At 38.4% G+C, this 144,179-nt stretch overlaps 1 protein-coding gene across 1 annotated transcript; it reads left to right on the top strand.

The window, feature by feature from the left end:
* Positions 1–78,185: 78,185 nt before the first annotated feature.
* Positions 78,186–139,072, top strand: SLC1A3 (solute carrier family 1 member 3; the record flags this gene model as incomplete). Its single annotated transcript, XM_083884077.1, has 9 exons — positions 78,186–78,366; positions 95,468–95,605; positions 121,450–121,654; positions 123,307–123,349; positions 131,161–131,456; positions 133,497–133,730; positions 135,673–135,867; positions 137,269–137,403; positions 138,633–139,072. 9 exons carry the CDS (start codon positions 78,186–78,188, stop codon positions 138,835–138,837), a joined length of 1,632 nt encoding a protein of 543 aa, XP_083740203.1. The 3' UTR covers positions 138,838–139,072.
* Positions 139,073–144,179: the final 5,107 nt, after the last annotated feature.

Here is a 144,179-nt window from a genome sequence, read left to right as displayed (position 1 = left end):
AATCAGAAGACATAGTTCAATTTTACCTTTTCACCAGTTTAAAGCTGTTGTACTGACTTAGAGGAAGCTGGAATTCCTTTCTCTATCCCTTTTCAAAGTCAGATAAATGTACTTCTAGAGTAACTTAATGCTGTGTTTTTGTTTACTACAGATCAAACTAGGAGCTGATATGAGACAGAAAAATCTCCACAAAGCTACTACAAGGGTGATCAGGAAATCCCAATTTTCAGAGGAAATAACAACAGTCTTTTCAGAGCTGTGAATTTTTCTATATTAATTCAGTTCAATAGGATTCATCTGTTTTCCATAGAACTTGAATTTTGGCCTTACATCTGTGACAGGGTAAATGCAACTCTAAGCTTTCAGATAAACCCTATAATTGACCAATAATTGGATTTTCAGTGAAAATTATAGGAATTATTTTTTTTTAGATTTCTATCAAAACCATTAGATAAGTTTCCTCTTACATTTTTTTCTTAGCGTATGCAAACCTTATTCAAACTGCAGCCAGACTGAAGTCAGAACCTTTGCCAGCAAAAAATGCTGAGTTTCACACAGCTTTAAGTATTTTACAAGGTCTGAAGCTTTGTTTGCTGTCATTTGAAAGAACTGTTAAGATACTGCTCACAGTTTGCCTGACCTCAGGCAGTAATTTGGAAGGTTTACTCTCAAGCATACCTGTAACTTTCCACTTCACACTCAGTCTCAACTACTTGGGAAGAAGTGAGTGGGCAATATGTGAAAGGAGAGCCTCAGTCTACATGAAAAATGACATTTCTTTTTCACAAGTCACTGGGAAGCTAGAAATAGAGGTCTTGAATGCTCACAAATCAATGTCCTAAAGGATAAAAAAGCAACATACTATGTGGAGCTGGGTACCTACCATACTAGAGAGCATGAGATAACATTGTAAGAACCAGGTCATCATGTGTAGGCTAGAAGGCTGTGTTATCACAAGTCACTCAGTCTGTGAGTGACTGAAACAAGCAAATAATGGCATAAAATCTAAGTGCAGATAATGGACTATACCCACTCTTAGTGTGAACAGAAGGTATCTATGCATATTCTTCTAACTTTTTAATTTCTAAGTACTAACAAAATAGCAACAACAGTAATTATCAAATAAAGATTTGTAGCTTCAAAAACAACTGCACCAATTAAGTGGCAAGGAACTCTAATTTAAGCAGATTATATAGTCAAACAGAAGAAAACTGAAGTTATAAATATTCTTATCTATCAGCTTTTTAAAAGACTGAATGTTGCCAAAAATCAGTAAATCAGCTGCTTGGGAGAAAAGCGTGAATGGTAGTAGAAAGCATTTTAAGGATAGCATGAAAAATTTGGACACACCCCCCCCCCCTCCCCTATTTTCTGATAAATGTGGCAGCAGCAATGATCTGTATGTACACCTGTATCTATATAGAAAAAATATGTACTCAAATGGAAGGAGCAGGAAACTGTCAGCAAGAAAAATAAACTAAAATCTGGAAACTTTTGAAAATTTATAAAGAAATTGACAGTCCAACAGAGAAATCTACAGTCTGTAGGGATAGGGATAATAATGAGATTTCTCATATATTAGGAACAATGAATAGACTCCTAATATTATATCTAGACCACAGCTACACAGATACAGTAAAATGTTATTAAAATGCAGCATTTTTTAGTAATTTTGGACTGTATCTGCAGAAGAAAAAAGCACAGGTTATTTATTTATTTATTTATTACTTGGAGATAATTACACGATTTTCATGCAAAAACTAAAAAAGTTTCCTCTTACATTTTTCATTTTGCTTCATTCATACAAATGAAGGAGGGGAGAAGTCAGCAGGTCAATGTAATTTGCATTTACAATTTTAACAAGCTAGAGAGTTCAGATTATCTGAACCATAACTGTTGATTTTCAGTAACTGTTGGAACACTGGAAAAGTTCCAGAAAACTGGAAAGAAAACTAATGCTTCACATGCATTTAAAAGGTAGGCAGTCCAGATAATTGCATATTTATCCACTTGAAAGTGATTCTTATAAAATCAATCATGATACTTATTAATTAATACAGAACTTTTAGATGGCACCAAGAATGTTTGTCAACATAAACATAATGAAAATAAAGCGTGACAACACAAGTGACTTTTCTTTTGCAATGCCAAGGTCAGAGTACCCGTTCTCACCCTTGTGTATGACAACTGACTCTGTAGCCAGAGTTATCTCAGCCAGTTACCTGGAAGAAAGGTAAAATTATCATTGCTAAAACCTGCAGATGACACATTTTGGAGGACTGGTTAGCAACAATACAGATGGGTCACTAATACAGAATGGGAGCAAGATTTGAGATTTAAATATGTGGCTCAGTCAATCCTTGTGCCTGAAAATTGTTCCTGACATGAGAAAAGGAAAATCTCTTCATGCTAGGAAAACAAATAGGAAAGAAGATTTGTAAGAAATCATGGACAAGAAACTTTAATCTGATGAGATGGCAGGTGGAAAGCTTGCCAGTACGGGAAGACCATGTCCAAATAGAGGGGCAAGAATGTGGCTTTCCATGTCAGCATCTTTAAGGGATCTCTTCAAGCAAATGATGCTGCAGTAGGTAATGAGGCTTGGTATCAAGATGTACTACTGAGAATGTTAAGTAAAAGGGGTGTTAAACTAGTAGAAGTAGCAATAAACAGATTAAATACATGAGACAAGGCAGGAGAAATATAGATCTCCCAGTTGGCACAAAAATGGAAAAGCTGAAGTGAAGAAAGCTTACAAAGGTCAACTAAAACTGAGATCATACTTTACTTCAAGAAAAAGCAGATGTTTTCAACTAAAAAGCACTAGATGCATAACACTGGGCAGAGACATAATACTACCACAAGTGTTCAGATAAAATGAAGACAAACTGGTGATGTCAGAGGAGTGGACAGCTTGCTAATCTTTGTTAAGTTTTCATACTTCAGATCTGAACAAAATTAATCCTGCTATCTAAGAACTCCCTGGAAATCGGACTCTTGTTTGGGAACATTAGGGCCCTGCATGACTATCCTTGTCACTTTCTCCTTCCTGCCTTCCTGTTTTGTGTTTATGCAGCACAGTGGATTAAGGCAGCAAAAGAATCACGATCAGAAGTCACAGTCAAAACTGCGATGTGGAAGACTTTCAGGATGGTGTGGGAGGCATGTGTAACTTGTCCAGGAATTGTCATAGCCTCATAGCAGAGTATTGGGAAAAAAAAAAAAAAAAAAAAAAAGGGTGAAGGAATCTTGGGAAGTTTTATCATGTCTCCATTGTATTTTGAAAACAAGCAGTCTTTCCTTTCCCCTTGTCTCATATGCCCAAGCCACATATAATATTTTTTTCATGCTTAGCTCCAAGATGCTGTTGTTTTTCTTACCATTCTCATTTCTAGATCTTTTGTTCTCTTATTTCTCAAAATTTTGCCTTAAAAAACATTTCCTTGGCAATGCTTCCTGCCCTTTTACTGATTATTTCTCCTTGCCACTTCTCTGCCCATCTGCCACACTCTTTTAATTCTACCAGCTTTAAATACTAATCCTTTTAGGATAAGAACATGAACTTATTGAATGGTTCCCAAATGCAAATTTAGGCTTATGGGCATGCATTTTTGGTTGCCATACTGAGTTGTACAGGTTAAAAATCTCTGCCCATCAAACAGCAAAGGAGACAACTTCTGATCACAAAGCATCCTGCTAATCAGCATCTTCAGGATAAAAACAGTTTTCTGTGAATAAAATAAAGAATTTAATACATATAATAAATATTTACTATTAAATCAAAAATGCTGGTATTTGCCAAACATGTAACTACCAATTTCATCTACAAATATGCTGACTTATGTGAAATCATTTAAATTTAAATATCTATGATTTTGGTAGCATGTCTGCTCATCATTCAAATTATTACACTGTCATATTTCTCACTAGAACTGTAAAAATGCCTTCTTTTTTTTTTTTTTAAATTAAACAAGAAAGATTAGATTAGGTTAGGTTAGAAAAAAAGCAGATTGGTTATCTTTAGTAAAGTAAAGGTTATACATTTCAACTACCATAAAGAATTGCAAAACTTCAGTGTGAGTAGGGTTGAAGGGTGGAAATGTGCTGTAACTTGCAGTGGAAATTTCCACTGCGTGCTTTATTGGCAGAGGAATGAGCCTTACCCATCGTAAGGGGGGCTGGGAGTGTGGTCTCTTCATAAACACTTTGGAATGCTGTGTCACGATATTTTTCCTTCCAGTTTTCTGATCAGTTTTTGGGTTTGACCTCCCTGAGTTTCTGGGGTCACGATGCACATTGATCCACTAAAATCTGTGGGACATTTTCTTGAGGAAAAACTGCACAATCATATCAGCCTCCTCTTCTGTTTTCTCACACTGACACATTGCACTCCCTGTAGTATGCTCCAATCTTTGTCACCTATTGACTCAGTCACTATTTTTATTATTGAATGTAACATTGTATTCTTTAAAATTCTGTAAAGTAAATACATAATCATGGGCATGGGGGAAAGTATAACGACAAAACCTGTCCTTCTGTCTGTAAAACAGTAGTTCCTGTGCTTCTAAACTAGTAGTTGGTTAGAGGATACAAGAGGGAAGTTACCAATAGTTGGAGAGAAGTTACCTAGAAAGTCAAAAGAAACTCAATATTGGAATTCAAGGGTTTCAACTTATTTGTCAATGATTTGGAAAAGACCTTGTATAGTGAAGCAGCAGAGTGTGCAGCATTGTTATTTTTAATTGTGAAGATTAAAGCTGGCTGCAGAGGAACTGCAAAAATACTCAATGTTTGTGCGTAGAAAAGAAAAACACAAGATAGAAAAGGCTACACAGAATAAAAAAGTCACTATATAGGTGTACAAATATGGCCCTAATTAAGTTTTTGGCATAAGTAATAAAACTTTAGTCAATTTGAATAGTTATCTGAAAGTGGGAATCAGAACGTAACACAACCCTGTGAATTGTGATGAAAGGAAGAAAGAAAAATAGATGGCTAAGCTTCTTTATAAAGCCATCTTGCTAATGAATCCTAAATTCTCATCACAATTCCTTTCTCAGTGCTTAAGTGAACATGCTGGAAGCTGAAGAGGTATAAAGAAATGAGTGACAGAGAGGTATGGTTTTCACTTGAAAAGAACCTGAGCAAAGAAGTGTGGTGGTGCTTAAATTCAGTTCCAATTGGGTTTTCACTCCAGTTTGGTTTTATAATTTGTGTTTTATAATTTTGTATTTATTACTATTGTTTAAGATGGCCTCTCCTTCCCTCTCCTTCTCCCCTTCCCTCAGACTCTCCTTCCCCCCCCAAACCTTCCCGCCAAAATCCTGGTTGTCCTGGTAACCCCATCCCATAATAGTTGTTTACCACCTTTCGGTTACCTGTCAATCTTTAAGTTATATAACTTCCCCACCCCCTCATCATGTATTCCCCCTCCCCAAGTTACTTGTTATTGGTTCAAAAGTTCTGCATCCCTCATTATACGTTGGCAAAAGGTTGTGATTGGTCCCACGCAATCCCACCCCTGAACCCACCTAATAAAAAGCCGTGCCATCTTGAGGCCAGCGTCTCTCTTCGGAGCGCTGCCTCGGGGACACGCATCCCCTTGTTGCACCTGTTGAGAGTCCCGCCTTTCTATTCTGCGCACCATCCGCACCGTTGTCGAGTTTGCCCACGCCTCTGGCAAAGTGGCCCCTGGATGTAGTGGCGGCAGGGCTGGCCGGAGCTGCACCCATTGGAAAAGCCGAACCACTGCAAGCTGGCGCCCAACGTGGGGCTGTCACGCGTGGGCGAAGAACTGGCAGCTCGACGGCGACGGCTCTGATGCTGTGCCCTCAATTTGAGAGCCACGTGCTCGAATCCGGTCCGTCGGGACCTTTTACGGATTTTTCATTGTCGTCGCGCCTCCTAGTGGAAGCAGCCTTCAGGTGCGCTCCCGGGAGGGAGAGGAGGGTAGCTTCGCAGCACCCAGCGAAGTCCTCTTCAGTGCGGATTTACCCCAGACCAAACCGCTGTACCCACGCAGGAACCAGGGACGGGTAAGCGTGTGAGCCCCTCGCCCTCACCCTACCCAAAAAGGGAAGATCCAGCCCAGGAGAGACTGTCCTGGGGGGATCAGCCGCGCGGCGCTCGGGGGGGGTTTGTTTTCCTCTCTCGGGTTTTTGTTTCGCGGTTCCTGTTTTTATTTCTTTTTGTTGTTTTATGTTTTGAGTTTCCGCGGTTCCGAGCTGGTCCCAGCTCGCTCCGGGATCGGGGGAAGCGACAGGGGCGCGCCGCGGCAGGTATCAGGAAGCCGCGAGATCAGGAGCAACACGGCAGAGCCCGTGGTGTAGTGGTTAGGGTTCAGCGCTCTGACTGCCGCGACCTGGGTTCGATTCCCGGTGAAGCCGGTTGCCCCGGGAGCGAGATCGCGGGACTGGAGCGGCGCCGTGCTCGTCTTTTTGCCGGCCCGGGCGCGGAAGACGTAGGTTCGAATCCCGGTCGGGACCGGGACCGCGGGAGGCGCGGAACCCCCGCTTTTTGTCTGCGCACGGGCACAGACGGGGTTTAAAGCGGGTTTTTTTGTTTTACGAGGCACCTTCGGGGCGGAGGCAGTGGGGGGGGCTGCCTGACCGGAGTTTTTTGTGCTGGGATTCGGTTTTTAGTTTATTTTTTTTGCGGAACGGTTTGGAAGTGGAGAATGGGTGCCAGGCTCTCGGCAGAAGAGAAAGGCGTTTTTCGTTGTTTTGTTGGAGTTCTGAGTTTTAATAATCTTAAGTTTTCTAAAGGAGAACTGAAGCAGTTTGTGCGCACGCTCTATTTGCATTTCCCCGGAACGAACCCGGAAGTTGTGACGGACCCCCGATATTGGGACCCCGTCGTTTTAAAACTTACCAAATTAGCTGCCGCTGGGGACAAAAATGCGGCGAAATACCTGTTCTGGTCGCGGCAAATTCAAACTGCCGTGAAAAACATGAAAGGAGTGCAGAAAGAGCAGTCTCCCGGAGGAAGCTCTGTTTCCCCCCGTTGCTCCCGCTCTGTGTCCCCCTCCCCTTCTCCCCGCTGTGGCATCCTCAGAGGCGCAGCGGGCATACCCCAGCCCGCCAGCCCTGGCGCTCTCAGGACGCCCTCCCCCCGCCCGGGGCAGACAGACCCGTCTGCCCGGGACCTCCGACGGAGCATTGGCCACGCTCCCGAGGAATTTTCCCTTCCCCGAACCTCCCTAAACAAACCCCGAGTTCAGTTCAGTGTTAGTGGAGGCGCCGGCGCGGAGCCGCTCGGCGCCCGCGCGGGAGGCGCGGGGGAAAAGCCGCTCGGCGCCCGCGCGGCAGGCGCGGGGGAAAAGCCGCTCGGCGCCCGCGCGGCAGGCGCGGAGCCGCGCGGCGACCGCGTGGCAGGCGTCCATGCGGAAGAACCGCATGGCGACCGCGTGGCACAGGCATGCGGCGTCCATGCGGCAAACGCACGCGGTGTCCATGAGGCAGGGGCACGCGCCGCCCATGCGACAGGCGCACGCGGCTTCCATGCGGAAGGAGACCCCGGCGCCGATGCGGAATGCGCATGCGCCGCCCATGCGACAAACGCATGCGGCGTCCACGCGGAAGGCGCGCGCGGCGCGCGCGTGGAATGCGCACGCGGTGCCCACGCGGAAGGAGCGCGTGGCAGCCATGCGGCAGAGGCGCAGGCACGCAGTGCCCGCGCGGCAGAGGCGCGGAATGGCGGCGGCCGCATGGCGCGGTCGTTCTCTTTGTCCGCCCTGCCCGCCAGCCCGCTGCCGGGGGCGCCGCTCGCCGCCGCCGCCGCCATGGCCCCGCTCCCGTTCCCTTCCCCTTCCCAGTCTCCCGAGTTTTCCCCCCCCAACCCTTTTCCGTCCCCTTCCACCCTTCCCCGAGGCTGTCACTGTTCTGAAACCCCTTCCTATGACCCCCCCACCTGCCGCTCCTCCCGAGTCTCCACCCAAAACCACTCCTCCGAAGGCGTGCCTTTCCCAGACCCTGGCACGCCCCCCTCCCGCCGCAGGCCACTCCCCTCGGTGACACCCAAGTCCCGCCCACTGCCTCCCGGTTCCCACGCCCCTTCTTTCGGTTCCCACGCTTGGGGCAAGGAGGGGGAGGGGTGGGATCCAGGAAGTGATGGTCCCCATGTCCCTTCTATCGCTCCAGTTACCTACAGGAGGGGTAGGGGAGGGCATGAGGAGGCAAAGTGGCAGCAGTTGTCCCAGAATGTTGTCAGGGAACTCATGAAGGCCCTCAAGGAGTACGGCCGCATGAGTCCGTACTTCCTTGGTTTGTTAGATGGCCAAGTTACCGGGAGTGAGGTTGTCCCACATGACATCAAGTACCTTTTCAGGTGCTTGCATTCCAGAACTGAGTATCAGCTCTGGTTTGCAACCTGGAAAAGGCACTTGCAGGACGCTCTCCCAGGATGGTCAAATGACCCTGACACAGCTGTGGACAATGAAGGGAACATGATCACGCTGTCACATGTGATGGGTGAGGGAGAATGGGAGATGCCCCAGAAACAAGCTGAAAGCCTCCCAAAGCCTTTGTTGAGACAAGTTGCTAAGGTTGCTGTGAAGGCGTTTTCCACCATGCGGCCTTCCGGCCCCATGGAATCGTATTCAGATGTTTTTCAGGGACCTCAGGAAAACTTCCTGCTGTTTGTGGAAAGGCTAACGGTAGCCATAGAGCAGCAGGAAGAGGACGAAGTGGCAAGGGAGAGGCTGGTCACGTTGCTGGCGTTCAGGCACGCCAACGAAGTCTGCAAACAGGCCATGCTGACCCTTCCACGGATTCCCAAGCCGACATTACAGGACTATGTCGAGGTGGTAACTGAGGTAGTCCCCCTGATGACATCAGCAAAACCTGAAAGGCCGGAACAGCGACGGAAAACCGTGAATGCAGCAACCGCAGAGAGCCCAACCTGCCATCAGGACAACGCAGCCGTGGTACCGAAAGGGAGGCGTCCATCTGGAAATTCAGCTGACAGGCCTTGCACCTTATGTGGCAAGCAAGGACACTGGTGGCAGGCTTGTCCCCTGAGACGGGAGTTTCAGGAATTTAAACAAGCCAAAGAGGGAGGAGGAGGAAATGGGAGGGGAGGACGCTCCCAACAAAAAAACGAATAAGGGAGCGCGGAGCCACCCAGTGCGATGACCCCAATCGGGTGGCCCAAGCCGGGGGAGGAGGAATGGGGAATGATGATTTGAGTTGTACCGGACATGACATTTTAACGGACTTGACTTTTTCTTCCCAGAGGCAGCAGAGGAGCCCTCTGAGAGGGAATTCACCGGACGAGACAAGGGACTCCCCTTTGAGGAGTCTTTCACCTGATGATCCTGACCCGAATGTGCCTGTTCCTTTTGCAGGAAAGTCCTTGACAACAACAAGCGAAGGAGTGCCCTTTCATCTTCAGTTGTCTGATGCCCTGTGGATCCGTGATGATGAATGGCACCGCGTGGCGGTATCTAGAAATAGAGGTACCTGGCACAAAATTGGCACAACATATGTAGTCGTGGGGGATTGTAAACATACCCCGCCGGAGATCGAGATTGTTCCCCAAACCACTCCTGCGGATCCCGAGTGGTTTGAACTCTGGCTTCGCTGCACGACTCCACCCATTTATCTGTCAAAGGGACAGATAGTCGCCCAGGCAATACCATCACTCCCCGAAAGAGTGTGTCCCGAGGGCGACTGCAGGACCTGCCACCCCCAGATAAACACAGTCATAAACATCACACATGACAGACCTGAGGAGGTGTGCAAATTAAGGGTGGGCGGGGAGACCACCATCATTAAAGGTCTCCTTGACTCGGGGGCGGACGTAACGGTGATCCCTGAACACCTATGGCCGTCACGTTGGCCGTTGCAAACAGTGGTGGAGCAAGTTGAGGGTGTTGGAGGCCTTCAATTGGCGAAAAAATCAAAGCACATGGTGCAAATTAAGGGGTCCAATTGGCAATTGGCGAACATACAGCCCTTTGTTTTGAATTACAAAGCACCCCTGTGGGGGAGAGATGTCCTGGCCCAGTGGGGGGCAACAATTGAATTCCCTGACCCTCCACAAAATTTTCAGGCTGCGGTCACTGAACTGCGCCCCACCCAAAAACTGAATTGGAAAACGGATTCTCCAGTTTGGGTGGAGCAGTGGCCGCTTTCTAAGGAAAAGTTAAAGGCGCTGAATGAGCTCGTGGAAGAGCAACTCCGGAAGGGTCACATAGAGGAGACCACCTCTCCTTGGAACACCCCGGTGTTTGTGATTCAGAAATCGGACAAGACCCGATGGAGGCTTCTCCAGGACCTCAGACAAATTAATGAGGTCATCGAGGACATGGGCTCTCTCCAACCAGGGATGCCTTCCCCAGCCATGTTGCCCCAAAATTACAATTTGGCCGTGATTGACATCAAAGATTGTTTCTTCCAAATTCCTCTTCACCCCGACGATGCTCCGCGGTTTGCGTTCTCGGTTCCTAACATCAACCGAGAGGCCCCAAGGAAGAGGTATCACTGGAGGGTTCTTCCCCAAGGAATGAAGAACAGTCCTGCCATTTGCCAGTGGTACGTGTCTTCCTTGCTGACCCCCGTGCGTGCAGCTGCACACCAGGCCGTCATCTTTCATTATATGGACGACGTGCTCGTGTGCGCCCCCAACGACGACCTGTTGACGCATGCGCTTGACCTGACAGTGGCTGCACTGGTTGCTGCAGGGTTTGAGTTGCAGGAAGCGAAAATTCAAAAGATGCCACCATGGAAATATCTTGGCCTCGAAATTAATAAGCGGACCATTGTTCCGCAAAAATTGGCAATCAGAACCAAAATTGAGACCTTAGCGGATGTGCACCAGCTGTGTGGGGCTTTGAACTGGGTGAGGCCTTGGCTGGGTCTCACTACCGAGGACCTAGCACCTCTTTTCAGTTTATTGAAAGGGGGAGAGGGGCTGAGTTCCCCTAGGTCACTCACCCCGGAGGCACAGAAAGCACTGGAAAAGGTTCAAGAGTTGATGTCCACCAGACAGGCAAATCGATGCCATGCTGATTTGCCTTTCCGATTTGTCATTCTAGGGAATCTGCCGCACCTCCATGGAATGATATTCCAATGGGACAATGGGGTGACCAGCATACCCCGGAAGGACCGAGGCGGGAGAGATCCTCTTCTTATTATAGAATGGGTCTTTCTCAGCCACCACAGGTCCAAGAGGATGACACGCCCACAGGAGTTGATGGCTGAATTGATCCGGAAAGCCAGAATCCGCATTAGAGAACTGGCTGGTTGCGACTTTGAGGTGATCCACGTACCAATTCGGTTGAATTCGGGCCAAATTTCAAAGGCAATGTTAGAGCACTTGCTTCAAGAGAACGAAGCACTTCAGTTTGCCCTGGACAGTTACACTGGACAAATTTCAATCCATCGGCCTGCCCACAAAATTTTTAATTCGGATGCTCAATTTAAATTAAATTTAAGGAGTGTTCAGAGCAAAAGACCGCTCGAAGCCTTGACAGTTTTCACAGACGCGTCCGGAGGGTCCCACAAGTCAGTGGTGACTTGGAAAGATCCTCAGACTCAGCAGTGGGAGTCTGACGTTGCTGAGGTGGAAGGATCCCCTCAGATTGCTGAGTTGGCCGCAGTCGTCAGGGCCTTCGAAAGGTTCTCTGAACCATTTAATTTGGTAACCGATTCGAGTTACGTTGCAGGTGTAGTGTCCAGAGCGGAGAACTCAGTTCTCCAAGAAGTGACTAACATTGCTCTGTTTAAGTTGCTCTCGAAGCTAATAAGGCTAATCTCCCACCGAGAGCAACCGTTTTACGTGATGCACACCAGGTCGCACATGGATTTGCCGGGGTTCATAGCGGAGGGAAACAGGAGGGCTGATGCTCTTGCTGCCCCTGTCGCGAAGGCCCTGCTGCCTGACGTTTTCCAGCAGGCAAAGCTCAGCCACCAACTGTTCCATCAGAATGTGCCAGGTTTGGTCCGAGGGTTCAAACTAACCCGAGATCAGGCCAAGGCCATTGTGGCGACGTGTCCCAGCTGCCAGCGACATGCAGTCCCAACCTTGCATGCCGGGGTAAACCCCCGAGGGCTGAGCAGCAACGAGGTATGGCAGATGGACGTTACTCATGTCCCTCAGTTTGGGAGGCTGAAGTACGTCCATGTGTCTGTGGACACCTTTTCTGGAGCAGTCTATGCATCCGCCCATACAGGGGAGAAAGCAGGGGATGTTGTTAAACACCTTCTCCAAGCCTTCTCTTTCCTAGGCATCCCTAAAGTCATCAAATCGGACAACGGGCCAAGCTATATTTCCAAGGAGTTCCGCAGCTTCCTCCAGCAATGGGGAGTAGAACACAAAACTGGCATCCCCTATTCCCCGACAGGCCAAGCAATTGTGGAGAGGACACACCAAAACATCAAAAGAGTCCTCAATCAACAGGGACAAATTCTAAAATTAGAGTCACCCCAAATTCGATTAGCCAGGGCCTTATACACAATTAATTTTCTAAATTGTTCATTCGAACTTATGAATCCCCCAATAATTAGGCACTTTGGAGGGAACCCAAATTTGAAATTAGAATCCAAGCCGCCAGTTCTCGTCAAGGACCCGGAGACCATGAGAATGGAAGGTCCACATGATTTAATCGCTTGGGGACGCGGGTACGCCTGCGTATCGACACCCACCGGACTTAATTGGGTGCCGGCCAAGTGGGTGAAACCTTACATTCCCAGGGCCTCCAAAGGATCGGATCATCAAGTGAAAAATGTCACTTGGCGAAGAAAAAGGAAGCCCGTTGGTCCGGAGGAAGAGAGGTCCGCTCCTTCCTTCCCCATTCCTCACTGGCTTTTTTGTTAATTAATTTATTTTGTTATATTTTAAGTTACAGGAAAGCCCAGTCAGATGCCAACTGAGAGCCCCAGAAGGACTGGTTTGACCAATTGTTTGGAAACTGGGGACTCTCAGGCTGGGTCAATTCTGCTGTAAAAACTGGACTTCTAGTTTTGTTTTTGTTACTTATCATTGGAATTGCATTTGGCATCATCCGAAGATCCACCAAAAAGACCATCACTGCAGCCACCTCGTCACTCAGCGTGAACAACGTCTGGGCCAGTGTTCCTCCCGTCGAGGAGATCGAGATGCAGCAGCTCCCGTCATGGGAAGATGAGGAATACCCTGACCCAGAGGACTTTTTCACCGGAGACTGATGACGAGAGGTGGCTCACGGAACAGAACATCTATCCCCCAAGCAGACACTACCAAAAGCCATCACAAAAAAATAAAAAAGGGGGAGATGTGGTGGTGCTTAAATTCAGTTCCAATTGGGTTTTCACTCCAGTTTGGTTTTATAATTTGTGTTTTATAATTTTGTATTTATTACTATTGTTTAAGATGGCCTCTCCTTCCCTCTCCTTCTCCCCTTCCCTCAGACTCTCCTTCCCCCCCCAAACCTTCCCGCCAAAATCCTGGTTGTCCTGGTAACCCCATCCCATAATAGTTGTTTACCACCTTTCGGTTACCTGTCAATCTTTAAGTTATATAACTTCCCCACCCCCTCATCATGTATTCCCCCTCCCCAAGTTACTTGTTATTGGTTCAAAAGTTCTGCATCCCTCATTATACGTTGGCAAAAGGTTGTGATTGGTCCCACGCAATCCCACCCCTGAACCCACCTAATAAAAAGCCGTGCCATCTTGAGGCCAGCGTCTCTCTTCGGAGCGCTGCCTCGGGGACACGCATCCCCTTGTTGCACCTGTTGAGAGTCCCGCCTTTCTATTCTGCGCACCATCCGCACCGTTGTCGAGTTTGCCCACGCCTCTGGCAAAGTGGCCCCTGGATGTAGTGGCGGCAGGGCTGGCCGGAGCTGCACCCATTGGAAAAGCCGAACCACTGCAAAGAAGGACTTTTCATCTTAAAAAAAAAAAATGTATCAGAGGTGACTCAAAATCATTATTTGACTGAGAGTAAATAGAAAACAGAATTACAGAATGATAGAATGTTTTGTGTTGGAAGGGACCTTAGTGGATACCCTGGAAGTGTTCAAGGCCAGATTGGATGGGGATTTGAGCAATCTGATCTGTTGATGTGTCCCTGCCCACGTTGGGGTGTTGGATCTAGATGATCTTCAAAGATGCCTTGCAGCCTGAGGAACCCTCCAATCACCTCCATCACTTGGAACAAATATTTAAACATATACCTTAAAAACTAACAAACAAACAAACAAACTAACAAAAAAACCAAAACCAAACTACAACCAAAAAACCCCCAACCAACACCAAAAATACCCCCAAAGTATTAAAATATTTCATCTATAGCAAATGACAGGTGATCAGAAATATAGATTTCTATGTGTTTGAGCTGAAAATCTTGCAGAGGCTGGGTGTGTTTATGCCCAGCTAATGACTTGGGGGACAATGGGGAGGGGTTTTCTGTAGGTCATGCCTAGCTAATATATGACCTAATGAGCACAGGCATCTTCAATTAGATCAGAGTCCTGTCCAACCTGGCCTTGAACATTTCCAAGGGTGCAACACATTTTCAGGAAACCTACTCCAGTGTCTCACCACCCTCACTGTAAAAAGTTCTTCCTTACAACTAGTCTCAATCTACTCTCTTAGTTTAAGACCATTAACTTTTGTCCTATTGCAACAAACACTGCTAAGAGATCTGTCTACATCTTTTTTTTGTAAAACTAAAAGGCCACAATAGGGTGTGCCAATTGCCTTCTCTTGTTAAGACTGATTGACCATAACTCTTTTAGCCTTTCCTCATGGGAGAGATGCTCTGATCACCTCATGTCTCTCCTCTGGACCGTGTCCAACAGGTCCCTGTCCCTCTCATGCTGGGACCCCAGCTCTGGATGCAGAGCTCCAGGTGGGTCTCCCCAGGGCAGAGCAGAGGGACAGAATCCCCTCCCTCCCCTGCTGCCCACGGGGCTCTGGATGCAGCCCAGGACACGTTTGGCTCTCTGGGCTGTGAGTGCCATGGCCGGGGCATGTCCAGCCTCTCACCCACCAGCACCCCCAAGTCCTTCAGGGCAGGGCTGCTCTGGGTCTGTTCATGTCCAGCCTGTGCTGGTATCAGGGATTGTCCCCACTGAGGTGCAGCACCATCACTTGGTCTTGTTAAACCTCATGGTGCTCCCATGGGCCACTTCTTCAGCTTGTCCCAGGTCCCTCTGGATGGCATCCCATCCTTCAGGTATGTCAAACTACCTCAGCTTGGTGTCATCTGCAAACTTGCTAAGGAGGCACTCAATATCTGTGACATTAAGGTAAATATTTAATAACTCTGGTCCCAATACAGACCCCTGAGGGACTCCACTTGGCACAGATACCCTTCAGGACTCTGAGCCATTCACCACTAACCTCTGTATATGACCATCCATCTAATTCCTTGTCCACTGAGTAGTCCACCCATCAAACCTGTGTCTCTCTGATTTAGAGAAAAGGATGTTATGGGAGACCATGTCAAAGGCTTTACAGAAGTCCAGATAAATGACATCTATAGCCCTTCCCTTGTCTGCCGATGTGGTCATTTCATCACAGAAGATCACTGGGCTGGTCAGGCAGGACTTACCCTTAGTGAAGCTGTGCTAGTTGTCCTGAAGTACATCCATCTCCATCCTCCAAGTGCCTCGGCATAATTGCTAGGAGACTCTGTTTCATGATCTTCCCAGGCACAAAAGTGAGGCTGAGAGGTAATTTCCAGGCGCCCTCCTTTCTTCTCTTTGAAAAGATGGGTACAATATTTCCTCTTTTCCATCACCTGGGACTTTATATGACTGCCATGACTTTTCAAAAATGGTGGAGAGCACCTTGGGAAACTACATCTGTTGAGACCCTCAGGACACTGGGAAGCATGTCAGGTCCTGTAGACTCACATATGATCAGGTTCTTTAGGAGTCTTGAACCTGATCTTCTCTTCCAGTGGGAGGGACTTTGCTCTCCCAGTTCCTGGATGGAGCTCCATCCAGCCACGAGGTGTGGGAAGAGAGGTTGCCAGTGAAGACTTAGGAAAAATGTTGTTGAGTACCTCAGCCTTCTCCTTATCCACTATTACCAATTTGCCAGTTGTTTTCATAAGGGGGGGGTATACCTTTCCCTTGATTCTTTGTGTCCTTTGTGAAGTTCAGGTAGAGTCAATTCTTGTCCATACTGAGCCCATCCCTACACAAGTGGGTAGTGTCCCCATACTCATCCCAGGATACCCACCCCTGGGCATTTCCACTGCCTGTGTATTTCGTTCTTCCCCTCTAGTTTAAATAGGCATGTTATTCCCTTTCCTGATTTCTAACTAATGGGGAACAAGAGCTCTGGTGCTCCATGGAACACACCCTCAAAGATCTGTCAGCTGTTTCACCCCGCTTTGTCTTTGAAGGCAGTTTCCTAGGGGGCACCACTGCCAAAGTCCTTATACAGCTTGAAGTTTGCTTTCTTAATATTTATTGTCGTGACTTCACTCTTCTGCTGACTCATGTCCTTCAGGATAATGAGCCTCACCAGGCATGATCACTGCAGCCCACACTGCCTCCCAGTCCTGTCACTGAGTAACTCACTCAGCTGGTAACTGACAGGTCCAGTAAAGCATCCTCTCTGGCAGGGCTGTCTGTATTACCTATTTTAAGAAAATGCTTATTAAATATTTATCTCACATTGAACACTAGAGGGTATCAATGAAATTACCCATCAGAAGAAACTATAATCTTAAGGTAAAATACTTTTTAAACAGTAATTTAAACAGGCATTAACACAGGCATTCTTGCCATAAAGTGTTGTGATAGTCAGTATTTTAAGGGATTAAAAAGAAAAGAGAAAAAATACAGTGGATCCCATGGCAGTGAAGAAGCTCTGCAGCTGCTCAGTCAGGAAATACTTAGGCAAAGGATGCCCAAGCAGAGTGTTAGCTTTCTGTCATGGAGTCTTCCACAAGTACCTGCAGTGGAACCATACCAGAAGGAAACCTCTGAGATGACACAAAATGTAGGGATGTCCTAGCATGACAAATAGGTGTTTCTGACACTAAACACACAACACCACATGTAACAATAACCTGACACCAACATGTAAAATCTGTGAAACCAAGACATTTGTGACAAAAGTGAATGAACAACTGCTGTAGTGAACGCTGGTGACTGTTCACCCTTCAGAGAGGGTGTGGGTCTGGCTGGTGCTGGGCTCAGGAGGGTCAGCAGTGCCCGGGCAGCCCCCAGGACAAAGCCCATCCCAGAGCCCCCAGCACGGCACAGCCCGGGCTGGGGATGGCCCCACTGGGCTCAGCCTGGGGCAGCCTCACCTTGAGCACTGTGTGATGTGTTGATGTGAAAGTCCTAGAATGCATCCTGAGGAGGGCAATAAAGCTGGAGAGAAAGCCTGAAAGGAATGTCGTGTGAGGAGCAGGTGAGGACTTTGGGTTGTCATGTTGAAGAAAAGGAGGCCGAGGGGTGACCCCACTGCTCCCTGCAGCTTCCTGAGGGAGGGGACAGGGACATGCTGAGCTCTTCTCCTTGGTACCCAGTGACGGAATGTATGGGAATGATTCAGAACTGCAGCAGGGTGGTTTAGACAGGACTGTATTCTACTCAGTGAATAATTAAATGATGACCGTCACAGGGGTCTCTGAATATAAACACTATAAAGATAAACTAAAAATCCATTAGCCAAAATAATGGAAAGAAATGGAAGGAAAAAACCCCACAGGTAAAAGCTTCTAAACAAACCCCCCACATTCATAAATTCCATTCACAAGTCACATACTGCCTCAGGCTAGAAGAGGCAGATTAAAGGAAACCCCCCATATGTTCCTATATGTTTCTATATTGCTTGCAAACTCTTCCCCTGAGCAACTGCTTTTGATCCATTGGCAAGGACAGGATTCTGGGTTAGATAGACTTTTGGACTGATCTAAGATAATATCTGATCTAAGGGAATTATTTCTGTATACTTTACTATGCGTGGTGTTAATTATTCATTCCTTTTTATGCTGATCAAGCATTTTTAGGTGAAGATACAAAAAAAAATGTAAAGTTTCATCACTGTTTCAGCCACTTCCTACCTTGATGTGCTTTGCTGTTTTGTGAAGTCTTCATCCTTATGGAATATAGTGCTCATCGTTCTGAAGTCACACAGAGCTCAGAAACTGTGTTTCACAGGAAAATTTGAATGTGGCCCAAATGTATTGTAACTAATTTTACATCTACCTTTAAAAACATTAATTAGGCAAAAATATTCCAAACAGAGATTTTCAAAACCAAAATTCACCCTGTATCCTTACACTCAGATGAAATAAGCTGTCAAACTTGTCAGATTAATTCTTCCAATTGCCAGAAGTCAGGCCAAGAATATCAGATCTTCCAGACACCTTTTTAATGGAAAAAGTAACTGCAGGTATAACTACACTTTACAACAGGTGGTAGACTTAGAATACTGACTTGAGAGAGGATTCACAGGTTTCAAACCTACTTTGCCTCAGGGCTTTCATCTTCCAGCACAATTCTTCCACCTGGGCTGAAGTGAGCTGGGGAACACAGGCCCAACCATCACTGCTCTTGCAAACTAGAGAGAATTCATTATTATGCAAAAATGCAGAGAAGCCAAGTCTACGGCTACATAACAAAAAATCCAGTTTGGTCATAGAAGAAGTGTGGACTGTGATAACTAAGGCAATAATTCAGGATGTCAAGTGAGTGGGTAATACTGAGTGGATAACACTCCAAGTATGTGTTTGAGGGGATGATGTCATTCCTCTGTGCAATATATTTGTAGGCAGCAATGATTCCCTGCACTGTTCAGAGACACCCAATACGTTTAGAGGAGCTATAAATTTCATTTGGAATCAAATCTAGTGGAATGGTGAGAAATGGTTTGAACCAGATTTGTGTCAGTAGCAACAACTTACGAAGTTTTGGTTGACACACCAGAATTACAAGCCAAGTTAAGCAGAAATTTAGTCTAGTGCTAAAAGAATTGACTGCTTGGATCAAGGCAAGCCTAGACTGGATTGGAAGATCCTTCAAAGTATTATGCATAGATTTTAAACAAACAGAAGAAAAAAAAAGACATAGTTGGATAGATATCTTATACTCTGTATCTAACAAAAGATTCATGGATATGAAATGAAACAACTTTTACTAAGTTCAATCCAAATGGCTTTCTATTTCCTTGAAGAGGATGTATTGAAGCTGCTGACAGCTACTGAAAACAATGTTAAAATGATAAATAAACCACTCACTGAGGATGAAGTCTGACCCTTATCTATTCTATTGCTAAATGTGGTTTGCAGCCTCACAGTTTAAAGGAAGGCTAAAAAGTAGAAAACTTACCATAATTGAAGTGGAGTTTAAAGCAAAAAGTATACAAAATCCCAACATAATGTGGAATCATGAAGCTGCTATCACTCAATGATCAAAGGATCATACTTCTGGGGTTGAAATTAAAATGGTCACAAGTGATGGAGTCATATTTCTTATGTGGTATCATGTGCCCCTGATGTGACTTGTCTTTCAAAATTACTCCCATCCAAATGTGAAGAAGGATCAGGATCATGATTACAGGATGTTTATAATTTAGCCTGTGAGAAATTGAAAATATGCAACTATCACAGCCAAGACACACAGTCAGACATACGGATAAAACCAGACCAAATGATCTTTCTGCTGCAAGCAAATTTCCAAGGAAATTATTCAGAATATCTAACTTAGAAAGGATGTAAATCTTCTTGGCCTGATTTCTTTTAATGGAATAAAATAGGGGAGCATATTTCTATAACAGAATTGGTTAGAATCTTAGTTAACCATATGGCAAAGACTAAATTGTCACAATGAAGAAATACAGCAGGAGGTAAAGGGAAACTCCCAAGTGCTGCTACTCAGTGACTCATGCAAGTGGCTCCCCTTGGAAGTGCTGCATCCTACAGTGCCACACGACACTGCTTTTGCCAACTGGTTTCTGCTCAGACACAGCAATGCTCCATCAGATTTATTAAGAAAACTGGATATTTGCAGCTCACCTAGAGTTTAGTAAACATTTTCTATAGTAACATGGTAAGCCTTTGGCTTCTACTGAGATTTCAACATCTTTTCTTGTCACTTAAGTATTACTTAGATTGAGAAAATTATGGTAGAAATGCAGCAAAAAGTAAGAAATATGTTTTAATGGTGAATGCTATTAATAAATTATAAATGTTTTTCTGAACTGATGACAAGTCAGAAGACAACATTAGATTTCAGATATTTCTGACATCAGAAGAAAAGATGTGAAATTATTTTGAAAAGCAACGTTGTTGATATCAGTTATATTTAGCTAAAAATAACATTTCAGTGTTACGGGAATTGAGAAAAGAACAAAGAATTTGTTATGACTTGCTGGTGTCTGGAAATTTCAGACATATTGCTCTTTTCACCTTGATTGTGAGGTTTAAATACTTTACAATATCTTAACCTGAACTGAGGTTTTTTAGAAATGTCTCCTCCTATAATAAATACAACTAAGATCATGGAAAATACTTGTAAGAAAGGATGCAGTCAACAATCTGGGGAAAAAAGTGCCTCTCAGAAACAAAATTTTAAATTAATTTTTAAAATGCAACTCTTAAAACATGTGCAGTTAAAGATTCTAGGTTCATGCTGGCTTCTTTATCAAAAGGCCAGAAGCAATAGAATATCTGAATCTAGGGCATGTTAGAAGCACTACACTACTTGTGGTAATGAGAAAGACTAATACCTAGTGGATATATTTGAAGATAACAAATACAACTTATTTGGATTAAACATTTTGAGCCTTTTAGAGAATTAAAATCAGTTATTACAAAGATGCCTTTAAAGCTTACACCTCACACCCACCAGTTTTTAAAAGGATACAATTACCTATCCAATTTACCAGAAACAATTACAAAAGGTGCTTAAATCCCTTAGAATCTGACTGTGTCTCCACTGTGGTGATCATTCAAGGTTTGTTTCAGTAGCACTGATGTTCTCAATTTCTGACATGATCACACATCCTCAAATTACATGTTTTACACCTTTCCATTCCAAAAGAATGGGAGTCAAATGGGAGTGTAGTCTTTTAGTCAAATTCTTATATGCTGTGACTATAACCATCTGTCATATGTTGGCATACTTTGTGTGTTTCCCTGTTCACTAAACAACTGGATGTCTTGGTAAGGGCAAGAAAGTAGTGGGTGGTGTTTATTTCAATTTCAGTAAGGCTTTTGACACAGGCTCTTGAGGCATCCTTATAGACAAACTGATGAAGTACAGACCAGGTAAGTAGACAGAGAGGTGGATGGAAAACTGGCTGGATTTCAGTCTCAAAATAATGTCTGAAGTGGCACAAATCCAGCTGGAAGCCAGTCACTTGACCTTAGGGGTCAGTATTGGTATCAATACTGGAGTGAGTCCACTGAGAGGCCATGAAGACAATTAAGTAATTGGAGTGCATGAATACAAGGAGGAGCTGAGAGTGCTGGTACTGTTCAGCCTGGAGAGAGGAAAGCTCAGGTGTTATCAGTGTGTATAAATACCAGGGGCGTGGGGCTGGCAGACTAAAGAAGATGGAGCCAGGCTCTGTTCAGTGGTGCCCAGTGACAGGCCAAGAGGCAATGGGAAGAAACCAAAATACAGGAAACACTGTTTAAACAGGAGAAATTATTTTTTTTTTTAATGCCTAAGTGATTGAAGACAAAACCAAGTTGCCCAGAGAATTTAAAGGGTCTCCATTCTTGGGACTATTCAAAACATGAAAAGACTCAGTCCTGGGCTGCCTGACCTTTCTGACCCTGCCCTGAGCAGGCAGGTTGGACTAGGCTTTTCTCTGGAGGTCCCTTCCAACCACCACTCTTCAACAATTCCACCATTTAATTCACCCCATAAATTCCACTAAACTGGGACCCTCTTAACTTGTATGTCAATAAAGCATAACATGACAATCTACAGAGAATTCCAATGACTGATTCAATTACACTCTGAATTGATCTAGAGGCTTTCTCTCAAGTTTTCCTAGTGGGACACTTGGAAATGGAGAGTTTTCTACTTTTTCTGATACACTGGTTTTCAAAGGCTGAAGAAATGATCACCACCTGCTAAATAGTAACTGAATGAACAACACCAAATAATTTAAAACATCTGCTTTTTGTGAGCAAGTTTAAAAAAAACAAACTAAAGGTTTTGTAATAAAAATGCTATCTAACAATATAATCTAGAAGTAGTCTGACAAGTTGCCCAATTCTTTTGTGGCTGGTGCCTTTAAAAACTACTCCCTGTTGTGCAGTTCTTTGCTGAAGTTCCTGAAGTCTGTTTTGTCTTGCCAGTGTTTCTGTCTTTACTCATAATTCAAAGGCACACCATGCAAAGCACAGCACTTTTATGACATTAGTGATTAATATTGTTTATTATTTTATCTTGCACTGAGTGAGCCAGATATTTCTCAGGATGTGTATCCCAGAAACACATGGGCCTGCCTTTATTGCACTGAGAAGCCCTCATGTCTAATATGGCCCATTTCCGTTTTTGCCCAGTTGGGTATTTGGCAGCAAAGAAAGAGCATTAAAACACTTGCCTTATCATCTAGAAAAGTCAGGATCAGTGCAGCTTTCTGCCATAAGAAATTGCCATCTTCACACAGAACTACACAGGGAGCAATATAATAAACAGTCATTTTGCCCCTTCCATGGGATGAAACAACAAAAGGGGGTTGAAAAGCCCATTGATTCCTTCCCCTCTAACCCCTGGCTAGTGGCAAGTTCAGAGCACCAGAATTATCGTGTAACTTGGGCATTGCCCTGAAGTCACACTTTGTTCAAGGTTTCAGTCTCACACTGAGGCTGTGCTTGACTGCCACTGATACCTTTTTTTTCCCTGAAATGCTGAGATCACTTTTCACTTGCGCAGGAAAACTTGCCAAGCTTTATTTTCACATTTCTATTAGGGCTTTTCTGCCTTTGGCAGATGGTATGTTCTTCTGCTCCTGTGTATGAACAGGAAAACATTTCTCACCTTGATATTTTGTTCCTTGTACAATCTTCCAGGCAGTTTTTTACTGACACTGTATTCTTTCTCTCTATAAAATATAAGCCACTGTCCCTTTCCCATTTCAAAGACTTTTGGGTCTACAACCCCATGTATTGAGATACTGACTTCTGGTTTCCATCAACTACCTTCTCCTGAAATATCCTGATTGCTTATAAACAGCACTCTAAGTGACTCTTCAGTAGACTGCCAATAAGAGGACAATAATTCAGTTTGTGGTTTGCTTACCATACAGACCAATGTTATCTTAACATCCTCTTGGGCTTAGCTGATGATATCTAATGTCACTTGTTTTATACTACTAGATTTTTGATCTAGAAAAATAATTCTGTGAACTTCTGGTCCATGAACCAGATTTATTGGCATTAAAGAAATGCCGTTATTATTCTATGAGGTAATGTGAATAATAATGGTAACAATAGTAATTGGGTAAGAATAGTAATTATGAAGGTTATTATTAACAATATCAATACATTTATTCAAGCTTTTTATCTTACTATAGTGAAAATATCGTTGAGCAATAAAAGCTCAAATACATATTTTCAGTAATAAACAAATGTGATCTGCTCTACTCCTATAAACCATTGGGAAATACTGGCTTTCCCCAGAAGGTGGTGCTTATGTGCCACTAAATGAGAACCACGACGCAGTCCTCCAATTTCAGGCAAATTTCCCACGTGACAGTACATAAAATAAACAATCGTTCCTGACTTCAGTGCTTCTTGAAATGACTGATTGAATTGTCAAGATAACAAACCTGTATCTTTCTTCCACAGAAATGGAAACTTTTCCAAGTTTTCTAAAATGTGCTCTCATCTCGTTTTACTTGCACTGACAGTAACAAGTTTTTGCTAGTGGTGAGTATTAGTCCATGCCCAAAACAATGAGAAATAATTTATAATTTTTTGCTACAAGGCAAAAACACGTAAGTTGTTTTAAGTATGGCTCATATAATTTTGTACTAACATATACCGGAAAGAAGCTGCAGTTTTGATAGTTTTTGGAGATTTTTACTATCTTGCTGCAGTTTTAATGATTGATTTTTACTACTTCAGATTAAAAAAAACATTTTTTAAAGCGAGAAAGGGAAGATAAAAATATGTTCACAAAAAAGAACTCAAAAGGGTTTCTTTGGAAATAAAATTTGAAATATATGGGTTACAAAAGAATTCAAAAATCCCTAATTTATTTTATAAAAATAATATTTTCATTTATACAGTATTTTTCATGCAACAGGAACACAGAAATTATTTTAGAGGCTTTGGTATATGATATCTAGAATTTTATAAGTTCTATTTTAAAAGCTGATTTGGAGAGATGAGGATTGTATCTTCTATTTCTGTTATCAGCTGTTTGTAAGTACTTGAATACTGTCTGTTCCGCTCTGAAAACTCAGCTTAGACTACACCGATGGCCTCATTCACTGATTTCTAACAGGGACTGAAGCCATAGGAGACCAGGAGTTGCTCTTGTGCTATGTCTGTGCCCCCACAGATTTAGTGCTAACCCAGAGCACAGCATCTCCCCAGAAACACGAACTATTCTGACGTCTAAAATGCTAAGGTGCTACAGTCACCACAGTTTTCCTGGTTGTATGACCTGGTTCTTGCTAATAAACATGTAGCCTTCACTGCAGGCCTGTGTCTTGCTCAGGTTCCCTACTGGATAAAGACATTTAAATGAGTTAAATGTTGGTTGGTAACTGTACTGAATCAGGGAGATCCCTGACTGGAGAATCTTGGTAGGGTTGTTTCTGCCTGTGTTTTTAGCTCCATGCTATGACAATTCTTCTGTGAACCTGAATTAATGTAATGGTTAAAAAAAGAAACAATGACAACAAAACAACACAAAAACCCCAAAAAACACAAAACCAAAAATAAAACAAAAACCAAAACCAGAGGAGAATTGCAATCAAAGGGAAATGGCTAATTAATTTCAGTATGCAAATTTGGATGTTCATTACACTATTTGCTTTCTTGACAGCCTGTCAACTTCATACCACTATGTATTCACACCACTAAGTTAAAAAGTGAGCCAAAGTTCAGGGCTCTGAAAGGTTATCTCCATTAGAATCAGAAATGGGGAATCTGAGTCAGACATCTCCAAACTTACTTCCAAAAAAATAGACTGAGTTTCTGTATTCTTGAAGATACTTTAATCAGCTGTAGGTAGATTCTTCGCCTAAAAAACTTCCCTACCCATTACCCTGCCAAGTATTGTCTTCAGAAACTTCTAACCCTCTCCTCAGATTCACATATCCAATTACTTTGCCTCCCATTCAAGTACATTCTATGACTTTTTGTAAGTTTTACTATTAGAGGCTACTTTGACTTGCTGATGAAGGTGACAGACAGACAGAAACATTAAAACCTGCCCTAGGCCAAGGAAAAGCAGATGTCACCTCTGTTTGGTCCTTTACCCCAAAAAAAAAGAAAAGGAAAATGCCCTTAAACAACTCAACTGTCCTCTCATAATCTGCAACAGGGAAGCAGAAAACAGCAACCAGCACTGTTCTGCTTCTTAGCCCCACTGCTTGGTGACCAGCTCAGTAGGCATTGATCCTTATTTGTTGTACAGGTATGAGCAATTAAGGGAATTATTTTCAAACCTGGCTTTTAGAACAAAAGGAATATGCTGCTGAGGAAGGAAAATTGCATTTACCAGAGCTGTCCTCACTTTTGTTTGTTTCCTGTAACTCTCTTTTTGTAGAGTTTAACTGACTTAAAGCCTGACTTACATCTATCTGGACCTTACTGCTTCCTTTTTTAGAAGGTTCTTTTCCCTCTCTTTCACCTCTTCTCTGTGGAACTCAGAAAAATGGTCCTGCACAGTGGAAACTGCACAGCATCTTGCCCTCCTCAGAAGAGGCTCCTTATAGAAGGACCCAGTCAGAAGCTGCTCCAAACCTTTTTGCTCGATTTCATGAGGAAACAAGGCTCTAACAAGATCTCCTTATGCAAGTCTTTGTGACCCAAGGGTTCTCTTCTGCTTTGGTTCTCTAGAACCTCAGACATGAATCTCAGTTGAGTTTTGTCCCACAGAACAGACAATCCTGGTATTTTTCTCTCATTTTTCAGAGCTGTGATAAGAGCTGGGCTGAAATCATCATCTCAGCATGTTTTGATTAAACAATTTTACTCAACCAGTGCATACAGGAAACCAGGCTTCACTTGAGCCCAGCACTCAGTGAACCACTTTCCTACTCCAAGGAGTCAATCCAGTATCTCTGACAGGGGTGTAACTCTGCCTCTCCTCCCACCCTTCCCCCTGGTACCTCAAAATCCTTCAATAAGCAGACTGTAGGTATTCCTTTCCCAGTTTCCCATGAATTGTGGCCTGCAGGGTCACTGCCCTCACAGCTGCTCTATCAACAATAGGATTGAAGCATTTGTTCCTCTTTAAAAACCTGAGCTGGCAGAAATACAGTTTTTATTCCAAGTGTCCAAGAGGAGCTTCTGCTGTGGACACCTCAGCCAGCAGAGCCAAACTGCTGTCCTGGAGGTTGAGGTAAGGCACTGCAGGACAGTTTCTTCAGAACTGTTCCACACAAGAGCGCAGGCATGTCTACACTGGATGTGGAATTACTCAGCCCACGCAGAGCTGAGGCTTGCTGCCTCATATGTAGAGGCAAACTGGGGTCTTTTCTAAAGAAAGGTCTGAACCACAGATCTTGATTTTCGCAAGAGTACACACAGGCTGCTCACCAAACCCCAAAATCACAACCTTCCCCTTAAATAAAAGGCAGTATTTTACAAAGTAAGGACTTTTCCGTCCTAATGTACCTTCTTTGGAAAAACTAGATTAAAACACTTTCTGTTTTTAAATCTGTAAAGGTTTTGCAGGATTATTTCATCAGTAGTTACAAGAGGTTTGATAGTGCTATACATCCATGCAGTAGTAGCATGAAGTTTACAGGGCTATCCTAGTTTGTTGGACAATCCTAGTTTGTCAAACACCCACTTTGTATGTTTGCATGGTGTTTTATATATTTTTGACTGGCTTTTAATATCTAGTAATATTTTTTTTCCCAGTACTCTTAAATTTCCTTTTCATCTTTAAGCACTTTGCATATATTAACATAATCCTCTTGATTAATCACTTCACAACTTATTATTGTTTTGAACAAGTTGAAGAGTTGCTGCTACAATGCTAAGTTCGTGTCTTAAAGAAATCAGCAGCAACTTCCCCAACATGCATGTTAAACACCTGATTCTACTGCAGTGGAAATTTACAGTACACTAAAAAGAAAATTGATCAGGTTTTTTTTTCTGCATGAGAACTAATAAAAGAGTTTTTGAGAAGAGGTTGTCATTGCAAGAGGAATAGAAGATTCAGGAAATTAATCCCTAAGAAAAAGAAAGAAACCCATATGTATAACCAGGTTATGTAACCCTGGTGACATATGTCATGTATATTCAAAGGTTTCTTTTAAAAGTTCACTGTTGTATGTGCATCATCTTGTACAAAATATTTAGTATTTAAAAGCACTGCATATTGAAGAAATAGGTTAATTCTCTCACCTAATATATATGATGTTTTCTTCAGAGGTAAGAAAGATGAATGTGGAGCTAAAAGAGAGGAAGGACGGTTAACCAAGATAGACACAATCAAAAGTTTTTCTGAAATTATAACTTGAGTTCAGCTAAAAAAGATTAACTTTTGAAAAACAGATGGCTTGATGCAGGACACTTCTTTGAAGAGGAAAGGATTTTCAGGGAATTCACATGCTTGAGGAGAAAATGAAACACAGCTAACTCAAAGAAAAGTTTGAAAGCTGAGAAAAAACCCTGCCTATTCTAATAACATTAAGTGCTCAGTGGGAATGTCAATTTTCTTTCGGTTATAAAACTTGGATTAGACTGGAAAATGAAGTGCTTGAATTTTAAGGACTGAGTCAATCTTTGAATACTCTCTGCAATTATGGTCTCCCTGTAATTCTTTCTTGAACTTTATCCTGGGTAATCTTCACATGCATGCTTTGCATTCTAAATCATTAAGGGTTTTTTCTACGTTGTTTTGCACGGCCCAAGGACCTGCTCCAATAGAGCAACTCCTGCACTCTAAATCAGTAGTTTTCAAACTATTGTTTGCAGTCATCCACGGAGAGCTGGCTTGTCACACGGTGCTGGCTGTAACCTTGTAAACAGAAATAAAAGACACTACAAAGATGTATTAAAAACTTTCCCACTACACGATCTCAGCAGATAAAACTGAAGAGACCATGCAGTGCTGTAAGAGCTTGAGGAGAGTTTTTGGATAAATCCTGGATTCTGAATGTGACTTTTGTGTACTTCTAAAGCTTCAGAAGCCTTCCACTGCTTCCTTGGAGTATCAGGACTATTCACCACAGAGAAATCTGTTACGACCAGTGAAGAGTGGTGAAACCAAGGAGAGGAAGGCAAAATAACAATAAACTTCAGGAAGGTAGATTCCAGTAAACTCAGAGAGACATTAGTTAAGAATTTATGGCAGGCAAGTTCATGGGGGAAAGGGTTTAAAGAGACCTGGCAATTCCTCAAAGAAATGGTATTGAGGCACAAGTACAAACTGGCCCAATGCAGAGGAAGGATGGAAAGCGTAGAAAGGGACCGGCCTGGCTAAATCATGAGCTTGTTATTAGCCCCAAACACAGGAAGAGAGCACAGAGAAAGTGGAAATTAGGTTAGACTGCTAGGGACAAGTATTTTTCAGAAGACACAAAACTTAGGCCAAGGCACAAAGAGCTGTAATTAGCAATGAAGACAAAGAGGAACAAGAAAGAAATATAGAAGTAACAATTACATTAGTAACAATGAGCAAAGCAAGAATAATACAGCAAGAATAATACAACAAGAATAATAGGAGAGAGGCAAAGCTACAGGCCTTCAGAAACCACCAAAGAGATTATTTGAGAACACAAAGCTAACACACTTCATTGAGTATTAAAATACACAGTTTGAATTTATAGAGGAAGAAAAAGCTAGGCAATTTTTAAATATGATATATGTGAAAATAGCTCAAAATAACTTTCATATTGATTTGACCCACCATCAAATTTTACTTAGCAAAATGCCTGATACAACCTCAGGGCATAAGCAGTCCTCTGAGTACCTGTGAAAGAAAACAGAGATAAGAAACCTCTACATAGGGAAAATACAATGCATAACTTTATTTGGAGAGATGGAAAGAAAGATGAAGTGTTCAATGACTGAGAAAATCCCACTAATAATGACCCTTATGGATCCTCTCCAACTCAAGACGTTCTATGAAATCATGTCAAGTTTTTTTCTATAAAGTAACAGGACTTGCAGCTGAGGATGGAGCAGATAATTCAACGTTTCCAGACACTATAGAGGCTTTCAACTACCGCCCCATAAGACATCCTCATCAACATCTTACAGAAGCTTTTTTTGACTCTCTTAATACAGAAAGGGTGCATAGTTTGCTGGAAATCGATACCCATAGTGCTCTTATTTAATATTTAGCTGTGAAAACGGACAGCAGTCCTGAGTGATGCCATGACCTGAGTGAAGCTCAGCAGGCATGCATAAAAGTACTATAGAAAGCAGAGATAATCTACCAACTATACAAATACCATAGACATAGAGCAGCTGGCTAAGGAGGAACTAGGGGTAAATCACATGCTGAATGTGAGCCAAGACAGGCTTGCTCTTACAAAAGAAGCAAAGACTCAGTCTAGGTTATATAAACAGAATGTATACCACAGAACAAGTGACGTAATCTGTCTAGTCGGATCAGCACTGATAAAACCACAGGGTGTGCAGGATAAGGCAGCCAGTGTGAGGCACTGCCCTTCCAGAAGGACTTAGATCCACTTGAATGGAAACTCCATTGAAGCCACAGGATTTTCAGACATCTTGAAAACATAACTATAGATATGGTAGACTATAAACAAAAAAACCTCCTGAAAATAAACATGATAGTAGTCAAGAACATAAAAAGAAAGAGATTGTTTTATTCTGTACCTGCATGTGACTGCTATCTGAATGATTTTTCTGTGTACCTATTCACTAAAATTCCCAAATCTTAGGCACATTCTTGTGGTTTCAATCAGTTATTTTAAAAAACACTGTAGAAACAAATTGTGTTCAAACTTTCATTATTGTAATGAATATATCATATTATCTACCACTCGTACCTTCATAATCAACTCAAACTCAGAACTTTCACATTCTTCAGCACAAGCAAAATGTAGTGTTCCCAAATTGTCTTTAATTAATGCTTCCTCACTTTCCTATCAAGGCAGCACATCACCCAAAATAAAAAATGTTCTTCTTTCTAGTTTCCTTTCCTTTATATTCCTCTCTCCTATGTAATAATGACCAAAAAATTCCATCTAGATAGCTTAAATAACCTCTCTCACACAAAGAAAGCATTCCTGAAATATCCCTGAAAAAATAAGAACGCTGCTATTCTGATGACTGTCCAAGATCTGATTTCACAATTAAGCCTGAGCAACTAAAACAAAAGTGAAAAATGGGGGAAATTCACAATATTAAATTAACTTCAACAAAACAGCTAATAAAGTAGATCACCAGTGGAAAGCAGAATGCATCTTAAGGTTGAAAGCCCTTTTGTATCTCAGAGTGCAAATCGCACTGCATCTCTTGCTAGGAATAATTCTTACTGTTAGCTACTGTTTTTTTGACAAGGGAGTAAGAGAGAAATCTGTATCATGAGAGCTGAGTTACTTTCATTTACTAAACAACTGGACTAACAGTGACACAGGCATTGATTGATACATTATACATGGGATGCATGGAAAGCATTAGTAGAAAGAAAGAGATTATTTACTGATTTGAAATACTATGATCAGAACTGGTTCATATTCCATAAATTCAGCAAGGAAATTAGTACAGAATTAAAACTGTGTTTTGCCCACTCAGACTAAATTTTTCCTCCTTAAAATTCCAATCCTAGAAACTGAGATGGATTTGCAAATTGTTTATATGAAATTTTTATTATTTTTTAAACTGTTATTTGTTTATTGTCCTGATAAGAAACCAAAGTTCTCTGATCTCCACTGCTACCACGTTTTGAATGTTTCTTAACAAGCATCCAGCCACATGCTATGGAAGAATTTGAGATTTCAAATACTATATAAACTGCTACTCTTTCTGCCATCACCAGCAGATAGTAAAAATTTATCCTCTCACATAATGTAAGAGCAAGACTACATATAAGGGCAGGTACATGAATGAAATTCTGCAGGTGTAAGACCATGATAGAGCCCTGTACACGCTCTTTGAGAGCATATTCTGTATTCTTGAGGATAAGAAGCTTAAAGTCTTAGAGAAAATACCTAAACAACAAACTAATTGGTTAGATAGTTTTGTATTTAGCAAACAGCTATAAAAACTTAATTGATGTTGCAAAATTCAAGCAATGAAAAATTAGGAAATCCCCTCTGCAACCCTGGCTTTCACAAGTTCACAGTATTTTTCACACTGAATGTCCTGCTCCAACAGGCATGTTCCTGACCCAAAAAGTTTTTGAGTGTTTGTAATCCAAGGTGAGGAAAAGATAGCTGCTTCTAGCGTCATTTTAGCAACAGCCAAGGAGATGCTCCAAAAAAATTCCAGCCCAGGACACTTAGAGTTATGAAAAAGTCTATTAAAAATAAGATTTCATAAAGTTCTGATAGAAATGGGAGGTAAATTTATTAAGAACAAATATGTAACATAACACATCTGCAGGCACAGATGTATTTACACAGCCAGTCAAGATTGGCAAAAATTGTACAGAAAGCTTGTGCCATTCTAGCAGTTACAATACTATTAAAATATGCAAAGATATATTTTGTAATTTAAAAAAAAAAATTGTTAAGCATCCATAACGTAAACTTGTACTGCAGGAAATATCCAGACAACTTGATTTTAGTGGTGGGTATTTTGGATAGGGTATAATACTTTTTTTTTTTTTTTCAACTTAGACCAGCAAAACTTTTTTCATGCACCAATCTGCACAATGTGGTGTTCACATTTTTTTGTGAGGGACTGTAGTGTCTTTTCTTCTTCATTTCAAAGTGCTTCCTTTCTCAGGGTACTGCTCTCTCTTTCATGGTGAGTCACTCGGAAGTACCCAAGCAATGCTGCATCTTGCAAATAACTAAAGGCTTATGTTTTCTCTTTTATTTTGGTGGTATCTAATTTGGGTGGTCTCTAATTTGCATTTGCTTTAAATGTGAAAGCAGTTACTGTATGCTCAACTGATTTTTTTAAGGACACATTTAGTGATTGTCTAAGAAAGGGTAAAATCACATATCTGCTATCAAGCAGGACCTGATAAAAAAGATCATGTTCTCCTTCAGACATGAGAACAAGCAGTAGCTATTTCTAGTCAACAGTAATTGAAGAGAATAGCAGGGTTCATTAGAAGTTTAATTCAGGAGGATCACAGTAGCAGCACTAGTTCCAGTGTGCTGGTCATGTTTCTGTCCTCAGAGTGACCCTGCAGGGCTCCTGTTCCCCTTCTCAGCATCAATGTAGGCAGTCCCCAGAGGATGGACACTCCCTAATCCACCTACAGGAGGTTAGAAGGATTAAATAATAGATGTAAGATTTATTTACAGGTAACTGAGATGCTGCAGTGCTACATTTCTATGCCACGTGGTTCAAAAGGGCTTGCAAAACAGCAGATGATAAGGAGGCAGGCTAAGCAATTTATCTATAAAGGAAGGAAATAGCTTTTTTGAGGATGCATCACAGTTCCTCTACAGTGAAATCAAATGATTTAGTAAGACCAGCTTTTCATTCTTGTAAGGTAACTTTAGTTGTTTGTAAAGGTAGCTCTAGTATGCATTTACTGATTGAATAAGTACAATTGAAGTTCAGGTTTTATTATTTAGAATTTTTCCCTGTTTTGGTGAATGAACACACATGCCACCCCTTTAGACCACAGGTCTTACTTTACACACTGGACACATTTCTGAGGAAAAAAGCGCACTTTTTTTATCAATAGAACACATCACATCTGAGGTGAAAAGAACTGAGTGACAGTACAGGTAACCTTTGCCTGGTCTTTCCATTCTCCTGGCTTTCATTTATGACCACAGCTGGAGGAGAGAGTTTGACAATTTTGGTGTGGCGCAGAATGGCAACAGTAAAGAGAGAGATGATTTAGTCAGCGAGAGAGAGAAAAAGGAAGAGAGAAAAACAGATCACAGTCCTGGTTCCAGTATCAATCCAGCTGATGGGGTGTCCAGTGTCCTGAGGCCCACGTGCACCTGGATTGATGGGGGTACCTTGTTACAGATAAGTTTTCCCCACCTTGGAGATAAATTTCTCTCTTTCTATGCAAATCAGTTCTCATGTGCAGTTCATACTTTCAGACCTTACTGTAAAGGGGTCAGAGGCTTTGGGGGTCTTGGGTGATCTTAATTCCCCCAACACTCCATATCTGTCACGGTCCTCTTCAATATCACTGCTCTTTATGGGAGTGTGACACATTCCCCCGGGCCCCATGTCACCAGTGGATCAGCATAAGGAATGCAGGATGGGTCTGGCTTGCAGCTCCAAGAATCCTTTATTATAACTTAACTCAAAGACAGAGCAGAGACTAGGACTTAAGCATATTTAAAAGAAAAATCCCTGAAAAAATCCCTCCTCTCAGGGCAGGACAGTGGGTTTAAAGGGACCACTTGGCAGGGGAGCTCAGGGTAGAGATCCAATAGGAGAGGGTTACCAGGCAGGGATTACAATACTGAAACCAATAAGGGAACACAGCAGGAAGGGAGCAATCTAAACAAATAATAAGGCATCCAAGATTGGGAGATTGATAGGGAAGAAAAGGCAGGGTTAGGGAAGGATTGACAGTTAAATGAGTGAATGCAATCTAGACAGTACTAACGGTACAGGGAAAGCGGGAGGTGGGTACAATTTAGGACTAAATTATTAGCTTAGGGGACAACAAAACAACCCATTTAACATAAAAACATATCACTACACATATCCACTTCTTGGCCTCATTCCTGCTGTGCCAGGTTGTTGTGTTGTCTCAAGGAGCAGGACAAGGACATTTGTCCCAAAGACTGCTGCCATTGCTGTGCTATGTCCTCTTCTCCAGTCACAACCTGTTCTTTCCCACAGCATGTTCTTACCAACAATCTCTTCTTGGAGTTACCAACAAACCTTAGCTGGTTCCACAGCTATGTGGCTATCAGTGTTTGATAGCTGGATACCTACACACTACCCCCTTAACTTCTAGATGTTTACAAAGTGAGTATAAAATAGAAAATCAGCTATAATTAAAGAGGAAGAATTTTAAGTTAATTCTAAGTTAAAAAGTCTGACTAGTCCCCAAACACATGGCTTACATACTGACTTTTTTCTGCAGGAACTTCTAAAATATTTGCTCTCTTCATCTACATAGTCATTGGAATAGAGTTGTGATGCATCTGTAGACATTCAAAGTTATCTGCAATAACATATTACACAATGTCCAAATCAGAGATTCTTAATAAAAGTAAATTAAAGAGCATGGAAACAGAAGATTATAGGAAGTTTTTGAAAGGTAAGTATTATAAAAAGAATATAGTCACAAGGCCTGGATTACTGGTGGGTTTAGAAAAACATTTTCCATTGCAAAGGGATCATAGTGTTCCCTCTCCTAACTAGCATGCCTAAATTTTTCAGGCCCCAAACAATAAGAGGAAATATCTGAAGTATCCTACAGCAGCACAGACCCTCAATCTTTGTCTTGCATGACTTAGTGTGAGACTTCTACCATTTGTTTGAATGATGTATTTGAATTGCTACCACTGCAAACATTTGCTGCTCCCAAGGACTCCATAGCTCAATTCCCATGGCTCTGTGAACTTTGAAAGATGTGTCATATCTACAGTATCACATTTCTGTGGCTACTATGGTAATGAAAGTACTTTAACAACACTGAAAAGTGAAAACAGGGATATAAAATAGGAAGACTAAACAGCAGAGTTTGAAGTTAATTACTAAGGGAAGTTGGGCTACATATGTAACAGACATACCAGTGACTTTCTTTCTGTTTAACATGAATATGAAATTGAACTAATGTAATCAAAATAACCACTTTAGCTAGACAGTTCTGCCTATTTGATTTGTGCATCAATTTCACAAATGTGTACATTTGTTTAAAAAGGTCAATGACTGATGAGTAGCTCATTATTTCTGTATTTTCCTCTGCAATGTAATTGTTCCATTGCTTTCTAAAGCATACCTTTATTAGTGCCTTTAATGAACAATGACAATGTGTTATTTGTGTCCAAAGCTAGAGTAGAAAGCAATCCCTGTGGTATAAAACTAGTATTTTTCTGTTCGAATTCCCCAGTCTGTAAAGAGGGGAGCAAAATGACCCTCACCAAACTTTTGCAACCTACAGAGGAAGTGAACAAACTGGGATCCTGTATTTTGCAAGAAATTAAAATATGAAAGTTGGCAAGCAAACAAAGGACGGGGACACCGAGAAAACATAAACATGAAATAGCAAAATAGGATCTGCTTGTGGAAAATAAAATCTAATCCACTATGGAAGTAAATCAGCATCTCACACACATGCATTTCTATGTACCTTCTATACAAACACACAGAAGCACATGTAAACATAGTCCTATACATGCAAATGCAGTATAAACTTAAAAGAAATGAGTGGAAAAAATGACAAATGTGCCGATAACTTTTTGGCATCACAGCCAGCAACACATAAGAAATAACCTGTAAGTGTGCAACGAGCTATGGCTAAAACCCAATATATTTTGCATTGCATACACAAATAAACTGACATTAAGCAAAAAAGCCTCTCTGCATTAAGTACAGTTCTGTTGCAACCATGCCTGTAATTCTGGACTCACCACATCTGTTAGAGTAGCACATTAAATTCTTTTTCATCTGCTGGAAACAGCTTTTCAAACTGTTAATCTCCTAGGAATGTTTTCAATTATCTAGAAATACATTACCTTATACTTCATACTATAATTCTGTTACTCCAGTCTCAAGACCATTCAAATCTTTCTCTATGACCAGGTGCCTCCCAGTCCTATGGCAGTGAACACAGGCATCACAGAAGTTCTTGTCTGGAGTTTACAATCTGAAATTGTTATGCAAAAATAAAAAAGAAAATGAGATGAGAAATTAGATGAGAACTAAGGCCAGTGAGTCTATGTGAGTTAACTATAGTTTTACACAATGTCTGTACTACAAAACAGGGCTTTATGGGTGGGAATAATGGTCAGTCAATGAGTCCCCAACACCATCGCTGATGACAACATTGGCATTTTTCCTTCCTCTTAACAATATCAATGGTAACAATTTTATTTGCAATGAACATTTGTCACATACAAGCATGATATTGCATTGGTTATATATCAAATAAATTTTTATGTTCATTCAAATTATAATGGCAGTGTTGCTCCCTTAGAATTAGTTCTAGAAATTTACTACATACTAATAAACTCCTATGTGACAACAAGAAGTTTTGCTTTCTTCTAACATTTATTAGTACAATATCCGCTCATTCTTGTTAATTTAAGTTTTATGACACTCATATGGAATAAAGGGGTCGTATCACCTTACAGATACAATAGTATTGTCAAGTACAAACTTATATATTCTAGGAAATTTCTCTGAAGTTTGCATTATCTTCTAGGCTTTCCCTGAAAAGCAAATGAGAAACAGCAACCAGCCAACCAAAACAAAGCCCCCGGGTTTCATCTTGAGGTTTGTGCTTTTTATTCTCTCCATTCTTCCTTTCTTTTTATTGTGTTTTTAAACATTTGTTCTTTTATGTTTTATAAACCAAGAGAAGAAGAATTTTAAGCTAACGACAGCACAACTGTGCTAAAAGGAGTAAGCCATCAGTGACAGTCACTGTCCTTAGTAAGGCCCTGAGAGGCACCAGGATAAATTGTTATTTGGCCAGATACAGCGATAGCAGCTCACAGACGACCACTGGAATGAAGAAAACTGGGACATAAGTGTCCTTTTAGTACTCTTTTTCACATTCCCTCCTCCTTTCTCTGTAGTTTGTTTTGTCAAAGGGTGCTAACAGTGCTGTGCAGCATATGCTGTGCATTGACACTGACAGGTCTTCCAAACATCAACCTGTATTGCATCTACCCTTCATGGGGGGCTACAGTTCCAAAGACCTATGTTATCTTAATTTCAGTCCCATTACCCTTACCTACCCAGGCTGCTGCAGAACAAATGAGGTTATCTTTTGTTCTCCTCTTTCCATTTTATCCATGTTTAGACTTGTAGTCCCTAAGCATACAGAGATAAAAACTAAAAGGAAATAAATTCACCCTCCTGCTTTACAATTCACTTCACCATTACCAGCAACATTCCTTTGCATAAGTCAAACCCATTTTTGGACGTTATCACTACCCTTTTGTTCCATTAAAATCCATCTCTCTTCCTTGACTTCCAGTGGCCACACCGTTACCTGCCATTTTAGACATCCATCAATTCCTTCTCAGAACTTGGTTCCACTAATTACACTAAAGAAAGTTCCCTGAAAAGGGAGACTTTCTCTGTGATGGCACTATATCCTACTCCCTTCTGTGCCGTGGGCTGCATCCTCTTCCAATGCACTTTGTCTTGGAGTGCCATTGGCACCTGTTCTAGCCTTTGAATGGCCACTTTAGTCTCCCAGTGTTGCTTAAGACAAATTGAGTGGAAAAGGCTGGATAGTTTCTGCTTGGTATGGTGCATTGAAGCAGCTAAATGTCACTTACCAGCATCATAGCAAGGAATAGGACAAGGTAGCTAATGCAAGAAGGGGAAGGGGGCCGAGCAGTAAAAGCATGAAGATTAAGAGACATGTGGCACATCTTAGTTTCCTAGCTTTCATAAGGAATTTCAGCCCAAATCCTCTCTTTATCTGTCTTGCTAAGCATTTTCTAGCTCCATTTTTTGTCAGTTCCCTATCCATAATGTTGTGCTATGTATGTATGTATCCCAAGCCCCACTCCCAATTCAGTGCTCCATTCCCCCTGCCCATCCAGCCCTGCAAGTCAATGCTCCAGTCCCCATCACTTTCCCTGGGTCAGGCCTTGTCTCCACTGCATTCCAGTCAGATATGTCCTGCCCCAGCACTGTCTGCGCAGTTGGGGTGCAGGATGGACCTGGCAGAGCTTGGAGCTTGCCTGGAGCAGAGCTGGCCCACAAGCAGCTGGGAGCAACTGTGCCGGGAGAGGCTTTGTGCTGCTGCACAGCAGGCACAGCTGTGTTTTCAGAGTGACGTGTACAGGCTGGCCAGCCTGAGAGGCCCTCTCCATCAGCCTCGAGATTAAGGTGCTGAACTCTTCTGAAGTCTTGCAGCATATTCCAAGTGAAGTAATTCAAAGCATAACTCGGCTGTGTGTGGGTGGAGCTCCATGGGAATAGCTGTGAGTGCTCTGCCAAGCTGCAAATACCATAGTAAAGAGGTGGCAGGGCTGTTCAAAGAGGTCGATGGGTATCTTTCTTAATTTGAAAGAGAAACGTTTTCTTCTATCTGAATGGAAGAATTACCTACAAAAACATGCCTCCAAATGTTCAGTTAAGGTAGGCATTCAGTCTAAAATGTGAGTAAAAGCTGAAAAATTGTAAGCAACCAATGATAGATCCTTAACAAAAATGTCAGTTAGGTCTCATAGAAGACTGCTACTAGCCCCACCTATAATTACCCTTGTATACATTACAGCTACAGATCTATGTGTTCTCCTAGTTTATACAAGTTATAGCTTATTTCTTGCAAGTTCAAGGAAGTGGGTCTTGTGGAAATATCTGATAGAAGAAAATAATTTCACAGGAATTAGTTTAGGCAGTGCATTCAGACAAATTAGAAAAAAAGCAACAGCAACAAAAACAATGAACAAACTAACAAAAACCACTAAAAAACCCCCAACAAGAGCCATGATGTTTTAAAAAATTGTCAATTTCACAGTAGAAGTCAAATTATCAGCACTTTAAATGAGGCAATATGATATAACTCTGTGGACAAGCAGGAAGTTTTTGACATGAAATTATCAAAGCCTTGAAATGCAAGAATAACAACTGTAGCTCAGGGACAGAAGTTAGTTTATTATGTTATTCCACAAGGTAAGCAATGCCTTATAGATTAGAAATATTTCATTAATTGCTTCAGGAACTGTAAGGGGCTATAGTGTATTTACTCAAAAGTCTCATTTTCTGCTAAAGAAATCTAGCTTAAAGCACTTTATAGTTTACATTGGAGCATACATTAGACCTAAACGTATAGTGTTATAAATGCAATGGCAAATATCGGATAAATAAAAGACAATTTATTAATAACAGAATATCGAACACCAGAAAAATGAGAAAGCCACAAAAATAGGAAATTGTCAGCGCCGCGCTGGGTGGATAGGGGTCTGCACCGGGGTACAAGACGCCCAAATCCACGCCGATGCAGCTTTCAGTCCAACATTTTATAGGGTTTTTCTGCCCTTAGGCAGTCCAGGTGTCCAGGATGGGCTGAATAGTCTGAATTTCTTTTCGATGGCCTTCCCGGATCTCGTCAGGTCTCATTGTCTCATTCCGAGAAAGCTCTTTCTTATGTCAATTTCACGGGTTAGTCTTATGCTGATTTCATTTTGCTTGTTGCTCCAGAGAGTTGATGAGATCGCCAGCGGGTTGATGAGATTGGCATTGTTGTCATGAAGGAATTTCTCCTTGCATTGGCGAGGAAGTGATTCTTATCGAGGTTGGCCAGTGTCTTTGTCTAGTTTGATGATGTTCATCCTGTCTTTGCAACTGAGATTGGCAGGCTGGGGGGGGAACGATTAGCCCTCTACTGGATTTCACAATTTTTATTGACATTATTCCCATTACACATCGGATTATTATTTTATACACGAATTTTTACCCGAAATTTATCACATATAGCATAGGTTTAGACTTCCTTAAAATTAGACATTCCTCCAATTTTTATTTTTTTTTTAATAAAAGTGTTACCTCACTTTTGAACATCTTGTTAATATAGGTTTGTTTATCCTTAAAGATTGAGTTGATGGAAACTAAACACCAATGACAATATTTTTTGGATAGGCATAAGTGAAAGGAGAATTCCACTGATAGATCTCTGAAGATTTGGACGACACAATTGAAAGGAAAATAAGGTAAGGCAAATATTAACTAATTTTGGAAATCTTTGCCAAATTGTTTTCATTTCTAATGTTGTTTTTCTTACTGTTATAAATGCAATGGCAAATATTGGATTAACAAAGAAACAATTTATTAATAACACGATATCGATCACCAATAAAAGAGAAAACCACAAAATAGGAAATTAGCAGCGCCGCGCTGGGTGGACAGGGGTCTGCACGCCAGGGTACAGGACGCCCAAATCCACGCCGTGCAGTTCTCAGTCCACCGTTTTATAGGATTTTTCTGCCCTTAGGCAGTCCAGGTGTCCAGGGTGGGCCAAATAGTCCAAATTTCTTCAAATGGCCTTCCCGGATTTGCCAAGTCCTGTTGATCCATTCCGGGAAGGTTCTTTTCTTATGCCAATTGTACCAGTCAGTCTTATGTTGATTTCAGTGTGCACATCATGCCAGGGCGTTGATGAAATCTGCATCATCGTCAAGAAGGAATTCTCCTTGCATTGGAAAGGATGCGATTCTTATCGAGGCTGGCTAGCGTCTTTGTTCAGTCTGATGGTCCTTGTCCTGTTTCGCAACTGGAGCCGCGGAGACTGGGGATACAGATTTCTACCTACTGGACTTTACATTTTATTAACATCATTCTTATTATACATTGGACTATTATTTTATACACTAATTTTTACACCAAATTTATCACACTTACCACTGTGGCAGAGCTGTACATCAGCATGGCATGAAGTCATTCTGTGGAACTGAGCGAACAACTGATCCTTCAGTTCACCTAATGAAGAGCTAGATAATATTATGCCTAAAATAAGATGCTATCCCTTGCTTTCATGTGTTTTGCCTCTTTTCAATTAAATGTAGAGAAATGATTTCAAAATAATAACAAAATTTGAAATACACTTATAAAAATCTTTTTTTTTTTCAAAACCTCTGAAATTATTTATTGAGTTGGACAAGTTTCCACTGAGATTAATTTTTTACTTGACACTTCATTTTCTAATTTTTCCCATCTCTATCCATTTTTTCACTTCTTTTTTAGTTTGGTTAAATGATTGATTATGATTATTCGATATTATTTAACTGTATTTGGGAAAATGCTAAACAGTAACTTCTTTTGCATTTTTGCAGAATTTTGTTCACCTGTGATAAATGTAGCAGATGCAACCCAAAACAGCAAAAGAAAACAAGACGTTTCCAAATTTGGAAATCATTTCCAAAGATGCCAAATTACCTTAGAAATGTTTATTATATTGATCATCCAAGTTCTACATATCTCTCAAAAAAAATTATGAATGAAGAAAGCAAGCAAAAATGGATGGTAGTAGTCATTTGTTCTGAAAAGTAGCCAGCACTATATGGCTGATTTTTTTTTAATGATTAAGCCAAAACCCATATCTTTCTAATACTGTTGGTCAAGAATTTGACCAGAAAACAAGCATAGGTAAGCCAATCCCATCCTTTTCCTCTGAAAATTACAGGAGTATTCATGGTCAGTACACTTAATTAACAGAGAAAAGTACTATTATCCATTGTGGCCAGAGCATGAACACGGTCCAGATTCTCTTGAATTCCAATTAAATAAAAAAAAAAAAAAAAATAAAAAAAATAAAATAAAATAAAAAAAAGGAATGTTGCTATGTTGCTAGTGTGTTTGCTTTTTAAGCCTTAAAAAAAAAAAAAACACACACAAAACAAAACAAAAAACAAACCAGAATTGATAAGACCTCTCTTTTCATTGACTATATTAAGATCAGACTAGATCAAGGAATTCCTTGCTCACAGGCCAAAGATATCTTTCTAGACAGCACACAGAAAATGAGTAAGAAAAACAAGTTTGCTTGTACCACAGTATGTGAGTGTTTCCACCATCCCTTTACTCTTTAGTTACTTTTAATATATACGCACACCTATGTCCTCGTCTTCCCTTTTATGGATATTCTACAAGACACAGCAAGAATCCAAAACCTCAGACACTGACCTACAAACAGCTGAGCCTTTAGATACTGAAAAGGTAGCCTGTCATCATCCTTCATCTGCTCACATTACAAAGCTGGAGATCACTCAGAAACAGCAACGGGAGCTGGAGTCAGTATCATATGTTAGCAGCATTTGTGCTTCAAAAATTTCTGGCAAACGTGTCTTTCCTAATTGGGGAAACTGGAGTGGCCTTGTTTACAGATGAATCCAAAGCATTCTGCAGGTTTTGTGTTTGGATGACGTGTCACTGTTTCAGCCATCAGTTACAGAACAATAAGTGCACTTGTTTCCACATTTTGTCTGAGTGGGCAGCAGCTAACATACCTATCAGCTTGAGTGCAGTCTGAAGACTTCTTAAATCAAAAATGCATTCACTAGCAGTCATTCAGCAATTAACATAACATTCCATATTTTGCCACTAATGAGCTACAAACAAAATGTCATCTGTCTTTTTGGCTGTACTGGAAAAGGTAAGAGTAACTTCTGTCAGTCATTTCTGTCAGGAAATACCTGACAGAAGTGCAGACTCAACCTGATGTGAGTAATTAAAGTGCTGGCCAAAATGACTTCTTGTGAGAAGGAGAGACCCAGCACAAAGCATCCCGGGAGAAAATGAGTGACCATCGAAAAAGAAGCACCAGTCTGAGTCAGTCTGAGGCCAAAGTGGCATTTGGGACTGAAGTGACTTAATGGAGGTCAATGGGCTCAGAAACCACAGCATGTTCAGTCATAAACTTGTTGCTGAATGTTAACAAGTGCACCTTGTGCAGAAGCCATGGCAGAGCCTAGGAGAGAAGCTGGGCTGGCCAGCATGACAGTTTCTCATGTGGCTTCCCTGTCCTTCATCAGGGCACAATTTGATTCAGAAGAAAAGTCACAGACTCAGAGATCATAGAGCAGTTTGTATTGAAAGGGACCTTTCCTTAAGGATTATCTATTTCCAACACCTGACTGCAAAGTCCAGTCAGGCCAGCACAGAGGTCCCAGAGGGGCAGTTTGGTGATCATGGGGGCACTGAGATTTTTGGGTTACCTTAAAAAATTTTTGCCTATTGTGTGACCCATGGTGACTACTGACCTTCAAGGAGTTTATAACTGGGATAGTAATATTTTCAAAAATGTGAAAATTAGAATAACTTTATTCAGGCATGAATATATTATGTATTATGAAGGAAGTTGCTTGAGACTCCCCTGAACATTTATTTTCCATATTTGACTCATAGTCAATAGTGCTGTTACACTATGCGGGATTCCTCGGCTTTCCGGCTAGCCCTGCCGCCTCCCACAACCTGGGGATCTTTGTGCCAGAGGAGCGACTGACACCTAACCCTGTAGGCGCGATGAGGAAAGAAGGACGGGACTCTCGGGGTGGCTGAACCAAGGGGATGCGGATCCACCAAGGTGGCGTCCCAGAGAGACACCAGTCCTTGGCTGCACCGGCTTTTTATTTTCAAGGGGTGGGTTGAACAAAGGGGTGGTCTCTCTGCAACTACAAATCACAAAACATCAAACCATGGGGTGGTTCCAACTTGGGCCAATAACTAGTGGCTGGGAGGAGGAATACACAATTAGGTGGGTGGGGAAGTTACATAACTGGGATGATTGACGGTTAACTGAAATGGGGTAAACAACTATTATGGGGTAGGAAAAACCATGGCAACCGGGAAAGGCGGGAAACTGTGAGGAGAGGGGAAGCCATTTTGAACAATAGTAAAAATACATGAATATAACAAGAAACTTGAAATAAACAACCAAATGTCCATCGAAACACCTCCACAACACTACATGAAAAATACTCAGTTTCTAATATATATCATGAACAGCCTTATTTTCAGCTGCAAAAACACACCATACAAACAATCTGAACTGTATTCATAGTTGTTGATTGCTAAATCACTGTGTAATATACAAAAACTTTTCAAAGCAAGCTACAAAATAGCGGGTAATAAATTGCAATTCCTGCCATAGGAAGATGAACAGAAATCTCTTCAACCAAGACTCAAAGCCAGACACTGTACTTCCTGTCTTTTAGATCTTCTAACATGTAAATCGACCATTACAAAGAGGATTAACCACTAGAAGTGTACGACTGAAGCCCAACATTCAGCCCTGCTCTTTATTCACCGCCAGAGCAGACCAGGTGTCCAGAATCCTAATGCTGGCCTCTGCAGTTGGGGTTTATATGATCTGCATACTAAGCACAAGTCACCATTGTATTCTGGCTTTAATTTATTGTGGCCTTAACAACTGGCTATTTTACTGCTAATTGTACTTTAAATTGCTTGTACAAAATCAAACAGTACTTGGGACTCTAAACACGCACTTTTCATGAAGTACGGTTATTTTTTAAAACTGTTTATTTTATCAAAGAATTAGATTTATGCTCAGAGAAATAAGGCTTTCTCACAGAAAAAAAATGCCTTTTAGTATTTTAGCTATGTTAATGGCTTAAGCTTTTTTTTCTTTTAAGCTTCACAGTATGTACTGTAAATGGGATGATGATGTAAGGAAGCATTTTTTAAAGTTTCCATAATCTAATTATGAGTATATCTTTGTCATTGCCCTCAGCCTTTGAGAATCTCCTCTTTTAGCATTTATTGCAAAAAAAGGACTAGGTATTCTGACAAATTTAATTTTGGAAGATCTATCTTATTTGCCAAAAGTCACCACATGACTTCGGTTTATGTTTCAAAGTACACCTTGTTATGATGCCTGTGGAATAGAGCTGAGGGCTGGTAGGGAATATGGAGTTCACCTTGCCTGACTGCAGATGTGGATGTTCCTCTGGTGCAGCCTAGCCCCTATCTTCTAAGAAGTAATTTCCTCTTGGAGAAAACGAGTTTAAACTACACAGCTTGGTAATTATTTTGGGATATGTCTTGCTGAAATGCACTGTGAAATAATAATTGCTAGCTTCTGTTCCTGGATCTCAGAGCGTTTTACAGATCTAGAAAAGATCTCTCTGCTTAGACCATATTTTAGATGGAGAGACCCTCAGGTTCAAAGGATTTAGGGCACACCAAGCCCCCCTTGTAGAGCTGCTAGCAGACACTGTATCTCTCACTTCCACTCTGTGGTTCAGTAACAAAATAATATTTTTTTCAGTAAAAATTGAGGGTCCTCATGATCTACACAAAATACAGGAATTGTCACATAACTCAGAAACAAGATCACTCTGCAGACCACAGGACTGCATGCCTACTCTTCCAGAATCTGGCTTTATTTTTCCACTTCAAAATGCTATCTAGGCAGAGGTAATGGAATACTTCTATTTCAACATTTACCAGATGTGCAGTTGCCCATGATAAAAGTAAAATTTCTAACATTATGAGGCTGCAAGGTGAGAAAAGTATAGTGATAACTATAGCAGCTATACAGCCAGCTAAGCTCAGGGTTATGTGTGAGAAGTTATTTGGCCTGCTCTGTATTCAATATTGCCAAGCAAGCTTAAGCCCTTCTTCTCTCAAAACATTAAACAATTATGTTTCCATCCCATGGAGTACAGCCCTCATGTTGTCAGCCGTGGAATACCCTGTGATGGTTCCAACAGCAGTGAAGTAGTTTAAAGTGCTTGGAATAAATGAATGAACAAAATCAAAACAAAGACTTAAAGTATAATGCTCAGGAAAAAAAACAAACCAAAACAAAACCCCCACAAAACCCCCAAACTAAAACCAGATTTTCTTCTCCAATTCAGATCATAAAAGTAAAACCCTGGTTGCAAGTGCCACTTTTAAATTTAAAAATTATTACAAAATATTTTAGAAGGAAATTTTAATGAAATTCTTAAAAACAATAAGCCAGAGTTGAAATCTGGAAACATTTGATGGGTTTTAATATATGATAAGCAGTAGATTTTAAATTTCTGTGGCAGATGTAGAAAGCAGAAGTGCACTCTGCTTTTTAATTTCCAGAACACACTGAAATCTTTGTTATTTTTTTGAATGATTGCTCCCACTGCAGAATGCAGACCTAACCCTCAGACCCATGGTCTGTGAAGAGGGCACAGTCATTTCATGACATACAGCAACTTGATGAAGAGTGCAAAGATGGTAACCAGGCTGGATGGTCTTTTCATCTTTTGCCTTTTAACCTTGTAAAAAGAGTATCAAATGTAAAAAGAGTATCAAAACTTTACTGGACTTTAAATTTTCAAGATTCCTCATTATTTGTCATTAGAAATGTGATACTGTCATGTGACAAAGGCTTGGCAGAGCTACTTTATGCCTATATCTAGAGTTGAACCTAGAGTCGTAAATAATGACCTATGATTCTTTCCATTATAGTTAATGTATATTGTGTGTAACTAAAACTGAGGACAAAAGCCTGGAGCAGAGATAGAGTTATTCAATGTGATCAAAATGTAGTCAGCTGAAAGACTGAAAGATTATGAGTGTTTAATTTCAAAGGTCATTTTTATGTATCATGTCTGAACATTGTATGTCAAGAATTTTGCCCATTATCAGCCTGTTCTACACATCTGAGAAAAAAAGTTTGGATTATTACTCTGGCAGATTTACATATAAGTATTTATATTTTGATTGTGTTGCCAATTTTGCTGTTCAGTGTCCTTTAGCTTCAGTCTGAAAACCCTTGAGGTAACTTGGATGGTGTGTTTGGATTACTTGCTAATAGTTCAAACATCTAAGTCATGTGAAAGAGATTTCTGTCTTTTTATTCTAAATTGATACACATTTATCTATCACTTCCCATTGAAGGAGAACTAAGAGCTATTCAAAGAATTGTGAGCAAAGGTGAAGAAGTTTCACTTCTATTTTGTTAAATAACAAGGCACAGAAATACTGTGTTGTTGAAACATTCCCAAATAACTGTGAATGGTGCATTTTTCTAAAAAAACCCCTCATCTTAAAAAGGCCCATCACCATTAGCATACACACACTCTTACTCTCTGTTTACTGAAGTCAGTATTAAAAGAGGAATGTCTTTTTCCCGTAATGCTTCCCTCTTTATAAATACTATTTTTGATATGTTTTTTGATAATTTGAAACTTGCTTTTTCACTTACACAGCAGAAACAATACTTGTGACATAAAATAACTGATACCGTCCATGGAAAAGATCATACAGAAATACTAAGAAACAATAAACCCAAAGTCCTGTTTTTTCTTCTCACTATGGTCTCTCCATCTGTAAAACAAAGAAAAGATAATGAGTTACTCTGTGAAATATTTTCAAACCTGCAGATGGAAATCTCTCCATGGGAACCAGGTATTTTTTTATTATAACTAAAGTTGAGTGATATTGAGTAAAATCTACATTTTGGGAAACTAGCTTACCCACAGAACTTCTGTTAATTTAGACACTCTTATAGAGATGCCAATTAAATGTAAATGTACATTTATATTTCTTTTCATAGTATGTCCAAGCAGTGGTAGAGCATGTGAGTGTTTGACAAACTCACGTTACAGTACCTTCCTTTTAGACTCTAACAGGAGACAGGATTCTGGATGTGTGATGATCAATATTAGACAGTCTGAAAAGACCTGCCTGAAAATTTGAACGCTTAGGAAAATGTTCATGATAATCTGGACAATGCATGCAACCAGTATATACTTTTTCACGCTACACATGTCCTCTGACATCACTCTTGGCCTTTAGAATTGAAAATGAGGGCCTAATAAAAGTTTCCAGATTTCCATAGATAATGTTGCCTTCCAATAGACATGGGTTTAACTGTACCTAAAACATTCCAGGAAAATTCTTTTTATGTATAGTGGTTTTGCGTGGCCTGGTTTTGGTAGCGGGGGGACCTGCAGGGGTGGCTTCTGTGAGAAGCTGCCAGATGCTTCTTCCATGTCCAGCAGAGCCAGTCCCTGTCCAAAGGTGGATATGCCACTGGCCAAGGCTGGGCTAATTAGAAATAGTGGTAATGTCTCTCTGGCAACATATTTTAGAAGAGATTAAGCCAAAATTGTGGAACAGTTGTAATACTGAGGAGAGAAGTGTGGAGTAAGAGCATGTGAGAGGAAGAGCTCTGCAGACACAGGGTCAGTGAAGGAGGGGGAGAAAATGCTCCAGGGCATTGGAACTGAGATTCCCCTGCAGCCCCTGGTTCAGCCCATGGTGAGGAGCTGTGTCCCTGCAGCACAGGGAGGTCCATATGGATGCAAAGATCCACTTGCAGCCCCTGGATGAGCCCCACACCAGAGCAGGTGGGTGCCTGAGAGGAGCCTGTGAGCCTGTGGGACACCTCTGGGAAGAGGGCCCTGCTCCCAGGCTGGAGCAGCCTGTCCTTGAAGGACTGCACCCATGGAAGAGTGACCCACTCCGCAGAGTTTGAGGGCTGCTGTTGCCATGGGATGGACTCACACTGCAGCAATTTGCAGGGAGCTGTTGCCCCTGAGCTGGAGCCATGCTGGAGAAGTCCATGGAGAACTGTCTCCCATGGGAGGGACTCCATGGTGCAGCGGGGCACTGACTCCTCTCCTTCAGCAGCGAGAGAAGCCCCGGGTGATGAACTGACCACTGTGGAGGCCCCTGCCTTCGAAGAGGACATTGAAAGAGTCATGCACCCTGCACTCCCTTGGAGAGCAGACAGTGCATGAGCACCCCCCAGCTGTGGATTGGCTACCCCAGTTCTGTTCCCTGGTTGGTCAGTTCTGTATCCTTCATTGATTGGTCCAAGTTTTGATCCCCTAATTTGTTTATTAATGTTCTCCCTGATTGGTCCCTTTCCCCAGTTTCTAACCCCATTGGTTGTTGGTAAAACCCCACCCCCTTTGGTAGGTGCATAAAACCCTGACAGCCGAGCCCTTTGAGGTCTTTGGTTCGTCGGCGGAGATGAAGTAAAGAAGCCTCCTGGAGACCATCCCTGGCCCCTGTGTTTCCTTCTGCGCCGCTTGGGATCACCCCCCCAGGAAGAGCAGCCTCCAACAGCTAGAGCCTTGTCTGGACTGATAGTCTTGGACTTCACAAAAGAGCTGAAATCCACCAAGGTGCCCTGCGCCACCTGGGCTGAGGCTGCCTTACTCAAGGCAACTCGCTGGGGAAGGTCGCTGCCCTCAGAAGAGCTACCTGGAGGCAGAGGAGGGTGGTGATAGACCACAACCCCCATTCCCTGTCTCCTTGCACTGCTGGGGTAGGAGACAGAGCTGGGAAGGAGGGAGGGGTAGGGGAAGGTGTTTTTAAGGGTTTATTTGACTTTTCATTATCCTGCTCTGATTTTGTTCATAGAAAATTCACTTCATATCTCTAAGTTGAGCCTGTTTTGCCTCTGATGGTATTTGAGTAATCTATCCTGGTCCTTATCTCTCAACCCATGAACCCCTCATTAAATTTTGTCTCCCTTGTCCAGTTATGGAGAGCAGTCAATGAGTGGCTTGGATGGGGGACTGGCATCTGGCCAGCATCAACCCAAAACATTATGTCTTTTCCTTTGTTCAAATATTAAAACTCTTCATTTAGTTCAGCCTACCTTTTATTAAAAGTAATCTCTGTTTCCATGTCTGACCTACAGAATAAAATCCTGCTTTGCTATGGTAATGAAGTAATATTAACCTCTACAGCACAGTATAAAACAATGCTGTAGTATCTCTTTGTATGAATGTTAATTTATGAATATTTATTAATTTTAACATATCATCTGGTTGTGATGATTCATCTGGTTGTGATGTGTGATTTTAACTTATCATTCTTCTGGTCGTGAACATTGTGAAAAACAGATTTTCTTGGAGGGGTGGTATTTTTCTTTGGTATCTTGATTTTACCTATTTGGACAAAAGAAATGAGGAATTACTTGGGTTGTAGGTAATTCATGGTCCATCCTTTTGCCTAATTTGTTCCTCCAGATTGGCACTAATCCATAGATAGTGCCACAAGAAAGTGTGGCCTATGAAGTCAATGAATAAACCAGAAAAATCCACACCCTTTACTGGGACTGGAAGCTATAAATTCCATGAAGACTCAGCTGTGGGTTTGTTGCAGGTTTCAAGTAGTTGGCTACTGTGCAGCTATGCTCCCTCAGGATCACATCTGAAACCAAAATATAAATCAAAACATTTTAATTCGTTCACAAGGTTTCATCCATTCCATCTCTTTAAAGATGTCAAAACCACTACCTTTGCCTTAAGCTTTTTTTTTTTTGCCATTCTATAAATTTACTGAACATACTTTTGTCTCAATGTGCATAAACTATTCTCTCTAAATGAAATGAGAAACTCTAAACAACATTAAACCTCATCTGAGATTCATATTCAATTACAGATTTAGACTACAGTAAAATTTTAATTTATTTCATGAAATGCTTTTGATCAACATGATTCATGCTTTGTTCTTTCTAAAAAATCAAGAATTTTTTTCCATTTGAGAAGGCAAATTCACCCATATTTCTGACTATATAGGTGAAGAACCAACATAAAAAACCACAATAAGGGTCAAGCATTTCCTGCAAGAACTACCTGTGAATGATAAGATAGTTGCAGACTTCTTTATGGTTTCTGTCATTGACTGCTCAGTTGTTTTTAAAATTACAGGTTTCACTGTTATTCTACATCCTTCTAATATTTCTCCACTAGAATAATTTTTATGACTGTTCAGTAGATAAAATACTGACTCATTTCTGGATGGATATCTCTTTTACAAAAATGCTTTTAGGAAGCTTTGTGAATGTTCTGGGACATATATACTGGGGAAAAAACAAATCTTCTTATCACTGAGTTTTTTTCAAATTTTTCTGATGAACAAAGGAAAAATATATGTCATGTTCCTGTCCAAGCAAACACTACTTAGGACAAATATAAAAACTACCTTCCATTATTATCTGCTGCGTATTTGGTGATATTTGTTTCATGCAAGCCTGCTTAGAAATACAGGATTTCCCTGCCATCTATTTTACTATTGTGTTGTGCTAGTAAAGCTTGGGAACACACCTAAACAGAGAACAGCAACATGCTGTTCAAAGCTGCCCTATGGCAGACCAACACTTACATAAAATTACTGCAGAAATTCAGTCAATGGAGCTGGGTAGCCTGCAGCTTCTAAACACAACTGAAAAACCACAAAAGACTGGCAGAATTAAAGAGGAAAATGAGAAAGGTATGCATCTTCCTTTTATGCTCTGAAGTACAATACCAACAGAAGGGTGAGAATGTCCTCCAGTAAACTTACACAGTAAAACAGTGACAAGTGTTAGCAGAATTTGTGTCCTCCAGCAGTACAAAATCAATAATTTACACCTACTGCCTACTAGTCATCTAAGTAGTCAAAGATTATATTACAGGTGTTATATTAAGTGTAAGTCACATGGGTCAGTTTTGGGCACCTCCTTGATGGAGAAATTTTACAGAATTTTATATCGTTGTAGAAGGCCTTGAAACCTTGGATGTAAATGGATGAAGCAACAGGCAAGCAAGGTCTATAGAAAGAGGAAACTGGTCTTTATTACACCAACTAATAAAGTTGGAAAAAAACAGGCAAGTGTTATCCTTACATTAACTCATTTTGAAATTATATTTTTTATAGAACTATATCTGTTTCAGCCTACAAAATTTGATTATTTTTTCCTTGTGATTTCCCTTTTAAATAACTGGACTTTTTGTGAGATCTTAGTTTCAAAATTAAATTCATTAAGATTGCAAAAGTCTCTCAGATAGATCTAGCTGTGGAAAGTTTTGCCTGTGCTAAAATTCTCCAAATTTCTCTTTATAAAAGTATTAGTACTGGCAAGTCAGAGCATGCCTCCAATTTATTACTTGACTTTTTTGACTGTAACTTCATTGCAATATTCTTCAAATTTCCATGGAACATCAAACTTTTATCTGATTTCTTTAATAATTTAATATTTAGCATTTAAATTTAAATAGCAGGAGGAAAAATGAAACTGGAGCAATCTCCATATGTAGCACTAGTATTTGAAATAATATTCAGATCAGTGGAAAAGATAGGATTGCTTTCCCTTTTATCAATGGTATTTACTTCTGAGAGTCATAGCTCTTGTTCCTGGCATACTACAATGATTTGTGGTTTCTTTTAAAACACACTTCCATGCAGACATACTTTGCATTTTTGCTGGTAAAGCCAGCACAAGAACCCACAAAGAGGAATTAAGGTGCCTGGTTCACACATCTCTTCCATTCCACAGAGGCCATCCAAAGCAGTTCCACAGCTCCCTTCAGCCCCAGTCAGAAAGCTGAGGGAGATGCATTGTGTCTGATTTTTTCTTTTTTCTTTTTTCTTTTTTCTTTTTTCTTTTTTCTTTTTTCTTTTTTCTTTTTTCTTTTTTCTTTCTTTTTTCTTTTTTCTTTTTTCTTCCCCTTCTTCCCCTTCTTCCCCTTCTTCCCCTTCTCCTTCCCCTTCTCCTTCCCCTTCTCCTTCCCCTTCTCCTTCTTCCCCTTCTTCCCCTTCTCCTTCTTCCCCTTCTTCCCCTTCTCCTTCTTCCCCTTCTTCCCCTTCCCCTTCTTCTTCTTCTCCTTCCCCTTCCTCCTCTTCATCCTCTTCTTCCTGCTTGTTTCATACTGAGTGTTATTATACCATGTTACATTTTTGATGTAATAAAACCCTGGTCAAGAAGTTCAGCTAAATTACCAAGAAAATGCTAGACCTTTTTAACTGTTTTTTTGTGTAGATAAAAATTGCAACTTCTGAATGTGAGCTTCAGAATTCTCAGGGAAAGGAAAAAAAATGGGAAAATCATTCATGGAAACATACAAATTTGTGCTACCCTGTTGCACAGCAAAAATGAAGAACAAAATCATGAACCAGGTTCTAATAACTATTATTTTTGTCTGTGTATTAGTGCCTTACTTACAGGCCTGAATGTAATTCCAGAGAAAGGCAACAGAAGGAACTGTGGGAGGTTTGTAGAATGACTGCAGCTTTGACTGCAATAAAGCGAGACACATCACTTGTAATTGAATCCTGGTCAATGAAAACAGGTATTTATTTTTATGTGCAACTTATGGATGGTGAGTACTCATGGTTTTTATTTTAAATGCTCCCTTCACTCTCTGGTGGTGACAGGAACTGCCTACTGGGCTGCTGTTTATATGCTCTACCCCTGCCAACTTTTGGTCATATAATTCTGTTGTTTACAATTACTGTGGCAACGCTGGCTGCTATGGCAACACTTGGTAAACTGACATGGGAAGGGAAGGGAAGGGAAGGGAAGGCATGGCATCTTGCAGTAAATCACAGGAAGATAAAACATTTTTACTTCAGCTCATTTGTTGCAGGACCAGATTCTGTTCCCCTTTCTCACTCATTGAGTTAAAGCTCAGACCTGATTAAGGAGAAAAAAGCTAGCAGAATGAATTTGACTATCTTAATTTACCCGATGAGGCTAATTTTCTCACTTCCACAGAGCTCTTTATAATTCTTACTATACTGCAGATGAAGAAATCCCTCCTTTTAGATGGACCTTAATTTAAAATCAGTGACCATCACTGTTTTTACAAGTTACATGGTTCATTCAAGTTTTAAGTACCAGATAATTATTACTTATTTAGTTTCAAAAAACTGTACAGACAGTCTAATGAGCTGAGCAAACGTTTCACAGAGGGAAGACAGATACAGAAGCCTCACTTAGAGATACAGACACTTAGTGCATATAGTGTCATGAATTGCAGTTGACAGCATAGGCATGATACCACCTTATGTTTGATCCTAGCCATGGCAAATGTGAAAAAAAAAATCATTGCCTTATAGTTCAGAAATGTTCTATGAGAGACATCAAGTTATCTTAAATCCTAAGTTAAAAGGAATTCAACCCAAGTCTATTACAGGAATATTTCATCACTATGTGTTCAGTCTCAGAAGGCTCAAAATAACAGGAATATGTTGGTTTCGTTCATATAATAAATAGTTACCAGCATGGTCATACTTATAAATATTCTAAGTTTCAATTTAGTCTTTAAGTTTGAAATTAAATTCCCGATCACAGGGTAGAAAATTGTGTTTTACTCATTTAAAAAACTGATAGCGCTTAGCAGGTTATGTCTGTTTCTTGGACTGAAGACTTTTCAACCCAGGCATTTCTGATTTTATATTTTTTTATAAATTATATAGAAATGATAGACCTTCCCCAAAAGTCTCACCATTCTTATTAGGTTAACATAAATCCTAACTGTAGAAGAGAAGGGTGCAGATTGAGCCTAAGAAGGCAGTTTGAGGACAGAGCACCACATGAAAACTGGAAGGTGTGACCTTTCTGAGAGCACACAGTATCTCTGTGAACACCTTAAGAGTGTCCATGAAGTAATGGGAAACTTCAGCATGTCTGAGTCTTTTGTAATGCTTAAAAGATAGGCTGTAGGGCATGAAAGGCAGATCTTTAGGTAAGCAGAAGTTCTTAGACATCAGTGTGACAGAAAGAAAAGTATGCAAACTCTGAAACCCTTTCCTAGAGGGTAGCAATGTATCATCTCTCTTGGATAAAAAGAGTGCGGAGTTTTTAATCTTCCAAACCAGCAACCAAGATCTGACAAAACAAATACCATGAAATGGCAACTTTATTTTCTTCTCATAACAATTTTCAAGAAGTCTCTATGTGGCCCGCAGAATAAGCAACCCAGGAGTATCACAAATCTGTTTCTAGAAGTAATGTATGCAAAGATTAAAAGCACTTGTTTTGTTAGTGTGTTATTTTCATGGTTCAACCTCAACCACCAGCCAAGCACCATGCATTCTCACCAGCAGTCTGGTGAAGAAAATTGGAAGGGTGAAAGTAAGAAAACTTATGTGTTAAGATAAAGACAGTTTAGTAGAACATGCAAAAGCTGTGCATGTAAGCAAAGCAAAGTAAGTAATTAATTCACTGCTTCCAATGTGCAGGCGGATGTTCACCCAGCCAACCCCAGGAAAACTGGGTTCCCTCATATGTAATGGTGGCTTGAGATGACAAACACCATGTGTCTCCCTGCTTCCTTCTTCTTCCCCCAGCTTGTATTCTGAGCATGGCACCACATAGTATGGAATGTCCTTTTATAAGTGGTCAGTTTGTGGTCAGCTGTCCTGGCTATATCTTTCCCCAAACACACTTCATGTACACCCTCAGCCAGCTTGCTGGTGGGGTGAAGTGAGAAGAGTCCTTGTCCTTGTGCAAGCACTGCTCAGCAATAACAAAAACATCCCTGAATTATCAACATTTATTTCAACCCAAACCTAATCCGCTGAGCCATACAAAATACTGTGGGAGAAATTAACTTTCAGTAGTTATTCAGTAGGTCTCAGTCATCAGCCATGGAAAGAAGAAACCATTTTGAAATAAAGAAAGTAAGCAATTCAACTACTCACAACCACAATTAACAATATTTACTAATGGAATTATAAAATATTAGGAGTCACAGAATTGCTAGCAAATATCCAGCTTTGCAGAATGCTTGATTTGCATACAATGCAGGTGCGAGATAATCATATCAAATGTATAATTTTTTGAAGCACTGTCACAAACAAGTAATTTTTATTGTCACAAACAAGTAATTTTTATATTAGTATCTTTGTAAACAGGAATCTAAACTCAGAATTTATGTCTAACACACAAGGAAGCCATTTATTCCACATAGATTTACAGTATACTCTTAACAACCAGGCAAACCAATGAAAACCTAGTTAAGAAAACAATATATTCAGCAAGGAAATCAGATTATCTTCTTTTTTGTACATTATACATAAAGACTGTATTGTATGAGAAGATGCCACATTCTGGTATGAGCCAGCATTGTTCAAAAACATGGCCTTATTTCAAAAACTATTCTCTGAAAATCATATTTAAGTGTTGTCAGGTCTGAGCTGACAAATTACCTGGACTTCTTTCAGACAAAAGTAATCACATAGAAATATTTCATTCCTTTTCTCCACCCCTGCCGCTGCAATAAAATGTGACAAAAGCATTGAGGTACTTTCTACAATCTTTCCTGAACCGTTTGCTAATCTCATTCATCAGGTGAGATCCAAAAGATTAGTTTGGTATTGCAATGCTTAACACTTCAGTGCCTAAAAGCGAAAATCCAAAGCGGGGATAAATTCCCTCTACAGTGGCTGAGAGGGAATTACGATTCTAGGTAGCAGCCAGTCTAAGAAGGAGGCAATACATCCAGGGGGCAGGAAATGCTAAGGAAAAAGAAATCTTACAATTCTGTGCCTTGCCTACCTGAAAGCTGCAGTTATGAAACTTAAGAACTCCGAGCCTTAGGACACATGGTGCTGACACATTTATCTGGGAGACACTTCCTAGTCATGGAGGTGACTGAGCTGAAAATTTACAGTTTTGTTATTAATGCCACAAGTTAATTCTCAGCCAGATCAATCCCTCAAGCTGCCCAACTGTTTAGCTTGGCTAGAATTCATTCTGGAGAATAAGACTTTGGACAGCAAGTTGAGCAAAGGCTTACAGAAATCAAGGAACTGCAGATTAAAGACATGTAATGGTACAGCTAAAGGCAGCTAAAACTGAATGGGGCTAACAGGCAGAACAGCTCTTCTCCTGGCCCGTGGCTGTTTGCGACTTCCCTTGCATTAGCAATGGTTCTTCCTTGGCACTACAGTCACCCTGATCAGGAAGCTGAACTGACTTAAACCAACATTATAGGGGGAGAAAAACTGCATTCTCATCAGATGATCCCACTGTCTCTGCATCCACCTACATAATGTGCAGAACACTGAGGAGAGCAACACGAGTCAGAGAAATGAGACAAGGGCAGGGCAATACTGGGAGCAAAGAGGAGACAGGCTGGACTTGCTGCTGGAATGTCAAAACTGTTTGAGGTGTAGCTTAAACCACACCAAAGTCGAGAATTTCAACACTGACACATAGATCATTGTTTTCTGCTAAAAGTGTAAAATTATATAAGACTGGTAGTTTTATCTTTAGCACGGCGATCTAGTGATTTGAATACTTTCCTTGTCATTGAAAAGTGCTGCTTGTGTTCTATTTTCAGGGAGGGGGCTATTGTGGTGTTACATCACATATGAAAGACAATTGTGAAACATGTTTGGAGTACTTTGGGATTTGTAGAGTCAATAAAGATGTCGATAGAAAGCACTCTGTTTTTCATCACAAGGTATATGAGGTAATTACAAAGTCGTGTGGGAAACAGAAATGAGATTTTAAAAAAATATATATGCAGTTAATTCTGTAAATATAAACCCTCTTTCTATAAAATTATTTCACTTCATATTGCTGTATGTAATGTTTTAATGCTTGTTCTGTCTAGAAATACAATCTGTCACAACACAAGAGCAGATACATTGAAACAGATTATTTTTTACTCTGTACACTCCATGGAATATAGCTATTAATTTACCTTCTTTTTTGGACTCTTATTTTAGTCTGGATACACAAATCTCTGAATACTGAGTACTAAATAACATCTCTTTCTTTACTTTTCCTCAGTTCCAGAACTTAATATGCAATGTTAGTTAGCCCTAAAAAGTTTCTCCAGGTTTTAAGGCATTCAGTCCATTGCCTACTTATTGTTAGGAGTCTTTATAAACATCCAAGTGCTAACAAATGCAATATAAAAGAATCTGTTTTTCATGTTGCCAGAGGAAAACTTCAGACCAAGGAAAAGCATGAAAAGAAATATTTGTTCAAGATTCTCTAAATGTCACTGAGGATGTGATTTCTAGTAATTGAATTCTAGTAATGGCATTTCCTGAATTTTCACACACATCCCTCAGCTGGACCAATTTGTGTGTAAATAAAATGACTGCGTAGTCATTGTTAATGCTTTAATCATGTTATACAGATACTGAAGTCATAGATTCTACAATTTCTTATTTTACCCATTCAGAAGAAGGTGAAGCAGAGTAGAAATAAATTTCAAACATTAATTAAATAAGCCTTGTTTTCTTTTTTACATCTCTCATGTCTCTAAGTGTGGTTGCAGAACAAGAATCACACCTTTTCCAATATTTGGGAAGCCTAAATAAAATCAATTAAAACCTCTTTTCTTAGTCCCCATCTTTGGTAAAATCAAAAGAAGGCGCTTGAAGTGGAATTTTTGCAGAACTTGAATGCTTACATTTGTTTTAAGCAACATCTGCAGTATCAAATGTTTTAAACCAAAATTATTTACCTGTCCAAACTTGACATGCTCTGCATTCCAGATGCACTTTCAGTTATACAGCTCTCACCTGAGGCCACTTGGAACCCACTGCAAGACATCCCTCTGCCTAAGTCCTTAGAAGAAAAAAGAATTTAAAAAGAGGAGGGGAAAAAAAAAAAAAGGTATGCTCTGCAGGAGAGAAAGTGAAGCTAATATTTATTCAGAGATGGAAATTCTGAGTGAAAAGAGGAATTTGTCCTGAGGGTTTATGCAGCACAGAAGTGGGTGTAAATGATCTCATTCTTATCTTCTCCAAATTTGCCCAGTAATTTGAATTCCTTCTAGACCACTGAATTAGGGTATCTTAACACCAAATTATTCCTGTAGCTGGCATGACTAGTTTCCTAGCCATTTTTATTCACCAGATAAAACTTTTCCAAAGTTGTTCCCTTATAAAATATAAGTTTACAAACTTAGAAAACCAGGACGCTCTCCCTAATTCTGTCTCCTAAAGCTAAATACTCTACAGGAACCATAAAGGAAATAAAGCAGCAACAGTCTTCTAATTAAATCCTGTTGAAAATGGTTGTGTTCTGAGCATCAATTTTGTATATACTTAAGATTTGAGTCTTTAAGGCTTTTTTTAATTATGCAAGCCGAATTCTGATGTTTATTCTGTTACTTCAAGCCTGGTTTTTTGTGATTTCAGATCCAAATGGACTCACTGTTTTCTTTCATCAAATACTTGTGTTGCTTTAAATTTATTAACAGGGTGAAGAGATACTTTTAATAGTGATTGAATTATGGTTATATTGGTATCTGGAATGCAAGAAGTAATGCACCACTGCTCTGCAAAATCTGAGTATTTTTTCTCCCTGTGTCAGCAACATCTTTGCCTCAGTATTCTTTATATGTCACATTTTACACTTTCCAAAAGAAAAGCCACTGGGGGGCTCTATGAGAAATTCAATTCCAGCACAAACACATCCCCTGTGGTAATACCCAAGTCTGCCGTGCTGGATTTCAGGACAGAGTCTAATCTGTGATGATGCATGTCTCAGGCCATCTTTAAAGAACATTGCATTCACTTCAGCAAAATATAAGTAAGTTTGGTAGTTGAAGATAGTTTTGATCTCCCTTTACTATCAGCTTGCATATGGTTTTCAACTGTAGTATGCTGCCCAAATTACTGTTATACCTTTCCTGTTATGTCTTTCAAGGAAATGCCCTCAATACAATAAGTCAACCATATGTCAACATAATGGCAAATCAGTGTGATTTAAGGCCTTGCTGCACAAGACCTTGTTCAGTGAAATTTTGAATGTTTCCACTGACAGAGACTCCACAACCTCTCTGGTCCCTATTTTAAAGTCCATCACCATCTCATTGAAAAAAATATCGCATGAAGTCCCTTGTTCCAGCTTGTGTTCCTTGCCCTCTGTCCTTCCACTGGGCATCTCTGAGAAAAGAATGCATGCATCTTCTCAACACCCTCCCACAGGTGAAGTCCTTCAAGACAGCAGTAAGGTTTGCCTCTTTTTTTCCTCTTTTGAAGGCAGAACCGCTCCAGTTCTCTCCTCATTTGTCACACATGTTCCATGCCCATGATCAGTTTCACAGCTCTCTGCTGGACTTCTTCAGCGTGTTGAAGTCCTTCCTGCACTCAGGAGTGCAAGGCTTGACTCTGCAGTATAACTAGTGCCAAATAAAGGGGAATAATAGGCTCCTTTGACCTACTGGCTCTACTCTAAAAGTCATATTGTCAATGTGGTTGGCCTTCTGCAAGGGCACACTTACATATGTTGTGAAAATATGCTGCTCCTAACAGCGATAAAGGTACCTATGATACTGATACTGAGTTACTAGGCCAGCAACAGCAAAGCTTCTGTTTTGGACTGTACATTTAAATTTTATCATCAGGCCTGTCTCACTCTGATTTCAAACAAAACAATTATGGATCTCTTGTACTTTACCACGCGCCTTAGGAGACATTCTCCACTCAACATGGCAACTTAGCTCTTACTTCCTAAGGGAAAAATAATACAAGTAGTATTTGATCCCAAAGACTGGAGTGTAATAAGAAGAACTGGCTCAAGGGAAGAGATGTAATGAGAAGGAACAAGGAGAAGTAATGACATGGGAAGAAACGAAGAGGGACTAATAAAAGGGCAAAATGGGAAATGGTAGGGGAAAGGGCAAGAGAATTATTGTAGAGGTGAAAGCTGGGAAGAAATAGTCTTTAGTCTTTAAGAGCATCTGGAAAGTCTGGCAACACTAGCAAAGGCCTCTTCTCAAGCCCCAGAGCCTACTGCAAAAACAGACCCTGCTGACCTCCTCTTTCAAACCCTTTTAAAGTTCTAAACACTATAAAATCTATCCTAGTGTTTCAAATAAACTCGGTGACTGCTTGCAGTGCGTGAATCCTTGATCAGTCTTTTGGCTCTGCATAATCAACTTTCCACAGTACACTGAGACTCTGGCATTGCTTCTCAGTGGCCAGGGCCAGCAGCAACCTGAGTTTCAACCATTTTAAATTTGGAAGGAATAAGATTTTAAATCTAAATTCAGTGACTTGTTTGGACTAAAGAGACATTCTATGCTTCAAATTTATTTTTTAACAAAATCACTTAAAGGTCTAGCAGTTGTTCCTAAACCAGTTGATTTTCTGCTAATTTTGCTTTTAAGCTGTTGAGCTTTGTATTCAAACTACCATTTTTTTAGCCATTTGCCCCAACAAGATCAAACAGGGCATTTTTGTGTAATGAACTCCTTTCTCCATGACCACAGCTTTCACTCTGGACAGCAAAAACGTTGCAAATTGGGCTTTATTTATTTATTGTATTTGTTATATAACACCCATCCCCATGTATCTGGCTGCCCTACAAAAGTTAAAGGCAAGAATAAATAAAATAAGGCCATACCCAGTGGCCAGAGAGAAGCAGCTGTTCTGCCAAGAGAAGAGCCAAGAAAAAACAACTCTGAGAAAAAGAGCTGTTGAGAAAATCAAGATAAAATGATCAAAGATGCACCCTCCAGAAAGGTCAGCAGAGTTTATTATTGAAGCTTTCACATGCCCAGTCTGCTTAATTGCCTTTTATAAGCATTTTACAGTCAGCCCTGGGGGCTAATGCAGGTGGAGATGGTGTGCAAACCTATCAATGGAACTAAAAAATGCTCAGCAGCTGTCCCAAAGTCACAGCAGTGCGGAAAAAAAAAAAAAAAAGGAATGATGACAGTCAACTGTAACAGCTTAACAAAGATGAGGACACATTTCATTTGCTAGAGAAATAGCAAAATTTTTGCATAGCAGAAACCAACCAAAAGGAAAATAAATTATCTTTATTACTAAAAAGGAAAGACAGTATCATGAGTACTGAGGAAAAGTACTTTTTTCTATAGTACAACATAGACATCAAAATTCTAAAAACCGAAAAAAAATTATTAGCACTCCATTTATCTCCCCCCACCCTGAGTCTCTTACAGCAATATTAGTAAACTGCACTTGAAATATGTCTCTCCACAAAACAGCAGGGAAATATTCTCTGTTCTATTTGTTTAACATAGCAGAATGTAGAAAACAGACGAATTTTGAACCCTAGCAGTATAGCCATAAGATCTTTAATTCCTGCACAGTACAAATGCCAGCCAGATCTCCCCAGCTTTTTACTCAGAGTGACTGTATGAAGACCTTGAGCCCTGTCTGGAAGACATACAGACAGGATCAGTTTACATCTGAGCCAAACTATGTCATTTGTACCACCGGGCAGGCTGTTGCTTTTTCCACATGTTCCCTGCTGAGCTGGCATGCTACTCTAGAGATACCTGCTTGTACTAGAGTATATTTTAGGGCACGCAGAGGTTGCGTGTCCTTTCTGGCTGCAGCTGTGCCAGCTCACACTGCTACAACTCCCATTCGTCCTTGGCTGCTCACTGGTGCACCCCTTGCAGTGTTTGCCTCACTGTCTCTCTTGCCAGCAGGGCTCTCCTGCAAGTACCTTTTAAAACATTGCAGGCAAATTGAGTCCAAGTCGCAGAATTCGGTGGGAAACTTGCACATTTGTCTTGTTCAAATAATAAATCCTAACAATTCAAAGCATAGGCCCAGGCTAATTTACAGTAATTAAAGTTGATAAAGTAATGACACCATAAATAATACCTGTTGCTGTAAGTACCTTATATCTCTTCTTTTTTATCACCAAAATTTTAAGCACAATTAAAACTTCCTCTATCATGATAGTTGTGGTTTGAAAAGCCTGCCTCTTAAAATTGCAATAAATAACCAGACATATTTTTACCTTCCACCAAATCCCCCCGTAAGGCCTCAACCTCCTGGCAAATTTCCAGCTGTAAAGATTTTGTTGCTGTTTCCCATCCCTGTATTCTTTTTAAAGGTACTTCCTCCCCAGTCTCCAGATTCGGGAGAAGAGACAGAGAGTGCATTCCACACAAATGTTAGAACAGAGCCAATTGCCCAACAAATTGATTTGTTTGGTACAACCTACTCTATTCGATGTCTTCAGACAGAAAGCCCTTCAGGGCACAGTCTCTTTTCTGTGGTTAAATGACACAAAAGACCCAACCCACCCTGGGGACCTGGGTGCTATCTGGATTCTCTGAGATGCTTTATCTCCCTTCATTATCAGGCCATCCCAGCAAGATATCATCAGTCTGGGCTGAGGCTTTTTAACACTTGCCATCAGACATTAAATCTGTATGAAAATGAAGGTACATTTCTTCTAATTATTTTAAAATATCTCCTTGTCCTTAGTCTCCCAGCATGTCAATCTCAGCACAATGAAGCCATCGCCATTGGCACAATTTAGTATGCACAGGATCCTGTAGTTGTTTGCAGCCCAATATAAGCTGGCCTCATAGCCAGAAACCAAACCTCCCCATTCACACAGTCAAATGTGGGTTTTTGAACACACAGGATCTGCAGACACCGTGGTCATGGCAGTAAGTACCTGGAGCACAAATTCCTGTGAGCGTTCTGACTCTGCTGCCCATATGGAGTTATGAAATCACCACGTAGATACATAGCGTTTTCTGAACTGCTCATCACACTAGGACCAAACCAAACACGCACAGAGACTGAATTACCTCTTGTCCATGAAGCAAATATTGCTTTTGATTGCAGGATTGAGGTTTTTGGCTGGGTACCAAGGAGCTCTCAGTGTGGTTGCCTGTATGACCCAGGAGTGTATATGGCTAGAGGGCAAACATAAGGTTCCTGCTGTGCCAACGTATCAACCTTTGTAAACACAAATATGTTATGAAAAATAAGAAGCAGCATGATCATATCATGCCATAGGTAAGTGCTGTATTTATTACTCTAGTGCAAATGCTCTGAATAAAAGATCTTTGTGGGAGTTCCACTGCCTTCTCCCTCAAAATAAGGCATTTCTTAACCCACAACAGTTAATAGAAATATTTTTTCTCAACTTGAAAAAAGATCCCAGAAGGAGAAATCTAGTTTAAAAATGTCTATTTCTTTTCTTACTGCCTTTTCAGATTTTATTTTCATACATTATGCTGTATGTCAAATCATTCCCAGTTATCAAATTGTATCTAAAGTGTACCCTTGAAACGCAGTGTTCAAGGGAAATAGCTCTCCCTGACCCCTCAGTCACCAGCTCCCTGCCATTGAGCAGTCTGCATTCTGTAGGAGTAGAATTTCACATAAAATCTGTGTGGCAAAAGAAATTATAATAATTTGAGTTGTCTGTTTTCACTGTTATAATATAATTAGAACTTCAATTTGAAACTGATCTGAGAAAATAGATATTTTTCTAAAGTCATTTTGATTGTCCTGTGCTTAATTTTGATAGAAGGTACCATAATGATGAGAAACACTGGGATAGCTGCTACAATCCAATTTTATTTCTTCAGCTAACTTGCACTTAAGTTTTACAGGAAATTTCTTCACAATAGCCCTGGGAAGAAATTCATAGCTCTTACTGCAAGCTATGTGAAATGTAATGGCTTTTTTCTCAGAGTTTGCTCAGAGGATACACATTTTTCTGGAAACAAAGCAGCAAATTTCTGTACTTCATCTGAATCGCAACTCACATTTTCATGTGCTTAGAAACTCAACTTTTTACTCTTCATTCACAAAGAATCCACAGGCACCACCGGAATGAGAGCTGTGCCAGGGGTAAGGCAGCTTCAAGATCAAAGTGCAGATTTATCAAGAAAACAATGAAGAATAGGAAAACAAACCACTTTAACTATGCAAAGTCATTGTAGATTCATACCGAGAAGATTTCACTCATTACCACATTTGTGAACAAAAGGGAGAGGCAAGCATAAAAAGGAAAGGTAGAATGACATTAATGAGGTTGCAAAAATGCAGCTGAGAGATTTCTCCCTTAAGTTTCACATGTGTGTAATATAATCAGTGATGGATTAACGTGCTGGAAGTGAGAGGTTTGGAAGATTTTCTGAACTCAGGAGAACGTCTAGTTTAAATGTGGTGCTGTAGCTATTCTGAACAGTCTCTCCAAAAATGTTATGGGAGTATCTACGGCAAAATTGTTGCAATATTGAACTTTTCTAACGACAGTTTTGTTTCGCTCTTCTTAGAATTTACAGTGTTAAAATGCAGGAGTACCCACAGGGAGAAGTTAGTGTTTTCCTGTCTACAAGACTGTTATTCAAATATACAACAGAATGCTATACTGAGAGCCTCAGAACACTGTAAAAAACATTTTCCGAGTCAATGTAAGTGAATAAACCAGTGTCAGTAAAACCAGAGAAATAATATATAAATGTGGTACTAGTGCATTTATTCTTTGATGATCCCTTTTAAGAGTTTTCTGCTACAAATCCATCAGCTCAGAACTTTTCTATTTGTGTAATCACTGACCAGTTTCGTGGTTTACACAGCCCTCCTGTGATTCAGAAATGAGGGCAAGTACTGACTTTCACATGCTTGAGTATAGAAAAAAAGTCAGGGAATGATCTTACATATATTGTCAGAAAAGGAAAAAGTAGTGTTAGTAGGAGCAAGGCTCTTTTTTGATTGTTTGTTTTGGAACAAATTCAGGAATAGAAGGATATTATTAGTGTTGCAATGCTGGCAGGACATAACCTCCTCAGGTCTGGCTGCTCTCATTAATTCCAAGTAAAACTGTGTCTGCTTTCTCTGCCCTGTGGTAGAACTAACATTCCTGTCCAGAGAGTGAAAGGCTTCAAGACCTTATGAGAAGAATAGTTTTAAGATTAGTACATATAAGGTTCTTTGAATATTGAAGTCAGGATTTAGAATCACAGCATTATGCTCACTCTGTGCAGCATCCAGATTTTCACTGATGTTTCATTCAGGATCTTTTTGATCTGTTGATAGAGGGTAGAAGGGGCAAGTAAATACACAGAGCCATCCTTTGCTTCTCTGGAAATATTTCTGTATCCCATGCCAGTTAAGTTGAGGTGATGGTTGAGACAGACAGAGATCACAGCTCTTCTAAAGGGTTATCATCTCTCAGCTCTGACCACATTGCCACCACTGACTGCACCTTCCTGTCCTTTATTGTCACCTGTCTCTGATGCTTGTTGGATCCTTTTGTGATTTGGTCTAACTTAAAAAGCAACAAGGGATCTTGAAATAGGAACATTCCTAACAATTTTTAGATGACCTTGCAGCCCAGGTTATATTCCATTAGTCTCATTGGTTGGTCAAAGATTCATTCAAAAGCCACTTATAGCTCTTGAAACAAAATTGCAAAATTTTCAGGCTCATGAAAGGCAAATACAGATGTCAGGAAAGTTCTCTCTTCTGTGGACTTTTCCTGGCAGGCAATGTGATCAAATGGCTAGCTACAGAATATTCATTAGGGTAAAAGCCTTTTGGAAAAATCTTTTCTTAAGAATTGCCCAAAGCAATTAGTGAATACTTTAATGCATTTTCTCAGATTGAAGACTGTCTTGTGAACAAGACTGAAATCATCTGTTTAGCAGAATTCTCACAAGATCCCCTCCATAGTGATAGCTTCTCAAAACATCTAGCTTTTGATACAGTCACAGATGCTGACTTATACTAATGACAAGTAAAATCATAAACTTTTATCTACAAGTGATGTTAACATTAGAGTGTAGACATATCTTGATTCATCTCTACTAGAAGAATGGACAACTTTTGCTATTTTTTATGATGATTAAAAATTACCTCAGAACCTTTTAACTCAGAGTTAACTTGGAATCTGGTGGAATTCATAATTAAATACTTAAAAATAAATGAAAGATTATTTTGCTATTTTAAAAAAAAAAAAAGAAAGAGAGAGAAAAATGAAAGAAAAAAGAGAGGAAGATTTTATTTTGCTGCTTGAAGATTGCTATTTATTCTAGGTGCTAAGATCTCATCTAGAAGTGATGTATGAGTACCCTGTTATATTGTACTGTGTTAAAAGTACCAGAATGAAGAGAACAGTTCTGAGGTGGTGAGTCTGGGAGGAGATATTATCATTATCATTACCTGATGCCCTGCAGGAGGAACTGAATATGTTACTTCTTCAGGACCCTTGTGTGAAGCTCTCAGAAAATGGACAGGACTGTAAATATCCCTGACAGTGCTTAGGAATCCAGACCTGAAATCTCCTTCTGAAAAGCAGTTTAGTAGTAAATTTTTTTAAAAAATAAAATTCAAGAGGAAGGTAAAAGATTTCTTGTGCTCCTCTTCAGACATTTTTTACTGTAATCTACATAAGCACAGTGGCAAAAGAGAGTAATTTAAGGCCTGCAACACACAGATAAATTATGAAAGAGGTGGGATAGGTCCTTTTGCATATACGAATGTGGCTTCAGAGGAAGAAGTTCAGAAAACAGTCTGACACAGTAGAAAAAAAACTTCCGAGTTTATTTTTACTTTTCAAACTTGTATGGAAATTTGTGAGCTGAGTTTGTGTTTTCTTGAAGAAATTTGAGGACACCAATATTCGAGATGGGAAGAAGACCTGTGATCATCAACCTTCATCAACTACAAGAGTCCAGTAGAGAAAGGTTACATCTGGCATAAAAAAGCACCTCAAAAAGCTGTTAAAAGTAAGTAAAAACCCTCCAACCAAAAGAATCATCAGCAAAGACCTAATGAAGCAGGATGAAGAGTGTCGAAATATTCTTTATGAATACGATGCCTAAAGTGTTCTTATACAAGAATCCAAATGAAAACAAAACTATTGGGGATGGAAATCTGGTATGCAGATGACATCCATCCTGGATTATGGGACCAAATCCACTTCCAGGATTATCTAGATATTCCTGTTTAATACATTCTCCATCTGAAACACAAAAAATGTGATTCATGACCCCTGCACTATGTTGTCATTTTTGAGGCTTTGAGGGGATTTTACTAAATATCTGCTAAATATTTTTAATATGAATGAAGGAAAGTTCTGTGATAGGCAGAGAGCTGCCCTTTCTGGACCACTGGTCCCACATCTTACAGAGCAGGAACTTGTCTGTGAGACAAGATGGGGCTCTCTGTTAGATAGGATTCCTGGAGTTTCTGGTAATGAATTGTATTATCTATTTAAATAATAATTCTGTAGTACATTGTTGTACAATTCACAGCAGCAAAATTAGTGGGAAGGGAAATTAGTAGCATTTTACACTTATTTTGCATCATATTAAGAAAGCCCTTAGGTATCGGGAAAGAAAGGAATGAAGCTCCTCATATATCCCGGATAAAACAGAGGAAATAAAATTTAAAAATTTTACCTGAGACGAAGTATGTTTGATTTTTATGGTATTCACATAGGTCCTTCAGAGTAAAACATTTTTCCTACAGTCAAACAAGATTTCAACTGTTCATGTTTTTTGTGCAAACAGAAGTTCTGAGCCTCATTTGTTACTGAACCATTGTAGACTTTAATAGCTTGGGATTTTAAAAAGCTCTCATAACTTATTTTAAACTGTTTGAATGCAGCATGACAAAAACAGCTGAATGGGATCATCTCATTTCACTCATCTCTCATTTTATTCTCCTGTTTTGTGTCATTGAATCACTGGAACCCACTCTTTAATAATTTATCAGAAATCTAGTCAAAGAATTAAATGCTCTCATATTCCTTGGCCTAGAGGAAGTCAAGACTAACAAATACTTTATAAGAAGTGTTCAGATCACTGAAAAAATACTGGTTTAATGATACTTTTCCCAAAATGCCCTCTTCTCAGAGGTGATGTGTTTTTAATGTTTAGTCTAAACAAAAATTACTGGGTAATTCTACAAAGACATAATGATTTTACAGAATTAACGAATGATGAGGAAAATAATATCAAAGCACAGCTGACTGGGTTCCCATTCAGCACTTCTGAATCACTGCTTATTGAGCAAAGCAATCACTGGACAATGGGGGTTTTGCCTGAGCAAAATGTGAGTCAGGGGACCTGGACTCGCATTGTCATCACTGGGAGTTTTGCCTGCATATGGAGTGAGCTGAGACTTGTGGTGAATGGGAACCATTCACGGGGTGGCTAAGCAAAGCACCCAATACATCACCATTCTGAAGTTAACACTAGGTGGTTGACATAACTGGAAGAAATACAGACATTTTTGGAGCCATGTGAAAGGCTTGTATAAAGCAGCATTTTCAAATACATTGTCTGTTATTTCCCCTTATTTTGGCCTAAATGTTTTTGTTTTGAAAGGCATCTGGCTGTTCTCTCTGACATTCCCTTTAGTTTAACAAATTAATTAAAATAATTACCTTTCTGCATGCAGCATGTAGACGGAAGAGACACCCTTCTTTGAAAGGGAAGAGTTGATGTCCTTGCAGCTGAAAAGGGAAATCCGTTCCACCCTCCATACCCTCTATCATTGTTTATTTGGAGGAGGGAGAGATTCCTAACTAGCCAGTATTCAGCATGTAGCTATGCAAGTGCATATCCACAGTCTGTAGAGACACCCCAGGCTACATGTTTATGGTACAAACTCCTCCATGGGTCCGGTCAAAATGAGTCAAACCTTCAGGCTGCCTCTCAAACCACTGACAGCTGGTATAAGAGGAACACAAGTAAAAGCTAAAGGTGAAAAAGAAGATACAGTGAACTGTATCTATCTATCTATAACTGTAAAGAGAAAAAACAAGATAGCAGGAGAAACAGAGGGAGAAAATAACACAGAGGGAACAGAGGGAAAAGAAGAATTACAAACTACCCAAAGAAAGCTCATAAAATAAGGAATAGTTTGAAGTAAGTGTCTAAGAATCAAATAGGGCCAAGATCTAACTTTCCCTCAAAATTTGGATTCATTGATTCAAATTAATACAAGATCTGTTGTGTGTCGTTTTTCTCTGACTCAAAGGAAACAAGTGGTGGTTGTAGGAGTAAAAATGGAGATAGAATTAATGGAAGTAAAGGGAGAAGGAGAGCAGTGAACCTGCAAAAACGTGGGGTCTAGTTGCTTTACCAAGGAAAAGGGGGCAAGGAGGGACAAGGACATTAAATTAACTTGTCTAGGGGTAGAAATTCACAATGGAGAAGAATGGATGGAGTAAGTGACAGCATGAAAACAAAGCTGATAGGTAGTATGTACTGAATCTGTAAATGAAGGATAGGATACTGTATTATGGGAGAGATTTTTGATTTACATCTTTCTTTTAATGATTTCTATGGTCGAAATCAAAAGACTACTGTTTGTTTTCTTTCTATAGATGTCTTTATAATATATGTCAGAAAAGCTTTCTTTGTATTTCACAGAAATCTAAATAAAAACAATGTACAGTGTATCAATCCTCTCTTGTTACAGAAAGACAGCATTAAAATGTGAATTCCATGTATCTCTTTTAGTGATTGTAATTACAACTTAATTGTAATTTAATTACAACTATCTGAATTTATTTGTACAACAATACTATTTGTATCCTCTCAGAAGCTGAGTGAAGAAATGAGTGCTGACAGAACAAACTGAGGTAATATATCACACCAGTGATATGCCATCTTTCCTTTGAAACTTACTTGTTCAGACTATCCAATCCTTAATTTTTCTATATATATGATGACAGGCATTTGATCACATTTCAGGAAGAACAATGAGTAATAAATATTAAAGGACAGTTCCTGTTTTAAGCTAATTGCCGATTACCAATGAGTTCTGTGAACTCTGGATCCCAACAGAGAATGGAATTTCAAAATGAAAAACACAGCAAGAAAATAAATGCTGACCACCACACAGCCCGAGTGTCTGGATGCCAGGGATACTATGAAACAGATATTTTGAGATCTTCCACAGTATATTAAACAGAGATCCTCCAAAAGAACACAATTACTTTAAATCATCCTAGCCTATGTGAACTAAAGACATAGAAGCAAAACAGACTTTCTGCCACTCTGTTTTGCAAACCTGATACTGCTTTTTTCTTTGCTGAAGATTTGCATGTTTTCTCAGAGCCTGTTTCTTTCTCACAATAAACAATGCAAAGCCCTCCTGCCAAAAAAATGTCCAAATGCTAAACAGTTGCTATTATAGTCATTATTATAGCAGCAACTTTGAGCTGCATGCTTTTAAATTATAATTATTTTTACAAAAGATTTTTGTGTCTTGATTGCAGTAATTATGATTCCATAGTAGTAAATGTCTATTTAAAAAGTCACGTTAGCTTACTGCTCCAAACAAATTAGTTTCCTTAAATGAACTTCATACAAATGAGTGGTTTTCTCTGTATTTATCTTACTTGCTACGCTAACAACAAACTAGGATGTATTAAACAACTGATAAATTATTGTTTCATTAAAAAAATTACCATGGACAAAGATGTCAAATGAAAAGCAATGTTTCTTATGGAAAGGGCTTCATGCAGATAACACTGTATTCAGGAATGTCCATTTCTCCTCAGTCTTGTTTCTCACCTATCTGCCTTTGCTTTGTAAGGAACACGTGTCAAGAAAAAAAAAAAAAAGCAATGGAAAAGGAAAAAATAATCTGAGACCTATCTGTTGTACAGGCAAGCACATGTGCTAGTAATAAGCCTGCACCTTGCTTAAAGAATATCCAATATAAGCAACAACATAAGATTCAAGAAACGGGCTTCTTCAACAGCAGGTCTGGGAATTAAAACAGAAAACAGTTCAGACAGTGGGACACCAAAAATGGTGCTATTATCCCAAATCAGCAGCCATGTAGGAACATTGCTCTGTTGTTACTGCGGCAGGCAAGGATTGGTGGTCACGATTTAAAGTACCCGTGGCAGTGTATACTCCCTGCTGGAGCATCCCCAGGGCACTCTCAGTAGCTCTCCTGATTCACAAGCTACTGAAGTTTAGCAGCTGATCAGAAAAAAGGTTTTTAAAAAAAAGAAATCGGGAAGAGGAAACTAAGAGGGATCTGAGCAACAGGGGGTAGCACATTTCTGGCTCCAATGCCATGCTCTTTTGTAACCAGCCACAATGCTGTATTAACTTTTCAAATGAACCTGTCTCTCCCTCAGCACCCATTTAAGTGCTTGCCACTGGCTGTGGGAAAGCCAGTGAGGCCATAGTGTTTGCATCTGAAATGCTATCGGCTACCGACGAGATCCCTTTAGATTTCTTACAATGACAGAGTCCCATCCTATCCCCAGTCCTTCCTAGACAACCTTGCTTATTCTTCGGTGAGAATTGCCCCATTGTACATACAGACATTCACATCCTTGATAAGACAGTCAAGGGAAAAGTTCACGAGCCACATCCTCTGCTGGTATAACTTCATTTCCCTTCCCCCTTCTCCCTGGAGTGAGTGCTGATCTGACGCCCTGTGTTGAAAGGAAACAAGGTTGTCTATTCAGCTGGAGTCAGACATACAGTGTGTGTTAAGGCCCAGACAGCCCATGATGCTGAGTGGAGATACTAAAGGTTCGTGTTTCTCTGCTGGGAATTTTCACAGAGCAGAAAAGGAATGCTGCCTTTTTTGTGTGTAACTTCCGACTGACTACTGACAGAGCTCAAAAGCGTAAAATCACATTTATTCTCATGGCACAAGACCTCAAAATGCAGGGATAAAAATGACCAAGAGGATTTGTTGGCCGACTTGAATGAGTAATGTTAAGACTGTATTGGGACACTAAATAGAAACACAGAAACAGATCACTGAAAAATCGACGTCCCACTGATTAGATTGGCTGTACTAAAAGTTGTTTATCTTAATTATAGGCAAAAAAACTTTACTTTAAAAATTTTTTTTCACAGAATAGTAGAACTTTCAAAAAATAATTTAGTCCTTACAGATTGAATCCTTACAGAAAACAGAACATTTTAACACTGATTTGGGTTGGTTTGTTTTGTTTTGTTTTTTTTTGGATAAGTGAACTTGGCCAGTGGTTTACAACATTTACAACAAAGATGAACTGAAATTCAGCCTAATCAGCAGAGGAAGTTTCCTCTAGAGGTGACTAAGACATGCTTGATTCATTTTATGGAGTGGTCTTAGAATGTGTAAACTAGATTCCTTCAGGAGAAACAAAACCAGATCATACTGTCTCAGCACTAAAAAGTGTTTGGGGCACAAAATGACATTAGAAGCAATTCAGTGTAACACTTCCAATGTGCAGATTCCGCAAACATCATACTCAGAACCAGCTATGGATCTGCAGACCTTTTTCCTTCATACTTGCTAACAGAACACAGCCTATGGTTTTTTGATAATTGTAATGCACATACTGGCCAAATTTGGCTGCCTCACATTTGGCTGGCCAAAATGGAGGTATTCATCAAATTCCCCTTTGATATTTGACAAGAAACAAACACTAAACCTCAATTTCTCCTATTCATCTGAGCATGCTCAAAAGAGCAAGAGACAGCCAAGTATCTCAGAAAGAAAACCATGTCATTATCCTGTGGAAATCCTAAGGCTTAGCTCCGCCAAATATTTGCTAACATGTATGGATTGAGTTTGACCTCTTAGAGACTCAGCTTCTTCATTGATACAACAGTGCATAATGGTAATAAACAGTTCTAAGCTGGATTGCAGCTTGAAAGGGAGTAATATATTTTCTTATTTTGTCCAACTTAATTGAAGTCTGGGACATACTGGCATGCCATTTACCATGAATAAACATATTCTTTCACAAGAATTTTACTCCAGTTTTACCATTGTGTTATCAACAGTATTTCACTGGGCTTCTAACTAAAACTCCAACACTTCAGACATCCTGCCACTATTAACTTATAGTGCTGACTTATTAATGTGAAACCAGTGTTACTTTGAATCTTAAAGTTTATTTCAGCTGGGATCCATGCAGCCTCATGCCACATTTATTGCTGTCTAGGAAATTAAAGGATTGTAATTTGTTGCTTCATTTTCACTTTTTGCATTTGCTACAACTGGCTTCCCTGGGTTTCTGTTTTATAGCTCTTGTCAGCTGAAAATAACAATACTTTGTGTTGGAACAGCAGCTTCCACTCTAATACCTTTACTTATTTTACAAAGGCACTCAGATACTATGCAAAGTACATTCACTGACAGACTTTGTCAGCCCCAACCAAGCAGGGCTTGGGTTTTGCCATAATACGTGATTTCAGCTGGCTGAATCCACACAGTTTGGGAGGACGAGGACCATGTCAGAGCCAGTCCTTGCCCTGTACTTGTGCTTCACTGCTTTGCAAGCCATCTGGGGCATTATCAAAGAAGGGCTGAAAGTGGAACCAAAAGCACAGATTAGAGTGCTGAGCTAGTATGTCAACATAGACAGGTTCATCCAGGCCTTAGGTCATTCCTTGTGAATTTTTATGAAAAAACCTAACACCCTGGAGCACATAGAGATTATTTAACCTATATAAAATTGGTGTTTGCAGTGTTGGCTGCTGCTCTGTGTTAGTTTACAAAATATAATAATGTTTTTTGTATATTCTTTGCCTTGGCTGATCCAATCTAAAATCTACAATGTGTCTGAGTTCTAAATTGCTCTTCCTAGAAACTAACACTGCTGAAAATGCTACAGATAGAAGAACATAACCAATAAGATTTTAAATTTGTCCTAGTCCTACTATTAAATACTACATACTAAATCTGTTAAATCTATTGTACCTATAAAGGGAAATTCCAGTGCATTTTAATTACATGTGCTGCTGAGTGACACCATACTATGAACATTTTTGACTCTTTTTTTGCTATCTGGGGTTATCTAAAACACATAGGATTTTATAATATAGAGGATAATACTCTTGAAAGTCAAAATCAGCTAAATAAATGAATATCAGAAGATGAAGGAGAGAGGAAAAGAGACAGAAAATTTTGAACATATTGCCATAAAAGGTGTTAATATTTTGTTTATCTAAGAAGTGTGTAATACTATCTGTTGTTCTCTGAGAGATAATATAAGTATCACTGTTGAAGTTAAGCTGAGCTGTCTGACTGATTATTGTTTATTTTCATTTTGTCTCACTGAATAGTTAATTCTCTCACGAGATTACCCTCGTTTCTCATAGACTCCAGTATTAATGAAAGCATTAAATGATGACATACTTTTGGATCCCTTCACTTGGGGCCTGACCCTGTGCCATTAAGTCAAGTGGATCATTACTATTCATGTGAGCAAAGGGCAGAACTATCTGGGAGGTTTTGCAGAAAGCAAGCCATACTGCAAAAAGAAAGATCAAACGAGCAGATTGCTAGAGGGCAAAGGTTAGTTAAAAGGTCAGTCCACATCTACAGAAACAATAGTGAAAGAATTTAAAAACTGCACCACAAAAAATAAAAATGAGATAGACATTTAAGGTGCCAGGTGCAAGAAAATACAGCATGTGTTTCTGTCTTTGCAACACAAGCTGTCAAATTTCTTTCTTCATTTTTTAAGTCAATTAATGAGTTAATTTAGATGTTTTCTTTCTAAAGTTAGACACCAAAGATCAAGATTCCATGTTACGCAAATCAATCTCAAACCTACATTAATCATAAGTAAATTTTAAATGATTGTTATTTTCTTCTACCTTGTACATTATTATGTGAATCACATTCAAATTAGAAAACACTTTAGCTAAACCATTACTTTGACTGCATGGAAGTAAATCTGCTCTTAATTTTATTTTGTACCTATCTATTCTTTGTGTGTATTGTACATAAATCTTTTTCTGTATATTTTAAATAACTTCTCAGGCAAATAATTTAAATGTCAACATCATTTAAAAACAAATCTTTAAAGATGAATATATAGACGAATTATATATTTAACATAAAATTATATAAATTTTTATTTACAATATTTCTCTTATAAAAGAGACTTTAAATCCTGTGAAAGATGAACTGAAATATAATTATGGAATATTTTAACCTGACCTTATCAATGCTTAAAATGAAAGTGTTCTTTTAGAAAGGAAGGTTCTTTGGGAATTCCCCTGACTCCCACCAACAAAAACCTTTTCAACAATGCATACTTTGAAATACTAGAAAAACTGAAAGCCACTTATTTCTCAAAAGTGGATATTTTATACTTTTCCTGCCATTCATTCATTCTCTGCTATTGAAACAAGATGAATGGGGCTTGCTATCAGTGAGTTTAAATTGCCAAACAAGAAGCAAGCCTTACTATGTATTTTGAATATCTACAAGAAACATACAAAGAATTATAACTGATCGTGTTTTTCTTTTTCCTTGATAATGCTCCAGTTGGTTCTGAAAGATATGCCTGGTTCCCCACCCTGGGAAGAGTAGATCTTGAAAAGCTGTCTTTAAGAATTAGAAAATGCGTGATGGCTTTCACACCATGCCTGGTGTTAGAACAAAGTAGCACGCCCAGATATTTCATCATTTATTTTAAAAAGCACGGGGAAAGTGTTATATAATTATATTTAGAATTTTCAGAAGTCCAGGCTGGAATGTCTAATGAAGAAGCGCTCCAGCCCTCCCTGCTCTGTGTGTGTGCGATCCTTCAGTTCTCCCCGGATCCTGATTTTGCATTTCTAACGAAGCTGAACTGACAAAGCGTGAAAGTGGTCTAAAAGGAAAAACAAAGAAAGTGACCCTGCTTTCACTGTGCCAAGACTAATCAATATTCCAGGAGCCTCGCTTTCCTCTCTCTGCTGATGCGTGGTTCGGCTTGGGTTGGTTTTGTCCTTTTTTTTTTTTTTTTTTTTTTTTTTTTTTTTTTTTTTTTTTTTTTTTTTTTCCCGCGGCGCTGGGCTGGCAGTCTCCTCCCCTTTCCTTAAGTTACAGTGATAGTAAGTTGCCGTATCCCGGAGCACATGCAGATGTCAGTTTTCCCCCTGCAGCTCCGCAGCTCCGCGCTCCCCGCCGGGACCGGGAACCCCTGCCCATCCTGCCCATCCTGCCCTGCCCTGCCCTGCCCTGCCCTGCCCTGCCCTGCCCTGCCCCGTCCGGAGCTCCGGGAGCCCGAAAAGGTGAGGAGCCCGTCCTGCCCATCCTGTCCTGCGGGGAGGGCTGGAGCGGGGAGAATTCATTTTTTCACTCTCTGTCTTTGTATCTTAATTAATGTAATGATCCTTCTGGCTGCACCCATATTCTTTCCTTGATCTTGATGGAAATTGTACAGGACGGATTAGCTGCCTTAAACATTCTGGAAAGAAAAGGCGCTCTGAACGATTTTTTTTTTTTTTTTTTTTTTTTCTTTTTTTTTCTTTTTTTTTCTTTTTTTTTTTTTTCTTCGAAATGCTTTCATGAATCGGTCGGAAGAAAAAAAAAAAAAAATCCTGCTTCTACCCAGCAGTCTTGTCTCCGGTAGAACACTTACCAATTTAAACGTTTAGCTCGGTCGCAGAATGTTTCCAATCCTTAAAAAAGCAAAGTTTACAGCATTCCGTTAAAATTCAGGGAGGATATTGCACTAAAGTGCCGGTCTCGAAACATATGGTAAAAGCAGCGATTAAAATCCACCAAAATAAACTTGTTACGACATGCGATTTTGTTTAAAACGTGCTGGCGGAAACCCTTGTGTATTTATATTTTAAGTGTTTTTTTAAAAAATAATGTTTTGGCACTAGATTTATTTAAAATGAGATGTTAGATTTGAACTGTCTAAAAACAGAGATAGATTTCAGCAGAAATACCTTAGTTTATCCAATTATTCATTACTAATTTCTTTTCAAAAATCATGCCAATGTATATTAAGTAAAACTTCAAAAAATGGGATTCTTAGTCTGGAAAATACCTTTGAGGAAGCGCGAATATTAAACAAACTCATATCCAATAGACATCAAAACAAACCCCCACCGTCTAAAATAAAAAGTAACACCTAATGAAAAACTTTTAATATTGAAAATTTTAAGGTCGATTCAGAGTGTGATTTCTTAAAGTCAGACGTGGTGTGGCTCTTGGGTTGTCCTGCGCAGGTCCAGGATTTGGACTCCATGATCCTGATGTGTCCCTTCCAACTCAGTATAGTCTGTGATTCTGTGATGTATCCTCATAATTGCTATCAGGACAAGCTAAGCATTGCATTTCATCTGCAGTGAAAGCTGGTACTACAGTCTGAAGCAACAAGTTAAGTGGATATTACTTCTGATGTTTTACAGATGTGCTCAGAGTAGTTTATACAGTGAAAAGATGAATGTTATCAACATAAAGCTGTCAAAGAGATATCTTCTAAATAGTGGCTGAGGGATAAATAAACTATTGCTGCTGCCTTTTTCCATGTGAAAAGAAAGAATTGAGCCAATGCATTCAATCATTTAAAAAACATCTGAAATTAAGAACAAATTAAATGTACCACTTTGAGCAAAATATTTCTCTTCAATGGTTAACAAGAAGGTGGGCTAGATTTTTTTTGAAAAATAATAATGGCCTGATAAAAAGTACAAAAGCAAGTCTGACAGCTATTTATAAATGTTTTAATACCTTAAGTTGCTATGATTTGTACTGATTTTACATTTATGCACCAATAGTAAATATAAATAAAAGTTACTCTTGGTTTTTACAGCAGTTCAAGTTGATCTCTGAAGACATGGGACATTTTTCTGATCAGTCCATATAATCCTTCTTTCAAAGTCATTCAGGTTTTGCATCAAATACTGCTTAGATATTAAGAACAATACAAGTTTTACTGAAATATGAAGAATATTTGCTTCTATGTAAATATACAGCTTATCATTCCCCTAAGAACTTACTGCAATGTTTGATATTTCTTGTCTTGCAGGTTTCTCCAGTAACTCCCACTGAAAAGTGTCCTCCACTTTTCTGAAGGGATACTGACAGAAGTTAATTATAAAAGAAAGCTTTCAGCAAGATAAATGACTAAAGGTAACGGAGAAGATCCAAAACCTGGAAGTAGGATGGAACGAATTCAACAAGGAGTCCGGAAGCGTACACTTTTGGCAAAAAAAAAAGTGCAGAGCATAACAAAGGACGATGTTAAAAGTTATTTAATGAGGAATGCCTTTGTGCTCTTCACCGTTGTTGCTGTGATTCTTGGTGAGTAATTTGTTCAATAGGAATATTCTGTTCTCCAGTGCATTTGACAATGACAATGTGACTGAGTGATTTGCATTTCAAATGAGTTTCCAAATTCTTCTGCACTGATAAGAATGTTCTGGCTTGGAGAGTTTTGGCTTTGACAGCTGCATGAAGTTTAAAGAAGAGCCATTAAATTATTCTAGTAATTCCTAAGAAGAATTTTGGTGAGAAAAACCAACCAGAACAGCTACTTTATGAATTCACCTCTTAAATCAGATACAATAACTGAATTGAATGTTTTCAATTGTATCTTTTCCTACCAAAGCCAGTTTCAGCAAAATGCTTAGGAAGTAAATTTTATTCACCTAAACTATCAAAAAATTAAAACTTTGCAATGAATGGAAATCCTCAATGAATGAAATGAAGAGACGTTTCTAAGCAAAGGCATATAATAAATACAGCCTCAATCTTTTCAGTTTTCCCTTGATAAATGCAAACCTAAGTTTATTCTCCCTCAGCCACTCACAATCTCACACATGCATCTTTCAGATGCAATTTGGGCAACAATGGCAATGTTACTTATTCAAAGGACTGAAAGATAGCACCTGATTAAGTGCCTTTTAAGAGTATACTGAGAGGAATCCAGTACATCAAACAGCCTTTAGATTTGGAATGCACCAAAATGTAAATTCAAAATATTGCTACATACTTTAAATTAGCATTAAAAAGAGAATCTGCTGAGAAAAACGTGAAATTTTTAGAACTAATTTTCCTTTAAATGATTACACGATCACTTAGGATAATTTTGTTTAACTAGAAATTTTCAAAGTGCCACCATATTTTGTGAAATAACCACTCTTTACAGGGCGAGCAAGAACTTAATGGCTTTTCTCATTAGTTTAAAATATGAAATTGTGACTCTAATCATGATGGTGGTGAAAAACCATATGTAAGCACCTAAAGATCATAGTCTGCATCCTTTGCCTGTGTAGGCCCTAATGTCCTTCATAATGCTGCTCTGTATAGGCCTGCTGGCTGTGTTTCTACAACTCTTTCAGAAATTGAAATTTTAGGGCTTCACCATTATTGTTACTTGATACCACATCAGCACTGTTATTTCAAATTAATTTCAGGTTTGATGGACTTTTTCTGAGAGACATAGTAATTTACCTGTTGATAAAAAAAAGTACTTTTTTCCTAAAGCAGTAAATTCAGTTTCTGATATTTATAAGTGGTATTTGATAGTGTTTTCAATTCCTAACTAAGATTTTATTGGTGTAAAAGCTCCATTAATATGAAGGGTGAAAATCTGGGTGTTTTATCTACAATGGTCAGAAAAGGCAGAGCAAGTTTTAAGCAAGTTTTGAAACACAGTCCAACCACAAAGAACACAATTCTTTGATTGTTACTTTTCTATACAGCGTGTGAAAAAAAATGTTTTTGCAATTTTTTTCTCCATTATCTACATCCAGTAGGGCTCCCACAAATTGGTCAATGTGGAAATGAAATGTAGACTGGACAATTTTTGTGCTGTTATTGCTGGTTCCAATTAATTTTAGGTCACTACTGACACTCCACCCACATCCCCACCTACAGCAGAGGATCAATAGGCACTGGAACACAAGTTGGAGAACTGATGAAAATGTGCAGCCTAGGATGAGCTGGCTGCTCCAACTTTGCTCATGAACTTGTAGACATATGTAGTGTAACATGTGGAGGAAAAACTCTTCTTGTTTTTATCACAAAATGCTCGAAATTTTTCTTACATTTGTTTTTTGTGTTGTAATTTTGCCGTACCTATATATGATTAGAACAGTAATTTCATGGTCAATAGATTATAAAAGGTAATATTTGGGGCTTTTGAGAGGTTTTTTGCCATTGTGGAAATACTCAGAAGTAGGGAACAGATGGCTTAAGAGTTTGGAAAACACTCAGTGGTTGAACTCCATCTGTCTAGCTTGGCAAAGACTAAGTTGTTATCATCACTCAGTTGCTTGGTGATCTGTGGAAAATTAGATGATGGTCTTGATCCCTTTCCTAACAGACAGTAATCAATGTTGTAGAATTAACCCACCAGTTAGCACTATTGACTCTCCCACTTGAGATAATTGGATGTGAGACTAGGTGGAAACCACAGTATACTCAGGCCAGGATTTCATCATTCACAAGAAATAATGTTTAATGCTCTATAATCTAACAGACAGATGACAGTTCTTAGAGCTGTCAGTCCAGAAGTTTTCATAGAGAACATACTCAGGAAAAGATTTTATTTAGAGAGAGCAACATTTAGAGAGAGACTTTTTTCTGCATCTCTTTTATCAAAGGATAAACAAGAAAAAGCCTTTTTAAATAGAGCATTTCCTATTTCTTTGCTGAGCAGGATTGATTTTTGTAGATGTTAAGTGCACAGGATCTTATCTTAGTTCCAGTACTGTCGTTTATAGTGGGGACTTGGGCTTCTGTTGAAGTGGGAAACTTGCATTTTGTTATGAAGTGGGTAACTACAACATGCAATTCTCTCTGTTGTATAGAGATATTTTGCAAATAGAGTGGGGTTTTTCTGGCATTCACAAGACAAGGAGAAATATTTATATAGCCATTCTGTTGTTACTTTGATTCTAAACTGAATTCTAAACTAAATTCACTAGCTGCTACCATACTAAGCCAATTATTAATTAAAAACATAGTGATGAAGATGCAAGAAGCTATATTTCACGCTGAAAAATACATAGAACTAATCTCTATTCCCTAAAAAAATGCATGGAATGTCCTTCAGACTACACCTTCTGCATAGGTAGGGTCTGTCTAGCACATTGTCGTAATCATTGTTAATATTTTTAGTGAAATTTAAACTTTTCTCAAGCTCTTCAAGAAACTTGGATAAAGTCATAGTCAATACGTGAGTTATGATGCAATTTTTTTTGTATTCTTCTTGTTCACATAAAGATATTATGAATTAGTTTCCTGTAATGAATCTTGTCAAGACTCACTAGATGAGAACAATCATGTGAGACAAATTTGTGATGCTGACCACTGGTAAATTGAGAATATCACAATGACCAGAAGCACTTAAAGGTGGTGTAGGGATTGTGGTGGTTTATGGAAAATCTTCAGGAAGTCTCATCAACTATGAAGTGGTAGCCAGATTATTGGCAAAACCTCAAGCTCTCCTATGCTACTCAGAATCCTCATCCTGTCCCCAAAACCTCCCTCCTTTCAGATATACTTCCTTTATCAGCCTGCCTTCATTCTCACATCCCATTTTCTGAAAAATGGCACAGGAACCCAGACTCTGACAGGACTCTAAATGCCAAAGAATCTCCTCTGGGTTCTGAATTTGTACTGAAGGAAAGACCAAGACACTGAGCACTGCTGAGCAGAGATCCTCAGAAGCTGTTGTAGAGAAATGCTGTTTCAGTGGATGGGGTCAGCGAAACAGGGGCAGATTGTTGAAGCAAGTACCACGAAAAGCAGTTTCTGCATAGTTATTAAGCTCCAATTCACTAGCTATAATCCTTTTGCCACAGGTATATGTCGCAGTTGTCTCCTAGGACATTCAAGAGGAAGGGGGATGGATCCAGGGATGTTTTCTGACTCCCTGTTTCCCTAAAGGGAAGAGGGAATGCAGGCCTGGCTGTGTCTCATTGGAGCCAGGCTTCTGTAATTTTCAGCAATCTCACAATAGGTGTGAAATATAGATAAACCCATACAACCTCTGTGTGCAGCAGTACGCATCATGTGGGAGATTCCAAAACTTTCCAGTGTGTCTACCAAAAAACTTTAACAGGAAGATTAAAAAAAACCAGGAAGGTTAAAAAACAGGAAGAAGACATGTGAGATGAAGGCCTTGCCCCTTGTCCCTGAAGAAAAAGAGCAAAGAGATAATTAAAGCCTTGAAAGGATTCTTCGTGACACAGAAGGCAAAAAAGCCACAAAGCCCTTACAACACTGAACAGTGAAAAGTTGTGCAGAGGAGCAAATCCTCCTCTCTTGGGAAGGCTCCCTGTCTGAACAACAATTTAAAGACCTATGAGGTACAAGTTTGTGATACACAGGAAGACAAAACTCAAGATAATGCCCACAAAAATCACAGCCTTGTGTGTTGAAGCAACATCTTTTCTCCTACTGTCAGTTTTCTATGTCCACTTAAGGTTGAGGCTGACATATCCAGAGAAGAGTGTTTGACCTCACTATACATTGGGATTGAACACTGACAATTCCAAAGGCAGCATTGGTAAAATTTGCATGAGAACAAAGTGAAGATCGATCACTGAAGGAGAAACATCTGTGGTACCTGAGTTTTAGGTGAAAGAATATGTTAAAACATAAAGAGTTGGGTTTTTTAAAAATATATTTATATATGCAAGAAAATCAAAATAGTTAGCTACAGTTAAAGAGAAATTAATTATTTTTTATGTTGAATTCAAAGTCTGACTGTCTCAGGGCTCTCCTAAAGAACCTGCTTAACACAATTGATTTCTCATTGAGTGACAAAACCTTCCTAAGTGATATTCTGAAAAATTTGCTAAGCAAAACCTTTTTTTTGTTAAGTATAAAATAGTTATAATTTTGGAAGATAAAAAAATATAAACAGACACCAAAAAACTCAGAGTGACACTTAAAACTGCAGAAGATATTATTCTTTTCAAAAGGAAGAAAAAGTATAGAAATGCAAAGAACTTTAACTCTGCTATTAATGAACAGTACTCTAGTTTAACAGTTACTTGCAAAATAAAACAATGTTAATATATTAACACAATCCACATTTCTTACCATTCATTCTGGTGTTACTGAAATGAAACAGCAATGATTGTTGAACTGCCATACATGGCACGGAGTAGCAACAATGAACTTGGCCACCTTGTGAATAACAATTAAGCATTCTGGAGAGAGCAGGTGTACATAAATGTACAGTAAAGATGCAAAATCTGCCAAATATCAATTTATTTCTATCCTAAAACTCTAAATTTTTAAATCAGTGGACTTGCAAAGTGGTGCTCAAAAGCAGTGTGTCCGAATGGTCATAAAACAGTCCAGAGAAACATACATTCACTCCACTCTCCATACAGATTGTAAAAAGGCTGTTGAGATTCTCAAAATTCTCTCTAGAAGTTAAAAATAAATGTATTTTTATATTATTACTTCTTACAAATCAAAATTCAAGGTTATCTGAGGCAAAATGCATGGCAGTAACTGTGTGGGACATTTAGGATGTAATTTCTCAGAGATTTTACAAGAAAATTTTCTGAATGCCATTAGAGTATGGCCATCATGCTATCAGAAGGCGTGTTACAACTGAAACAGTAGTTATCTCAAGGATTCTCAAGAAAACTTTTACGTCGATCCTGAAAGGGGACTAAAAAGACATATCAACGTGAAATAAACTAGTATTAGGGCTTGCACAGTCTTTCCATTTTCCAGTAGACAGGCACTGTCTACTGAAAGATTGCTGTGATAACTGCAAGGCAGCACAAAATCATAAGATGCCAGTGATTTGTATGCTGAGCAAATATTTAACATTGTTCGATCCTTACTAACACTTGTAAAGCTAGAACAAGATGTCATTGGAGATGAAATGCTTTTGAGTTGGCCATAATGAAGGTGTGGCTGAAGATGGTATGTTGAATTGTTCATAAATTCCTCAAAATTTCATTCATTTACCTTAAACTTCTGACAAAATTCTTGAAGTAGCCAGGCATCTGAAAGTTTCAACAGGTTATATAGTATCATAGCAAAAATGTTTTTATAGAATGGTTATATTTAAGTGCACTTGGAAAACTATGTGAATAATTCCAATATTAAAGAGAAATAAACAAAGGGGCTAGGTATTCTAGATGTTGAAAAGGCAGCTAAAAAACATGTTAGATATAAATACAGACATTGAGATAATTTGTACTGTACTGTAGCATAGACTTCTGGATCAGTAGCTGAGACATACTATTTTGTTATTGTAGTTGATGTTGTTTGTTTGTTTGTTTGTTTGTTAAAGGAAAATCAGGCATTTTTAAACCACCAGGTTCATAAAATAATCCATGTAGTCACATTAGTTGTGTATATCCTCGACAATCCTCCCAATTTCTTCTGTTTGTTGTGCATTTCCTTAAGGTTTTGTATTTCATTTCAGTTTTGATTACAACCCAGTAATCTTATGAAAAGTGAACTTACAACAAGGCAGACACTGAGGGGCTGCAGCAAGTCCAGAGGCAGACAATAGAGCTTGGGAAGGGTCTGGAGCACTGAGAGGAGCAGCTGAGAGAGCTGGAAGGTTTTAGTCTGGAGAAAAGGAGGCTCAGGGGAACCTTATCACTCTCTACAATTCCCTGGAAGGAGGCCATAGCCAGGTGGGGATTGGCTTCTTCTCACAGATAACAAGGGACAAGACAAGAGAAAAAGATCTGAAGATGTGTCAGAGGATTTAGTTTGGATATTAGGAAAAAAATTTCTTCATTGAAAGGATTGGCAAACACTGAAACAGTCTGCCCTCGGAAGCAGTGGAGCCACCACCCTGGAGATATTTAAAAGTTGTATAGATGTGGCATTCAGGACTTGGTTTAGTGGTGGACTTGGCAGTGTTGGGGTAAGAGCTGAACTTGGTGATCTTAAAGGTCTTTTCCAGCCTCAATGGCTCTGTGATTCCATAGGATTTAGCATATATAATATTTTTTTTCAGTGTTTTACAATTCAGTTTAACTGGAGCTTTGGAGCAATAAGACAATGCAAGTGATGATAAAAAAGTACTTAGTAAGGAGCTAAGAAATTTTGCCTCTCATATTAATTTCTCCATTTCTGTTGTTTATGGAATATTCTATGGTGTCTATAACGTATGTTAGAGAACAACTAGGCTCCTCACCAAGATGTCTTAAATTATTCATGGATACAAAAAATACAGGCTATGGAGTAGGGAAAAAAACTATGGAAAATACTAAAAGAACAAATGTAAATTATTTCAAAGGAATTTTAATAAAAGCTGTATTATTGCGTTTATTATGTCAACCCATCAGACTTGAAGTTGTGTAGACAGTGTTTGCACTTTCAATCAACACAATGAAACCATAGGTTGTGTAGCCCTTTAAAACCCATTCAAGAGAAACTTATTTTGCTTATAGGTTTCATGAGAATTTTTAAAATAAAAGAGTAAAATAATAGGTTTGATGAGCTGTATACCAGTGAAAAGGAAAATAAATAAATGCTGGAAAAGAGGCAAAGAAAGCCAAAACGATAATGGGAGAATCAGGACAGTAGGAAAATGTGACTCTTACTCATATTACCTGGTTATTCTCCCATGCCCTTTCTTTTAGCATGTTATACCCATCTTTTGAGTTCTTGTTCAATTTTCTACATTTAAAAAAATGCAATACCTCACTTGAAATTTAGCATGTCTATGTATTTTCTATTGGCATGGATAGAAGACCATGAATAGAAACGAGCTTGAGAGTTACAAAGTGTATGCTTGTTTTTCACCTTTTACTGTAGCTTGGTATAACTGAAAATTGGTTTATTCAAAACAAAGTCTATAAAAATGGAGCTTAAGTTAAGCATTGCTTATACTACAATGTAATCTGGCCCCTCAAACTGGCTCTAGTAAATGTTTTAATTTTACTGTGCACAAGGGATAAATGAAAGAGTAGCCTTTATATTACAGGACCAGTAATCAGGGAATTTCTAGGAGTACTAAGCAAAGGCAGTTGACAAATAAGTCTACTACATATATTTTGATGTCTTTTTAAAAAAATTTTGACTTGAGAATCCATACATTAAACAGTCATGGATGTGCAATCAAGTTCTTCAAAGCCTAAAATGCAAGCAAAGGAAGCTGCCAACATAATCTGAATCTCAGAGCTGTGTCTTTTTAGTGCAGGAGCTAGAGCAAGGAGACTCAACAGGGTAACCACACAAGCCCACGCCTAAGTGTGTAACTGCCTAAAACTTGCCAGGAGGAACACAGGTAGTCAAACAAACAAACAAACAAGCAAGCAAACAAGCAAACTTGCATTCCTACTCCCACTCCTTTCTGAGTCAGGACCACGCCAGGCATTTTCACCCAGTGGAGATCCAGAAGCCTGAGAGTCCTCTCCTTGGGAATCATGTCAGCAGCACTTGAGGAGTTTGGTTATTCTTTTCCTCTCAAATGGCAAGTTACAGGAGGAGGCAATTCCATCATTCCTTTCAAAGCCCTGTTATGAGGCAGAGGGAAATATAAGACTTTGAGGACAACTACATATGCCAAGAGAGCAAAAGACAACATTGTGTTTAGCCTAGTGACTAAAATGCTCACCTACAACAGGAAGTCCCAGGCTGTGAAGAGATCCTTTAAGCAAGAACAGGGACACAGGGTATCCCAAGTCCAGATGATTCCATGCATTCTGTATGACCTTTGTGTTCAGTTGCTAGTCTCTCAGGACTTAGCCTAGAATTAGGCAAATAGATGTTTAGGTCATGGCAGTTGAGAAAAACACAAGCAGAAGGGGGAAGAAGAACTGAGGAGTCTTCCAAAGCAAATGGAGAGTGCCCATTTACTTTATAGATTTCCAGAACTAAGCTTTTTTTTTTTTTTTTTTTTTTTTTTTTTTTTTTTTTTTTTTTTTTTTTTTTTATCTGGGGGGACTTAAAAGGTCACACTTTGGACTCAGGTACTTACTGTGTAATTATCTAGTATTCCAGGTGCAAGTTTCCCTGTGCCATTTTTGTGACCTTTAAGATAGGAAAATTCTGCCATTCTGAATAACACCTAACAGTGAGCAGAGAGGAGTTCTTAACTATACTGAGGCTGCACCTAAATTAATCATCTATGCTACAATGTTTCTTTCAGATGAGTTAACTCAGGAGAAGTAAGTCATGATACCTCTTTTTAATCAACTGAGATGAAACACTTCTGGAAATTCATGTGTTGGAAGAAGCTGCTGGCAAGTAAAAGAAATAGATAGCAGGTTCTATTTGCCAGTAGTTTCACAGTCATACTGAGAACTCTAGGGCTGAGGTGGCTCATAATCAAACAGCTAGGGACTGAAAGTATCCCAGCTATCTTTTTAAGGAAATGGTGACATGATTCTATGGATTTCAGCTATAGGCCTGATTTTCTTACAATCATTTGCAGACTTAGACTATCAGCACTAAGCTAAATTAACAAGTGGTTAGTTGGACTAGCTCCATAGAGATATGAATGCATAATTTGAGTGTCCTGCTAATAATGGTGCTAAACTGCACATCAAGACAGTCCAAATGAAATCTTTAAAGTGTGTGTCCAATCTGGAATAAAAAACCAAAGGCAACTCTCCATATCCCGCTTCAAGATCTCTGTCAAACCACACTAAGATTTCCTCGGAGTAGAGCTCTGTTTTCTGTGAATGTCTGCACAAAGTTCTTGTACATGAGTAACCTCAGTCTCACTGTCTGTGATTCCTTAATGCAACTATACTGTAAAAAGGACAAAATAATATGGATAGGCAGCTAAAACCACAGAAGGGAAAAATAAAATTCAGTGCTGGTAAGGAATATGTCAGCGTCCAGCCAAGGAAAAAAAGGAAAGAAAGAAATGTAAAGCAGGAAAGGTACCCTATGAACTTTGATAGAGAATCTTTCCTATCTGTTTTGATCTATATTTTATGGGAGTAAAAACTTAAGTCATGAATGTGAAACAGCAAAGTAAAACCAGGCATGAAAAGAACAGTTATTACTGTAAAGCACTAAGTAGTACCATAATTCTAAATAATACTTTATAAAATACAACCTGATATATATTGTGAATGTATGAGCTTTTGTATATGCACAGTAAGATATTACTCCTGTGTGTTCATTGAACTATTTGTTATTTTTTGCATCAAAAGTATTTTTTAATATAGCTCAGAATCTAACTAGGCATAATTTGTCTTTCAATGAAGTCTCTTGTCTGAGGATGAAATGACAGGAATAATGTCCCTATTCCATTAAGAGCAGTCTGCTTCAGTGCCAGCAGTGAAAACTCTTGTTCATTCCACATCCTCTACTAATGCCCTGCCATTGCTTGTCTTAAAAATAAAATAAATAAATAAATCAAAGATTACAAACAAGAGATAAATAGAGAAACAGTTCAAGCAAAACAAGCAAAAAATTAAAAATATTTAAAGGCAAATAGAGAAATTGAAGTTGGATAAAAAGAGAACAAATTTTTGGACATGTTTTCAAAGGAACAAAATTACCTCCTAATTGGGGAAGACAGGCAAATGAGCCAAACAACTAGAGACAAAAGGGGGAAAGTGTATGAGTCTAATACTAGAGCAAATAAATAGCAAAGGACAAATTTCAATGGTTTCTAAAAAGCCTTTTTAACATCACTCAGAAGCTGTTATATCCTCAGGCTTTTGGTGTCCAGTTTAAGCAGCATCTGCTCAAATGGTGCTTTTGGTCATTGCTTAGTTACATCAGTTCTTACAGCTTCAGACTCTCCTTTCCACTTGCATGCTTTCTGTCCCCAAAATCCAAGGAGGAGATACCGTTTCTGCAAGTAAAAGCAACATGCGAGTGCCCAGCTGTAGCTACAAAGGTGTTTCAAGAATTCAGACTCCTCCAGAGCTGGGCAGAAGGTGTTTGACTAACTTTGAGCTGGGAATTAACTGCCCATGTATCTCTGTTAATCTAGCTCTAAATGCCCGCAATACACGTTTACTATAAAACACCTCTATACTCTACTGCCTCTACTATTTGCACCTTTGGAAATTGTAACTCAATACTGGTGAGGGGTTTTTGGGGAAAATGATCTCTCTTACATGATAAAGCAAACCTTCAGGGTCAGGTTCAGGGGCAAGTGCTCCTGAGGCACTGTGACTGCAGGACTGTGGCTCTGTGTCTCCCCAGCACAGCTGTGAGCACAATGGTACTCCTGAGCAAAGGTCACACACTGACTTCTCTACTGATGCAGTGGACAATTCTCTGACATCAAAGTGACTCTTACTTTGCTTTACACTTCCTTTTCTCTGGACATGTCCCTTTTTGCAGATACCAGATCTTTTCTGGATCCCAGTCATATCTAGGATGTCCAGCTCTTCCACATTGTTTCTCCCATGACTCCTCTCACAGTATGTCTCAGGCAAAGGAGTGGTAGCTGCTTGTGTCCAAATCAACACATATTTAATATAGATTCTAATAATTTATTATAAATTCACACTTTAATATAGATTCTAATAGGACAACTTGGAGCATAGGTGGTTAAGCTCTCTGCTGCAAGTGTCATCATGCAGTTATAACCTGGCATTTATGTGCAATAAAATGGTTTCACAGGGAGCATACCTTCCTACCTACATGGAAAACCAAGAAGCAAGGAAGGGGGATGATACACCAGGTATACCAGGGGGCAAAGATTCAATATAAAATTATGTTTTTAAAAAAAAAAAAAAAAAAAAAAAAAAAAAAAAAAAAAAAAAAGAGAAAATCAAAGTCATGCTGAACAAATTGTGTGATTCTCGTGGCAAGCAAGGAAAGAAATTAAGAAGGGGATTTTGCCGGCAACTTGAAGTATTTCTTATCACTAGAGAAGTAATTTACCTGTTTGTCTCAAGTAAATACTGTTGTGAACTTATCTAAAACTGGCTGTTAGAAGAAAAGGTGTCAGAACAAAATGGTAAATTAAGCAATAACAAATGACCCAAAGAACAAAAGCAGTCATTCCAGAGCTCTGCAGGAATGTAGGAATGAAATGGCTGTGCAGCTAACAAAAATATACAATGTCCCATTAAACTGGTAGAAGCCTGATTCCCTTCATGGCTCTTGCCCAATTGCTGTTACAGAACAAAATGTTATTTACTTGCTGGTTTACAAGGTTTTCTGGAACTGAACTATTAACAGCTGTTTAGAACAGCATTCTACTCACCATAAGGTATTTTTCCCAGTTATTTTGAAGTTTTCTATTTCCTGCCAGAAAAGAAATAGTAGTTCTGTGCCTTATATATTAAGGGAAAGGATATTGATACGGACCCCATTTACCAGTGTTCTGAGATTTACAGTAAAAAGCAGAAGTGTGTATAAGTCAGTGGTGTGTTCGGATTGAACTGGCAAGCATTGATAAAGACAAAGCAGCTCTTACATCATTGATACAACACATAGTAATTCCCTCTTGAAATACGTTTAAGTGATGTTTGATCAATTGAGAAGTACAACTGTCAGAATTCTGTACTTCTTGAAAATGCAGCAGACAGCATGGGCATTGTAAACAAATATAAGTGTGAAATAATTGTATGGTCTTAATTCCTGTATGATTCTGAAATAAGAGAGAGACTAGAAGCTCATAAGAATTCATTTCAATAACTTAGACTTAAAATAATGAATTATTTGAAGTAATGAAAAAAGCACTCTTCTCTATTTATTAAATTTATATATACAATTCTTCTGAGTGGGCCAAGAAGGATAGATTTAAGCTACCCTTAAATTCTTGAATGAATGTTTAGATGTGGGTAAAACCCCATCTCTCATCTTCTAAGAGTTATGGTTTGGGATTTTTTTAAATTGAAGTGTTGTTTTAAACTCATATGTAGGTGTGCCACTCATTTCATACGTGCAACACAAAGAGTCATGTGAAACAGCCCTCCACTATTGTGAGACCAAGGCTTTTTTGTGGCAATCAAGAACTTCATTTTCTCCAGTAAGGATTTTGAAGCTAATTTTAAATTCAATTAAGGAAATTGTGTGATTTTTTTATTATTTTTTAAAAATCAGCCATCTCCATAACATATCTGTTCTGAAAAAAAATTGTATTACAAAAGTATTTTTGTCTTGCTATTTTAGATCCTGACTGTATTCCTTACTTCATCACACTTTGATGTTAGCCCATTTAAGGCATTTTATAGAGAAAATTGTGTGGTTTTTTTAGCCATACAAGTACATCCATAGTTTTTAAAGTCCGACATGAAGACTTTACTGTTTCATTTCTGATGCCCAACATCTGGAAGTGAAGACTCTAGGCCATTTATCAATGTGTTCCTATTTTTGGAATAAAGAATTTGAAGTCATAACTACCATTTTGCCATTTCTATCCCATTATCCTAATTGCCAGAATTATTTTCACCTTCTGCTCCTTTCAAGTTTTAAATGCTCACTTTACTGTATTCATACATATTGAATTTAATTTCGAACATCTACATTGATATAAAATCAGTGTAATAAAATGGTTTCACTTGTTAGATTTTTCTGATTATCATCAGGATTATCTACAAATAAATTTTTCCACAAACTTAACTATATCACTGACAAGAACACCTCAAAAATCCTGTTATAACTCCAAGCTCATTTGCTTTTTCATTATGAACTGTATAATTTATTTAACAATATGGTTCTGTTATGCACTAAACACATGTATAGAATTCAGCTTGTTAACTTAAACAGACACTACTGATTTTTGTCTAGAAAAGGCCCAAATTCTGTTGATAAACCTACTCTTTCCTGCAGTGCAGAAATAGTACATTATTAACCATTTGAGAAGTCAGGCTCTCATAGTGTTGATTAGTCGATCTTTTCTGTTACAAAGGGTACACAGAAACCTGTACAACTGGTTGTGGGAGCTTGTTTCACACAAGGCTTTGTCTGATTACAATTTTCAGAATTAACCTGAAACTTGAAACTTTTAATGAGAAAGGCCAGTTCCAATACCTAATTTTCCCAGTCTTGTTCTTGAAGGGTACTAAGCACTAAAACTCCTGCCACACACAAAGTAGTGGATGGTTGTTGGAATAATGAACACCCTCCAAAGGTTTAATCCTCCTACCAGGTCTTGGTTCAAGACTTTACTTTGATGCTTTGTCATTGTGCCTATTTTTACATCATCATTTCTATCTCACTATTTCAAGCCTGTGAATGTTGGTTCTAAGAAGCTAGTTCAAAGAAGACAAAGCTACCTTGCCAAATATGCATTTTCTGTTTCAAGAATATTGTTAAATATATTTTGTCAGATGAGATATTATAAACACTATCTAGTTATTCAAACTCAGAAGAGAAAATAAAGTTCCATCTTAATTTATTATGAAATCAAGAGGGACTGGTAAAATCATGCTGCCCTGCATTCATTATCAAACCCTACCACAAGGAAATAATCTGTCTGAATTTCTTCTTGTCCTGTCTAAACACAATCAATTTTCAGAAATACCTGTGAAACAACTACTACTGTATCTATATTTCAAGCAGGGAAACTGAGTCAGAGAAAGGTTCTCATGTCTTGGGCATGACTGCATACAGATCAATAGCAGTGCTAAGATTAAGGCTAAAGAATTAGTTGCTGTTGTGTGTTGACCCATTTCAACATAATACACTATCAGGGCACACTTTTTTTCACATTGCAGAAATTCTTTCTGTAAACTGCAGTGCTGGGAAACCCTGTAATTATGAGCAGAGCATGTTAGGACAAAAAAAAGCCAATAATTTTTGGCTCAACAGGTTTACATGGCACTTCAGAAACTCACTCTCACTACCAATAATATTCATGCAAACAGCCATCTTAGGTTACTTTGTACTGCTTAGATGGTAGCGGAACAGATAATCAAGCCCTTATAGCATAGCATAAGGACTAGTTCTTATAGAAGCCTCAGGAACCCTTACCAACCTCAGTGAGGCTTTGTACTAGTGCAGGGATTAATTCATGTGGAACTAATTGCAGAATTGTGGCCTAAGCAAGAAACCAGTCTAGCTCTATTTGCTTGTTACCAAGTTGTCAAAATGTAGTGCTCATTAAGTGCAGAAACAAAAGGTCCAGATGGATTCTTTATATCTGAGAAATGTGTTTCTCATATTAGAATAAAACAACGAGTAATGCAGCAGCAGAATTTAAAACTTTGTTGAAAAGAAGGGTAACTTTTCAGCAGGTCTTTTAAACAAGAATAATTCAGAGGCCCTTCTTCTGTGCATTTTAGGATGTGATTTTACCCAAAAAAGAGAACAATTTGTGCAAAATTCACTTTAGCTAGCTGAAATTACAGAACATGCATGAGACTAAACCAAATGCCTTCTAGTCTTGCCACACTCTTTCATAACACAAACTCCATGCCTGCTGTCATTTGTACACTAATTGCTTTTCTCTCCTATAACACTATTGTATAACGCTATTCTCTAGAACACCATTATATTTTCTTTTCTACATAAGACATATCTGGACTCCTCTAGCTTAACTAACCTGCTGAAGTGCCTAAATCATGGTCAAACCGAGGTCACTAAATTGAGAGTTACAGATGTTTCCTTTCACCAGCAAATGTCAATAATCTGGTGTAGGAGGCATGACAGCATATTTTAGCTAGCAAAATTTGGCATGAAGATATTATCTGCTCTATGGAAGTACCAATCAAAAATCTGTCTTTCAATAAAAGCAAAACCGTGAAGTGACTAAGAATTGGAACTAACAGTTATCAAAATTGTTCAATGTTACAGCATTTTCAAGATGTACTCATGTTCTAATGATCTAGAATGGAGCTGGAATGCTTTGCTGCCTAACATCACTGAGGAACAATTTCACAGACTGTTTTATGAAACTTGAGTCTACCTATTTTTCAAAAAGAGCAATCCTACTCTTCTTTAAGGCATGTATCTATCAGTGAAGGCACCAAGGCCTGTGTAGCTATACAAAATAATTACACCAGGGAATTGACCTGGCTGAAAATCAACCCAGTAAAATAAATTCTTTTTCTGCAAACCCACTGTGGTTTGCAGCAGGATCAATTCTCTGTTCCAGCTTTCTACACACAGTTAACCCAAATGCCAGTACTAGACAGTGGGGAAGAACCTAGAGTCATGAATGGAAAGGAGAGATAGTTGAGTTTCACCGTCTGTATGGTTAATGTGTTCTAGATAAAGCCATGTGTTATTTGGCTGGGTGTAGAAGTCCTACATCAGATAGGCACCAAGCCATTTAACAATTGCAAATTGCAACTGGTCCTGTCTGCTAATCAAATAACTAAATAAATACCTAAACAAAACAGTTAGCAGCAAATATAGAACAAAACCTTCAAAGCTGTAGCTGGGAAGTTTCGGTTGCTACACATGAGCCCATCTATGGCTTCAATTTGTAAATTTATCTCAAGCACCACTTATCTTCATCATTATCCCAGCAAGATAAATGGATCCAGGCATTCCCTTGCTTCTGTCCCTCAGGCAACCCACCACTTAATCATCCAGTAAGGCCATTCAACCCTGATTATCTGCTTCTTTGCGAGTGTCAGAATTTCCGAAGGTAGGCATGTGTAAAGATGCTTACCTTCTGCTTCTTTTTGACTGTGAGAAGACTAAGCCACAAGGACATAATCAAATAGTCTGTCCTGGTTATCTCCTTCAATCTTCAATCAAAGCATGTCTGCAGGATCAGGCCTCACAGAGTAAACAGGCATGGACAAGACTTCTGAAGATTGGTAGCTAGTATGTATATGAATTGCATATATGATTCCACTCAAAATCCTAGGATTCAAGAAACTTGGCTGCAGTAGCAGGGATTGTTTCTTTTTTATTAGCACTCAAGATATATCTTTGACAGTAATCCAGATTTTTAAAAATAGCAGCACAAAAATGCTTCTGAATAACTGTCCTGATTATGGCCAGGAGAGGGTTTAATTTTTACAGTAGCCAGAAGGGGGCTTGGCCAGGACCCAGATTATTCTATACCACCTGATGTCATTTTTAGGGTCAGGGGAAGGGGCACCTTCTGGTTCTTAGAGTGTATTGGGGATTTCTGCATGGGTGAGCACTTATGTGTGAATCATTCACCTCTTGTAAACTTTGTTATTAAATTTATTACTGTTCTTTTTCTTATTTCATTGCTGCCTTCAGTAATTTTTTTTTGTCTCGATGCATGATGTATGCATTTTGTGCCTCCAGTTCTCTTCTCTATCCCCCCCACAGGTGGAGGGAGAAGGGGAGCAGGAGACTGAGCAAGCAGGATGTGGTTTGCCATGTTTCACTGGGAACACTAAATTGGGAACACCATTCCTAAATCATGACAATAACTTAACGTTTTCAGTAGCTACTCATAGTAGTAGACGATACTGGAGAAAGTAAATCAGTGTAGTAAAAACCACAGGTTACAATTAGATATGTCCAGTAAATATTTTATAGCTGTTCATGTTCAGATGTTATTACTTCTTTAAAAGACTGACTGATGATATCTTTTCCCTCCCTTCAGGTGTAATCCTGGGATTTTCTCTTCGATCATATAAGATGAGCTATCGGGAGGTGAAGTACTTTTCGTTTCCGGGAGAACTACTCATGAGAATGCTGCAGATGCTGGTCCTGCCACTAATTGTATCCAGTTTAGTCACAGGTAAACAAAACCAAAACAAAACACACTCCTGCACACCCTCTTTTAAATCTTTTAAAGACACACACACAAAAATCTAAAAAGTGAGCATTCAATGTCCTAGAAGTGTTGCAACCTGCAGAAAGATGTAGCATTGCTATTGCTGTTTTAGAGACCATGTAATAAGAGGTTTAAAATAATATATAGAGAAACTGAAAGATTCTTTTCCAAATTCATAGACAGACCAACAATACAAGCAACTATACATAACTATGAAGCTGACTCTGTATTCCACTCTCTTCTTTTACTTTCTGAACAGATATTTCGTCCACAGTGTCCTATTGTTATCAAAGATAACATATCTCAAAAACACAGTGCCAAAACCCAAGAAAGTTGAAACTCTTGATTGTGGTCAATAACACATGCCTGTAACCACAGATATGCAAAACATCTGTCTGCCTCCTGGTCTTCTGGCAATAGATTAGAAAAAATTGAATCCTGTAATAGAATTGTTTGGATTGGAAGGGACCTTAAAAATCTGGTTCCAACCCTCCTGCCATGGGCAGGGACACCTTCCACTACAGCAGATTGCTCAGAGCCCCATCCAGCCTCTTCTTCAACACTACCAGGAATGGGTCATCCACAACTTATCTGGGCAACCTGTGCCAGTGTCCCATCACACTTACAGCAAAGATTTTATTCCTAGTATCTAATCTAAACCTACCTTCATTTTGTTTAAGTCCTCTTCTATCACTACAAGCCCTCTTATAGGCCCTTCAGGTACTGGAAGGTGTTCTAAGGTCTCCCTGGAACCTTCTTTTCTCTAGGCTGAACAACCCCAATGCTCTCAGCCTCATGAGAGAGGTACTTCAGCCCTCTGATCATTTTCATGACTTCCTCTGGACCCATTCCAATGTGTCCATGTCCATAGGGAATAGATAGGATAGAGCAGAGAGTTTCTTCCAAACTTAATTCCATCAGTTCTGTTTTGTTGTCTTCTGGTTAGCAGATCTAATAAGCTCTGAATGCTTTTTTTACCAAGTTGTTCCTCTATGTAGTGATATATTTGATATCTTACGATTATGTATGCCTTGACATTCCACCCAAGTTCCATGGAAGACCTCTCAGATTTGTGATGAATGTTTAGGATGTACCTGTGATGTATTTATTCTATCAATTAGAAAAGAATTTAGATAAATTCAATTAGAATTTATTCTATCAATTAGAAAAAAAAGAAGATATGGATTTCAGTCTATCAACAAATCAGCTTAGAGAACTTAATTAAAATCACCCACTGTGCAGTCGTCAGATCTAAACCACAGATACACTACCTTGATTGACAAAAGATCCAGAGACTATAAATTATTCTCCATTTAATTGATTGTCAAATGTGTTAATATTAAGATCTCTTAAAAATGCAAATGAGAACAGACTCACATCTTTACAGAAACAAAGATAGTATGTACAAGTATAAGCTGTTAATGCAACAGCAGAAAACTAGGGTAGTCACAATTACAAAATTGTTTGTCTTCTCATATTTCAAGAAAAGAAAAGAAGCTTGTTTCTATGCACATGTGTTATATGGATACTGAAAGTTAAATGAACACTGAAACTAGGAAGTATAAGTTTTGTAGGAAAAATAATGGTAGATTTTATTCCCAATCTCTATATATTTCTGTTACATGTCATACATTCTCCCATATTCTTGTTCTTTTCACCTGCAGAACTCCCTGGGTTGGCAGGACACAGATAGAAGAACCATTAAAAGTAGAAAAGGAGAGCTTACCCTTTTTCAGTTTACACAGTGTCAGCTGGCACTGCTGCTAAATTTTGCAGGATAAATTATTGCAGGAGAATTTATCTGATAAATTCTCAATTTCTTATAACTCTACAATCATACTGGTTCCCTGAGAGAGTTCAAGATAGATCAGGAAACTAGGTAGATCATCCTATAAAAGGATTTGAATGATTTTCAATAACCTAAGTTGAAAAACTTAGGTAAAGGTCAGTGAATCCATCTTAGAGAGTCATAGGCATCACAGGGAGCTAGACTTTCTATAAAATAAGCTCATTTTCTGTGTCATCAGGTCTTAGTAATGATTTTGTGAAACATCAGAAAACTGAGTTTCCAAGTAATCGTATTCTGAAAAGAATTTTCATTCTCTGGATTCAAACAATACCCTTCTTTTTGATGTGTTTTTCTTTCCCTTTAACGATCTTTATCCTTTTTTTTCATAACAATCACTTCCTTTATTATAGAAAAGCATTTGGCAAAGAGAAATCTTCTCTATTGGTAAGATTTGCCTTATTATCATACAAGTGCCTTGTAATATTAAGTGGATTATACTTAGAGTTCCCCTTGAAGTATAGACAGTAATTTTCAAGGTGAATAACAACATTTTAAACTTCTTTAGTTGGGTAGGGAGTAATCAGAGAAAACTCAATGCAATTCAGAAATGGCACATTTAATTTCTTTTTAAGAATCCTTCAGTACAGCAGGACTATACCCTTTCTCATGGTAATAAAATACTTTGCCTAATTATTCTAAAAATTGTAGGAAAAGCCTCTTTTCTACACTATAAAAAGAATGTTTTCACATATTTCCTGCAGAACTCTCATACACAAATGAACATACAGGCATTAGTGAATATCAAAATAATTAAATATAACCTTTGCAGGTGTACTACTGTACAATTTTATATATGCTTGGACTTCTTTTATACATGTTATGGGATAATTCATTGGTTAAAAGCCTTATACTTCTGAAGTGGATCTTAAGATCACTCAGTAGATTGAAGGCAAAGCTCTTATTTCCTGTAATTTGTTTGGTGAACAAAGTGGATGCCTCTTAACTAATTTCAAAGGTCTTCATGCTGATAACATACTTGTTTCTTCCAATTGTCAATTGTTTGAATAAATATTTTGCTGTTTACAGGAGCAACAGTGTCTCCTAGGAATTATATTCTGGGTTTCTATCTGTTTTTATGCAAGTGTGATGGATGTAACTGCAGCAAAACCATAAACTATGGTCTCTGTGGTATTAGAAATAGGCTGGGGATGGTTACATTCCCTTGCAAACTCTGTGAATGTCAAAGAAATTAGAACAATAAAATCCAAGTAATAGTTAATGCACTGTTATATAAATAAAGGATGAATCAAGAAACTGAAGACTGCTCTTATTCAGGTAAATGGTTGTGATGGTTATTCACAGACCCCAGGAAAATAAACTATGCAAGATGAAGTCAATTCAGTCACATTTCTTCTACCCCGGTTTCTGTTTTTCTTGAAAGAAGTAATGCAGGATCACATTCAGAGGTTTTTAGTCACATCTGCCTTATGACTTACTAGCATTGTCTATGGTTCAAGCAGGTGTGCAGCTTTCTCCACGAGATTTTATCTTCTGACGTGTGTTTTACCAGGCAGGTACTAACATCTGCTTGGGACAAAATGGAGGTTATATGCATACCATTCACCATCTTTTCATGTTTATACGAAAATAAGATTATACGCATGTCTATACTATTTATTTTTTGTGGTCTAGACACAAATTCACTGCATACTCTATGTTGGGCTTTATTGTCTGCAGTCTTTAAAATGAGAGAACTCCTAAGTCAGCATTCTCAATTGAGATCACATATAAAGTCAAAGGCAAAATTGAAACATGGCATATGAGAGGAAATATAAATAATCAAATAAATAAATTCTCATTTGGATTGTATTGTGGACAAGTCTTAAATATGAATTTAAATATGAATTCCTATACAAACAGAGGGCTGACAATTTTGCTCTGTTTCTGTTTTGAATTTGCAGAAGTTATAACAGAAGAAATATTTTATGCTTTCTCATTTCATTACAGCTTGACACATCTGACATGAAAATTACTTGACATAATTATTTTAAAATACACATTTTCCCTAAAAGATATATAAAATAAATATGTATGCATATGATAACAATTTAACTCATCATGAAATAGCTGGAGCTAGAGAAAATTGCGCCAGTAATAAGAGCACTATGCATTAACATTTTTTGAGCTGTTACACCAAGATGGATAATGAAATTGCCCAGTCCTTAAAACTGGCACATGAGTTTTTTCTGCATGTTTCAGTTATTCACTGAATATAATGCTGTCAGGATAAGGTATTTTTTCTTAACAAAAACATTTACTTCCTGAAATCCCTCCCAAAAATTATTCACAACCAGTCTTTACAAAGAGCATGGTTTTAATATAATATTAGTGAGAAATACTAAAGCTAGAGAAATTTTGTAAGGGTTATTTGCAAATATTTTGTATCGTTCTAATCATAGTTCAGTTTAATAGACTGATTGTTTCACCTTCCACAAAATTTAGAGAGCTTGGAATTTACTTTTACAAGGACAACTACTTTTAAACGCAAGTAAACTGTTATTAAATTCTGTGCAATGCTTTCAAATATCTTTGTCTGGCAATTCATAGCAAAGCACAAAAAGCCCACTCAAGACCTGACAGTAGCTTTTGCTGCACATTGCAGAAACAGTAAGTCTACAGTTCATTTACTAACATACATAGGGAAGGAGAATAAGAGTATAGAAACAGTAAAACTGGTCTTCTAGCTCACCAAAGATTATACAGTAATTATAGAGTCAAGCAAAGACCCCATTTGTGAATACCAGTACAACACATTGTACCCTAGACAGTTCTGATTGTCCAAACTGCTCATGGGAGTAACACTAATATGGTGCAAATGAGTCTTAACCACTTACCAGGATTTTGTGTGCAAGGTTCTGTACAAACATAGCCTGTGAATCTCCTGCCAAAAACCAGAAGGCTGTGTGGAAAAACAGTTTAAAAGAATGAGTATGGAAAACTTAATTCAAAGAAGAAGAGCATTTTAATACATAGTTTGTATAATATCTTCATTTATATTCACTCCCCTTTCTAATTCAAATAATGTAAGCATTGTTTGTGGGTTCTGGAAGACACAGAAACTTCCCTATCTCTGTCAGGTTTCAATAAAAGTCAGCAACACTGAGTACTGCAGGAGACACAAGTGATTTTGTTTGGGGCAGACTCAGAGACACAAGGTTTTGTCCTGAAACTTCATGAAAATCTTCATAGCAGTTACTGCTATAAAATCTACAGAAAGTGTTGACAAATTCGAGAAAGCTGGAATTTCCATGAAAGGAATCTTCCTAAGTAGCCTCAGAAGTTCACACGATGCTTTTGAGTTCAGCTCTCAAAGGAATGCAATGAATGGTGCCCATTTAAAACATCCAGTAAGGAGTAAGATCTATCCCCTCAATGAGATAAAACTAAGACAGGCAAAATTATATCAGTTATTTAAAAAAAACACTCTCAGAGTTCACAGCTGACGGGCAAATTGTAGGTGCTGTTGCTTAAAAATGCCTCCAGTGAACAAGGGTAATGTTCAAACAACTGAACTTGACATAGTCTCCAAGTCACTCCCTTACCTAAGTCAGGAAAAATGCAGCATCTGGACGTGAGCATATTCTACTGCAGAAAAGTCATTTTTTCCCCAATGCTACTTGGGAAAGTCAGTGCTGCTTGTATATATAACCTTAGGCAAATTGTGTTACCCTTCTGCATCTCTGCTTTCTTTCTCCCTTCAGATGTAGTGCTGGTGAATGGTTGTTTGGGTTTTTTATAGCTACTAGGCAGAAAAGACGATGACTATATGTGATGGAAATTTTAGTGAAGGCATGTAGGTTAAGTTGTTACAGCTCAGCAGATCCATATAGCTATTTTAGTTATAATGGTGGCCTTAAATTAGTTTGTATGACAGGGGACTGTGACACAATGGCTCAGCCTCCCACATCCAGAAGCAGATGTACACTGCCTTCTGTAAAGATATAATTGTAGAAAATAATGTTATTAGACTTAAAAAATTACGGTTTATATTGGCTTTTTTAACATTGGAGTGAGACAGTAAATGATCATTGAAGAGTAACTAGATGCAAATGCTATCAATCATATCCAAGCCCTATCCTCTGGGGTTTTTTTACAATATTACTCCTTTATTATCATAATAAATTTAGCAGTAAACATAAAGGGCCAGAATTTAGAATTTGCTCATCTTAACCTGTCACATAGCAATAGGGAGGTCTCATAAAGAGACCTGTGCATCATCTCTACAAAAAAAAAGGCTGCAAAAGCAACAGGTGTCTAGGTTTGTTGAAGCAGGTTCTACAGTGCTTGAAGTCTCTAAGTAGTTCCTGTGTTCTCCTGTCCACTGGCTGATAAGTGTACTGTGGAAAAAAGGCTGTCACAAGGCCCCAGATGCTGTCTCATATCAGCTACAATATTTATGGTAATTTCAACAGATGGAAAGTCTCTCATTCAGGCAGAACAGACCTGTGGAGCCACTTACAGCTCTCCTAGGGAAAAAAAGAAAGGAGGGACCTAGCAGCAATTCCCTTTTAATTCATTCTGGTAGAACAGACACATAACCAGTGCCTGTGAAACATCTTGGTACTCACAGTTAAGCTGGAATGTAAAGAACATTAATAAAAGTCAGTCTTACACATCTGTGTTTTAGAAAAGTTTAAGAAATACATCATTCCAGATTAAGTTCATATAGTTCATATACAAAAACTAAGAAGCAGTTAAGCAGTGTTTGGTCAATTTAGCTGGTCACCAGAGCAATGAACCCATTTCCCAAATTCCAAAATTTGGCACATTTTCAGATTTTCCAAAAATTCTAATTTTTGTGAGGTCTAAAGAAAGAATTTTAGAAGTCATAATAATAAATATCCACCAAATTAAAAGTTTTACATTCATCTCAGCTGACTCAAGTTACAGAGAAAAGAATTAACAAATTCTTTCTGTGTAAAGTACTTACATTACATGGATTGTCAGTGGATTTGAGCTACCTATGTATTTGTATTGGGATCTCTCTACAGAGGAATTCTGTAGGTATCTCCTGTAGTATGAAGCCTGCTATGAGTAGTAAATTCATGGATGTCCTAGGGGCGTACTATTTTTTCATTTTTGACTTTCTTTTAATGCATAAAATATTATTTTTAAAGTTACTTACCTTCTTTCTAGGCAACTCTTTTCTCTTTCTCTGCCACCCAAGTTTATAAGCACGTCAATGTTGTTAAAGCTGAATTACATGGCAGCTTTAATTTTATGCATTTGTACATTTCATGCACACATGAGTTCATGCATTCATTTAAATATTTGCATGTTCAATTTACATAACTGGATGACACAGTTAATTTGAACATTTATATACTTAAAAGAAATAAAGGAAAACTCATGCTTTGATTTGTGTGTGTCCAAAATAGAGACTGTCCTAAAGTGTGGGCATATAAATTGGTAAGTTAGTAGAGATCCAGTCATCTTGTAAACAGAATATATGGTCGGGTTAAAAAACCAGTTGAAGAAATATTACAAATATTGACCCTTGTTCAGAAACAGTTTAATCTCAGAGTAGCATCTTTATGGTAGATTCAGGCCAACAGTAGCTAAAAACAGCTAAAAACAAACCTTAATCTATAATATAACTATTTCAAAGACCTTCCTTTCAGTAGCTGTATTTCTGTATGATACAGATTTCTATCAAGTCTGGCATATAGTCTTTATAATAATTATTTATATAGGCACTCAAAGGTGAAAAAATTTGAACCTTCTTACGTTGTTGCACTCCACAATTTTTAGGGAATGTGGGCAATATATGCTTCACAGTTATGTCATGTACACCTTAAATATTTTGGAAAAATATTTTTAAAGTTATAAAATTGAATTTAAATAGCATGCAGATACAAAAAAAAAAAAAAAAAAAAAAGGTAGCTTAGGAAGTATTCAGTGCCCAGAAACATCAACTTTCATGTAAAAACACAAAAAAAGAGATGTGCACATTCTGAGTGTCCTGGCTATCAGTTAGGAAATAAACCCAGCATTTACAGTGCATGGAAGTTAGACAATCATAATGAAATGTCATAAGTATTTCTACATTAAATATACCTTTAGGTGGAAGGTCTTCCTCAAAAACTGCTATACATCTTAATTTATGCAAATACTAAAAGTAAGGACTTCAGAAAGGTTCATAAAATTAAATTATAACTCCTTATTTCTGAGCCATTTCTAAACAATTTGACAATATAGAATACACAAAAATCTATCTTCACAACAGCCTAAGAGAACAACTCTAAGTGAATTCTTAATCAGATTTGACTAAGAATTAAAGTGCGATAACAGCAGAGATTAAATTCCTGCATAAAATAACAGTCTGTATAAGATAAAATTTGATTATACTATAAAAGAGAAAACCTACATAGGACATGGAACATCCCAAAGGAAAAAGTACAGAGCAGTGTGGTTTTTGAAGCCTTAGTCTCTGAGAACAGCAGAAATAACAGCAGTGTCCAAGAACAAAGTCTGCAGTAACTAAAGATAGTAAAACTTAAAAGCTCCTCTAAAATAATTCAGTTTTGCTAGTGGTCCTTAATTGAAGGCTGATTTAAACTTCATTGCAAAATATAACTTTAGTTGCTGCCCAAAGTATTGAATAACAGGTTGTTATACTTTTATTCAGTTTGCATTCTGTGTGATATTCCAGCTGAATTAACAATAGGGAGCAACCCCCCATCCACAAAGACTTAGTTTTGCTTTCATATCTCAGTTCAAATGCATAACATCAATACTTTGCTTGCTGACAAAGCAAAAACTGTTTGAAAGAGCACATAAGAATTAAAGGATCTTGCCTGAGCACTGGCAGAGCACTGTAAAACCACACTGTTTCTTTCTTAAGATTTCAGTCAAGGGCAGAATGCCTGAAAATTTATTAGGGAGAACTCAAAACACTTTTTTGAGTTTAATACAAACATGTGTCGGTTACAGAAAACCAGCAGACCTGAAACTTAAAAAAACATTATAAAAACCCAAAAATATTAAAAATCAGCTGTAAAGACAGTGACATTAGTTTGTAAATGGAAAAGACGTGGGTTTACATTTTGTACAGTAAAATGTCCAAAAAGCAAAACCAGCTCTCGGTTTTTTTAGAATTAGGACACTTGAGAGCAAGCATTTTGTTCAGGATATTGAAACAGTAAAGAATGATGTCTTCAATAATGAATGAGTCTGTGATAACCTGGCAGGTGGACTAGAATGGTGGCAAAGTAATACACCTGGGAAAGTGGAATGTGCACACCTAATCAGGAGTTCTCAAACTGGCATTAGTACATGCAGGAGTTCTCAGACTCACTGTGAACAGTCCAGAGAGGGTGTCAGGGCTGGAATGAAGTTCTAGTGAAACACCAGGAGGAATTAAACTGACTTCATTTTTTTTGGCTTGAAAAAGATATAACCATCGAAGTTGCTGTAGAAGTCCACAGAAATCATTAATTCCTTGCAGAAGCTATGATGAAGCAGCTATTTATTACTATATATCTCCTAACTATATTTCATAATAAAAGAAAAATAAGGCATCTTAAGAAATAACATGAACGTGTTTTCATATGAAAGAAAAGGAAGTACTTTTTCACATGAGACATGTCAGTTCAATTATGTTAATAGTTTCAAATGAAAATGAAATTAATTTAATTAAATAGTTTCAAATTAAAATTAAATTAAAATAGAGTCACAGATACAGTCATCAGTGGCTAATAAATTTCTGAAACTAGCAATTTAACAAGATCCTAGATCCCACTGCTCCTTTGTTGCAGGGAAGGCAAGCAATTAACTCCATATTTTTCTGTTCTTCATAATCTTTCAGTAAGAACCTGTTATCAGATAAATGTGAAGACAAATGCATTGGACAACCATTAGAATAAGTTATTTCCCGCAGTTTTATGCTGGTTTTGCACTCCTTAGACTTTCTTAACAGATTGGAAGTATCTCTCTGTTTTCACTTGCTAAGATTTCACCTACCAATTACTCTGAGGAACTGACTACTGTATACAGTTTCGGCTTTATGAAACACACAGTTCTTCAAGAACCAGTTCAAAACCAAGGAAAAGCAATTCCAGGATTTAAGATTCATCTCACCTTAACCAGACATTAACTCACTTCATTGACATGAAATTGGACTTCAAAATAAAAGAGCTAAAACAAGCCATCTGTCAAGGAAGGAGGAAAGAAATATGCATAACAGTATTGGTAGCTCTTAATTACCCCACTTTTGGGAAATATACAAATAGCAACAGTGTAAGAGCCATTATTAAAATATAACAAAAAACAGACAGAAAAGGTTGCATAGTTAGGTACATGCAGGCTTCTTTCAGGCTTTATCAGCTTTCATTTTCTTACTCCTTTCACCTCCTTATGTCTCCCTTGAACACCGTGATCCACATCCTCATATCCTACATTTGAATATAGCACAATTCCATCGTATTTTCTTCCTTGTCAGTCTGTCTTTGCTGTAACTGCTTGTGAAAACTGGAAGAATCCAAGGAAGAAAACTCCCGAGGCTGAATTTTGGGAACACCAGGAGAAGTAAAACATATCATTGTTCATCAACACTGTAAAATGTGACAAGACACAAAGCACTTTCTGAATAACTCCATCAGCTACATAGATCATTCTAGAACATGCAGAATATTTTCACTCTCAGAAACACGGTTCTGTGATATTGTCATTAGTTCCTCTGGCCTTGTTTTCACTCTGCTTTTTTTTGCTTTTTATAATGGACAGTTGTTGACCTATAACATATTACTTCCATTTAATTCTCAAAGCTCATTTTTGGGTCTACTACATACTGTCCTTCAGACACATATCTGGATTATAATCTTCTATAAGGTACATCCATCATTATTACCATCACTGGAGGCAGAGGTGCAGAAAGCCAGTGTCTTGATAGCATTGGTGGAAATTCCACCTGAATTCTGAGCAATGGAAAATGAGGAGAGGCACTGTGGACTACAAGACTTACAGGACTCAAGCTTTGGGTCTGGATTCCAATAAGAGGAGGAGGAGGAAGGCTTCCCAGATAATTGTTCATCCTAATATTCTGGCCACATAGCACAGCTCTCACTGGTGGAGAATAAGAAGGAGAAAACAGAAACACTCAGAACCAAAATCTGTAGTAATTTGTTGTAACATAAATAACAGAGGACCAGCAATATCTGGGATTTGAGTTACATGTCAGGGAGTGAGAAAGCAATTCCTGCATGTGCTAGAATTCTTTTCATCCAGATACTCCTGGTAGTGCAATTTTTTTTGCATTACTTACAGATTGTTTTTGAATGTATAGTATATCATCCAATTCAGATCTTGAGAAATGAATGCAACAAAATGTAAATGATGCTGTTTTATATGGTGTGGAAAAAGACAATCATTACAAATATATGAGAACTGGCCTCAATAGGAATTGCTTTCCTGTAGTATCATAGTTCCTTTCCCTAGTTCTTTACTTTTTGCAGAGACATGGCTGGCAGAACTGCAGAATACCTTCTCCTTTTTCCTTTGTTGCAATGTTGTCTCCGGATGAATGCCTGAGACAGTCATGAACATTGCAAAGTATTTCCTGCAGCCTAGAATCTCCTAGAATTTCCAGTCTTCTTTAACTGGGTGGAAAGTGTCTTTGTGCAAACTTTTTCAGACTCACAGAGCCAGATCTGTTTCTCTTCACACAGATGAGTCCAGTGTGAAGAACTGGTGAAGAACTCCTGTGACCCCAGAAATGACTGGGGTTTTGTGATGGTGGCTTATCCCAGAAAGCATCAGTTTGGGCTAAGTCTGGGCATACTCTGCCACTTCTATGCATTGCATCAGATAGTTCACTTGGGCCTCCCTGATGGCACATTTCTCTATTTCACAAGGACATTTTCCTTTGATTCTCTCTAGGACTTGGTCTTCCCAAGTTTGACTTAATGATGCCACTGACACACACTGCAGCAAAGCTACACCAGTCTACCTAAAATCTCATTTATTAGCCTCTGCAAGGTAGCAAGTGCCATTTGAATTCCAGACATGGACAACAAGAAATTTACAGGCCTCAACCTGTCCTCAAGGTATTCCTTTCTCGAGTTGTCTGTCTGACTGCTCCTCAGGTCAACAGAGTTTGTATTTTTAGAGGTTTTGATTTTGGACAGTGCACATTGCTGCAAAGCATGGCATTGCCAAAGGAAAGAGGGACATGTACAAACAATACAAACATTCATTCCTCAGAGGTTTGCACACTCAGTAAAAAAAGACACTTTAGCACACCCCAAACTTTCAGTTCCTACTAGTGTTGGCACACTTATATGTACCAAACTAGCAAGAAAGGCAACTGGAATAACAAGCTCTGAAATTTTGGTTCATTGGGTTACCAGATGCAGAAGTTCTGTGTGTTCCTTCTATCAATTACACCTGGAAAAGACCCTTTTCTCTGCAGGAGTCTATCAAAGGAAGATATAATGATGATCTACAAATACAAGTAAAAACTACTGGAGTACAGAGAGAGTTGTGGGGAAAAAAAAGAGAAAAAATTACTATAATGTAAAAAGGAAAATATAAAGTTCTTTACAGTTTCATACAGTTGAATAGCAATTCAGTTCTAAGACTGAGGAATTGACATGCAAATAAAGAAAACTCAACATTCATGCCAACAGAAGCTTTCAGATCTTAATGCTATTCTCAAAGAACCATCATCTTGGGAAGTCAAAAACCAAAGCAAACTAAATTTCGGGCCTCTGGTTGTAAAAAGAAGCTTACAAATAGATCCTGACTATATTCTGAAAACTCAAGAATCACACAATAGAGAGCACTCGTTTGAAAAAATTTTGAGGTTTACCCAAAGCTAGTATTCCAGTATTTGGAGAACATGGTTTCTTGTTCCTGATTTATCAGATCTGGTGTTAATCTTCCAGCAGTATTCATCTTCTCTATGTCACTGAAGATCTTGAAGGGTTTCAAGTGTATCACAAGTCGAGACTAGTGGACTAAGTACATTTTTGAACTAAGTACATTAACAAAAATATTTATTTATGTGACTCAATTAATTAGATTTTCAGAATCAGGCCTTGTTTTTTTATAATTGCATACTTAAACAGGACTAACTCTTTTTCAGATAAATGCATCTTTTTATCCTCAGACAATGGTACAAGTAGCTGCTAACTGGTGGTAGATAAGAAAAACAAAAGTACAGCATAACACTGGAAATTCACTATTTGCACCACAGTTAATATAATGATTCAGATTCTTGTCTCCATAAACGGCTCTCTCATATTCTCTTTACTCACAGCAAAGCTGAATACTTTATTCTGGTGTTTCACCACCCACTTCTAAGTTATTTCTGAATACTTAGATAATATCAGAGCTTCTCCAGTGAATATAGTTTCTTTTCAGAGCTAGAGAGAAAGTAGGTTTTGGTCAAGAGTTCACCTAATGAATGGCTATTTCATTAATGCACTAATTCATTCTTGCACTGAAAATCAGCTTTGTCCAGATTTTAAAATTTCAGTATGTCTTAACTCCCCAAACTCTGAAAACCGAGTCATAGAATATGTTCTTATAAGTCTGGCTAACATCTGTCCTATGGCCAATGAACCTGTGCAAAAGGCCATCATCTATTAAGAAAATAAATCTTCCAAATCCAAGGTAGGGTGATTACTAGTTTGTAAAAAAAAAGAGGCTAGTGTTCTGTTCTGCAGAACATCACAGTCCAGTAATGAGTAACCTAAAAAACCCTGTCTTGTCTTTCAGGGGTTTAGTTTCAAATCAGCTGATATTTTCTTTGATACTTCTGACCTGTCATAGAGATTCATATTCTGAATCCTGCCAATAAGCAGATACTGCGCAGATGGCAACTGTATAGCACTTGAATTGTGGATGTCAAACCCTCTTTTTCATCTGTACTTAGCCCTGTAACACCCTGAAAAGAGAGTAATAATATTATTAAAAAGTACTGAATGCTACTGTCAGGCATTCCAGAGTAAGTATTAACTTCTTTCCATTCCCTCCTACAAGTCTGTAAGATGAAGAAATACAAAGAAAAAAATGTACGTCTTTGATGTTGCAAGGCTGTAACTGAATCAGTGACCCAAAGTTCAAGAGGTCATTGAAACAAAAGAGAGAAAAGAAGGAAAACAAAAGCCTGTTCACATGAAACTCCAATTCCACACTTTCTTAATGAGTTCTCAGAAGAGCCTTAACATCATTACCAAATTGTGAAAAAGCCCCTCCAAATTATGATGACAATATAAAACATAATAAACTAATTGCAGCTAAAGTAATGACTCCTTAGTATTCATATGGCATATTACCAGAGGATCTTAAATTCACAAATAGAAACTAATTTTTTCTTAAACTTGATTTGACTGTGACTAATTAAATTCTTGGGAGGAATTTAGAGTGTAATTAGGTTCTGATTTACTTCTATAAAAAAAGCAAAAACGCTATCATGTTATGCACTAGGATATTCTCATTTATTATTAACATATTAACTAATGGATTGTAAGTGGGGTTTTAGGAAACTACATGTTCATAAATTTAATAATGTCTATACAATTTTTTTCAATTAATTTTTGTATCAGATCCCATTCTCTTTAAATAGACTTTATTATATATGAAAAAGGAAGTCTGTGATTTTTCTAGAGTCTTTATCAACAGAGAATTCATTCTTTTTGATAAAAACTTTATGTGTATTATTTCTTTTGTAAAATGCAAGTTATTGTGATTCTTTAAAAATAAGAACCCTAAAGTAGTCTGTGTTGTCTAATTAGTTACTGCTCTGCAGTTTCTAGTTCAAATAATGACTTAGAGACATGAAAGAACTCTGTGTATTTCCTTTTGACATGGATAGATGCCGTGTAGTGGTGCATCTTTGAATTTGTGCCTGAAATCTCAGAGGAACTGAGGAATCATTACTTTAGGTCATTTAGCACAAATGTCAGCACAAGCTTGGGCATCATGTCTTTCAGGCCAAACCTTCCCAGGCTGAGAAGCTGCAATACCAAGATCACTGCCATAGATAACTAAGCTTACTTTTATCACTATGGGGAGCAGAATAGCAGTGGTACCATGGAGTTTCATTAAAAGTAATTTATGTTGCTACAGTGCATATAGCAACTGAAGTTGGTGGGAGTTAAAATTATACTTGAAGTGTGAAGGGAAAAAAGTCAGCAAACAAAGTGTGAACCCATCAAGAACAGCCCATGGAAGCATATATAATGCTGCAAAATCGTTCAGACTGGAAAAAATGAAGGGCACATGGGAAGGAATTTAATAAACTAAAAGGACTATGAGGAGATGTAAACACCAGCAGTGTGCAATGCCGACAAAAAGAAAACACTAGCAGCTCATGGAAGATCAATGGGTAAAACAGCAGCACGTGAATGAACTGCTAGCTTGAAAGCAAAATGAACACTTAGTACTTTTAAGTTGGACACAGATGCACAGATAAGGGTTTTGTCACTGACAAGACTTGTTAAAAGCAAAACAAAAAAGCAGAGCTATTTTTTATTATTAATAAACTGTTGCAAGAATAGATACTAGCTACTCCAAAACGAAAAAGCTTTCGGTTTTTGAAAGGTTCTTTAGTGAGTGAACAGTTACTAGCGGAACTTCAGACAATTCAAAAAAGCCAAGTCTCCTTATACATACCTAAAGGCAACATCACACCCTTTGTTTCCAAATTATTTTAGTATAGATGAATTAACAAACAATTCTTCCAATGTTTTAAAAATTGTGCTAAAATTAAAAATCCAAGCAGAAATCCAAAGGCTAGGTTGTTCCCAGATGCATTAGTCACACACTAGCATTGATTCAAATCTTTATCTAGTCACATCCAACTGGGTAAAGATTCCTTTCAAATGATGGTTGCTGCATGGAGTCTATAAAACTAACTTAACTAATGTCAGATCCTGGTGGACAAACATCCAAATAAGATACTATTATTGTAATAGAGTCTATTACTGGATGTTTCAGAAGAAGCTAGGAACAGGTTCACTGACAATACTGAATTATATTTTGAGTGAGAAGGTGATGTCTCCAACATGAAACTCTGAACAGTTACCGATCAGAACAATCCCATGCCCCAAAACTCATGTTGTTTTGCACACAGAGAGAGACCTATATCTCTCTGTTTTAGAGGGGAAACCTTAATTTCACATTCTCTATATCTTGCACCACTCTGACTAGAATTATGTCATTTTTTTCTAGCAATTCATATAAATATCTCTTCAGGAAGTTGTTATATACTCAAGACGTAAAAGCAAATTATTTTTTACATCTAGACTGCACTTCTTGCTACTGTTCCCTTATGGACACCTCTAATCTCTCACTATTTTTTCAGCAGCAACTAATGAACATCATGAGTGATTTAATACAGTAAATAGTTTGCAGCTTCATCACACTGTAAAAAGCCAGTCAGATACAAGAAGCACTGTACCTTTGTGGAATGTTGTTTATTAAGTGCTGCATATACAAAAACATGACTGTGAAGAACTCCTGGCACAGTCTGCCAAAACTCTGACCAGCATTTCAGCAAATTAAAAGTTTGCACATGTATTTTGAGAAATTGCATTATGATTTTTTATGGAGCACTTAGTAATGTGCTCAACACCATCCAGAAGGCAAAGGTAATATTATCACTTTTATCATTTCATAGGATGCAGTGCATTTCATGCTTAAAGCAGGTATTTTGGGCAATACATTCAGAATACATGAAAACTAATATTTCATCCTCTGGGAATAGATTAAAAGTCTTACAACTACTACCATATTTATTTCAGTCTTGCAACAACATGCACTTTAGGATTGAAACTAATTGAATGTCCTTTGTCTTATCAGCTACCAAAATAAACTTGTTTCCCAATTAAACTGAAATAATTTACTATCTTATGTTATGCTTTTTCATAAACAAATACGCTTATTTCTTTCACTCCTTACACAGAAAATAATCAGCTTTATGTCCAACATAAGAATCTGGTTTCCAGGAAAGCTTAGTCCAAGTGTCTGGATAAAAAAGGATATCTTTTTAGAATTGCGCTGTGCAGGTAGCAGTAGTGTTTTGTTACCAAAAAAAATTTTGAGCTGCTATTTTCTGTGTTCCTGGGTCTCTGATTCTTGGCTCGAAGACAGTCAGTTCTTTGTACTCTGTTATTACAATGAGGTAACCAAAGAAAGAGAGTCTTGGTTTGAGACTGTCAGCTGTTACTAATCACTGCTCCATGGCTTGCTGTGAATCCCTGCTTGCATCTCCCTCCTGCTCTGCTTAGCACACATAAAGAAGATAAATTACTCCCTAGTTTCCCTTCAAAAGCATATTGTTTGTCACATTCCAATACTGTGAGCAAAAGATGGAATAATGCGAAGAGTTAAATGAGTATCTCAACAGCCCCACAGCAGGGTCCTTCTCAGGCAGATGTGTTTCAGGAAATGTACTTTCCTATTGCTTCTTCAAATGTATCCTGTTATATTGCAAACCTGAAAAGCAAGCCAACTACACTTTTCAGAACAGAAGAGCAGAATTCTGCAGGAGTTTTCATGTAGTAATGTAAGCATCATTGACACAGTAGATGCACCAAGTGTTCGATACTGACTTATTTCATTTTACCAAGAGTTGTTATACTTTGTTTATAAATATTTTAGCAACAACAAGCAGAGTTAGGGGAGGTTTATGAAATTCTTCCCTGCCCTCAGTGACTCATACTGATAGAGAGAAGAATTTTAAAGGAAGAAACACAGAACAGTTTGCATTGGAAGGGGCCTTTAGAGTCATCTAATCCAACCCCTTGCAATTAGCTGGAACAGCTTCAGCCAAATCAGGGTACTCAGAGCCCTCTCCAGACTGACCTTGACAGTTTTCATGGACGGGAAAGACACCAAGAGTGGCTGAGAGTGTTTCAGCTCCCTCATTGTAAAAAAGTTCTTCTTTATGTCCAACCTCAATCCACCCTCTTTAAAACCATTACCCCTTTTCTAGTAATAAACAGGCTTTATTGAATAGTCTTTCTTGTCACCATCTTTCTTACGGGCCTCTTTTATGTACTAAAAGGTGGTGAAAGGTCTCCCCAGAGCCTTTTGCTCTCCAGGCTGATTAACCCCAACTCTCTCAGCTTGTCCTTAAATAAGAGGTTCTCCACCCCTCTGATATCTTTGTGGCCCCAGACCTGCTCTAACAGGTCCATGTCTTTCTTCTGCTGAGGACCCAAGAGGTAGATGCAGTGCTCCAACCCCCATGCAGGTGGAGTTTCATGAGGGTAGAGTAGGGGTGGAAAATCACCTCTCTTGATCTTCTGATTATGCTTCTTTTGCTGGCTCATGTCCAGCCTCTCACCCACCAGCACCCCCAAGTCCTTCTCGGCAGGGTTGCTCTGGGTCTGTTCATGCCCAGCCTGTGCTGATACCAGGGGTTCTCCTGACCCAGGTGCAGCACCAGCACTTGCCCTTGCTTAAACCTCATGATGTTCACCTGAGCCCACTCCTTGAGCTTGTCCAAGTCCGTCTGGATGGCATCTTGTTCCTCGGGCATGTCAAACACATCTCTCCTTGATGTCATCTGCAAACCTACTGAGGTTGCACTCAATCCCACTGTTTGTGCCATTGAGGAAAATACAAACAGGGCTGATACCAGAACAGACTCCTGAGGGACACCATCCGTCACAGGTCCCAACCCGGACATTGAGCCATTCACCCACTGACCAATCAAATTATTGTTGCACTAAAATAAGCAAACTAAAAAGGGAGTAAGACTGTGGAATACCAAAACATGGAAATTGCTGGGATAAAAATTGTTATTGGTTTGAACCTCAAGCTCCATAAGTTTTTAACCAATACTGTAGAATATATTTCCCTGCTGTATCAGAAGGCTAAACTTGATGGCCCAGGTATGGATTACTGTCATATTTTTTATAACAATTAAAATGCACTGACACCAAAGAATAAGTTTAATAAAGTGAAGCTATTTTACTGAAAGAGTGTTAATCAGTGATGAACCACAACAAAACTTTTACTATTCGTGGTTAACTGAAAGGTAAAACTTACTGTAAAGCCACTAGAGATTATTTGGGCTTCTGCCATTTACATCGCTCAATGAAGTTCAGACATAATTGTGCCATGGTTTCACAAACATTCTCCTTCTAAGGAATAAACTGTGGCTAAAAAAGTAGGTGTTAGCTAGTTTTCTGCCCCAGACACTCTTTTCTTCTGCTTCCCTTGTAAAAGATCTGGTGTTCACTTAATACAATTCTGGGGTGAGTCAAAATGACAAACTGTCAAAAAAAAATTAACCCTACAAAACCCAAAGTTGATAGTTTTCTGGTAAGGATGGGGCAGGACTGCAAAGGTCTGGGGCAAGACTATTCATTTGGGAGCCACTCTTAGCCACTTAATTAGTTCTTTGAATTGCATTAATATATCCCAGCCATTGGTTTCATTAGTCAGCTTGGCTTAATCACAGTCACATAATTTTGGATCAAATACAACTGCTAATTTTCCTCTATTTGCCCATTGTTCTTAACAGAACTGGAAAAAAAATATAATATCTAATTTCATTATCTAAAAATTCGTACCTAAACAAAGATGAGCTAAATTGAGATTTGGGAGCAACTTGTCTCATCAGTTCATGTAAAAAGGCATACAGAGCTGTATTTCAGACATATATCTTAAGTGGCTTCAGGAAGTCCTTAGATATATTGATTTAATATTAATTAATTTCATCTATACAGATAGTTCTTTGAAAATGTTTTTTGTCTTTTTTCTTTGTAATTTTGTTATTTTACTGTTAGAATTATTAAAAACTGTAATCTAGAGACTGGGTAAAATTTGTACCTGATCTTGTGAAGGACCCAAATGTCAGAGTCTAAATTTAACTTCTGTTCTCTGGGAATGCTCAGCACCGCAGAGAGCATGTTCAGCTGCTATTAGAATAAAGCTCTAGTGCTTAATCATGTTAATTAAACTTGGGCAATACCTCCCCTGTCTTTACCTAACTATTGCTTTCCTTACAAATTTTCTGTCAGCACATTTTACCGTGACCTTGCACAGTGTTCTTTATTTCCACAAATCCTCATCAACATACACAAAAGGGATTGTTCTCATGGTCTCACACTGAGAGTTTGCTCATCACACAGTGCTTAGTGGCTGTGGGCGGTGGGAGTAGCCCATTTGAGACTGCTTCATTAGGAGAGTGAAAGACAACCTTAAAGAAACAAAATTAGGGCAACACTCCTGAGTCAACAGTTGCCATTATTATTGCTCCACCATAGGAGTCCTTAACAAGCAACTGCAATTTCCTAATGAAGAGACCATAAAAAGTAAACAGGAACATAATTAGGAATAAAAAGATGCTCTATTCATAATATTTTGTGCATAAAGACGTAGTTCAAAACATCTGAAGGGAATTTATATAAAAATCTCCATTGGCAAGGAGGTACCATCGATTCAGTTCTAATGTGCTGAATAAGGAAAGAATTCATCGTAGTCATAGAAATCCTCCTTTTTTTGTTTCAAGATGTCAGTATATATAAGACCAGAATGGAGAGTTTGTTCTACATACTCCTTCAGAACTGCCTCATTATTTTATGTATTTTCATGAACACGTTGCTACATCTTGGCAGGATCCTGACCTGGAGGTGTTGGGTCCTGTGCCCACAGGTGGGAACCTCATGGCAGTGACTGCTCAGCCAAGAGCCTCTCACCCACTGAGCAGAATTACCACCACCCTGTGAGGGGTGACTGAAAACTTTGGGCTAGTCCAGTTTGGAGAAAAGGAGGCTGAGGTGTGACCTCTCTGCAGCTTTCTGAGGAGGTGAAGGGGAGAGGGTAATGCTGATCTCGCCTCCCTGGATCAAGTGACAGGACCAGTGGGAATGGTTCAAACTGCACTAGGGGAGATTCAGACTGGACCTCAAGAAACATTTCTTTCCAGAGAGGGAGGTAGCACACTGGAACAAGCTTCCCAGAGAGGTGGCCAATAACCCCTACCTGTCAGTGTTGAAGAAGTCAATGCCATTAATAACTACAATTTTTTGTCAGCCTTGACGTCTAGTTGGCCTAGATGGTGATTTCAGCCACAATTGAAGTGTTCTATATTTAAAATGGTTAATCATTATGCATCAAAAGGGATTTTAAAGAAAGAAAAATTTTAAAACACTGGGGAAAAAGCCTAAAACCGCAAGAATTTTAGTGTATGAAAGCAAACACATAGAATACTTAGTTTTTTCAAAAGTTTTTAGAGGCCAGCAAAAATATTCAGAAACAGGGACTTTCAACATGATAAGCAGTGGCTGAGCATTTTAACTGTTTTCAAACTGAAATTACAGGCATGCATAAATATATATGCTCACATGCATACTCTCTATTCCCAGTGGTAGTCTTGCTTGCTCTGAGGAAAGATAAAATCACCCAAGGTACTAGAAATTCTACATAATGGCTGGTTTTCCTCAGAGGGTTGCTATTTGCTTTTGGAGTGTAAGAAAAGAGCTCTTATTTAAAAACTACTATTTATGGACTCTCGTTTGTTATTTAGTGATCAATTTTGAAGCCAAATATAAACCCAAAGATGCTTTGCTAACTAAGAGTTTACACACAGAAACAGGGCTTCAGGCATACCAGCTGCTGACCAGTTTCTCTTGTGGGAAAAAAGCATTTTCTATGTAATTGTGTAATATGTGTGTTTCTTCTTTCTAAAAACAAACAAACAAACAAACAAAAAACCCCACTACAGGTAGAAAGTTTCCCATCATGTAATAGGGAAAATTAGGCATGAACCCAAAACTCAGACTGAAATAGCTCATTGAGGACATTGGACTGTTCTGCAAAAACCAGTTTATTCTGTTGATCCTACTGTGCTAATCAAAGGAACAAAATATTCTGAAGCTGTGGGACTTTTACTATAGGTTCTACATTTCAGCCTTTAAAACAATTCCTTGGAATTTATTCTTGAACCAGCAGATTCAAAGCTGTTTGGCTTAAACATTATCTAAAGAAAACATGCTCAGTGTATTTTATGCTTGATCTTCCAGGAGTACAGTACAACCCCTCTGCATTAGTGTGCCCCGCTATAATCCAAGATTACACATAGATTATGTGGAGTATGTTTTCAATATCTAGAAAATTAAAAATAGCAGCAACTCTGGATTTGGTATATTCTAGAATTCTGTATAATATAAAATCATAAATACAATATAAACAAATATAATTGACATAGAAATAGTCATAATATTGTCCTATTCATAATATAGTAGCTATACATGATAATTCATAGAATTATAGAATCAATAGTTCATGCCAATTTACAGGACAGTGATCAAGCCAGGTGAGCAATCACAACTACCAGATTAACAATTCAGGATTTTTTAAGTCATCCTAACTAGATTTTTTTCTCCTTTTCCCTGCATCTTTTCTTTCTCTTTCTCCTCTCGTAATTATATATTTACTTTCTCCTTGCCTTCCCTATATTCTAAAATATTTTAGTTTCTTCTCTAACATATTTGTTAAAGAACAAAGCAGTGCTTTGCTTTGTGACACTCTGGAGATGTCTTTCTCATGTGTTTATTCCATACACAGTGTTACTGCTCAGGAGAGTGTAGGGGTAGGTGAAGGAAGAAGACAGGGCTAAACTCTGGGGGGTTTTCTGCAGTTTTACAGGCTTATGCCTACTCCCTTCTTTCTTTTCTTCCCTTCCTTTTCCCCAGCCTCTCTCCCTCCCCACCAGTAGTTAAAAAATCATTCCCATTCATGTTGTGTGAGTGCACACGCTGGGAGAAATTACAGGGGCTCAGCTCCAGATCGCCTTGACAACCCCAAGGCATCCCTGTGCGTGGGGACTGGTGGCACGGCAAAGTTTCCCAGGCCCCCTGGGGAAGGGGAGGGAGAGGAAGAGAGGAGGCAGAGGTGCTGGAGCCAGTAGCGTGTGGAGGAGAGAGCAGGGAGCGGGATGAAAGGAGCACATACATCTCCCGCGGGACAATGGGGGTTTTGCTGGCTGACTGTGAAAAGACACACTGAGGATACAATGCTTTGTGACACATGAAAGCTTTGGGGACCTTTCCAGAGCCTCATTCAGTTCTAAGAAGTCTTGTCAACATCTTAAAATGCAAAGAAAACAACCCCTTTCATTTTCTCGTGTTAAAAAACCCAGATTTTAAATATTATTTTAGACAATTGTTGTTGTTGGTATGCTGGAAACCTTTGCAGTTTGCTGAGTTCCCATTAATTAGTTGCAGTGGGAGGGGAGGCTGCCCAGAAGGTCCTCAGTCAGGGCTCTCAGAGGTGAGCACTTGCTTCCTCCTCATACAGCTTTTGTTCATACTCAGGCCTGTCATCCATCTGCTTTGAATGCTTTCTGCCATACATGCCACAAGCAGTTACAGCTCGAGAAGAGAGGAATTCCTGTTCCCTATGTCCAAACCGAGAAGTAAATTATATGATAGCAAGAGCAGGAATGAGACTAAGCAACCTAAAATAAGGAGCCCTGTAGTCCCAGCAAGAGTGCACCCCAGGAAACCACGCTGGAAAGCAGCTTACAAAGACAGGAGCATGACTCTTGCTCCCTGGCATCCCACTTTCAAAAGGTTCACCACTCAATCCCAGAATCAGCCCAAGAGGAAAATAGGATCAAAAGATCTAATTCTTCAAAAAAGCAATCTTTACTGCTAAGGTATGCTCTACACTGACTCCTAAGTGATTTTTGGAGTGTAGGAGGCTCAACCTACTATGAAGGGTGAAGTACAAAAAAAACCATCAGGCTTGGTTAAAGCACAGGCAGGTGCGCCTGTAAATCCTCTAAGAATGACAGTGCTCAGCTTCTGGTCTTGCATCTATTGTCTGTAAAGGGCAGAATACTGAGAACTGACTATTTCTAAATCTCTGCATTTCCAAACATTCCTACTAAACTGTACAGGTTAATTGTTTTGCTCAGGTTGTAAAACAAGTTTCAAAATGGTCTTATCCATAATTAAAAAATAGATAGACCATTATTGCTACTTTAGAAAGAAAAAGTAAGGACAGGAAAAACCCAATTAAAATACATAAAAATGAAATTGACTGGACTGTAAGCATTAAATTTTCACTTTGTAAGTTATGTTTTATTTTAAGTTACATTTTAATACTTTAAAATAAAATCTGTAACAAACGCTGTTTATGCAGTTTGATAGCAGACCTGAAATTCTCAAAAAATTAGGAGCTTCATTTTTTCATTGGCTAACAGTATTTGTATTATTTCACACTTGCATTACTTGAGGACTCTAAAAAACCCCCAATCTTCCATCCACAAATAAGTCACAAGACTTCCCTTTTGTAAAGTTAAAAAGCTATTTGTGACTTGCTAGTGTTTAGTAATTTCCCCACAGCATATCAAATCATAAATGTAAACTTACCATGAACATAATAATCCAATTTTGCAGATGGAAAAGCTGAGTAGAGAAATGAAGGATCAAATGTTTCAAATGTTGGATTTCCAAGTTCAGTTTCTTGCTGTACCAGTAACACTTTGTTCTTCCACTACAATGGCACACACATAAACCAAGCAATTCAGTGTGTGAATCTAGGGATGTCCCTTCACAATTCCTTTTGTGGGTACAAATCTTACTGGCTCTAATGGTTTCTGCCAAAAGGGCAGAAAATGAAAAATGCTGAACTGAAAGGGTAAGTATGAAACATGTGATTGGTTTTATACTGTGAAGAGTTGATCAGAGCCTGGGACACATCCTTGATCTCAGCTACATCAGGGACTAAAGTGCTTTCACTGTAGCTCCAAGAGAATGTATCTCCTCCTTTAAAAGACAGGCAGAAGTATTATTTATCTACAGTATTTTTTAAAAATTTCGTTTTGCCAGCCCATGATTCAAGTTTCCATATTATTTATATTCCTGCAGTCCTCCTGCTTATTTTAAATGCTTTCTCCTCTGAGACAGACAACCAGAGCAGAAGTTGGTCAACTTTTTTATATTTTAAACGTTCAGACGTGGCATCCATATAAATGCATAGGCAGTCTTTGGAAGTATAGATTAGGAAATTCCATAAAGGAGGAGATAACAAAGCTAAAAGACCCTTTCCTAACCTGTTTTTTCATTCTGCATGTGGAAAGCTTGATTGCAACAAGCAGCGTGAGCTGATGGCACAGCCCTCCATATGGAGTATGGGCAAATATTAAGGAGAAGGAGCAGTGGAGCATTTTTTGGGAAGAACTATCAGACTTAGCTGCATATGCTAAGAGAAAGAGAAAGAGCATTTCCATTTCTGACAGCTCTCATGAGACATTCCTTCTCAAAGACTTAGAACTCTTTTCCTGACAGAACTGTGCCTTCTATTAGAAAACACATTGCAGCCGTTCATCAGTGCAAACACTATGGAAGATGCCACAGAGAGCACCCTAATATTCATAGTAGATCTGAACAGACCCAAGAATCAGGATTAATGTTGCAAGTGCTGCAAACTTTATGAAAGACTAAAAAAGCCTAATCATGCAATGGTAAGGATCTTCCGAAACAGGCTAGCAGCATTTAATCTGTTTTAAACTCCCATGGTTTGAGACAGAGGTAATCTGAGGTTGCCCACTGGGATTAAAGAAAAACTTTTCATAGATGTTGATTGTTGCAAACATTATCAACATTACTTAAGAGTACTCTATTTTCTGTCTTACAATTACAAATTATATGCAGCACATTGTTCAGACTACAGTAACTATATTAATCAGAAACCATTAATTATCTCACTGGGTTATTGGGAGTGCTACACTGTATCAGACCAATAATCTTTACTTTCAATGAAGTGTTAAGAAAGCCCAGAAAGCTGTAACTCTTTTAATAGAAAATTATATAACTAGGGATGGAATGGGAAGATAGTGGCAATATGAGCTCCAAAAGAGGGATGTCTTGCCTCAGGTAGCTTTAAGTCTGGTCATCAAAACTCTTCCCATAGAACTATTTTCATCATGCTTAGTTCATCCTCTTTGCTCACAACTGTATCAGGTGGATGTTGTTCTGCTTAAATTTACTAGGAATTGCTGCCCTGGATAGTAAAGCTTCAGGGAAGATGGGAGTCCGAGCAGTAGTCTACTACATGAGCACTACAATCATTGCTGTACTGATTGGCATAATCATTGTGGTCATCATCCACCCCGGCAAAGGTACAAAGGAAAACATGCACAGAGAAGGCAAAATTGTGCAAGTGACAGCAGCAGATGCCTTTCTTGATTTAATCAGGTATGGCTATAATACTGCACATTTTTTGTACCAATAATTATGACAGTAATCTTAGATGCACAGAGAACAAAAGTAGAGAATTTTAAACAGTGACTGTATAAAGTTGCCAAATTTCTTTCAACTGTGTGATATCAATAGCTCTAATTCTTACAATGCTAAAAAAGGGATACATGGATTTGCTTCCAAGTCAAGCTGTTGCAGGGGAAGGAACTGTTTTTAATACTAGAAGAAATATTTTCTTCCTTTCCTTTCCTTTCCTTTCCTTTCCTTTCCTTTCCTTTCCTTTCCTTTCCTTTCCTTTCCTTTCCTTTCCTTTCCTTTCCTTTCCTTTCCTTTCCTTTCCTTTCCTTTCCTTTCCTTTCCTTTCCTTTCCTTTCCTTTCCTTTCCTTTCCTTTCCTTTCCTTTCCTTTCCTTTCCTTTCCTTTCCTTTCCTTTCCTTTCCTTTCCTTTCCTTTCCTTTCCTTTCCTTTCCTTTCCTTTCCTTTCCTTTCCTTTCCTTTCCTTTCCTTTCCTTTCCTGCCTCCCAAAAGAAAGACTTCCGTTTTGCTATCTGCATGGGTCTTTTTTCCTCCTTCAGTATCACAGACCTTATTACTAAATTCCTCCCCTTCTCTTCCAACTTGCAACAGTTTTCTCACTTCACTTGAACCCCTGATCTAGTTATTTCTTTTGATTTTGAATTGTAGCCACCAGTCTGGGTGCATCTACTCAATTTATTCAATTATATGAATGGGTAATAATTTCCAGGGACAGGCAACTAAAATGCTTGAAATAGAGGGCACAGACATAAAATCTTGTTTTTTCCTTGCTCAGAGACTCTGCAGTACCTCTTTTACAGAGCTTATATGTCAAAGATATATTCCAGGGAGTAGGGAAGCTGAGGTTTTGAACTCAGGAGCTTTTCCACAGGTAAAACCACCAAAATTTTGTGTTCCACTAACCCATTTGGAGAATCCGGAGACACGAAGAAAGGCCTCCAAGGATCACGCTGCCAGAAAGGGGGACCACAGAAACCTCCATGAAGAGGTTTGCACTCAGATTCCTCAAGATTTATTCAGTTAGGCTGTTTCTAAATCCCTCAGAAATGCAGAAAACAAAGGAAAACAAAGAAACAAACCCCCATCTGCAACGAATGTACACACACGTGTATGTATTATTATAATAGAATACTCAAATTTCAGGAGGATTTGGGGTGTATCCACAACAAGATTAAATCAAGTGATAAATATAATTATGTACTAGGCTACATAAATGCAAAATATTGTTTGAGAACTCGAAATATATTAAATATTATTAAATTATTTATTAATCTAGATTCATAATGCATTCATAAATACAAAATTAAAAGCAAGCCTATAGAGCTTTGTATACTTAGTAATTTTGCTAATTTACCTCTCCATAACCAGACCTGCTATACAATACTGAATACCGAGATTCCAGTTGCCAGGAGATATCCAATCCTACCTTTCATCCTGGTAAAGCTAACCAGGCCAATGCTACATGCAAAGCTCTACTCACTGTATATGTAATCACATATTAGTCTTAGGATTCCTCAAAAATTGGCTGTTCAATTCTTTTATTAGCTGTGTCCTTACTAAAGGAATTATTAGTGTATTATTGCTTCTCATATTATTTTCTTTCTCTTTCACAGAAATATGTTCCCTCCAAATCTGGTGGAAGCTTGCTTCAAGCAGGTAAAAAATGTCTTTTTTTCATTTTCAAATAAAACATGAAGAAGTAAGAAATTAAATGTAACCACTTATGCCTTAGGAATATCATGTTCTTGTACTTACAGCAGAAACATAACTTACGTTTGCTGCAAATGTCAAAAAAAACCCCAATCAACCCTGAGCTAAACCAACCAAGTCTGCTTTGTTTCCAATCATATTGAGACAACAGTATTTGCTATGAGAAGTGAAGAAAACCCACCTAGCTTGGCAAATCAAAAAACTACTTTTTTCAATATGCCAAATTCATAAGTTGACAGCAAGGTTCATTAAAGTGAATTCAGGACCTGCCTTTCTAAAACAGTGTTATGTTAACCTGGGTGATACTGAGACGTTCACCATCTCAGACTGGCAGATTTTCAAGAATGTCATGTTACATATACACATAGGTTCAAAACAGAAGAAAAGAATTTGTGGACATTAATTAAAAAAAACCAAACAAACCAAAACAAATTAAGAGCTTCTTGCAAAATCCTCTATCATTAGCTTAGTCTTAATCTTAGCTGTTCAATGGACAAAATGATAATAACTAGTTACATTGTTCTTTTAAAAAGGAGGACATTAGCGATTCAGTGAAACATAGAATGTGTCTTTCCATAATCTAATTGCTTCATATTGACCTCACAGACCATCTTGATATTATTTGCCAGTTATGTCTGTAGCAATAAAAATCTGAAACGTGGAGGTCAAGAAGAACATAAAGTATAAACTTTTCAAGATCCAGCTGAGTTACATCTTGCAGAAGAATTGAAAAGAAATTCTAACATTATCTTTAGTTATATAAGCAGAAACCAGTAAAAAATAGTCAATTTCTGCATTAAAGATTTCTAGATTAAAGATTAAAAAACAAGCTAGACTCAGGTCCAAATGCCATGCCTCTGTCTTCAGCAAGGATGTTGATGAACTCAGTATAGTGATGCAGAAGAGCAGTATAGAAATTCAAAAGTCCATGTCTAAACTAGAAATAAAATCAAAGAATGTAATGTAATAAAGTACAGGAATTATATGATCTTTATCTCAAAATAATTAAATAATTAGGGCATAAAATTAGGGATGTAGCAGCAAGTATTTTTCATAAATCTCTCAAGTTAGGAAGTTATTATCTAGAACTCTTGAAAACAATCTAAGTGTCTTCCAGATTGTAATTTCAAAAAGATATGCAAAATTATTTAAGCAGACCACAGTCCCTTAGTTTGATCTCCAATATAGTGAAGGATATAAATGCCTTAAAGAAAAAAGTAGAGACTTCACAATAAACAAAAATGAGAAATGCATAAAATAAACAAACTAGAAAAATTGCAAAGGTTTCTGAAACATAAATTGTACCATCTTTCTTCCATAATATTGCTCATTTTCTCTTTTTCTTTTTTTTAGTGTTTGTTTTTTGTTGGTTTTGTGGGGTTGGTTTTTTTTGCTTGTTTGGGTTTTTTTCTGGTTTTGTTATTGTTTGGGTTTTGGTTGGTTTGTGGTTTTTTGACTTCTGAGAAAAAACAGTTTTTAAGATTACAAAAGTCTAATAGTTGATCAGGAGGCTGTAAGAATTTTAAGATTTGTGGAGATAACAATGGAAGTTGTTGAAGGACTGGCAGTACCTCAGTTGATTTTTTTTGAATGATATTGCCATAAGATGCACACAGTTAAATTTACAGATGACAAGAAAGTCAGAAAGTCCAAGCACACTTTGTGTTGAGATAGGAAAGAAAAAAAAAAAAAAGGTGAGAAGACCCTCGCACAACACGATACTGTAAAGTCACAGCAACAAAATGACTCAGTTCTTGCACATCTTGGCATGTTTGGTTACCTCCTTGTAGCTCTTCGACACATGTGAAGTAAACATTTAGAAGTTTTACATAGAAAATTGTCATCAAAAAGACCAAAAATATTCTATGCAGCTCTAGGATATACATTAAGTGACAGGACACCAAGACATGAACTAAACCCAGAGGAATGTGAGCATTTAGAATACTGAACATATTCAGTTTTCTTCATTCATAGATTCATGCAAAATGAACACAGTGAAGAGAGGAGTTATTAGAATTCTCAAAAGAACACAACATATAAATCAAAAAAATACTGACTGAGAAACTATTCAAGTACCAAAAAAATATGAGAATAGAGCTAAATAAGATAAAAACATACAAAAAGAAATGGAAATCACTATTACCAAATTATAAACTGGAAATTAGTACCGTTTTTAACCCTACACCACTTAACGTTGAATTCCTGAAAACATCTTCATTTGGGAGTTATAGGAACACTTCAGTAGTTTCCCAATACAATTTAAAAAAAAAAATTTTGATAGTACTCTACTGCAGCAGAAAACCTGGCACAACTAGCAAGTTCTAAACCTATGTTCTTAATTAAAGATGTCCTGTAGATTATGTTAACATTTAAGTGTCTTGTATTTCTCATGTGCTTTAAAGCCTAAGGGGTATTCTAAAATCAATGTAGAAAAACATGACATACATAGTGAAAGTTTTTACTGACTGAAAGTACCAGGATTTACTGAAATAACAGAATTTTAAACTTGGCATACCATTGCTTTTTGAACTTGGTACCAAACTCTAGATTTCTACATAAAAGTTATTTTGCTGTAGCAGATTCATTAAAAAATATTTTAGCTTACAAGAATGTGTAATATTCTTGGTATCCAGATGATTTTGCACATCTGACCCCACAATTTTCTTTTCAAAAGTTTCCATCCATTATTTCACATGTTCCTCAGATTTATGGAGAGGAATGATCCATCTTGTACAAGTCTGTTTCTGTAACACCGTGTTTGATGGTCCAAAAACAAAACACAGCACTTCTCATAGCTGTCCACACAGCCAACCCACAGCCTTACACACCTGGAAATCATCCCTGGAATATGCACTGCACATTTAAATCACATCTTTGGATAGATCAGATGTGCACATTGTGTCTTACAGCATCCTGAGCCAGGTTTCTTTCCTAATTTGTATTGGAGGCCACTGGAAGGTGCGAAATGAAATGGAGAGCCTAAGTGGGAGAGATTTTAAGTGGAGTTGGCAATGTTTTTATATGGTTGCTGCTGGGAGACAAAGAGTCCTGGAGGGAGATTGGAACCTTAGACTTATCTAAGAAATATTTTCCTAAATTTTCTACTGTTCCTCTTTCAGTTGTTTGCTCCTTTGGATTCCCTTTACTGTTTCTTCCCAACAAGAAGTGAGGAAAGGGGCAAAGCTGCCTCCCCTTTCTTTTACTTCTCCTCATCCTCCTTCTTTGCACATTTTCTTTCCCAGATATTTCCTTTCTCCATTTGACTGACATGAATTTTCAAATATAATGGAGAGTGGTTTGGTTTCCTCAGGATCCTGGGATGTATTTTTTCATGTCCCATATTCAATTTCATTAGGTGATTCCAAACCTTTGCTTGAAGTGGGAGGGACTATGTTCCTCCAAATTCCCCCTGGAGTTTCAGGGACTTGAGAGATACAGAGAGATATGCCAGACAATGAAGGCTGAGACAAAGAATTCATTGAGTACCTCAGCCTTCTCAGGCTGATTGTTAAACAGTAGATTGTTAATCTAAATAACATCTTATCTGAGGGTGGGGTTTTTTTATATGACATGTCACAACATTCACTATGCACAGATCACATGAGGCTTTTGTGATTTTTATGAGTAACAAAAGACACTGAATAGATTGACTGCAGGTAAATATTCCACACTTACCTAAAATTAGATTATTTTGCTCAAAATTTTCTCTATGCCCCTGCATTCACCCCCAGTTTAATGATATCTAAAGAAATCTTTGGGTTTATCTTTCAGCTCTGGCTACTATCTTTTCATTTCTCTTTTCTTTGCTAAATTAAAAAATGCTTTCTAGCCTGGGGTTGAGATGTAGTGAGCAGTCTGCTTGTTAACTGATACTGCTTCTTAGCTCCTTGTTGTGCTGTGCTCTAGAGATCTATCAAAGGGCAGAAAAAAACACAACAAAGCTTACTAAACCAAGAGAAACTAAATCAATCTAAAAATTTGGGGAGGGTCATTCTGGTGTGAATAGGTAGAATTTGATGCCAGATGAAGCTTAAAAAACTGCATCTGATAACTGCATTTCTTTTGAGATATTTTTAACTACATATTCTTTCCTGAACTTGTAATTATCAAGGGAATTGTGAGTGTTAATCACACATCCAGAAAGGAATACTAACTGATATACGGTGTCTGTTCCTCATGATAATTTGGGCTAGTTAAGATACATTATGACTTGTGTCATCAAATCTTACATGGAAAATTTAGAATGCTTTCACACATATCCATATGGAAAGCAAAGAAAAAAACCCCAAGAAGATGTCTCTGTCTTATTTTCATTTTTTAGGGCTGCATTTAAGCAAACTTGTCACTTTTAAAATCATTATTCACCAAATGCTGATCATCATACAGACTTAGCACAGACAGTACTAATGACATTCTCTCAGAGTAAATCTTGACAGTGAATTAGGAATTTTAAGAATACTGTTGCAGTTACCTTTTCTGCAAGCTAAACCACTGGGATGTGCTGCTGCCAGGTTACAATGTTGCTTCTTCAAAATCTTTCAATATAGCCAAGTCCAATGACTGGATATCCTGTATCACTAATAAAACCAAAATAATAATCAAAGTGGAAACAAATGATTCATTGCATTATTCAGTATGAAACCTATATTGTCTATTTCATAGTGAGCTAAGTTAATTAAAATTAATTTTCCAGTTGTTCATTAGCACCATGTCTTGTACAAAAAGTGCAGAAATGCATTATTTTTCCATTTTATTTGCAGGTGTGATTGTTCAAAGAAAGCCGTTTGAATTAGTACATTCAAATAGCATTTATCTTGCTCCTGAATTGTTCTCTGTACATGAACTTAAGGAATAAAATATGAATATTTTGCATCTAAAATCTTATGGGGCAAAAATACCTCTTCCTGGAGGTGTAACAAAATTGTATCCTCTGAAATTATAGGACTTTGGTGGTGTTGCCTAGCCCATCACATATTATCAGTGTGTGGACCTCTGGTCTCCTTTCTGAGACCCTTAAGCCTACAATGAGTGGTTTTGTTTTGCCTAATTTCTTCTATTGCTGAAAGTTACAAAGGAACAAGAATCAGCAGAATCACAATGTGAAATTAAACTGTCAGTTAGAGCTACATTAAAAACTGATAACTTTAATTCCCACTGAGATAGAGATCTGCTGAAAATAGGAATGTCATAAAAGCTCAAAAAATTATCACTTACCACCAGGTACTCTGCAGAGCAGTAATAGCCAACCCCACTGTTAACTCACCTATTTCAAAAGAGTTTCTATTATCTTGAAGGTGGTCCTTCATCCAGTCACTTCCTATAAGCAATTGGCTTTTTCAGCATTTCACACACAGAAAATATTTTTTGTGGTGGTCAAGTAATCTTGCATTTTGTCTTTAATGTAATTTGAAAAAGCAATAGTAAGAATAAAACTCAACCAACACCCTACACTATTTTCCTCAGTAGATGCATCCCTTGTGTTCCCCGTATTGATTTCCTTCAATTTCTTTACTTCACCAGGAAACTTCTCATGGTTTTTCATAGACAACTTTGGGCATAAGACAGATCCACAGAAGGCATACCCATAGAGATCTCCTGGGGCTCAGTCAGCTGTAATGAAAAAAAGAGCTCAAATAAATATTCCAGTGGAAATAAAGTTGCTCTGATTTCTGTTGCTTAGATTAACATTTTGAATTTCACTCTAAATAAACTGTTTATCCCCTGCTCTGGAAGGGGTTCCAGAAAGACTATTCTCCCTACTACTACTTCTGAATACTTAAGTCCGATGAATAAGTCTGATAAGACTTACATCTCTGTGGGCCAGTCTAGTAGCTGAAATGGAAAAGGACATTACTGAGTGAGTTCCTAAAGTCCATATTATACCCCTAAGACACTTTACTAATGAATTAAGAGCACGTTCCTGCTGCAACAGGATGAGTATAAAATGAAGGCATATTCTTTCTAACACAGGTTTTTGAAGGTAAGAATCTTTGTGTGGTTATACTTTTTCCCATATAGATCCCAACACCTTCTCAGTCCCTCACCATAATTTTGTAGCAACTCTGAGATAACCTGACATGAGGGGAGGAGGGGGGCAATTATCAGACAAATGAAGATCATGCTGCCTCTGACAGAAAAGTGGTTTATGACTTAGCTCATGGCCTGTTCCAACAGGCAGGCAGCACACATCCAACTCCCTCCAACAGCTGTATCACACTTTTGACCTAGTCAGGTAGGAAGAGAAGAACCCGAGGGTAATGGAGGAGATTCAGAACCAAGACCTCTGTTACTTGAAAATACAACCCCATCCCTCCTTCCCTGGTTGTGTAGTTCCAGTCTCTGTGTTCTTCCCTCTCTGACATTTCCACTGCCAGTGAGAGCTGATTCACTCCCCCAGGCTTCACCCAAAAATTGGTGACATTTTGCCACTTTAAAAAGTAGAACTGTCTCACTAAGAGATCAAACAAGAATTATCAGGTTGGATGTGAGTGGGTGAGGCATTGGAACTGGGCTTTTCCAAGTGCTCCTACAGCTCTCAGCTGGCTTCTGTACAGCCTAAATCTTAAAACATTTTAGGAAATTTTATTCAAAACTCAAAAGAGTATCTGACCTTCATGAATCTGGGTTCTGCTACATATTATTCAGAAGCCTTCCATAAATGTTCAGTTAGCAGGTTTTATTTGACATTCTGAAAGACTTAGAGCCTTTAGAGCGATACCTCAAATATGTGGAAAGAGTGCATAAAACTACTCAGGTGCAGAAAGTAAAATCAGGCTTTTGAAAGTTGATGATACTCAGGTTTCCTGTCTTGGTCATAATTACTTCATTTTGCCCAAATATTTCTGAAACCTTCAACAGGTCTCTAGATATCAGTAAGGATACTAAAACTTTTCCTGGTAGCTCAAAAAGAATAAAAATCCAAAGTTGCTGAATAACCTTGACACCAGCATTCTTCTGCTTTAATGGACTAATTAGCATCCTGAGATACATGAGAAACATTATACTAGTGATATTTAGTGTGCCTTGTGTTCAATAGAATTTAACCAGGACAGAGCTGCAGGGCTTTTTGTGCCCAGTCAGAAATATTCAAGGTGTAAATTTCTCTTTGGAAAAACATTAGGGGGTGAAAGACTGGTATTCAAAATAGATAAAGCAGACATTTAGGATCATATTGAGATTTAGAAATTGAGTTGTCTGTTCCATATAGAAACCATTTAAAGTATAACCTTTTCCTAAATTAAGAAATGAGGTGACTTTTACTGCAGAGTAAACTAATGGCTTTGCCGTAACAACAAAAAAAGAAGAGCTACATTATATTGAAGTTAGCTTAGTCTTATTTTTTTAATACAAAAAGATGAAGAAATAAAGAAAATGCAGAGCACAAGAAAATATTCTCAGCAGCCAAAAAGGCTATAAATGTTCAGAAATTTGTAGCTATTTATATAAAATGAAAACTAAGAATCAATAGTTTTGTTACAGAATATAGGAGCATGACAAATCTGCATATTTGACTTCAGCCTGTTTATGGGAAAATTATTTCTAGAAGCTAAAGCTGAAGATTTAGCTTTTGAAGTTAATATGGATTTTTGTTGCTTTCAGGAAAACCAAGTTTTCATCATAGTACATTTATACCTAGAAATATTTAGCAAAAAATTGAAATGTCCTACAATATCGAATAATAATTTAATTTGTGATTTTAACCTTTGTTTGCTATGATTCACTGAATTTCTATCTTTCTTTTATTTTCGTTTTAACAGTTCAAAACCAACTATGAAAAGAGAAAGTTTAAAGTAGCTATTCCATCCAATGACACATCCACAGTGACTTCCATAATAAGCAATGTGTCAGAAGCAATGGAAGCTCTCACCCGAATGAAGGAGGAAATAGTTCCTGTTCCAGGTTCTGTGAATGGAGTGAATGCCCTTGGCTTGGTGGTGTTCTCAATAAGCTTTGGCCTGGTGATTGGGAGCATGAGGGAGCAAGGTCAGGCATTGAAAGACTTCTTTGATAGCCTTAATGAGGCTATCATGAGATTGGTAGCTCTAATCATGTGGTAAGTGCCTCTTTGATAAATTCATTTTTAAGCTTATATTAACAATATATTTTCATCAGTCAGGCACAGAGTAGCAAGAATCTATATGGCAGAAAGTCGGACAATAAGGTTGTATTTACCTTGGAACTTTTTAAATGAGTGAACTCTAGAACTGTAACTCTCTGTGACAATAATCTGCCCGAACATACCAGCTCCTTCAGTGAGTTTCACTTTTGAGATGAGAAAAAAAAAGGTCAATGGCAAAAGTTGCTACCCTTATACAAGCCATTCTATGTCTTCATAAAGATAGCAATCACAGCAGTAGGCTATTGAAGTTCCCTTACATCCTAATCTGAATTCATTAAAGGAAACCGACAAACCTCTCCCATAATCTTATTTCTACACAGCCAGACCTTGTTATCATAATTTTCCAACACAACTGGTTCTTGTAGTTGTTCTTGCACTGTAGCTGCACTGCTCACACATACACATAATTTTCCTGCTTTCTTTGCTGTGTTCATTAGGTAAATAAAATAAATGCCTTTTCCTTCAAGGTATGAAATCTTTTCAAACATTAAGACTCATTATTCTCCAGGTAGAAGGTTAACTGTGACAAGAAATCTTGTTGCTTTCTTTACTACAGGAAAAAACCAAATCAACTCCAAGGGTCTATCCAGGAGCACACATATATACTACCATACTAGATACCAAAACAAAAATATGTATATTAGCTCTAATAACTAAAATCTTTTCTCCTTTATAAGAACACTTAAAATGTTAAAGCAGAGGATTCAGATAAATTTCCACATGCACATGGGCTTGATGGCGTAAAGGGCAATTGAGATATAGTGCATAGATTCTGTTCTGTGGTATCCTACTGTAAGAAGACAAGTGGACATTTATAGGAGTGGGGCTGTACCTAAGGTGCTCCTGCAGCAGAATTATGTTTGAGTTTTATGCTCAGCACCAGTTCTTTCTTCACCTCTAGCTGTGCTTCCTGATAGGCAAAAGCAGCTCATCCCACCTGTGCTGCTGTTCCACAGTGCAGCCAACCTTTGTCACATAGATTTCTTCATGCTGATGAATATATTATCCAGTGCCCCACTGGATAAAATGTAATACAGGCAAGAGTGATGCCTAGAAAATGGAACAGATCTTCCCAAAAACATTAGAGTGAATATAAAAGCAGATCTTTGCTTGAAACCTTTCAGGTACACAATATGACAAAAATTACATGTGGTAAATTAGTTCTACAATTTTTATATGGTTAGTCTATTATTATACTTACCATATACTGTCCAATTAAAAAGTTACTTAGGTAATAATTCCTGGGTTCCTGCCCCACTGGAAGGAGTCCAGTGGTTTCTTTTGCCCCATTTTTGATATGTCTGTTCCAGATTCTGATTGGAAAATAGAACATCCTTGTAGCTGGTATTCTTCTTGGAATAAAACTAAGCAATATTTAGGAATGCATTTATAAGGTTAGCTTATTGTTCCTAAAAGTAGGGAAGAAAGATAGGAAAAATACAAGAAGCTATAGCCAAAGCTATAAATACGTGAAAAATATAAAAAGCTAAAAATCCTAGGCATCACAAGCAGCTTGAAATCTTCAGAAGTTTTCAGACTTCTGTGTGGGTTCCTTCCCCAACAACATGGGAAACAGCACTGGAATAGAACTGGATGCTTGGCAAAGTGTACACATATGTCAGTTTAGCCTTCCTTCACACAGGCAGAATTATAATAGGATTGGCTGAACTAGTTTTTAAATTACACTTGGAGTCCAAGGAGAATTCATTTCCCTGCCTGTCCAAAAGGCATGCTATACATCTTGAAATCCTTACCAGATGTGGAATCCACTGAACCCCATCAAAAATGTTCACTGCTGTGGTTGAATCCAGGTTGAATTGTTAAGAGTTGAAGAGGTAAATTTTTGAACTGCTCCTGAATGCGAGCATCCTAAGAGTGAAATTGTGCATTTCTGCATATAAACACAAACAGGGTGGATGGGAGACCGAATCTCTACTTTGTTTTGGTAATACTGCTTTAATTTCTTATTTGCAGGTATGCTCCACTTGGAATTCTCTTCTTGATTGCTGGGAAAATTGTTGAGATGGAAGATATGGGTGTGATTGGTGGACAGCTCGCCATGTACACTGTAACAGTTATCATTGGTTTGCTAATTCATGCTGTCATTGTCCTACCTCTTCTCTACTTTGTGATCACTCGTAAGAATCCATGGGTATTTATTGGAGGCTTAATCCAGGCATTAGTCACAGCTTTGGGAACATCTTCCAGGTATAACACAATATTTTAAAGCCATATCTTTTTTTAATATTACTGGTTTAAGAACCAATTTTGCCTAATGTTTGGTGAACTCTTATTCACTTGGGCGCTATATTCCAGTTCTGCTGCTCTCCAATACTGACTTGAACTCTATTTTCTATAAGAAACCCTGACCTGGGATGAAATTAATCTGTTTGGTGATGCAGACTGTATGACCAGAACCCTTGTCAGTTTGGTTAACCATGGTGTGTGCTATTCTAAGTAGTTTGTAATGGTTTAATAATGAAGGATAGAGCTGGCAAAGAATATGCATGGCCAAATGGAGCAGCCAACAGAAAAGTCATAAGAGGATTCCTAATGGAGGCTGACATCTTGTGCCCAAAATCCTGATAACCAATTATAGATACAGAACCTACAACAGAAATGACAGTTTTGCTCTTTGCAGGTAGTCATAGTTATGTCAGGTGAATTAAAAAAATTGTTTGCATATATGACAGAAGGAAACATTACTATAGGGCACACATTTCTATACCATTCGACCATTCATAAAACCACTGCCATTTTAATACATTCTAAAAATGCATCTTAAAGACAGAGGGTTTCAGTCAGATATTCTGCAATGCTAAATTTGAGTACTTGGTGTTTGAGATTATTTTGAAGTAAAAACCTAGGCTGATGCAAGACAACATACTGTATTGCAAGTGGATTTAAAAACCATCTGAAATTCAACTGTAAGATGACTGTCAGCAAAGACATTTTTCCAGCACAAACTTCCACAACCCCTTTTTAATTTTGGTCAGGATTTTATCAGTATTGATAGAGTCTTCAAAGACTAGAAAGTCTGTTAAGTATTTAGCAATGAAGGTTTCACTGGGATTGAGTAACCTGAATTGCTGTGTATTGTTAAACCTCTTTACTTTGGTGTGATTAGATGTAGAGATACAGGCCTGGCTTGGACAGAGTTAACTTTCTTCATAGCAGCTCATATCTGCCATGTTTCAGGTTTTTGCCCAAAACAACAATGATCACATGCTGATATTTTAGCTGTTGCCAAGTATTTGCACAGCATCAAGACCTTCTCTGAGTCTCACTCTGCCCCCACAGTGAGTTGAGGGGTTGACAGTGGGTTGGGAGGGCACACAGCCAGGCAGATGTAAGTAAGGAGATTTTCCACGCCACGTACATCATGCATGGCAATGAAAGGGGAAGAAGGATTTTAGGGAGGCTGGCCACAGTTTACTCCAGAACTTGCTGGCCACTGGTCCATCTGTGGGAGTGGTGCCTAAGCATGTATTGTAACTTGTATTGTTTCTTCTGCTCTTCTTTCAAACTTCTCTCACACTCATTAAACATTTTTATTCTCAGTCCCTCCATTTTCTTGTTCTCTACTGTTCCATTTGGTTTTGCCCTTCCCATCAGGGTGTAGGGGCAAGTGAGTGGCTGTGTGGTGCTTAGCTGCCTACTAGTGTTAGTGCATAGGTGGGAAAATAGTGCAACCACCAACCAAAATGCCTTTTGCATGGGAGCCCACAAAAAAGAAGACAAAACAAGCTTCTTACTGAAGCTTTGAATAGGACAATTGGTATACCTTCAAGAAAACAATGCTTAGGGATGATTCAATTACAACTCCATTACTTAAAACTTTGAGGTAGGAATTTTGAATAGATTCCTGCACCTGGCAGAAGAATCTTGTGACAAAACACTGAACTTAGACACTTTCAGACTAGGGATTACATAGAGAATGGCAGTAATTAACAGCTGGAAAAAGTTTCCAAGAGCATTAAGAGAACCTTCACAATTAGAAATGCTTAAATTCAGCATGTGCATTAAAAAAAATCTACTCTCATAGATCACATAAAAACTAAGACAGAACCATCTCTCATCATTATAACATTACACTCTTCTCTCTCCTTCTTTGAAGAATTTATAAAATTTTTTTTTCTTTTTGTTTCAGTTCTGCAACACTACCTGTTACATTTAAGTGTCTAGAAGAAATAAATGGAGTGGACAAACGAGTTACAAGATTTGTACTCCCAGTTGGTGCTACAATTAATATGGATGGAACTGCTTTATATGAGGCTTTGGCTGCAATTTTCATTGCACAGGTCAACAACTTTGATTTGAACTTTGGACAGATTATCACAATCAGGTATGGAAACCACTGTTACCTACATTTAATAAAATGTGATGACCCCTTCCTGGTTTAAGTAGGATTAAAGAAAAGCCTCTAGAGCTAAAAACAAGAACTGCTCCAGTATCAGATTATCTGCAATTTACATCTTCTTCATGCAAAAGGACCCCCAGCATGTAATCTCATTTGGATAAACTTTTAACAAAATTGTAACATGACACACCTATTACTGCACTTAATAAAGACAACAAGAACAAGATTTAATTAATAGATTTTTTTTTTTTTGTAAGAACTCATGCAGCTGTTGGGACCTACAGACTTATAATGAGTACCAAGTATTTTATAAAGCGTGTACAAAGCTGAAGCATAAAGTCATCACAATGTTACTGCTAGAAGAGATCGTGTTTTCCTGCTTTCAGGATAAAATAGGGGCTAGCTGTGTAAGAAAGAGTAATACAATTTTATAGCATCAGCTGACAGAAGTGGTGAACATGAGTTATGTTTTCAAGCACTTCCTGTTTGAAATACAACAGCAAACAGCCCACTAATTAGCATTCAACTATAACTAATCTGCTTTAATTTCATTAATTGTTTATCACAATTTAAGGAAAAAAGGTGATGGGTACTTGTGCAGAAGAAAGGAGTGTCAGCAAGAGGACAGGTGGGCACTGTGGGACAAAGACACATCTATCGCACAAGAACACTGAAAGTTCAGATATAGTACTCCATAAAACCCACCCATTTGTTTCAATATTCAGGAACCTAAGGCAAAACTCTGCCTTCACCCTCCAAGGCAATTGTTTCACATTCATTAGTAGTAGAGCTGCTCCCTGGAAAACCACCTGAGAAAACAAATTCCCCCTAAACCAGGTGTGAATAAGCATATTTCTACAGTTTCTAGACAGTGTGACTCAGGGTTTCTGGCAGCTTTCTGTTTTCTGATGGCAGAACATCAACTGCTGGAGGACAGAGACTTCACCTGGCATGAAGTTACAGTGAGATGGACAGAGAGCAAAAGTTCTTGTGTTAGATCTGCCAGGACAGAACTACCTCCTCAGCTTTTTCTTTTAACATGTTTGAGCTTGTGAAAAGAGTTTTTTCAATGGGTGGGGACATGTAGCTATAATGGTTTTTTCTAGCCCTTGGCATATATTAGGGAATTTATCACCTAACAAAATCATGTTTCAAGGTTTCTGGATAAAGGTTTAGTGAAACATTTTGGATCAAGGGTCATAGCCCCCTGCAGCTATAGGGTATTCAGATAAGGGATTAGGCTCATCTTTTTATTTACTACTGAGCAACCTACTACTACTGCCTTCTTGCTTTACATCTGGTTTTAAAGTTTGACAAATGATAAGGAGAGTTTTTCTTACAGTTTAATTACAGAAATCAATTAATTGTTGCCATCTCTTTGCACAGCATCACTGCTACAGCTGCCAGTATTGGGGCTGCAGGCATTCCTCAAGCTGGACTGGTCACCATGGTCATTGTCCTCACATCAGTAGGTTTACCTACAGATGATATCACTCTTATCATTGCAGTGGACTGGTTCTTGTAAGTATTTTTATGGAGCTGTTAAAGGTTTAGACCATATTTAGCAGTGCAATAACCAGGAACATTGTGTCGATACTACAATGTTTTGCTCTGGAAGGCAGTTGGAAACAAAAAGAATCACTATTTCTTGCTAGTAAGGTACTTTCTTAGAGCAGATGGTGAAGAGTGTTGTTTAATTATGGTTCCTTTCGCATGCAAAAGTTTACATAGAAACCTGAATTGTTAAGATGCTAAGAAAACTTTCAGATGCACTGTAATTAAGTAAGCAAAGAATTGCTTTAGTCTTTTACTTTTTGTAGGAAGACAATGAAAACTTTTCAGTTTTCAGAACTGAATCAGCCTCAGAACTGGATCAGATCCAATCAATTCATTGCAGCCTTGCTGACTAATCTAGGAAAGGTTCATCTGTCTACTCCATGATAAATGAAACAAAACAAAACCAAAAATAATTGTGTAACTGCCACCACAAAGTATTGCCCCTCAGTTTTTCCATTCATCTATCTATGACAGATATATTCTCCTAGGTCCACAAAATAAATGAAAGGAAGATTTTTTTTCTAACTTCTATTTCATCTAACATCTATTATTTAGCTTTTCTGGGGGCTTTGACCTTCAATCTTATCAAGTGATCCCTGAAAGAAGTTGCCTGTGGTGTTATCAGAACACAGTGTCTTCAAATGATTATCTAACCACCTGAAGTAGGTGGATGCTTACCTCCTGACACTGCCAGTCACTGCCTTGCCACTCCTGCCTCCTGCATCTTCTGGGCAGAGCCCTTCGAGAGGATGAATATTCATAGTTAATATTGAGTCATTCCTGCACAATTCCACCCTAAATTACACATCATATCTTATGGTCAGGAGACAAAGAAACCTAACAAGGTAAATTCTTGCTGGCTTACACCTTATCTGGTTTGGAGGATAGAAACCTAAACTCTTGATACCCAAGTGTATCAAAATGCCTCCAAGAAGCCATATGCTCCCTTTGCCATCCTCTTCACATGACCATTTCTTGGTGTGAAGTTGCTAAGAATATTAACACATTTTGCGACTCCATAACCCACTATATTTGTTAATTTCTTTAGAAGGAATCATGACATTAACAGTTCAGATAAGCAAATGTATATAAAAGAGGTGACTGATCTAGTAGCTATTTGAGGGCCATTTCAGCAGCCAGTCTGCTTGCTTCCCCGAGAAACGGATGAAAGTAACTCACTACTTTTTCCCTAGGGATCGTCTCCGTACCACTACCAATGTCTTGGGAGACTCCATTGGAGCAGGAATTGTTGAACATTTATCACGGCATGAGCTGAAGAACAGGGATGCTGAGATGGGTAATTCCGTGATAGAGGAGAACGAAATGAAGAAACCATACCAACTAATCTCGCAAGAAAATGAGAATGAGAAACCAATAGATAGTGAAACCAAGATGTAGGCTAGAGAAAGCGTGAGTTCAACACTACAAGTGTGGGAAAATACACACTTTTTCCAGTGATTTATATCTTGAATTCACCAACTTCATCTATTCCTTGATTTCTCCCTTTATGCTCGCACTGGAAAGAATTAATGAAAATATATTCCAAACTAGCAGTGATCATGGTATATGTTGGCTTCCCACTTAAAAAAAAAATTAACAGGCAACAACAGTGGTCCTGCTAGACATATGCTAACTGGGGATAAAAAAAAGATTGTGTATATGTTACTCAGTCCTGTGAATCTTTTTTTTTTTTTTTTTTTTTTTATGAACTGGAAAGTAAAAACAGATAACAGAGCCTGAAAATTGTTTTATTTTTTTAAAAACCTGTTGAAAATTCCTAACATCTATAAACACACAATCAACACTTCTAACTTGATAACTCCATCCAGCTAAGTGAATTAACAGGACTTTTGCTATTTTAGCTGATTTTTTTTCTCTAGTGTTATATTATTGTTCAAATACTAGCAGGACAATAAAAAGTAGGAGATTAATTGAGGGGATAAAAAGGGGGAAGATATATAAATAAAGGAAAGAAAATACCCCCCAAATCAGCACTTTTACCAGCTGAGATGAAATATTTCTGGGAAAGTTATTTTATCTAGACAGTTTTTCAAATTAGATTCAGCTGATCTTTATAAAAATGTAGCCTAGTTGGCTCCCACTGACTTACAAACATTTACACATGCATGCATGTACTTCCAATCTGGATTTTCTCCTTTAATTTCAACATCACAACCCAGTTAAAAAATCTGTATGTGTGTTTGTAGGAGCAAGGCCCTGGTCTGGGACAGAAAATGTGTCTTCATCTCTGTTTGGATAAAAAAAGTTCCATGCTCTGGAGGCACTAATGAGCTGCTTAATAATAAATTAGAAGGCAATGCCAGCCTTCTGCAGAAGGTGCGGAGGGTGAGATGTTCAGATCCTAAATGGGCTGCATTCTGAATCTGAATCCCTGAGACCAGCAGTAGTTTTCTGATTGGAAACCTCCCAGATTCTGGATCCACTAATATAATGTAGATGTATGAACTGGATTTACATTTTTCCATCCAGAGAAGGCTCCCTAACTTAATGTGAAATTTTTAATTCCTGGAGAGTTTACCAGTAGCACCTGAAAAAAAAGACAAAAGCCTTTAGAAAATAGAATAAAATAAATGGGTGCTTTTGTATTTTTATAAGGAAAAGATATACAAATTAAAAAATTATAAATACTACAATATATGTTGAAAATTTAATTAGAAAGGATTTTAAAATGAAATACTGTAGGTAATTTTCAGGGAATAGATAAGGAAAGAATAAAAAAAGGAAAACAATGAACTTGTAATACGGTGGCTTTTTTGTTCAAGATTATTCCCTGAAGAAGCCCTTTTCCAGAAATACAAATTATGTACTTTTTCCTTTTTGCCTTATATTGTTAGAGAGGCTAAACCAGAAAGTTTATAGTGCATATGTAGCTGGGAGAAAGAAAAAATATTAATGGACAGGCACAATAATGTCCAATTATCTGATCTGTTCTATTAAAATATTCAGTTTTCTTCTTTATTCCTCCCCTTGCCAAAATAATTCTGATGACAGAAATGAAGGATCCCCTTGCATTGTCCCAGCTGCCATTTAAAAACTCTTCAGTATGTTGCATCTGTCACTTAAAGTCCATAAATAGCATATGCAAGTAACTAGTGAAAACGTCAGCATGCTGGTCAAAGACAAACCTTTTCCTGGGCAAGATTGGTTTTTTGGGACTGAAATTCCTGTCAATCTTCTCCAGTTGAGTAATTCAGAAAATATGAGCAAGAACTCTCAAGTGAATTAAATGGGCAGGGTTTAATATAGGTTACTGAGCATCAAACCAAGAAAGCTCTAAATGAATCTCTAAATGACTTACTGAAAGAAAATATGGGTTGTTTCTTCATTTTTGGTATTTTGGTTTGTTTTTTGGGTTTTTTTTTTTTTCTTTTTTTTTGCTAACAGAATACAAATCTAGGATACAGACAGGCATTTTCTGATATATAATTAGAGATATTTTTATATAGATACTGTATTCAGAATGTGTGTACAAACATTAACTGTAGAATTTATGGCATAACATTTAAAATTTTTGTTAAGATTTTGTTTGGAAATACATTGCAAAGACAATGTAAAAGGCTGTCTTTCTATGACATCAGCTGAGAAAAATGAATTGTGTCACAAAGAATGTGAACTTTTTTATACTAACTTCGTTTCTTATGGAAATCAGGTATTATAGAAAGATTCCCTTCCCCATCCCTCACTGGTTATGCATTGGTATGCACCCAGAGTGGATTGAGAAGCATTACTTTGTAGATGTATTTTCAATAAAAATAGTTTTACATTACTGCTCTTTATTGTGATTTAGATTTCTTTCAAAGGCTCTGTAATACAAGCTTTGCACAAACTCAGAGATGAGGAATTCATAGTATGGGGTTTCAGGAATTACAGGCCATTTTGTACAGGAGGATTTCCTCACTACAAATACTTACTTAATTTCATGATCAAAAATAAAGAAGTAAAGGCTGGGAGGTAGGAATATTAAAAATTAAAGGAATGAGTGTTAAACCCACCAAAGTTCATTCAAATTCAAGTATATAAGTACATAATATCTGCAAAATCTTTTGTAAAAAAGTATTTATATTTTCAGTGATTCAGCTACTGCAAAGCTGACAGTTCATTTTGGATGCATAATTAGATTATACAAACTCCAAATTCAGCCTTGTAACATTACAACCTTCTTAGACATCCACTGTTATGCCCATGAAAGTGGTTTATGGTGCTGGGTTCATTTGGCAAAAACTTCAGCTAGCAGTTATCATCTAATGGAAGTCAATATTTTATCAGAAGTATTGGAAAGGTATAAAAGATATAACCTGAATCACTTGTATCTGGGAAGTCGTGTTGTTTGGAGCAAATGCAGAGAGCAGGGAGAAGCCCTGCCTTCCTGAACATACATCAGCAAAACACCAAACAATGACCTCTATGAATATGTCTGTGATGTTTTAAGGGTAAAAAAATTTTGTGAAAAAAATCAGAGAATAGAAAAGTTCAGAGAAGGCATGGTGTTACGGAGCATAACTTTCCACAATTTTATTTCTAGTTATCCGTATGTCTATTCACCCAATCCAAGTAAGTATCTGGTGTCTCTGGAACTACTGTCATGATGGGAAGAGTGTAAAGAAAGGGGGCTAGTGTATCACAGAATCATTTAGGTTGGAAAATATCTCCAAGATCATTGAGTCCAGCCTTTGACTGATCAATATTTTGTCAACTAGACCATGGTACTGAGAGCCATATCCATCCTATTCCTGAACACCTCCAGGGATGATGACTCCATCTCCCTGGGCAGCATGTTCCAATATCTGACAACCCTTTTTGTGAAGAAATTCTTCCTGATGTCCAAGCTGAACCTCTCCTGGCTCAGCTTGAGGCCATTTCCTGTCACCCTGTCATTTGGGAGGAGATATCAAACTCTTTCTGGCTACACCCACCTTTCAGGGAGTTGTAGAGTGATAAGATTCCCCTTGAACCTCCTCTTCTCTGAATAAATACCCCCAGCTCCCTCAGACACTCTTTACTTGACTTGCACTCTAGACCCTTCCCCAGTTCCACTGCTCTTCTCTGGGCATGCTCCAGCATCTCACTTGGAGATATTAGTGGCACAGTGGCCTTGCTTATTCTTCTGTGCCCTCATGCAGAAGTGAGATCTCTGGTATTCCATAATTTTAAGCAATATTTTCATTTAGAAATTGTGGAACAAAACAGCATTTCCATTCTTAGGCAAGAATTCATGCCTCTATAACAGTGTGTGGCCAGTAAAAAGCAAAGTGATTATGCATGTGGAAAATCAACTACTGGCACAGGAGAGTATTTCTTCTAAAAGACTGAATTCACACAAGTGACATTTTTGTTCCAATACAGGCACAACTGACAAGAAATGTAAGGCATTTTTTTCAACTAACCATTGCTTGTTTTAATAAAGTTACAACGGAAATGGTACAGAAGAGTGTATCTTTCTTCTCTTGTGATCAACAGTGTCCTGGTTGTGATAACAGTGTGTGATGAACTTGGTTCTGATGTGATCTGCCATTTCCCAGCACAAGAAAAAAAAAATTAGAGATTAACTAATAGATCACTACTTTTGTGGATTTCCTTCCTTCTAGAAGGATCAGCTCAACCTGACAGCATGGAGAAGATGGAAGATTTTTATACCACCATGCAAAACTGAAAACTCAGACTTGCAGCATCAGTGAGGCAACAATATTCTACAGATAACAGAAAGCAGTAGTGAGGTGATATAATTCTTCATGATGAGCCTTTTCCTTGCCCCTTCCCCCATGCAACTCCTCTGATGTCTCTGAAATACACAGATGTGTCTAAAATTCCAAAATTTTAAGACAGGAATACCCGCATCTCTAACCAAAGTTTCTCTTGAACATGCCTCATTAGACAACTAGGGCTGCACAAATAATTAATTTTTCACTTCAGTGATAGAACTGAAAAACTCAAGAGAATAATTCTTCCAGGGCATCATTGAAACAACTTCTTGTTGCTTAAAAAAAATAATCGTATCTCACTTTTAGATTGTGTTTACTCTGTTTTAAATTAAAACAAACTCAGCTGTAAAATGAACTGAACTTGGAAATAAAACTTTTGCTAGGAAAATGCCAAAATTAAATGTTTCAACTTTTCTATAATATCTCCTCACTTTAAAGCCAATTGTATTTATAGAAGTTGGCACAGCTTCACAAGTCATTGCCTCAAAAATCGCATTTTTCAGCAGTATATTTTTATATTCATGCTTTTTCTTTGTTCTTTACAACTTCCTTTCTCCAGACATTGCACATTTTTCTGATTTTCCTGATTACTTAGAGTTTGTTCTTCATTGTACTATTAGCTTTTTTAGATCTTTGATATTTTATAAAAATGGTTAAAAAATGAACTCTCTTCTGATATTTGTTCACTATTGTTACTATTACACTGGCTCCTAAACTTGTGCTCGTTTTCTGCATAATTTCTTTCTCAAAATCTGAATCAGTTTTCCATTTTCTGCAGTACCATATTCCTTTTTCCATTTGTCCCACTTTCTTTCATGGCTTTACTCCTCATTTTTACAGCTTCTCCTCCAAGAGCTCCCCTACAGCAGGTCTTCATATACCCGGATTCAGGTCTCAGGAGTGTTCTCAGTATTCAGCACGACTCAGCTTTTCTGGGTTTTGCTTCTTGACCAATAAAATATGGACAACAGGATCTGGCACCAGGGTTTCAAGAGAAATTAAGATTGTGTAGAGCCTGTA

This window comes from Zosterops lateralis (genome assembly GCF_965231275.1).
Source record: "Zosterops lateralis genome assembly, chromosome: Z".
In the NCBI taxonomy this organism is placed as follows: domain Eukaryota; kingdom Metazoa; phylum Chordata; class Aves; order Passeriformes; family Zosteropidae; genus Zosterops; species Zosterops lateralis.
The sequence above is the reverse complement of the archived record's forward strand: the minus strand, read 5'-3'. Positions and strand labels throughout refer to the sequence as shown.